Source organism: Saccopteryx bilineata, chromosome 1 (assembly GCF_036850765.1).
Source record: "Saccopteryx bilineata isolate mSacBil1 chromosome 1, mSacBil1_pri_phased_curated, whole genome shotgun sequence".
NCBI lineage: Eukaryota > Metazoa > Chordata > Mammalia > Chiroptera > Emballonuridae > Saccopteryx > Saccopteryx bilineata.
Genome location: NC_089490.1, coordinates 85,650,410 through 85,761,166, shown reverse-complemented (window position 1 = coordinate 85,761,166; position 110,757 = coordinate 85,650,410). Strand labels below are relative to the sequence as shown.

The 110,757-nt window shown below is 46.1% G+C and overlaps 1 protein-coding gene and 1 non-coding gene across 2 annotated transcripts; one reads left to right on the top strand and one right to left on the bottom strand.

Moving 5' to 3' along the window:
• Positions 1-17,231: 17,231 nt before the first annotated feature.
• On the bottom strand, positions 17,232-17,307 carry TRNAI-GAU (transfer RNA isoleucine (anticodon GAU)). The gene has a single exon. It is a non-coding gene; the product is annotated as a tRNA-Ile (tRNA).
• Positions 17,308-17,574: 267 nt separating this feature from the next.
• Positions 17,575-109,628, top strand: MEI1 (meiotic double-stranded break formation protein 1). The gene is made up of 31 exons (XM_066253074.1): positions 17,575-17,745; positions 22,435-22,558; positions 25,032-25,082; positions 28,481-28,554; positions 30,962-31,067; positions 31,904-32,107; positions 33,068-33,198; positions 36,125-36,239; positions 37,266-37,382; positions 39,925-40,024; positions 40,130-40,264; positions 42,298-42,412; positions 43,133-43,224; positions 43,966-44,107; positions 46,073-46,184; positions 52,474-52,534; positions 53,735-53,832; positions 58,954-59,122; positions 67,990-68,137; positions 71,634-71,909; positions 84,543-84,708; positions 86,389-86,493; positions 89,370-89,480; positions 89,791-89,951; positions 94,044-94,125; positions 94,310-94,485; positions 105,653-105,734; positions 106,578-106,684; positions 108,045-108,176; positions 108,608-108,720; positions 109,491-109,628. The coding sequence occupies exons 1-31, from the start codon at positions 17,575-17,577 to the stop codon at positions 109,534-109,536; spliced, it is 3,822 nt and encodes a 1,273-aa protein (XP_066109171.1). The 3' UTR covers positions 109,537-109,628.
• The last annotated feature ends 1,129 nt before the right edge of the window (positions 109,629-110,757 follow it).

The window sequence follows — 110,757 nt, the reverse complement described above, 5'->3', positions numbered from 1 at the left end:
AGCTAATACCATTCCCATTTTGCTTTTATTTCCATCAGAATACTTTTCTTTAACTAACATTATGTCATATACTTGGTTATTGTCTCTCCATGTCTAGGAGATAGCTCCCAACAGGGACTTTGTTTTGTTCATGCTGGTACCCCCACCACCTAGAATAGTGCCTGACCTGGAGTAAATGTTTTATATTTCTTGAATGAATACTGTTTGCCCTAAAAAAAAATGATTCCCTCTTTCCTGAGCCCCAGCATCCTCATCTGGATTATGAGGATTACAATTTTGATCTGTGAGGATTAGATGAGACATTGTGTACAAGAATTTTGCTTGTCTTTTCTCACCTATAGGTGCCACCACAGAAGTGGGCAGTACCCTTCCTGACACATGACATTTGTTTTGGGTTGACCTCTGAATTATTCTTCAGTCCTGGCAAGTTCAGGGGTCTGAATTCTCATGTTCAACAATGGGCACAAAAGCATAGATGGCAATACCAGAGGAATCTCCAGGAATCATGGGCCCAACACCTGCTCTCTCAGTGGCCACCTTGGGATATCCATACCCCTTCTGAGTCCACCACCTCCTTTTCAAGCACCTGTATGCTCCCTCAGGACAGTTCTTGGGATATGTGGCAGGTACCCTGGTGTCTCAATGATGAGCACACTCACCTGATTTGCAAGCCACTGCTACCTGATCTGGACATGTATCATCAAAGGCTGGAGCAACTGCTAGTTCACTCCCCGGAAGAGTTGGTACCATTGGAACCTGATGGCAGCATGAAGTCCCATCCCACTTGCATGACTTTAGCCACTGATCTCTCAAACCTCTCTTTATCTCAGAGGCCACAGTTGTGCTGCAGAGAATCCCTGCCTTTTCCTTCCACCCAGCAAGTGAGAAGACCCACCTGGAAGTCCTGGGACTGCCCAGAAGAGAACCGGGCATCAGGGAGGGAAAACCAGTCGCTAGGCAGAAAGGATGTTAGAGAGACCCAGGCTCCTGAGTGGGCAAACCAGAGAGAGAGCAATGGGGAGGCTTCTTGGGAGACTGAAGCATCTGGAAGGCAACTCTCAATAAACTTTGGGATGGAGGAGAATACAGAAACTAAGGTCCTAGAGGGGGAAAGCCAGATACTAGCAATAAATAAAACTGATGGAGAGATCCTGACACCAGGGTGGGAGAACCAGGACCTCATGGGAGTTGAGAATAGAGCCAAAATTCAACAACTAGGGAAGAGAAACCAGAGGGAGGCTAGAGGTGAGAATCCTCCTGAAATCCAGGCACATATGATAAAGAACCAGAAACATTTAAGATGTCAAATTGATGCAGAGACCCAAACACCAGAGTGGGGGAGCCAGGATAAGAGTAGACATGAGGATACCATAGAGACTCAGGTATTTGATATGAACAAGAAAGAGGCCAGGGGGGAGGATAAAGGAGAGACTCAGGCCCAAGTGGGGAAGCAGGGCCAGACTGGAAGTGAGAATGGTGAGGAATTCCAGGTGCTAGGGTGGGGAAAACAAGACCATATTAGAGGTGATATTGGTGCAGAAATTCAGGCAGAAGAGAGGAGAAACAAGGACCAGTTTGGAGGTGAGAATGTTGTACAAACCCAAATACCTGGGGCTGGGGAGAACCTGAGAGAAGTAAAACAAGAGGCTGGTGTAGAGATCCAGGCCCTGGGGTGGGGAAAACAGGGATGTGTTGAAAGTGAGAATGTTATACAGGTCCAGACACCAGGGTGGGGGAAGGAGGATCAGGTTAGAAGTGAGAAAGCTTGGTCAGAGATCCAGAAACAACTAGGATATGAATTTCAAGTGGAGTGGGGAAGCCAAAGCCTGAGAAGAGATAAGGATGCTGGGGAAACCCAGATTTCTAGAAGGAAGAACCTCAGGGAGATAAGAGAGGAGGATTGGGTAGTGATCCAGACACTATGGTGGGAAGATCAAAGACCATTGGCATGTGAAATTGACAGAGAATTTGATATATCATGTTGGGAGAATCAGGAGCAGATTGGAGGTGATCAGAGAGCAGAGAGTCAGGCACCAGAGAAGAGAGACCAGAGAAGAGACAGAGATGAGGGTGGTATCAATACCCTGGCACCTGAGGTAAAGAACCAGGGGCGATTAAGAGGTGAAACTCATGTAGACATCCATCCACCAGATAGTAGGAACCAGGAACAGTTTAGAGATGAGACTAGGAAAGATATTCAGGTACCAGAGATGGAAAACCTGAGAGGGGTTAAAGATGAAGATAGTAAAGAGATCCAGGTACTTGGAGAAGAAAACCAGATTCAGTTAAGCAATGAAATTAATGGAAAGACTCACATACCAAAGTGGAAGTATCAGGAACACATTAGAAGCAAGGATGATGCACGTACCCAGGTATCTGATACAGAAAATTGGGGAGAATTAACAAGTAAAATTGACGGAGAAACTCATTTAACAGAATGGAAGAAAGAGGAGCAGGCTAGAGGTGAGAAAGGCACAGAATTTCAAGCTCCAGAGAAAGGAAACCAGAGAGAAGTGGAAGGTGAGGATGATACAGAGACCTGGGCACCTGGGGGAAAAAAACAGAGTCAGTTGAAAGGTGATATTGATAGAAAGACCTATTTATTAGAGTGGAAGAACCAGGAGCAGTTGGGAGGTGAGAATGGAACAGAAATTCAGGCACTAGAGAAGAGAAATCACAGAGGAGCTGTAGGTGAGGGTGATGTGGAGACCTCAAGACCTGAGAGAGAGAACCTGGGAAAGTTAGATAGTGAAATCAGAGAGAGCCATTCATCAAGGAAGTGGAACTGGGAGCAAAATAGAGGACAGAATGATGCAGAAAATCTAATATTGGAGAAGAGAAACCAGATAGATGTTGCAAGTGAGGATGATAGAAAGATCCAGAGTTTTATGGGAGGGAACCAAAGACTGTTAAAAAGTAAAGTTTATGGAAATACCTGTTCATCAGAGTGCACGAACCAGGAGCAGATTGAAGGGAAAAATGGTACAGAAATTCAAATACAAAGGAATAGAAACCTGAGAGAGACCACAGGTGATGATGGTAGGGAGATCCAGGCTCCCAGAGGAAATTACCAAGAACAGTTAAGAATTCAAATTGATGGTGAGATCCAGATAGGAGGGCAAGAGAACCAGAAAAAGGTTCTGGAGATGGAGGGAGATGAGGATGCTGCAGAAATCTGGGATGGAGGGAGCCAGAGAAAGTGCAGAGCTGGGGATGCTGGAGGAGCTGGAATCCCAAGGGGAGGAATCAAGGACCAGGTCAGAGAAAGGGATGCTGTTAAAGGTACTCTCCAAGTTGATCGTTCTAGGGGCGAGGGGCCCCCAGCCCTCACTGGCTCTGGATGTGGGGCCATGGAACAGGAACAGGCCTCTGCTGCCTGTCCTGAGATGAAGCCTCTCTCCCAGCAGGGTGAACTCCTCTTGCTCTCTAATAGGGAGAGAAAGCTTTTGGCCAGCCAAAACATAGCCCCTGCTAGGAAGCACAGAGTGGGGATCAGTCAAGCCTCCCCACAGGCCCCACATAAACCCCAGAGAAGCCAACAAAGAAACAAAAGAGTGAATCCAGGGAAGGTCTTCAGTCTGGATTGGCAGCTCCAGAAACCACTGTCTCTGGCTGCTTCCCTGAACCTGCCTTCTTTCTGTACCTCTGACTCATATGACCAAGCCTCTCAAGCTGCCACAACTCTGGTGGGTGTTCCTACTGTCCTCTCTGTCCTGCCCAAGTGGCCAGTCCTCAAGAAGAGCCAACAACTGCTCCTGGAGTCCCTCATGCGGCGGAAGATTGCACACCTGAAATGGGGCCTTCCCCAGAGAATCCTGGAGTCCCATTTGCTCTTTACCTTGTTAGATCTACAGCCACTGCCCTTTGATGGGGTGCTGCTCCCTGGATTATATGCAGCCAATGAGCTCCAACAGCAGCAGAAAAGGCTTTGTGAGACCCAGGGCTCTAGGCCAAGCCTTAAGTCTCCTAAGAAGTCCCAGAGGGTTCAACTCCTGGAAAGGAAAAACTCAAAACTTTCTACACAGGCCAGAGCTCTGGTGAAGTGTGGGCCACAAGGATCAGAGCCCATGGGCATTTCCTTCCATCCCCCAAAGCCTCAGAGAGTGAGGCCATCAGGGGGCCCCAGAGAAAGACAGGATGTCCAGGAAGAGGCTCCTCCTAGGGCCAAACTCCCTGCTCCTAGGAACCCCAGGCCTGAAGCAGAGTCTAGGAACTGGTGTGGCCAAGAAAGGGTCCGAGAGCTGTCCAGTGAGAACAGCAGGGAAAGGAAAATGGTCAGGCCAGGGATCTCCCATATGGAAGAAAGGGTTCCCAGCAAAGTGAGAACCTCATACTCCAGGGCAGGCCATGACCAATGGAAGAAGAAGAGCATATCCCAGGAGACCTCTAAGCCCCCTAGACTCAAATGTCAGCAGCCCACACACTGGAGAAGAGAAAGCCTAGAGCCTGTGAAGGGCAGAGGGGCTGAGCAGCAGTCTTCCTCCTGTTTCATAGACACTGCCAGCTTCAAAGGAAGTCTCCACTCTGCCACAGCGAGTCTGAGCATGACCCTTCTGAACAAGGTATCCTGGTCCCCAAACCTGGTCAAGTCCCAGCACTCAGCCTCCAACCTGAACCTGAGGGGTTCTGATCCTACCCTGCTTCTCAAAGTGGGTGACCCACATGTAAGGGAAGATAGCATCAAAGTCCACACTTCTTTGAAGAGGAACCTTCAGCCATCAAGTCACTGCTATGCTCGTGCCACTCTTTCCAAGATAGAAAGTCTCCAGGGTCAAGGGGAACTTGAAAACACAAATGGGGCCCCAAAGCATCCATCAGCCTTCAAAAAGTTTGGTTTTATGAAGCAATTGAGGTGTTTTCTGCTCCAGCATTGCTTTAGAAAATAGATTGCAGACCCAGAGTCCTCTGAACACATCAGAGAAGGCATGAGTGTGGTCTATTCACCTCCAAAACCTCTAATAAAATAGATTATTTGGAACCTGTGTGGTTTTGATTTCTTTGGCACATATTTTCTAAGTGCCCCCTTATGAGGTTTAGGACACTTTGTAAGTGGGGTAGATGTTGCGGACCTGGACCGTTAATGGCAAAAAGCCATTATAGATTTGAGGCTTAGCAAAACACTAAGTTCTCCCGCTCCATCTCCATATTTGGCTTTGATGCTGAGTATTTGCACCCACTCCACTTGCTTCCTTGGGTTGCTGGAAGCAATATACATGCCCTTCCTCTGTGTCTTTGTTTGTTTCAGATGTTTGTAAATTTCACTAATGTATCTTGTTTTTGCCTTGGGAGAGTTCCTGTCTTAGCCTTTGATATGCAACTTTGTATCAAGGTCCTTGATTTGCATATGGCTATATAATAAAGCAAACTGGGGCTATGAGGCACTCAGATACTGCCAGGCAGTTTGAAGAGTCCTCCCGGTCCCATCGTTTTTGTTTTGACAAAGTGTATTTCCTTAATTCCGTACCATTATTAGGAGCCGCGGAACAGGGACTTGAGTACGAGGAAACTAAAACTGAAGGAAGGTGATGGAACTCCCCAAAGTGAAGTGCACACAGTGAGTAAAGAAAGTTTTTGGGGAAAGTGTAGTTGGGAGTAAAAGAATATGGGACACCTGGCCGGTTGGCTCAGCGGTAGAGCGTCAGCCTGGTGCGCGGGGGACCCGGGTTCGATTCCCGGCCAGGGCACATAGGAAAAGTGCCCATTTGCTTCTCCACCCCCCCCCTTCCTCTCTGTCTCTCTCTTCCCCTCCCGCAGCCAAGGCTCCATTGGAGCAAAGATGGCCTGGGCGCTGGGGATGGCTCCTTGGCTGCTGCCCCAGGCGCTAGAGTGGCTCTGGTCGCGGCAGAGCGACCCCCGGAGGGGCAGAGCATCGCCCTCTGGTGGGCAGAGTGTCGCCCCTGGTGGGCGTGCCGGGTGGATCCCGGTTGGGCGCATGCGGGAGTCTGACTGTCTCTCCCCGTTTCCAGCTTCAGAAAAAAAAAACACAAACAAACAAACAAAAAAGAATATAGGACAGACAGAGTAAAAAATAAGGGACCTTTATGTAGAAATGTTTCCATATGAAGACAAATCATTGTCTGAAGAGTATCAGGGTAGGCTGTAAACAGAGGGATGTGAATATGAGGATAACTTGGAGTCTTAGGATCACAGTGGGGATAAAAAATCCGTGGCTATGGCTGCTTTAGCCACGGGGCCTCCGCTGCCCTCAGCTCCTTCCTACATTCAACCTTCTGCTCCTCTGTTCCCTTATTGGGCTGATTGAGGAATCTATAGCTCAAAATCTGGGAAATTCCCTCTCCAACAATCTATAGACCAGGCTCAAAATGTAGGGGAAACAATAGATGATGGCTTTACCATTTTCCTGTTGTAGAAAAACAGGATGATACAGGGAGACTAGTGAGAGAATATAAACCTGTACCTTTTAGAACTCTGAAAGAGCTTAAACTTGCTTGTGTTCAGTATGGGCCTACTGCCCCTTTTTCACTTGGTTTATTAGATACTATTAGGGCAAAGGCTCTTCCCCCAAATGACTGGAAGGTGATTGCTTGTGCTTGTCTCTCCGGGGGTGATTATTTGTTGTGGAGGTTGGACTTTCTTGAGTATGGATAGGAGACTCAGGAAAGTTACAGCTTTTCCTGTCGTGATCTGATTTTCTTTAATGTTTTAACTATGGTCTTCTGAACTATCATTTTGTTTCTTTCTTGTTCTTTGCCTGGAAATTGAAGCAGAGGACCTGTGTTGGATCTGACTATAGAAAATATCCCAGCAGCTGCCGAGAGCAAATTTTCTTGGGTAGATTTTGTTTAGTCACATCCTTCAGTCCCTGTGTCTGAAGATGCCCTGACTAATATTGGGCAGGCATCTTTCTAATCTGGATGTGCTCTGAAATCCTGGGTTTCTCTCTGGTTTGTCTAATTCTTGTTTCTGTTTAGTCTTTGTTTAATGTTGTCAAAATGTGTCTGTTTTTAAGGCCTGAATTAAGGTTTTTTTGCATGCAAAAATTGGAAATGCTGGCTCTAATATTTAGAAAAAATAAAATGTTTTTAGAACTTGTAAGGAGCGCTCATTTAAATTTAAATAGAATAGAATGTAGATCCTTAAGTCTTACTGATTTGGTTAGTGCATGTGAGGTGTGTTCAGAGTTAGGAGCCAAAAAGCAACTTAAGTATTAGGAAACTCCTGCAAATCTTTGTCATGCTCTTTTTACTTTAAATTTTTTGAATACTGATGTACAGGGTCATTCAGCAGCAGAGAGACTCTGGAACCCTGCAAGGAAAGCCTTCCCTGAAGTGCGATGGAGGGACCCACTCACAGGAATCTGGCAAGGGCCAGACCTGTTTTCTTATGGGGCTGAGGATATGTGTGTGTTTTTCCTAGGTCTGCTGAAGCTTCTCGGTGGATCCCTGAACAACTGGTGAGACACCATGATTCTAGATGAGAGACTCACTTCACAAGGGCAATTGTATGAGGCTTATTTTACTATGCTCTCTTCCCTTTCTCAATTATTATTATCTATTTTTTAATGTTTTAGATCATTTTATTTCTTTCCTGCTCCATTGCTTGAAAAGAGGGTGAAAGGGGGGCCTGATTTGGGTGTTGCTGAACAGAAATCTCATATGGTCATTTTGAGATTTTTTGAGAGAGATCTCTGTTTAGTATATATCCTTATTACGTTCCTATTAAGGAAGCCCTACTTAAGATCAAGCAGGCCATAGTTTAATCTCTAAAACCCCGGGTTTCACTCTTGATTTGTGTGATTGTATGTGAAGTCTTTGTTTATTGTCTAAGTGTCTTTGTTTATAAGGCCTGAATTAAGTCCTTACATGAAAAGTAATAATAATAATAATTTTGGAAATGCTGCTGGCTCTAGTATTGAAAACAAAATAAAAATAATTTCATTTCCCTACATAAATATAATTTTGTTTGGAATAAGTAAAGCGCGCTCATTTTGGATCCAAAAGACTTGCTGGTTTGGCCAGGCTGCTCCAGGCCGCAAGTGTGGAAGGCTTGGGGCAGCATAGATTTACATAGTAAAGGTGTAAAAATTTTTTTGCTGTAGGAGAATAATGAAGATCACACTGGGATTTTTCAGTTTTGATATGTACTCTAATTTAAAGTACCTGTTAATTAATATTAAGGGGGTGTTTTGATAAGTGTGTGAATGTTGCTTGAAGGTGCATTTACTCTATTTTTTTTTTTTTTTACAGGGACAGAGAGAGAGTCAGAGAGAGGGATAGATAGGGACAGACAGGGACGGAGAGAGATGAGAAGCATCAATCATTAGTTTTTTGTTGCAACACCCTAGTTGTTCATTGATTGCTCTCTCATACGTGCCTTGACCATGGGCCTTCAGCAGACCGAGCGACTCCTTGCTCGAGCCAGCGACCCTGGTCCAAGCTGGTGAGCTTTTTGCTCAAGCCAGATGAGCCCGCACTCAAGTTGGTTATCTCGGGGTCTCGAACCTGGGTCCTCTGCATTCCAGTCTGATGCTCCATCCATTATGCCACTGCCTGGTCAGGCCATTTACTCTATTTTTGTTAAAAGTTAACAAAGTCAAGAATTTCTTGCAATCTTTGAAGTCAAAGTATTGTAAAGTGTGCTTAACATTTGCTTGAAGATCAATTGTAAATAATATAAAAAGAAAGGGGGGGGGAGTCATGTCCTGGAGCTCCTGCAGGTCTACCCTATCATGCTTTTTACTTCAAACAGTTTCTTTTGAATGCTGATGTACAAGAGATGCCAAATTTTTTTGTCCCGCAAACTTCTACCCCTTTTTTATTTTTATTTGATTCCAGCTAATAACACTGTTTTGTCTTTTTCCAAATAGCTCCAGATATATAGACAGATAGGGACCCTCAAGCCCCTCAGCGAGATCTTCTGAGCATGCCTTTTAAGGTACCAAGAGGCAGAAAAAGCCCAAAGGAGATCAGGTAAAATACTAGCTCTTGGCATACGCCCTCAAAGGCTCCAAGGCTCCAACTGGAACTTCATCAGGGCCCTGCTACAATAGTGGAAAGGATGGTCATTTAAGCCAAAGTCTGCCAGGCTTACATGCTTTTGCTGTGAGGAAGAAGGGACACACTGGAAGGTAGGTTTCCCCCTCACTCCTCTAAGGGAGGGTTCAGTCTCTTCTAGCCCTGCTCCAGCCACCTGTGACCTAACTTTGCCCAGAATACTGGGATTTGCCACTGAAGGCTAAAAGGTGCCAGGGCCGTTGGCCCCATCTACGACACTGTGGATGAGCCTAGGGTATTTTTTCCAAGTAGCAGGTAAACTGATCTCGTTTACCCAAGGGCCACTTAACTATGTCTTGCCTGAATATTCAGGTTTTTTTTATTCTTCCCTCGAAGATCTCTGTTGTGGGTATTGATAGTCCTGTTTTCTGCTGCTTTGTTTAATATATAGTCTTTCCTTTATTCCTCCTGCCTCAATGCCCCACTCATATTTTAGGCTAGGACCTACTCCTAATTCAGAGCTCCTTTTTTTTTGCCAACTTACAAATTTACCTCTGCCAACCAGCTTAGTGTATCTCAAGGTTCTCCTCACCACCCAATGGCTGTAACTCCAGTATAAGGCCCCCTGGGTTAATCTTTCTGGTTTAAAGAAAACAGAAGCTCCGTCTTCATGTGTGCTGCGGATGGCTTTTTCAGTCTACATGGGTCATTGCCAGCTGGGAGCAGCGGTCATTGGGACTTTGATGCTAGCTGCAGAGTGTGGAAGTGTGACAGCAATTCCAGTGCCATGTGGACTTTTCCTGGACTCCTGCTCCTGTGACAGTTTTTGATGGACTGAACTGGGGTTGGGTTGCATTTGCAGAGATTTGGAATGGTGTTGGTGCCAACTTGGACTTGGTGAACACGTTAAGGACATTACTCTTTTATAGATTCTTGTTGTATTAGCTTAAAGAGTTTGCTTAAAGGCTTTAATCACTGTGATGTATTAGTATACTTGTTTTTCGGTATCTGTTAGCATTGGCTATACTAATTTTGTGTTTGTTCTGTATTTTTTCCGTCTGCCTCCAAATTAGAATCTGGGAAACTAGGAAATTAGATAAGTGCAAATCTCAGCACACAAATTAAAAATAAAAAAGAAAAGGGGGATATGTTGTGGACCATTAATGGCAAAAAGCCATTATAGATTTGAGGCTTAGCAAAACACTAAGTTCTCCCCCCTCCATCTCCATATTTGGCTTTGATGCTGAGTATTTGCACCCACTCCACTTGCTTCCATGGGTTGCTGGAAGCAATATACATGCCCTTCCTCTGAGTCTTTGTTTGTTTCAGATGTTTGTAAATTTCACTAATGTATCCTGTTTTTGCCTTGGGAGAGTTCCTGTCTTAGCCTTTGATGTGCAACTTTGTATCAAGGTCCTTGATTTGCATATGGCTATATAATAAAGCAAACTGGGGCTATGAGGCACTCAGATACTGCCAGGCAGTTTGAAGAGTCCTCCCGGTCCCATCGTTTTTGTTTTGACAAAGTGTATTTCCTTAATTCCGCACCGTTATTAGGAGCCGCGCTGGTCTGCGGCAGGTAGAAGCCACTTTTACTCTATGATCTTAAAGGTTTGGGGAATGTGGGCCAGCCCAGTATCAACAGTTCTGCTTCCCAGCTCCTCACAGAAGGATGTATTGAGGCTCGATAATGGTTCTGTCCTGCCCTATTTCAAGCTAATTATGATTGAGATCAAATGCTCAAGCAGCTTCAGCTGCTTGTGGGGAGGGTTAGTGCTCTGCACTAGAAACTATTATTCACATCTTTTTGGTCACAAGGAAGGGAGTTGATTATTGGGCATCTTCCCTGATAGAATTCTGATGCCTATGAGCAGACCTCATAGAAAAAACATCACCACCTTTCCAATTCTCAAGCACTGCCAGCCATAATTACTTGTTGTTTTGCCTGGCTCACCTGCAGGACATCCTGGGGCTAATTATTTGTTGTTTTTTTTTATTTTTATTTTTTATTTATTCATTTTTATTACAGAGAGAGGGGGGAGAGAGAGAGAGGGAGAGATAGAGAGAGAACAGGGGGAGGAGCAGGAAGCATCAACTCCCATATGTGCCTTGACCAGGCAAGTCCAGGGTTTTGAACCGGTGACCTCAGCATTCCAGGTCGACGCTTTATCCACTGCACCACCACAGGTCAGGCTAATTATTTGTTTTAATTAATTATTTATTTATTTAGTGAGAGAGACAGGAAAGGAGAGAGATGAGAAGCATCAACTCATAGTTGTGACACTTTAGTTCAGGGGTTGGGAACCTATGGCTCACGAGCCAGATGTGGCTCTTTTGATGGTTGCATCTGGCTCGCAGACAAATATTTAAAAAAAAAAAATTCAGCCTGACCAGGTGGTGGCGCAGTGGATAGAGCGTCAGACTGGGATGCGGAAAGACCCAGGTTCGAGACCCCCGAGGTCGCCAGCTTAAGCACAGGCTCATCTGGTTTGAGCAAAGCTCACCAGCTTGAACCCAAGGTCGCTGGCTCCAGCAAGGGGTTACTTGGTCTGCTGAAGGCCCACGGTCAAGGCACATATGAGAAAGCAGTCAATGAACAACTAAGGTGTTCCAATGAGAAACTGATGATTGATGCTTCCCACCTCTCTTCGTTCCTGCCTGTCTATCCCTCTCTCTGACTCTCTCTCTGTCTCTGTAAAAAAAAAAAAAAAAAAAAAAAAATTCATTTTCTACTGCTCAAGTTCATGGTTGCGGGTGGCTGGAGCCAATCACAGCTGTCCTCTGGGACAACACCAAATTTTTATTGGATAATGCATAACGTACATGGGTCATTGTGAGGTCAGGAAGTAAACTTCCCTCCTTTTAATCAAGTAGTCAGCTAGCTAATTTGCAGAAACCCTTTTGACAAAGAAGATGGTTAAAAGAAAAAAAGATGAGGAATATATTACTTTTCAGCAGGAATGGACAGAGGAATTCGCCTTTGTGGAGAGAGCAGGTTCTGCAGTGTGTCAAATATGCAATGATAAAATTGCATCGATGAAATGGTCAAATATAAAGCGGCACTTCGACACACGCCATACTACATTTGCATTGAAATATCCAGTGGGGGACAGCAGGAAGAAAGCATGTCAAGAGCTACTGTGCAGAGTGAAAGCTAGTCAGCAGCAACTCCGTGTTTGGACCCAACAAGGTGACTGGAATTCAGCTAGCTTTGCTGGTGCTTTAGCAATTGTGAGAAATGGAAAGCCATTCACAGATGGGGAGTATGCCAAAACATTCATGCTTGATGTTGCCAAAGAACGTTTTGACAACTTTTTGGGTAAAGACAAGATAATCAAACGAATAAAAGACATGCCTCTGCTGGCAGGAACTGTTCACGATCATACCATCATGATGGCAAATCAAATCGAGGCAACACAAGTGAAGGACATAAATGCAGCACCATTTTTTTCTCTCGCTTTGGATGAGTCAACAGACGTAAGCCATTTATCCCAGTTCAGCGTGATTGCAAGGTATGCTGTCAGTGATACTTGAGGAAAGTCTTGCTGTTTTGCCTATGAAAGAGAGACAACAAGAGGGGAGGATTTATTCAAGTCTTTCACTGAGTTTGCTAAAGAAAAAAATCTACCAACGGATAAATATTTCGGTGTGTACTGATGGTGCTCTGTGCATGGTGGGGAAAAACAGAGGATTCGTAGTGCTTCTTCATGAACATGAAAAGAGACCCATCCTAAGTTTTCACTGCATCCTACATTGGGAGGCACTTTGTGCTTAGATGTGTGGTGAGCAGCTTGATGAGGAGATGTCACTGGTCATTTGGGTGGTCAACTTTATTGTTGCTGAGCTTTAAATGATCGCCAGTTTAAAACAGTGCTGGATGAAGTTGGGACTAATTATCCTGGTCTGCTTCTGCACATCAATGTGCGTTAGTTGTCAAGAGGGAAGGTGCTCAGCTGTTTCACGGCTTGTCTAAGCTAAACCCAGACTTTTCTTGAAATGAAAAACATCGAGCGGCCTGACCTGTGGTGGTGCAGTGGATAAAGCGTTGACCTGGAAATGCTGAGGTCGCCGGTTTGAAACCCTGGGCTTGCCTGGTCAAGGCACATATGGGAGTTGATGCTTCCAGCTCCTCCCCTCTGTCTTTCTCTCTCTTTGTCTCTCTATCTCCCTCTATCTCTCCTCTCTAAAATGAATAAATAAAAAATAAAAAAAAAAAAAAAAAAAAACATCGAGCATCCTGAGTTAGCTAACACTGAGTGCCTCCTGAAGTTCTACTATCTTGTGGACGTAGCTGAACATCTGAACCAGCTCAATGTGAAAATGCAAGGCATTGGAAATACAGTCTTATCCCTTCAACAAGCAGCATTTGCATTTGAAAACAAGCTGGAACTCTTCATCACTGACATTTAAACAGGTCGTTTACTACACTTTGAAAAACTGGGAGAGTTTAAAGATGCATGCACAGCAAGTGACCCTGCTCAACATCTTGATCTCCAGCAGCTAGTGGGCTTCACATCTAATCCCCTGCAGTCATTCAAAGCATGCTTTGGAGAATTTCATGAGCACACTCGTCTTTTTAAGTTCATCACCCATCCACACGAGTGTGCAGTGGACAGCGCTGATCTGAGTTATATCCCCGGTATCTCCGTCAGAGATTTTGAGCTATAAGCTGCTGACCTGCAGGCCTCAGACATGTGAGTGAATAAGTTCAAGTCATTGAATGAAGATTTGGAAAGACTTGCACAACAGCAAGCAGAGCTGGTGAGTAAACACAAGTGGGGAGAAATGAAAAAACTTCAACCCCCAGACCACCTGATTGTTAAAACTTGGAACAAGCTTCCCATCACATACCACACACTGCAGTGTGTGAGTATTGCTGTACTGACAATGTTTGGCTCTACGTATGCATGTGAGCAGTCTTTCTCACATCTAAAGAATGTTAAGACCAACCTACAATCAAGTTTAACGAATGAAAGTCTCAACATCTGCATGAAGCTTAACCTCACCACATATCAACCAGACCACAAAGCCATCAGCAAAACCATGCAGCACCAGAAGTCGTATTAATGGTAAGAAGTACTTTATTCATCATTGGTTAGCAGCAGCATAACAACGTTATTAAAAAGAATTCAGAGACTTATTGTACTTTAAAAGTGTTGGTCTTACATAAAATGCACACATTTACTTGTATTTAGTGTTAAACATATTGTATGGCTCTCATGGAATTACATTTTAAAACAGGGGTCCCCAAACTTTTTACACAGGGGGCCAGTTCACTGTCCCTCAGACTGTTGGAGGGCTGGACTATAAAAAAAAAACTATGAACAAATTCCGATGCACACAGCACATATCTTATTTTAAAGTAAAAAAAACAAAACGGCCTAGCATGCGGAGGACCCGGGTTCGATTCCTGACCAGGGCACACAGGAGAAGAGCCCATTTGCTTCTCCACCCCTCCGCCACGCCTTCCTCTCTGTCTCTCTCTTCCCCTCCCGCAGCCAAGGCTCCATTGGAGCAAAGATGGCCCGGGCGCTGGGGATGGCTCTGTGGCCTCTGCCTCAGGCGCTAGAGTGGCTCTGGTCGCAACATGGCGACGCCCAGGATGGGCAGAGCATCGCCCCTGGTGGGCAGAGCATCGCCCCTGGTGGGCGTGCCGGGTGGATCCCGGTCGGGCGCATGCAGGAGTCTGTCTGACTGTCTCTCCCTGTTTCCAGCTTCAGAAAAATGAAAACAACAACAACAAACCCCCCCCCCAAAAAAAACAACAAAACAAAACGGGAACAAATACAATATTTAAAATAAAGAACAAGTAAATTTAAATCAACAAACTGACCAATATTTCAATGGGAACTATGCTCCTCTCACTGACCACCAATGAAAGAGGTACCCTTCCAGAAGTGCGGCGGGGGCTGGATAAATGGCCTCAGGGGGCCGCATGTGGCCCGCGGGCCGTAGTTTGGGGACCCCTGTTTTAAAATATGTGGCGTTCATGGCTCTCTCAGCCAAAACAGTTCCTGACCCCTGCTTTAGTTATTCATTGATTGCTTTCTCATAAGTGCCTTGACAGGGGGGTTTCTGCCTAGCCAGTGACCCCTTGCTCAAGCCAGTGACCATGGACTCAAGTGAGAGGCCTTGGCCTTCAAGTCAGCAACAATGGGGTCATATCTATGATTCCATGCTCAAGCTGGTGACCCTGCACTCAAGCTGCTGGCCCACACTCAAGCTGGCAACCTTGGGGTTTTGAACCTGGGTCCTCGGTATCCCAGGCTGATGCTCTATCCACTGTGCCACCACTGGTCAGGCTCCTTTCTCCCTTCTTGTCTTCCCTTTCATTTAGCTTTCCAATTTTTTAATTCACTGTCAAACCCATACATGTTCATTTAGGAAATTCAGAAAAGGAAAAATAATCTCTAAGAGAGCAAGAGCAAAAGAGAAGCACCAACTTGTTTCACTTAGTTGTTCTATTTAGTTGTGCACTCATTGATTGCTTCTCTCCTATGTGCTCTGACTGGGAATGGAACTCATGACCCCGCACCCTGAGGATGCTCTATTCACTAGCCACCTGGCCAGGGCCTGTACACTTTACATTTTGATGGGAATTTTTCCATATTAATATCTATTTTTCTCAAACATTACTTTATAATACTCCACTGAATAGTAAACCATTGTTTCCCAAACTATCTTGCCATGGAAAGCATTTTTCCCTCTCAGTCACACTGCTTCCTGATGTAGAAAACACCTCTTGAAATTAACTTTCAACATTAACCAGTTGCTGGGCATTTTGATGCTAAATGAATCCTTGTATATTGACGGATTGTTATTGTTCATATATTTAACATAATCCATTTTTCTTCTTCATTGTTCCTTGTGAGCTCACCAAGTCTCAAGTGCTGTAAAGCCCTCTGTGAGAGGATGTTTTAAGAGGGACCTCTTAGCCTAACCAGGCGCTGGCGCAGTGGATAGAGCATCGAACTGGGAAGCAAGAGGACCCAGGCTCGAAACCCTGAGGTTGCCGGCTTGAGCGCAGTCTCATCTGGTTTGAGCAAGGCTTACCAGCTTGAGCCCAGGGTCGCTGGCTTGAGCAAGGGTCACTCTGTCTGTAGCCTCTCCGCTCCCAATCAGGGCACATATGAGAAAGCAATCAATGAGCAGCTAAGGTGCTGCAATGAAGAACTGATGCTTCTCATGTCTATCCCTTCCTGTCTGTCCCTCTCTGTCTCTGTCACACACAAAAAAAGAAGGAAGTCTTAGATTGTTTGAAAGGTGTCACATAAATTTAAAATAATACTAATAGCGTCCTTGAGATCATTAATGTAATTCTTTCTTATTTTTTTTATGTGTGCGGGGAAAGGGCTCCAGCAGAACGAGTGACCCCTTGCTTAAGCCAGCGACCTTGGGCTTCAAGTCAACTACCTTTGGGCTCAAGCCAGCGACCATGGGGGTCATGTCTATGATCCTTTGCTCTCAAGCTGGCGACCCTGCGCTCAAGCCGGATGAGCCTGTGCTCAAGCCCACGACCTCTGGGTTTCCAACCTGGGTCCCCCTCATGCTAGTCCAAAGCTCTATCCACTGTGCCACTGACTGGTCAGGCATGTAATTTGTGTGTGTGTGTGTGTGTGTGTGTGTGTGTGTGTGTGTGTGTATGTGTCAGAGACAGAGAGAGTCAGAAAGTGGAACAGATAGGGACAGACAGACAGGAAGGGAGAGAGATGAGAAACATCAATTCTTTGTTGCAGCACCTTAGTTATTCATTGATTGATTTCTCATATGTGCCTTGATGGGGGGAGGGCTACAGCAGACCAAGTGACCCCTTGCTTGAGCCAGTGACCTTGGGCTCAAGCTGGTGAGCCTTGGTCAAACCAGATGAGCCCGCGCGCTCAAGCTGGCAACCTCAGGGTCTCCAACCGGGTCCTCTGCATCCCAGTCCGATGCTCTATCCACTGCACCATGCCTGGTCAGGCCAGGCATGTAATTAAAAAAAATTTTTTTTCTTTTTCTTTTTCTTAAGTTGGAAGCGGGGAGGCAATCAGACAGACTCCCACATGCGCCCAACCGGGATCCACCCGGCATGCCCACCAGGAGGCGATGCTCTGCCCATTTGGGGTGTCGCTCTGCCACAATCAGAGCCATTCTAGCTCCTGAGGCAGAGGCCACAGAGCCATCCTCAGCGCCCGGGCAAACTTTGCTCCAATGGAGCCTCGCTGCGGGAGGGGAAGAGAGAGACAGAAAGGCAGGAGAGGGGGAGGGGTGGAGCAGCAGATGGGCGCCTCTCCTGTGTGCCCTGGCCGGGAATCGAACCTGGGACTCCTGCACATCAGGCTGACGCTCTACCACTGAGCCAACCGGCCAGGGCCCAGGCATGTAATTTTTTAACAGAAATGGACTGCTTCCTTTTTCAAGGCTAATGGCAGTTTCTTTACAAATGCTTTTCAACCTTTAATGTGATGAAGATGGCTGACTTAGGGAGCAAACAAACCCCTTTATGCTTAGATGGACATGCTCCAGTCCTTGCGCAGGCGCATTACACTCCCTTGCCACCCCCACTCCGGGCTCTTTTAAGTGCGCTTGCGCACAAGCTGCGCGGGAAAACGTGTATCCGCAGCAGCATTAGAGTGCAGAGATGGCAGCGAGGCAGGTTGTGGCAGGGCCTTCCGGGCCCGGGAGGGATGAAGAGGCGGCATTGACCTTCGAGAGGGCGCATTACCGGCATGATACGCGCTGGCTGCTGCCCGTGCCCTCACGCCTCTGCCTGGCCTGCGTGCTGGAGCTGCTGCCGGAGCCAGGAGTGTCGGTGAGAACTGGGAACGTAGCATTTCCTCACCAAATAGGGCCGCTCCTCGCCAGACCAACTCCCTTGAACCGGATGCACCTGCCTGGTTAAATCAATCCACTAAACAGGGCTGCCCCCTTTTTTCCTGCATTACCTTAGCCCCAGTCTACCCCTCAGGCCACACTTTCCAAAGTAGGCCCTGTCCCAGTCTCGGTGCCTCAAGTAGGCCTGAGTCTTTTCACAGTCAACCTGGGACCCTTAGGAAACCAGCAAAACTCCCCTGCACACCGTCCTGCCTTCCCTTCCCCTCTTCTCCCTAGCTGGCCTGCGGTATGCTAACCCTCTCTCCATTTCGGCCGTATTCAGCCTTAGCTCAGGCTCCCTCTGTTTTCGTCGCCCATTTTGCTCACCCTGTGGGCAAGGCACACGTGCTGGGGCTCCTCATTTCCTATAGATTTCTGGAGAGGGCTGCCTGGGGCTCTAAGATGGCAGAAACGATGGGTGAAGGTTACAGCCAGGGAGAAGCGTTGTGAAGGGGGAGACTTATAATAGGCTGAGCTGGCTGAAACATGGCTGCCTGTTCCGTACTTATCCATCGAGGCACCCAAGATGAGTTTGGGGAATCACTTTTCTCTCACATTCATGGGGGATCGGGGAAGGCAGGGAATTAATACCTGGTGTGAGGGGATGGGCTAGATCAGTGTTACTCAAAATTTTGATATCAGCATGCCTTTACACTTTTAAGTGTTGAAGACTCCTAAGAGCCTTTGTTTATGTGGGGTATATCCACTGATAGTTACTCTATTAGAAATCAAGCCTGGCCAGGTGGTGGCATAGTGGATAGAATGGTGACCTCGTATGCTGAGGACCCAGGTTTAAAACCTCGAGATCAAGGCCCTGGCCGGTTGGCTCAGCGGTAGAGCGTCGGCCTAGCGAGCGGAGGACCCGGGTTCGATTCCCGGCCAGGGCACACAGGAGAAGCGCCCATTTGCTTCTCCACCCCTCCGCCGCGCTTTCCTCTCTGTCTCTCTCTTCCCCTCCCGCAGCCAAGGCTCCATTGGAGCAAACATGGCCCGGGCGCTGGGGATGGCTCTGTGGCCTCTGCCTCAGGCGCTAGAGTGGCTCTGGTCGCAACATGGCGACGCCCAGGATGGGCAGATTATCGCCCCCTGGTGGGCAGAGCGTCGCCCCTGGTGGGCGTGCCGGGTGGATCCCGGTCGGGCGCATGCGGGAGTCTGTCTGACTGTCTCTCCCCATTTCCAGCTTCAGAAAAAAAACAAAACAAAACAAAACAAAACAAAAAAAAACCTCGAGATCACTGGCTTGGGCTCAGGCTCAGGCTCAGGCTCATCTAGCTTGAGTGTGGGATTGATGGCTTGAGCATAAGATCATAGTCATGACCCTATGGTTGCTTGCTGGCTTGAGTTTAAGGTTGCTAGCTTGGCCCTGGCCGGTTGGCTCAGTGGTAGAGCATTGGCCTGGCATGCAAGAGTCCCTCCTGGGTTCAGTTCCCGGCCAGGGCACACAGGAGAAGCACCCATCTGCTTCTCCACCCGTCCCCCTCTCCTTCCTCTCTGTCTCTTTCTTCCCCTCCCGCAGCCAAGGCTCCATTGGAGCAAAGTTTGCCCAGGCGCTGGGGATGGTTCTGTGGCCTCTGCCTCAGGCGCTAGAGTGGCTCTGGTCGCAACAGAGCGACGCCCGGATGGGCAGAGCATTCAGCCCCTGGTGGGCATGCCAGGTGGATCCCGGTTGGGCGCATGCGGGAATTTGTCTGATTGCCTCCCGTTTCTGGCTCCGGGAAAAAAAAAAAAAAAAAAAGGTTGCTAGCTTGAGCCCAAGGTTGCTGGTTTGAGCAAGGGGGTCACTGGCTGGGCTGAACCTCCCCCCCATATGAGAAAGCAATCAATGAAAAACTAAAGTGCCACAACTATGAGTTGATGCTTCTCATCTCTCCCCCTTCCTATCTGTATGTGTCTTCCTATCTCACTTAAAAAAAAAAAAAAGAAAACATCCTGACCAGGCGGTGGCACAGTGGATAGAGCGTAGGAATGGGATGCAGAGGACCCAGGTTCGAGACCTTGAGGTCGCCAGCTTGAGCAGGGCTCATCTGATTTGAGCAAAGCTCACCAGCCTGGACGCAAGGTCACTGGCTTGAGCGCTGGCTGGAGCAAGGGGTTACTCAGTCTGCTGAAGGCCCGCGGTCAAGGCACATATGAGAAAGCAATCAATAAACAATAAGGGGTCACAATGAAAAAATGATGATTGCTGCTTCTCATCTCTCTCCATTCCTGTCTGTCTGTCCCTGTCTATCCCTCTCTCTGACAAAAAAAAAAAAAAAAAAAGAATTTCCTAATTTTTATTTTGGCAAAAATACATAACCTAAAATTTATTATGTTAAGTGTACAGTTCATAAGTTATTTAAAAAGTAAAAATAACTATTTTCCAAAAGATAGAGGACTGGCTTTACATTTGCAAGTCTTTTTAATGTCTGGCTTAAATAGGAGGCAGCTGGATTTTCATATATGCATTTACTCTATTATAACATGTCTTGTACTATTTTAAAAGTCTTACTGTACACTTGTGAGAGAATAAGTGCTCTCACAGAGGGCAAATATCCACTTAGTATTATGTGAAAATAATTTTAAATTTATTTATTTATTTATTAATTATTAGAGAGGAGAAACAGAGAGGGAGAGAGAGGAGAGAGAGACAGAGAGAGAGAAGGGGGTAGGAGCTGGAAGCATCAACTCCCATATGTGCCTTGACCAGGCAAGCCCAGGGTTTTGAACTGGCGATCTCAGCATTTCCAGGTAGACGCTTTATCCACTGCGCCACCACAGGCGCTTTATCCACTGCACCAGGTTAGGCGTGAAAATAATTTTGATCTTGGGATCCCTGTAAGATTTTTTGGGCTCTCAGGGTCCCCAGACTACACTGAGAACTGCTGAGCTAGCCAGTGACATCTGAGAGATATCAATGAGGCCAGAAGTTCTTATGCTGCCATTCTTGGACAGTGAGTCAGAGAGACAGCGATGAATAAAGACAGTGAGGTAAGGGAGAAAATAAGAGAACATATTACTGGGAATTAAAAAGATGGACACAGCTGGTCAGGTGCTGTATAGGATAAGGAGGGAAATTAGGAAAGGTTTTTAGAGGAAGAAGCATTTGAATTAAGCTTGAGAAAATGGGTAAGATTTGGATCAGGGAGATGGGGGATCTTATCCTAGGAGGTAGGTATTAACAAGGATGAGTTTAGGGAAATAAGAGTGTTTAAAGGGAAGTTGAGATTGAACAACCAGGTTAAGATCAGTTTGTTGAAGAGTTTGAATCCAAGTTAAGGTACTTGGACTTAATCAGATTGTTAGATGAAGGAGAGTCACTGACATTTTTTTTGAGTGACTCATTTAGATCCCCAGCTTAATGTACAGTATTATGTAGGAGGAATTGGTGAAGGAAAACAGGAGGTTTCCAATACCACAGGTTAGAGGCACTAAGAGATGCAACTTCACCTTTAATTCAACACATTTTTCTTAGTTTCACTGCTCACCAACTAAAAGGCTGATGTAGTCAATTGTACCCATGTTCCTGTTCTGTCCTCTGTGGCTCCCCCCCTTCTTTTTTAAGAGAGACAGGGAGACAACGACAGGAACACTGAGCTGCTTTTGTATGTGCTCTGATTGGAGAATTGAACCAGCAACCTCTGCACCCAGGGATGACGCTCCAACCGACCAACCTATCCAGCCAGGGTTGACACCCCCTTTTGTGACCCAGCTTTTGCTACTATCTTGAGCATTTTGCATAGCCACTACCCAGTTCCCTGTACAGGGAGGCCAATTGTGAAGATTTATGTCTATCTACCTCTGTAAGGTTAATGAAGGGTTTCCCTGTATTACTCTGCTGGGCTGCTGAAAAAAGAGTTCTGAGTGTTTTCTTTTTTAAATTATTTTTCTCCTCACTTTTATTTTTATTTTTTTTACAGAGACAGAGAGAGGGATTGATAGAGACAGACAGACAGGAACAGAGAGAGATGAGAAGCATCCATCATTAGTTTTTCGTTGCAACACCTTAGTTGTTATTGCTTTCTCATATGTGCCTTGACCGCGGGCCTTTGGCAGATTGAGTAACCCCTTGCTCGAGCCAGTGACCTTGGGTCCAAGCTGGTGAGCTTTGCTCAAACCAGATGAGCCCGCACTCAAGCTGGCAAGCTTGCGGTCTTGAACCTGGGTCCTCTGCATCCCAGTCTGACGCTCTATCCACTGCGCCACCACCTGGTCAGGCAAGAGTTCTGAGTTTTGACAAGATCTGTTTGAAGTCTTAGATTTGAGTTGTTGGGGATAGTCTCTGAGCCTAAGTTTTTTTATGTCCAAATGGCTATAATGATACCTGTTTCTGCTTACTTCACTAACTTGGTAGGCTTAAATAAGCAAGTAGACAAAAGAGTGATTTGTGAATAGTAAAGTGCTGTGTAAATCAGGGTATTAGAAACCTTAGCTCATATACATTCCTCTGTATGAACACACGGATTTCTGAGTGTAAATGATGCTCTTTCCATACTCCTTTCAGGGAATGTGATCTTAACATATCTATCACTCCAGTATCATAATTATATTTGTATATGTAGTTATGTATAGCATATATAATTACAATTGTTTGGGTTCAGAATGGCTGAGACTTGGTTGCTATTGAATATTTTTCTTCATATACCTCAAGTTGGTGCGCAAGAAGCATGTGCTGTCCTGCTTCCGAGATGTCCTTGTGAGGCACGCCTCCCTGGTCGTGCAGTTGGTTGCTCAGGATCAGAGAGTCTGTATGCACTTCATAAGCACGCTTTTTGGTGAGATTTAAAGGGAAACTTGCATGAATTTTGCATGTATTGCATGATATATCTGTTTTGGGGGTCTTGGAGAAATGTTCTTGGAAAGATAATTTAGACTTTTTGTGAAATAACATTTTAACTTATTAGCAACTTTTTTGTCATAATCATGAAGAAATGGTCAACTTTCTAAAATGCATAATACATTGTATGGTGATTAGATCTAAGAGGTTAATAAACAGATAAAGATGAGTATGGGACATGTGTTATCTTTCAGAGTCTAATCTTGTATGGTTTTTGAATAGGATCAGAAGGTTCAGACTGGAGTCTGATGACCTGGCTATGACCCTGGTTGAGTTATTTCCCCTTTCTTGTTCCTTAGTTTCTTCATGCGTAAAATGAGATGTATTAAGATGTCCCTTCTTTTCTTTTTGTTCAAGTTTTATTTTCTTTTATTTTTTTACAGAGACAGAGAGAGAGTTAGAGAGAGGAATAGACAGGGACAGACAGACAGGAACGGAGAGATGAGAAGCATCAATCATTTAGTTTTTTGTTGTGCATTGCAACACCTTAGTTGTTCATTGATTGCCCTCTCATATGTGCCTTGATTGTGGGCCTTCAGCAGACTGAGTAACCCCTTGCTCGAGCTGGCGACCTTGGGGTCTCGAACCCGGGTCCTCCGCGTCCCAGTCCGACGCTTCATCCACTGCGCCACCGCCTGGTCAGGCAAGGTGTCCCTTCTTTTAATACAGTTACAGCTAGTGCTCAACTTATGACCACGATTGGTTCCAACAGACCAGTCGTAACACGATTTGGTTGTAAGTTGAGTAGGCTATATGTACAGTACTGTGAAATGATGTTATAAAAATCTTTTTTTTTTTTTTTCATTTTTCTGAAGCTGGAAACGGGGAGAGACAGTCAGACAGACTCCAGCATGCACCCGACCGGGATCCACCCAGCACGCCCACCAGGGGGCGATGCTCTGCCCATCCTGGGCGTCGCCATATTGCGACCAGAGCCACTCTAGCGCCTGAGGCAGAGGCCACAGAGCCATCCCCAGCGCCCGGGCCATCTCTGCTCCAATGGAGCCCTGGCTGCGGGAGGGGAAGAGAAAGACAGAGAGGAAAGCGCGGCGGAGGGGTGGAGAAGCAGATGGGCGCCTCTCCTGTGTGCCCTGGCCGGGAATCGAACCCGGGTCCTCCGCACGCTAGGCCGACGCTCTACCGCTGAGCCAACCGGCCAGGGCGATGTTATAAAAATCTTTAAGTCGGCTCTGGCTGGTTGGCTCAGCGGTAGAGCGTCAGCCTGGCGTGCAGGGGTCCCGGGTTCGATTTCTGGCCAGGGCACACAGGAGAAGCGCCCTTCTGCTTCTCCACTCCCCTCCTCTCCTTCCTCTCTGTCTCTCTCTTCCCCTCCCGCAGCTGAGGCTCCATTGGAGCAAAGATGGCCCGGGCGCTGGGGATGGCTCTGTGGCCTCTGCCTCAGGCGCTAGAATGGCTCTGGATGCAACAGAGCGATGCCCCAGAGGGTCAGAGCATCGCCCCCTGGTGGGCATGCTGGGTGGATCCCGGTCGGGTGCATGCGGGAGTCTGTCTGACTGCCTCCCCATTTCCAGCTTCGGAAAAATGAAAAAAAATAAAAAAATCTTTAAGTCATATTTTATCATAATTTTCTTTCATTATTGTTATATATCATAATTTTCTTTGTTCTTTTTATGCCATTTGTATCATTTCTACACCATTTTGTTTCTTATTTTTACATTTGTCAAGTTTAAGTAAAACACTGCATTACCAGTACAACTAGTTTAATATTTGCAAAGATAATTTCCTCTTGGTAGACATCTTGGGAGGGGTTTGATGAAAAATATCCAAGACACAAAACACAAATTGCTGTACCAAGTCTGGGATAACAGTTGAAATGGTGCACGCGGAGATGGTAGTGCTGCCAGAAGCTGGTCCGCACTGTCGTAAGCCCAGCTGGGCAACGCTTGCGCTGCCAGACGCGGAGCAGCCGTGCTAGCTATTGTGGTCGTAAAGTCGAATGGTTGTAAGTTGCAAAGGTCGTAAGTCGATCAGTATTTGTATAATGTTTTTTGCAATGAGCCCTTTTAGGGAGGAGAGGAGCTAACTGATGTTGAGTACTTTTATTTGCTAGAGGCTTTTCATGCTTTTAATTGCCAAGACAGTACTTCAAGGGAGAGAGGATATTTCCTAAGGTTCAGAGAGGTCATAGCTAACAAATGGCAGAACTGGAATTTTACCCCAGGTCTGTTATAGACTCCAGAGCACACAGTTTTTATGCTATGCCACACTGACTGTTTACTGTTTTAATTCTTTTAAAAAGCCAGAATGAGTTATTGAAAGTCTAGGTATTGAAAATTGAGGGTAGCTGGGACATTGCTTAAGACTGCTATTAGTCTTAGACTTCACAGTGTGCCTTTGTGAGTTTCTTTTAACTATTAACTATCCCCCCTTTTACCTCCCTCTGCTCCAAGGACTGTTACGCAATATGGAAGATGGGAGTATAGCAGACGTCTGTATTGAAGGTAAGGTGAAACTGTGTGTACCTGGTATTTGAAGCTGGGCATAATTATTCACCTGAATTGCAGCTCTGGTTATTTGAAACCTTGATTAATATTTTCATTGTAGGTACAGGTAAAGAAAGCTCAGTTAGTTGTCAATTATTAATTCTGCATTTCTTTTTTGAGCACCTACTCTGCCAAGTACTGTATCAGACCTAGGGACATACAGATGGATAAGACATGGTCCAACCTGACCAGGCGGTGGTGCAGTGGATAGAGCATCGGACTGGGATGTGGAGGACCCAGGTTTGAGACCCTGAGGTCACCAGCTTGAGCATGGGCTCATCTGGTTTGAGCAAGGCTTACCAGCTTGAGCCCAAGGTCGCTGGCTCGAGCAATGGGTCACTCGGTTTGCTGTAGCTCCCTGGTCAAGGCACATATGAGAAATCAATCAATGAACAACTAAGGAACTGCAACAAAGAATTGATGTGTCTCATCTCACTCCCTTCCTGTCTGTCTGTCCTTCTCTCTACTCTCCCTGTTTCTGCCACAAAAACAAAACAAAACAAAACAAAAAAACAAACAAACAAACATGGTCCTGGCCTCTCAGAGTTTATAGTCTGGAGGAGAGATTGACTGTTACTGTTACAGAGATGTACAAAACTACAAAACTGTTTTTATTACATTCACATAAGTTGGTTGGAAGTATCTGCATATAGGTGATGGTTATCTGTGGAAGTGCATGGGTTTACCTATAAAAGGCTCAAGAAGAAGGAAAAGAGCATTGGGATGGGAGGATTCTTGCAGAAAGAGCAAGAACTGTATCAATTAGGGTCTAGTCATGAAACAAACCACACAAGTTATTTGAACAGAAAAAAAACTTTAAAGAATTATTAACTAGGTAACTGAAAACAAAAAAGGAACACCAAGTTTTCACAAAGGTAGCAGTTTCATGAAACAGCTCCTACTCCTAGGGCTGGGGAAATGAAGGGAGAGGTTGGAATTATTAAAACTACAGGTTTGGTGTAAGGACCCAATGTATGAAACTTAGACCTCTGAGGAAAGGATGCTGCGTGGCTGCTGCTGGATCCATGACCATCCAGCCACGCAGTTAGCAGTTGTAACTACTAGCAGCTGTAACATCATAAGTTAACATGATCTGTATGTACTTCTGACCATCTCTCTAAAGGATGTGGGCAAACAGAATACTTGAAGTTCTCACCACTGATGGGGAAGGGAGATTTTACCATTTTTTTCAAGGCCACTGTTGAGTGGGGCTATAGTCCTAATGCCATTTACTTCTGGTTGGTGCCAGCATTGCTTGCAGAACCCTCATCTGACCCTAAGAACTTCACTAGGTGGAGACTGCAAAACTAGAGGGAGAATATAGACTTGCTCCTTCCTACTGTTTCCTGTTTGCTCCTTGCTTTCTTCCTGTTTCTGTGTTGTCTTAGAATGTTTCTTTACCCTGGTAATGGCAGAGCCTTCCCACAGCAGCAGCTGAATTTCATTTCATTTGCAGGTTTTTCCACACTTACAGAACCAGCCTCTTCTCTAGCCCTCCCCAAACACCAGCAGAAGCATCAGAAATGATTATATGGAATGGTGGGTTTGGGGTTGAGAGATAATATTGTTGTCAATTATTGGCAAAGGAACTCACTCATAATTCTGTTTTCTAGTATATAAAGGAGCAAATTTGAAGAAGGAAAAAAAGTGGAGATAATAGAAAATAGTAGTTTTCAATCTTGGCTTCACAGTAGACCTACCTGGGGAACTTTAAAACTATCCAGATGCTTAGTTTCTTTTCTTTTTAAAAATTTTTATTTATCGATTTTAGAGAGGGAAAGGGGCCCTGGCCGGTTGGCTCAGTGGTAGAACGTCGGCCTGGCGTGCAGGAGTCCTGGGTTCAATTCCTGGCCAGGGCACATAGGAGAAGCACCCATCTGCTTCTCTACCCCTCCCCTTCTCCTTCCTCTCTGTCTCTCTCTTCCCCTCCCGCAGCCAAGGCTCCATTGGAACAAAGGTGGCCCAGGTGCTGGGGACGGCTCTATGGCCTCTGCCTCAGGTGCTAGACTGGCTCTGGTGGCAACAGAGCGACGCCCCGGATGGGCAGAGCATCGCCCCCTGGTGGGCGTGCTGGGTGGATCCCGGTTGGACGCATGTGGGAGTCTGTCTGACTGCCTCCCCGTTTCCAACTTCAGAAAAATACAAAAAAAAAAAGAGAGAGAGGGAAAGGGGGAGGGAGAGAGAGAAACATCAGTTTGTTGTTCCACTTATTTATGCATTCCTTGGTTAATTCTTGTATGTGTCCTGACCAGGGATTGAACCCATAACCTTGGTGTGTCAGGTGACACTAACCAACTGAGCTACCTGGCAACGGCTCTAGCTACTTAGTTTTTTCTCTAGAGATCCTGATTTAAATTGGTCTTGGGTATCAGTAAATTTATTATTATTATTATTATTTTTTGTATTTTTCTGAAGCTGGAAATGGGGAGAGACAGACTCCCGCATGCGCCCGACTGGGATCCACCCGGCACGCCCACAAGGGGGCGATGCTCTGCCCCTCCGGGGTGTCGCTTCTGTTGCGACCAGAGCCACTCTAGCGCCTGGGGCAGAGGCCAAGGAGCCATCCCCAGCGCCCGGGCCATCTTTGCTCCAATGGAGCCTTGGCTGCGGGAGGGGAAGAGAGAGACAGAGAGGAAGGGGGGGGGGTGGAGAAGCAAATGGGCGCTTCTCCTGTGTGCCCTGGCCGGGAATCGAACCCGGGTCCCCCGCACACCAGGCCGACGCTCTACTGCTGAGCCAACCGGCCAGGGCTGGGTATCAGTAAATTTTTTAAAGCTTCCTAGGTGTTTCTAATGTGCAAATTAGTTGTGAATTACTGATGTAAAACAATGAAGAAGCCTGACCAGGCGGTGGCTCAGTGGATAGAGCGTCAGACTGGAATGCAGAAGACCCAGGTTTGAGACCCCGAGGTCGCCAGCTTGAGCGTGGGCTCATCTGGTTTGAGCAAAAATTCACCAGCTTGGCCCCAAGATCACTGACTCAAGCAAGGGGTTACTCGTTCTGCTGAAGGCCTATGGTCAAGGCACATATGAGAAAGCAATCAATGAACAACTAAGGTGTCACAATGTGCAACGAAAAACTAATGATTGATGCTTCTCATTTCTCCGTTCCTGTCTGTCTGTCCCTGTCTATCCCTCTCTCTGACTCTCTCTCTGTCTCTGTAAAGAAATAAAATAAAATAAATAAAAATAATTAAAAAAAATGAAGAAGCTAGAAATTCTTTGGTTTGGATATGCACACATGGTTTAATGGGGGAGACAGAAAAGACTAATACCAATTAGCACTTTGAGTAGAAGGGCTATAAAAGGTGATCTCTGGGTTGTCTTCTGATTAGTAATGCTGTTGTGTCTACTCAGTCCTTATCCAGCTCACAACTCAGCTGAAATCAGAGCAGACCATTCAATGCCTGCTGGATGAGTGCCACAAAGAGGTCAGTAAATAGTTGTGAGTCTTGAGTACCCCTTTGTATCCTCAGATATCAGAGCTGGGCTAGACCTTTTTTGGATAGATGGGGAGATTAAAATTCAGAGAGGAAAAGAGTCTCTGAGTCAGTGACTGAGGTCACTGAGTCAGTGGCAGAGCCAGAGCTAGGGCCTGGGTCTTCTGATTCTGCTCTAGTACTTTTTGAAGCTTTCTACCTTCCCCTTTAAATCTCCCAAATGCTACCACCATGTGTTGAAGTCCCATCTTTCCGGCATAATCATCCCATGGCCATTCTCTCTGTCCTTCTAAATACAATACAGATTTTCTAGAGGAATTTATCAAGGAAGTATATTCACCATGTCTCGGCTTAGTATTTTTTTTTTTTTGTATTTTTCTGAAGTTGGAAACGGGGAGGCAGTCAGACAGACTCCCTCATGTGCCTGACCGGGATCCACCCAGCACACCCACCAGGGGTGATGCTCTGCCCATCTGGGGCATCGCTCTGTTGCAACCAGAGCCATTCTAGCGCCTGAGGCAAAGGCCACAGAGCCATCCTCAGCGCCCAGGCCAACTTTGCTCCAATGGAGCCTTGGCTGTGGGAGGGGAAGAGAGAGACAGAGAGGAAGGAGAGGGGGAGGGGTGGAGAAGCAGATGGGTGCTTCTCCTGTGTGCCCTGACCCCAAATCGAACCCGGGACTCCTGCATGCCAGGCCGACGCTCTGCCACTGAGCCAACTGGCCAGGGCTCAGCTTAGTATTTTTATTTGGTAAGAATTGCATACAGCAGGGGTCAGGAACCTATGGCTCGTGAGCCAGATGTGGCTTTTTTGATGGCTGCACCTGGCTCGCAGACAAATCTTTAATAAAAAATATAATGTTAAAAATATAAAACATTCTCATGTATTACAATCGATTCATTTCCTACCACTCATGTTCATGGTTGCGGTGGCTGGAGCCAATCACAGTTGTCCTCTGGGACAACACTAGATTTTTATTGGATAATGCAAAACATACGTGGGTCGTTATATGGCTCTCACGGAATTACATTTTAAAATATGTGGTGTTCATAGCTCTCTCAGCCAAAAAGGTTCCCGACTCCTGGTATACAATATTATCTACTGAAGGTATTTGATTTTATCAGCATCTATAGTAAGCACTGAGTGGGTATATTTAACCTGCTTTCCCCATTATAGACAAAGATATCAATTAAACAAGCAGCTTTTACATTGTTTAAGATTTTGGAATTATCAGAATTAATTAATTAATTAATTTATTTATTTATTTTTCTGAAGCTGGAAACGGGGAGAGACAGTCAGACAGACTCCCGCATGCGCCCGACCGGGATCCACCCGGCACGCCCACCAGGGGGCGATGCTCTGCCCACCAGGGGGCAATACTCTGCCCCTCCGGGGCGTCACTCTGCTGCGACCAGAGCCACTCTAGCGCCTGGGGCAGAGGCCAAGGAGCCATACCCAGCGCCCGGGCCATCTTTGCTCCAATGGAGCCTTGGCTGCGGGAGGGGAAGAGAGAGACAGAGAGGAAGGAGGGGGTGGGAGGTGGAGAAGCAAATGGGTGCTTCTCCTGTGTGCCCTGGCCGGGAATCGAACCCAGGTCCCCCCGCACGCCAGGCCGACGCTCTACCGCTGAGCCAGCCGGCCAGGGCCAGAATCATTTTTTATTTATTGCAAAGGAAGACTAATGTTAATCTTAACACCATCAAGAGCAATGTTTAATTATAAATTATATTAAATTATATCATAATTACTCTGCATGTGATTAATATATCAACTTGGGTTTATAATTATATATATCAAAATTTATTATGATGATGCCACTTAACACTGTGAGCACCTTCTATATGCTAAGCACTGTTTTAAGTGCTTTACATACACAATCTCATTCAGTTCTCCCAACAGTCCTCTGAAGTTGGTACTATTATCATTTCCTACAAGTGGAGTTAAGTGTCTTACTTAAGGTGGCACAGTCAATAGAAAAAGTGAAATATATAATATTGACTCTCCCTGTGAAATACCAAGCATATAGAGTGTTCCATGATCATAGCTATAGTAATATTTATACTACTACTTCTTTTTTTGGCATTGAGCCCGAATTCTTCTTTATGATGTTGCCAACTTTAATTTCCCAGTTTCTAGCCCTATAGAAGATATAATATGCTGATTTTTAAATCAGTTTAGGTACTGAGGTTTCTGAGAGGATTCAGAAAGGACTCAGTCCCTTTCCCCTGGAGCTTCCCAGTCCAATAGGTGAGATGGACACTTAGTTAAAGAGGCTGATTACTGATCATGGTGAGAGACATGCACATACGGACTTTGGTGTGAATAGGGCAAGATAAATTTTGGTGAGAGAGTTGTTCTAACCCTCATTTATAGAGTGGAGTATGTTCGCTTTCCGTAGCTCTGTAATATGCCAACCATGCGAGACAGCCTGGCCACCCTCACCCTTCTCGGCAAATTGGTGGATGCCATCCCTGTTCTGGCAGACAAGCTTGTAATGGAGCACGGTGAGTGACCTCTGAGGAAGAGCTGCCACTCCTTTTCACTTTCTTTGATCGCATTTTCATCTGGGTGGTCCATTCACTGTATACATTCATCATTTTCCTTCTCTAGGCTGTGGTTTCCCGATCTGCAAAATGTGCTGTATGTTGATCAATTTGAAAAATGCTTCTTGACTTGGTTTTGGGCTATTTCTCTGGTCTTGGGATATTTTTTTACAGAGACAGAGAGAGAGTCAGAGAGAGGGATAGATAGGGACAGACAGGAACGGAGAGAGATGAGAAGCATCAATTATCAGTTTTTTGTTGTGACACCTTAGTTGTTCATTGATTGCTTTCTCATATGTGCCTTGACCGTGGGCCTTCAGCAGACTGAGTAACCCCTTGCTCAAGCCAGCGACCTTGGGTCCAGGCTGGTGAGCTTTGCTCCAACCAGATGAGCCCTGCTCAAGCTGGCGACCTCGGGGTCTCGAACCTGGGTCCTCCGCATCCCAGTTCGACACGCTATCCACTGCGCCACCGCCAGGCTAGTCACTACTTTTTAAAACAAATTAAGTACCTAGTATGAATCTTTCTTTTGGGTGGAATGAGGAATTAATTCTGAAATATAGATGCATTCTTTTCTATCAGGAAAATGCAAATAAATATCTCACAGAAGATTTACCTAAGGGTAAATTGCTTACCTTCTCTAAACCTTAGTTTTCCCATTTCAGTAAGTGTAAAAATAATTTATTATGGAGAATTATTGGGGATTACCATTACTACCATTGAGGGCAATATGTGTAGTTTCATATGCCAGTTGACATTGTGCTTTTCCCCTGGCCCCTTGGTTATTTTCTGGACAGGTGACCTGATGGAACATCTGTTGAGAGGTTTAGTATACCCCAATGAGGGGGTGCAAGCTTCTGTTTGTTACCTGTATGGAAAGCTGTTCTCCTCACCAGTGGCAGCTGAGATGCTTTCAGGCCATTTTCGGGAGAAGCTGTGCCCTCTCTTCCTTTCCACGCTGGATGTTGCCCAGACAAAGGAGCTACAGATAAACTGCTTGGGTAAAACGAGAGACTGCAGAGAAAGTTTGAGGTTTTGTTTGAGGACTTGAGAAATTGGCTCCCTAGTGGCTGCTTTGCAAAGCCATGGGTTTGAGAGATAAGATGCACAGCTGTGAAAGATGCTTAGGGTTGGTGTGGCATCTTAAGAATGTTGCTCTTGGAAGGAGAATAGGAAAAAAGTGGGACAGCAGTTTTTTTCTGCCTCCAATCTTTTACTACCTATCCTGGTGCATCCTGGTCTTATACTTGTTCCCAAGTTAATCTTCACACAATACAGTTTATATCCTGTTGTTTTCCTATTTGGAAAATTATCTATGGTTCCCTTTAGCCTCCAGGATGATGTCCAGGCTTTTTTTTTTTTTTTTTTGCCTGTTATTTGAGGCTCTTTAGAGCAGGAGCTATAGGGAAAAGCGTAGTCTGTGGGTAACAACAATTTCTTCCCACATTTTGGGCCAAGAACTCTGTTATGAACAGTCTAGCCATATGGTGACCATTCACCCTGGGCCAAGCTCTGTGCTGGGCTCTGGCATCATAAAAATTATCAAATCTAGGTTCTATTCTGAGGGAGCTCATAGTCCAGATGTGGACAATTAGAGTCCAGTGTGGTAAGTGCTGTTATGGAGGTTGCACAGAAAAGTGTGTGATTCTATTTAAAATAGCACTATAATTCTTATATATAGAAGACCCTAAAACTGTACCCCAAAACTGTTAAACTAATAAATGAGTTCAGTAAAGTTGCAGGATACAAAATCAGTTGTGTTTCCATACATTAACAACAAACTATCTGAAAAAGAAATTAAGAAAACAATCCTATTTACAGTAGTACTAAAAATAATAAAATACTTAGGAATATCTTCAGAAACATAAAGAAGTCCCTAGGGAATATCTGAGGAGCTACTTTAGGTGTACTCTGGAGCCTGTGCTCTTCTTGCCTGACTTCCTAACCCCTTTGTTTTCTAGGTTTGCTGAGGCAGCTGCTGAAGTATGATCTCTTTGTGTCCGTGATCATGAACAACTCAGCACTGGTGGAAAGTCCTAACAGTGTTGAGGGGCCACCAGGAGAGACCTCACTGCCTTTGGTGCTCAAAAAGGTCTTTGTCTTGTTATTCCCTTCAATAACAAGGGAACTCAGATGCCTCCTAGGTCTTGTCCTCATCTACCATTCCTTCTGTCTAGAATTTACAAAGTGTTTTCTTACTAGCCAAATAACATGCTGTTAGAAGACACAGAGTGTGTTTTTCTTTTTCAATTGTGCATCCTTGTATTGCATCTTCCCCCTTCACATCTGGGCTGCATGGGAATGAAGAACACCTGCCACAACTGAAACAAAGCTACCTCAGTTATTTTAGGGACAAAACTCAAGCTTCTCTGTATGGTACCTAGAATCCTCTTCCTCTGGACCCTGTTTATCCCTTTAGCTGTACTTATCTGTTTCTTCTACTCTACAACCCGGTGCTCCAGCCACATGCAGCTTCTCCCTGGTCCTGCATATGCTAAGACATCCTGTCTAGCTAGCTGTGCAGATGCTCTTCCCTTTTGCCTCTAAAGCCTTTCCCCTTTCTTTGTTGATTTTTTAAAATTTATTTTTTTATTTAGTGAAAGGAGGGAAGGCAGAGACAGACTCCGGCATGCACCCCGAAAGGGATCCACCTGGCAAGCCCAGTAGGGGGTTATGCTCTGTTGCAACCAGAGCCATTTTTTAGTGCCTGAGATGTAGACCATGGAGCCATCCTCAGCTCCCAGGGCCAACTCACTCTTATTGAGCCATGGCTGCAGGAGGGGGGTAGAAGAGAGAGTGAGAGAGAGAGAAGCGAGAGGAGGAGGGGTGAAGAAGCAGATGGGTGCCTCTCCTGTGTGCCCTGACTGGGAATCAAACCCGGGACCTTCCACATGCTGGGCCGATGATCTACCACTGAACCAACTGGCCAGGGCCATCATGATATATAAATAAATGAATTTCTTGCCCATTCACCATCTAATGGGTAAAGCAGATAGTAGACAAATAAATGAACAAGCAAAGTAATTGTAGATTGTGGTGAGTGCTATAAAGGAAATAAAGAGAGGTGAGATAGTAGCAGAGGATCCCATCTACAGGTTGGGTGGTCAGGCAGGGCCTCAGAAGGGTTGACATTTGAGCTGGCTCTTGAAGAATTAAAGTAAGCCAGTGATCAAGTATACCTGCCCTGGCAGGATAGCTTGATTGGTTAGAGCATTGGCCTGAAGCACAGAAGTATACCTTCATGAAGCTGAAAATAAATAAAGCTATGGATATGAAGAGTGGGAAGAAAAGCATTTTAGGTAGAGGTAAAAAACAGAAAGAGAAATGCTTGATGTGTTCCAGAAATGGAGGGCCAGTGGGATGGGATGGATGGGAGGTGAAGTGAGGTGGCCCAAGCTGAGGCTAACGATCAAGCAGGGAAAGTCATGCAAGTTCTGATAGGTCATGATAAATAACTACGACTTTTTTAAAGATAGATTTTTATAATTAATTTTGTTTATGATGGAAATACAGGGTTGGAGTATTTCTTAATATGTCTTATAAGGAATATACAATTTAAACCAAAAATCACTGATTTGCTTAATGGTTAAATACCATTTTTGTAAGACACATTCCCCCCCTCCCCCCACATTTTAACATCTTTGAAGTAAGGAGATATTTTATCATCAATGGTGTGCCATAGTTTAATTATAGCTCTTTTTCTTAGTAGTACCAAAATGGCGCTGGGCAGCCAGGTGCATGCTTGCCCTCAGAGCAGGGCAGTTGATTGTGGATTGCATTCCTGTTTGGGAGGGCTATTGCTATGCTAATGTTGGAGGAGAAGTTTTTGGTGCCAAAGAAGTTTTAAAAGGAGAAAGAAAGGAAGGAAGGAAGCCATTTTTTGCAGAGTGAGGATGGAGGAGAGAAGCCAAGATGGCAGGGTGTTGAAGGAGAAGCCAGTTAGAGCAGAGAGAAGGGAGAAGGTGTGCAGATAGGAAACCAGAGGTGACTAAGACTGGGGGGGCCTTTGATTCTAGGAAAATCCGGAGAAGATTCTTCTGGTTGTGGAACTGGAGAATGTATCAGGGTTTTCAAGCCATGTATGCTTGCTTGTTGGCCAGTACGAGAGTATAATAAAGGAATGGCCTACCAGTTTTTGGCTCCACTGTTTCTTTACCGTTTGCCCAAATTCAATGAGAACCTGCAAGTGAATGGCCATGATGGCGGTGGACCTTGGCCTTACAGTCCAGCATAAATTATATTGTTTGTACAAATCGTTTCGTCCCAGTGAGCCACCTTTACCAGTTCTTAGAATGATGGGAACCCTCCTGAAATCCAACTTCCCAAACCCAGTCAGTGGTTACCCTTGCAGGCAGGCCTTTGCAAGAGTAGCAATCTTGCCTGACCAGGTGGTGGCGCAGTGGATAGAGCGTCGGACTGGGATGCGGAAGGACCCAGGTTCGAGACCCCAAGGTCGCCAGCCACTATGTTAACTCTTTTTTTTTCTTTTTTATTGAATTTATTGGGGTGACATTGGTTAATAAGATTATATAGGTTTTAGGCATACAATTCTATAATACATCATCTGTATGTTGTATTATGTGTTCATCACCCCAAGTCAAGTCTCCTTCCATCACCATTTATCCTCCTTATACCCTCTTCTACCTGTCCCCATCCTAGACATTCTGTAAAGTGAAGCTCATGTTAGAAGTTTCCCTTGTTATGTCCCAGGCTTGTTGCAAACATCAAAACCAAATGAGGGTTGTAAAAATACTTTTGTCAATGAAGGCCTGAGCCCTTATTGGTGATAGTTTTAGTGTTCTTTGCCATTGTGTTCTTTTGTTCTATTTCTCACCTGCTGCTGTTCATAGAAATTCCTTTCCATAATCCATAACTGTCCTGAGAACCAACCTCATGTTTAGTAACTGGTAGTGCAGGAGGGATTCCGAGACTAGGCTTCTGCCCTGAGGCAGAGTGGCAGGTTTCCTTGGTCCTGTCAGTGGTGCAACTGTGGCACTTTTTGCTTCCTGTTTCTCCAGCTCCTCCTCTCCAGAGATGAGATTCTTCAGGTGGCTAGTGCCCACTGTATAACCGCGGTGCTGGTCCACTCCCCAGCGAAGCATGCCCCCGCCTTCATTCATGCTGACATCCCAGGTAGGGGCCCCTTCTGACCTCCTCTAAGGACCTTAGAGTTCTGACTGGAGACCCTTGAATCACAGCAGTAGCAGAAGTGCTGCTGGGGTTTCGTAATAATGCATACTGGAAGAATGGATTGGTGGCAACTTCAGTTTTACACGACAAACTCTAGGAAGTAGGTCTCATAATGTCTGAATTAATTTCTTGCTACAGATTTCTTTTATGACCTTGAGCATTTTATTACTGACCTTTGTTATTTGTTTGACCATCTAAGAATAAACACCTAGTGTGGGGTGGTGGAAAGACCCATGGACTTGAGAGGCAGAGAAAATTAATGTTTCTCAACGGCTTGTTATGAGCCAGGAAATATTCCCTAAAGTGCCTTGTAAAGGTTGCCACAGTTAGGTCCTCATCTTTCCTATTTTATGGATAAGGACACTGAGGATCAGAGAAGGGAATAACTGCTTTAACTCGACAAGGTTAGTCATTGGCAGAGAAGGGATGTAAAATCAAGCCTCTTTGGTCTTAAAAACTCTTTTCTTTCGCCTGACCTGTGGAGGCGCAGTGGATAAAGCATCGACCTGGAAATGCTGAGGTCGCTGGTTCGAAACCCTGGGCTTGCCTGGTCAAGGCACATATGGGAGTTGATGCTTCCTGCTCCTCCCCCCTTTCCTCTCTCTCCCCCCTCCTTTCTAAAATGAATAATAAAAAACAAACAAACAAAAAAAACCCTCTTTTCTCTGCATCATGCTGTTTGGCCAGCCTGAGAATTAGGGCATCTGAGTTCTAGTTCCACCTCTACCACTAATAATACCTCTCTCTTGGGTCTCAGTTTTTTCATCTACTAAAAAGATGAGGTTAGACCATAACCCCAAGGGCATTTTCAGGTTTATCTGTGAATTAATGATTATGTCTCATTAATAATGAGAGGGTGTGTGAACAGATGAAATAATAGGACCTGAATAAATCCAAGGCCCTAGTGTTAGTTACGGGATCATGATTACTAGCTGTCATTCATCGTTTTCTTTCACTCTCCTCGGCCAGAGTTCCTCTTTGAGCATCTCTCCTCCTCCAGTGAAGTGCTTACCTGGTCCTGCTACAACTGCTTGATACTTCTGGCGGAGGAGTCACTCTTCTTTTCTAAGTGCCACACTGTGTACGGTTGGTAGTGGGATGACACTGCACTCTGGGTTGGATGGACAGCACTTTGAAGCACAGCAGCGATGAGGGGCTAACCTGCATCTTGAAGAGGCATGCTGGTTCTGATCATTTCCATCAGCCCAAACTCATTACCAGATCCATATGCAAGCAGTAATATTCAAACAGTTCTGCTCTTCACTGATCAGCAGAAGTATATGTTTAGCAAGAGAAGGGCACTTCTGTTAGCCACTAAATGAATTACTGTTGCACCTTAAGAAAACTTGTTGCCCTGGCCGGTTGGCTCAGCGGTAGAGCGTCGGCCTAGCGTGCGGAGGACCCGGGTTCGATTCCCGGCCAGGGCACACAGGAGAAGCGCCCATTTGCTTCTCCACCCCTCCGCCGCGCCTTCCTCTCTGTCTCTCTCTTCCCCTCCCGCAGCCAAGGCTCCATTGGAGCAAAGATGGCCCGGGCGCTGGGGATGGCTCTGTGGCCTCTGCCTCAGGCGCTAGAGTGGCTCTGGTCGCAACATGGCGACGCCCAGGATGGGCAGAGCATCACCCCCTGGTGGGCAGAGCGTCGCCCCATGGTGGGCGTGCCGGGTGGATCCCGGTCGGGCGCATGCGGGAGTCTGTCTGACTGTCTCTCCCTGTTTCCAGCTTCAGAAAAATGAAAAAAAAATAAAATAAAAAAAATAATAAAAAAAAAAATAAAGAAAACTTGTTTGTTTTTGTTTTGTGAGTGGCAGGGAGAGAGAGACAAACATCAAGCTGCTCCTATACATGCCCTGACTGGGGAATTGAACTGACAACCTCTGTTCTATGCTCCAGGACAGCATTCCAGCCAATTGAACTATTCAGCCAGGGCTCAATTTTTATTGATTTTTAGAGAGACAGAGATAGGGGAGGGGGAAGGGAAGCATTCATTTGTTGTTCTACTCAGTCATGCATCCATTGGTTGCTTCCCGTGTGTGCCCTGACCTGTGATTGAACCTGCAACCTTGTTTCAGGACAACGCTCTTAACCTATTGAGCTAACTGGCCAGGGCCAAGAACAACTTTAATCAACCTTGGATTCAGTCCTTTCCTGTGCTCCAGATATCTGTCCTAGTTATTAAGTTGCTTGTTTGTTTTTTAAGTGAGAGAGAGAGGTAGAGAGAGAGAAGGAGGAGCGAGGGAGGAAGGGAGAGAGGAAGGAGAGAAACAGGAAGGGAAAGAGATGAGACGCATCAACTGGTAGTTGTGTCACTTTCGTTCATTAATTGCTTCTCATATGTGCCTTGATGGGGGTGGGGGGCGGGCTCATGCCAAGCCAGTGACCTTGGGCTCAAGCTAGTGACCTTGGGCTCCAGCCAGAGACCATGGATTAGGTCTATGATCCCATGCTCATATGGGCTATCCCACGTTCAATCCAGTGACTCCTCGCTCAAGCTGGTGAGCCTATGCTCCAGCTGATGAGATGAGCTCCAGCACTTAAGCCAGTGACCTTGGAGTTTCAAACCCAGGATCTCAGCATCCCAGGTCGATGCTCTCTCCACTGCGCCACCACCAGTCAGGCTGTTTCTTGAAACTGTCCCTTTTCTTCTTTCCTGGTGAATGCAGGAAGCACTTGTCTGGGACCTTTCATATCACATAATGGATTTTTAGACTGGGCACATTCAGTCTTTTTTTTTTTTTTCTGTGTTCCTATTCTTTGTCAGGAACTGGGCTGGGACCTGGTCCTGGTCCTCTAGAAAGGGAGAGAAATATAAACAAGCTGAATAGCTGATTAGGGCTCTGCTAATTTGTAGGAAAGTACAAGAGGTGTGGGAGCTCAGGAAGGCCCACAGCTCTGCCTGAGTGGATCAGGGAAGGCTTCCTGGAGGAGTGAAGGTCCAATGTGATGCTTTGAGGAGGAATAGGAATGTTTAGTGGAGAAGGCACAACTCAGTCAGTAGGTATTCACTAAATATTTTGAGTACCAGGGCCTGTGCCTTGGCTTGTGCTGGGTTTTGGGAAGACAGAGATAAATCCATAAAGGGCCTGCCCTCAAGATCTCAGTCTTTTTTTTTTTTTGTATTTTTCTGAAGTTGGAAACGGGGAGGCAGTCAGACTCCCGCATGTGCCCGACCGGGATCCACCCGGCATGCCCACCAGGGGGCGATGCTCTGCCCATCTGGGGCATTGCTCTGTTGCAACCAGAGCCATTCTAACGCCTGAGGCAGAGGCCATGGAGCCATCCTCAGCGCCCGGGCCAACTTTGCTTCAATGGAGCCTTGGTTGCGGGAGAAGAAGAGAGAGACAGAGAGGAAGGAGAGGGGTGTGGAGAAGCAGATGGGCGCTTCTCCTGTGTGCCCTGGCCGGGAATCGAACCAGGGACTCCTGCACTCCAGGCTGATGCTCTACCACTGAGCCAACCGGCCAGGGCCAAGATCTCAGTCTTGTTCTATCAGTTCAACCTTGTCAGAACCCCTCCATGAGGGACTGCTAGCAAATATGTGCTGTGCAGAGCCTCTCTTGTCTCCTGGGCAGGCAGTGAAGGAACTGCCAAGCACTGATCCCTGCTTCTGCCATGTTATTTTGAGGTAGGGATCGAGTCGGTGGTGAGGAGCCTGCAGGGAAGCCTGAGGATGAACAACACAGAGCTACATAAACAGGGCATGCTGCTCTTTGCTGAGATCCTGATGCGGTGAGCAAAGCGGTGGCTCGTCAGGCCCAAATGAAGAAAGAAAGTGAAGTATTCCTGATGGGTCAGTGATAGTTCACTCACTGCTCCTCATTTACTATTTCTCAGGCAGCCAGAGGAGATCAAACTGTTCACAAGCTCAGCCATGTGCAGAGATGCTGGCCGTGCCCTCCAAGAGGCAGTGAGCAGCCCTGTGCTGGAGGTGGCCACTGAGGCAGTGAAAGCTGCTTCTGCCTTTCTGAGGTGAGCGACGCAGGCAGGGTGAACTTTCCACCTGTGTGTGTACCCAAGGGCCAGGCCAAAGCTAGGGCACGTTCCAGGGGCTACTTGTCAGGGAAAGTGTCTTGAATTTTTTTTCTTTCTGGGACTTTATTATTCTCTCTTTTTGAAACTGCCATTCGGATGTTGGACATCCTGAATTGGTCATCTAATTCTCTTTGTTTTATGACAGTTTTTCATCTTTTTGTCATTATGCACTAGTTTCTAGGACATTTTCTTTTCTTTCAGCCTTTCATTGTTTTATTTCTGCTTTCATATTTTTAAAATTTTCTTAATTTTTATTCATATACTGCATGCTACATACTGCACTGCATAGCTTTCTAGCAGGGGCAGATGAGTGTCATTGTGTTGTTTTCCATCAATCAGGAAAATGTTCCCTTACCTAATGTTCTCCAAACCCTTTGAACATAGTAACAACTCCAGAGACCTGCCACTCTCCATCAAAGGCCACTTCCTGTTGGCAACATTTCGTCAGACATCACAGAATTCTCAGCTGCAGCAGTTCCCAGTAGCTAGTGGTGTCATAGACAGTGAGTTCTCCCGGCTTACTTGCCAACTGTCCAGAAAGAAAAATTTTACTCTACCTTTCAAGGTTTTTCTGGCTGGTCTAATCAAATTGGCATGAGACAGATTAGCAGGAGAAAAACAAAGTTTAGTAATGTGCACACCTCCTATATACATGGGAGAGATCCAGGAAAACTGACTCACTCCTTTGCTTTCATTTGAAAGAGTTCTTTCCAGTTCTTTGCATGTTTTAAATAGCATTTTTATTCTGTATTTATTTCATGGATGTAATTTTTTTTTTTTTTTTTTTTTTGTATTTCTCTGAAGCCGGAAACGGGGAGAGACAGTCAGACAGACTCCCGCATGCGCCCGACTGGGATCCACCCGGCACGCCCACTAGGGGGCGACGCTCTGCCCACCAGGGGGCGCTGCTCTGTCCCTCCGGGGCGTCGCTCTGTCGCGACCAGAGCCACTCTAGCGCCTGGGGCAGAGGCCAAGGAGCCATCCCCAGTGCCCAGGCCATCTTTGCTCCAATGGAGCCTCGCTGCGGGAGGGGAAGAGAGAGACAGAGAGAAGGGAGAGGGGGAGGGGCGGAGAAGCAGATGGGCGCTTCTCCTGTGTTCCCTGGCCGGGAATCGGAACCCAGGACTTCTGCACGCCAGGCCGACGCTCTGCCACTGAGCCAACCGGCCAGGGCTCATGGATGTAATTTTTTAAAATCTCAATCTTTTGGCCCTGGCCGGTTGGCTCAGCGGTAGAGCGTCGGCCTGGCGTACGGGGGACCCGGGTTCGATTCCCGGCCAGGGCACATAGGAGAAGCGCCCATTTGCTTCTCCACCCCCCTCTCCTTCCTCTCTGTCTCTCTCTTCCCCTCCTGCAGCCAAGGCTCCATTGGAGCAAAGATGGCCCGGGCGCTGGGGATGGCTCCTTTGCCTCTGCCCCAGGCGCTAGAGTGGCTCTGGTCGCGGCAGAGCGACGCCCCGCCCCGGCGCTAGAGTGGCTCTGGTCGCGGCAGAGCGACGCCCCGGAGGGGCAGAGCGTCGCCCCTGGTGGGCGTGCCGGGTGGATCCCGGTCGGGTGCATGCGGGAGTCTGTCTGACTGTCTCTCCCCGTTTCCAGCTTCAGGGAAAAAAAAAAAGAAAAAAAAAAAATCTCAATTTTTGTTTTAGTCTAGACTTTCCCCTTACTTCCTTTGTACTAATTGTTCCTTCTGGTGAAAGTGCTTGGCATACCTTACCTAATTTAATCTTAGAATAATTCTATGAGGAGAGTACTACTAACTCATTTAATAAATGAGGAAACTGAAGGTTACAGAGGATGAGGAATGTGAAGAAAGTCATGCAGCTAGATAAGTATTGGAGCAAGGATTTTTATTAGAGCAGATCCTAACCTATGTTCTCATTGACCACAATGCCTCCCATTGCCCAAGAACCTGAGTATATCTTTGAGTCCTTTACCACATCCTAAGCCTGCCTTTGTCTCTCTGGATGCAGGAAGGACCATCAGAGCGCTCTACCTGTGCAGTACAAGGAACTGCGGTCCTTGATTGAAGCAATGCTGAACCGATGTGCTGATTTCTCCCAAACCCCAATGAGCAGGAGGCCCCTGGTCAGTGTATTGCAGTCTGGAGATCATGCTGTAATGTGTTGTTAGAAGATAATTACCTTTGTATGCCACTTTATAGCTTTTTCTCATGCCCATATACCAACAATGAGATGTCATTTTCCCCCCCAACTACAGGGCTGTGAGGTTTAATAATTGCTATTTTTTTAATTAAAATTTATTTATTTATTTATTTATTTATTATTTTTTTACAGAGACAGAGAGTCAGAGAGAGGGATAGATAGGGACAGACAGACAGGAACGAAGAGAGATGAGAAGCATCAATCATCAGTTATTCGTTTTGACACCTTAGTTGTTTATTGATTGCTTTCTCATATGTGCCTTGACCACGGGTCTTCAGCAGACCGAGTAACCCCTTGCTCAAGCCAGCGACCTTGGGTCCAAGCTGGCGAGCTTTTTGCTCAAGCCAGATGAGCCCACGCTCAAACTGGCAACCTCGGGGTCTCGAATCTGGGTCCTCCACATCCCAGTCGGACGCTCTATCCACTGCGCCACCGCCTGGTCAAGCCCCCTCCTACCATTTTTTAAATGAACTGTCATATGTCTCAATTTACAAGGGTATAACCAAGATCCCTGGAAAGTGTTAGGCATATGGGAATGCCAGACTCCAGTGTGAGCGGAAGAGGACTGTAGTTCTCCATGCACAGACTGGGACACAAAGTAGGTACTTGATCAATAGGTTCCCCTCTCTCCTTCTCACCTCAGGGCCATGCCTCCAGTAGAGATTTGGAGAAGGCCATTTTTCGAAGGGGGAAGTTTCTCCTGAACACTCTGGAGGGATTTAGAAATGCCTGCAGGTGAGGAGCCCTCTGTCCTCTGAAATAGCAGTATAGAGGGCGGGCTTGGAAAGGAATCAGACAGAAGAAGATGTTCTAGAAGCAACGCTTGATTTCTGTTGCTTTGCTGCATGGTGACAGGACTTTGTGATGGGGGATGGGGATATGTGTGGGTGTGGAGGGGGTATGTGGAAGAGGTTGGAGGACAGGTAGCTAGAGTGGGAGTTTTCTAGAGATTTCCTTGTGGTGAAGTTTCTGTACTGTGTAATAAGGCAATGACTCATTCAACTTTGTTCCTCTTACCAAATAACCTACCTAGCCCTACAGGTGTTCACTAAATGCTTGTTGAATTAATTTCACATAAGTGGGAGAAGTAGCCAAGGACCAGGCCCTCCCTCATAGAGGCCTCTTGAATTTTCTCCAGATCTGCTGATAGGGATACTTTCCCAGGATCATGAGCTCAGACATTCCTCTAGGACAGTGGTCAGCACACTCAGTAGTCAACATAGCCAAATATCAACAGTACAATGATTGAAATTTCTTTTGAGAGCCAAAGTTTTTAAACTTAAACTATATAGGTAAGTGCATTCCTTATCAAGGTAGCACCCGCACGTGGTATTTTGTGGAAGAGCCACACTTAAGGGGCCAAAGAGCCACAGGTGGCTCACGAGCCGCAGTTTGCCAACCAGGGCTCTAGGAGGATGCTTCTAACCTATATGCCCCATAGGTACTAGTAGTTATATTCATGCATTGATTTCTCAGGTTGGCTGTGGAATTCCAGAGTGAGCCTTCAGCCCAGGAGAATCCATTCACAGCTCCCAGTGCCGAGAAGGAAGACACCTTGGAAGCTTTCTCAGAATTTCTTCTCAGTGCCTGTGACTCCCTTTGTATCCCTATGGTGATGGTGGGTTCCCCTGAGCCATGGACAGAATGAAGCTTAGGGAAGAGAAGAATGTGAGAATGAGCCAGGCCTAGAGATGCAGGCAGTGACTACTCAACTGGACCTTCTGAGGTTCTCAGCAGGGTTATTCTTGCAGACACTTTTACTTTGGTTTTAAAAACAAAGTGTAAAGTTTCATTGTAACACTAATAGATGCCTCTTGAGAAAAAGTAGAAAGCAATAATAATAAATAAGTAGGTAATATTTATGAAGTGATAAATACCTTATATTCATTACCTAATTTGATCATCCCAATGATTCTGTGAAGTGGGTGCTATAATTTCCCCCAATTTAAAGATGATATTGTCACATTCTTATGGTTATAGAGCAAGAGCATGACACTAGTAAAATTTGAATCCAGGTATCCTTCTGCATAGTAAAGAGCAGTGGTGAGTGTCTGTGATCCAGACTAAGAAGCACGTATATATGTTCTGTAAAATGAGAGTTGGCCACTCTGAAGAGAGACCTGCTCTGGAGGAGCTTCATTCTGAGCTGAACTGAGGTGGAGATGATAGGAAGATCTGGGTCCAGAGCTGTTGATTTCCCAGCTGACACTGGGTGAGTCTTGTACTGTTTGAGGTTTGGACATTCTGTGAGTCTTTGAAAAGTCCCTGTCAGGATGGCCCCCTGGGAATAGTAGGTGGTAGCAGGGAGGCATCCTCTGGTTCTGACAGGAGAGAACCACTTTTCCTTGAAGAGGCCCATGAACCAGTTTCCTAGGGTCTTCAGGCCTGTAACCATCAGGAGCCATGGGTTGCAGCCCTGACTGGCACACACAGACAGTAACACTTGGGCAATTCATGTTAATGTCCCCATCTGCTCTGCTTTCCTGCTAGATTAATAAAGTGTTAGAGCTAGATCTAGAACTAGATCATAGAATTGTTATTCTTGCTTTCTACTTTTCTTTAGGTATTTCTTAATTTTTTCAAATTTGGTTTAAAAATCAAAGGAAAAGTATCTTCAAAAACCATGTCTCTGGCCCTGGCCGGTTGGCTCAGCGGTAGAGCATCGGCCTAGCGTGCGGAGGACCCGGGTTCGATTCCCGGCCAGGGCACACAGGAGAAGCGCCCATTTGCTTCTCCACCCCTCCGCCGCGCTTTCCTCTCTGTCTCTCTCTTCCCCTCCCGCAGCCGAGGCTCCATTGGAGCAAAGATGGCCCGGGCGCTGGGGATGGCTCTGTGGCCTCTGCCTCAGGCACTAGAGTGGCTCTGGTCGCAACATGGCGACGCCCAGGATGGGCAGAGCATCGCCCCTGGTGGGCGTGCCGGGTGGATCCCGGTCGGGCGCATGCGGGAGTCTGTCTGACTGTCTCTCCCTGTTTCCAGCTTCAGAAAAATGAAAAAACAAACAAACAAACAAAAACCATGTCTCTGAGGTACCAGATCTTAATAGGTAGGGAACTGAGACACTGAGAAGAGGGTAGAATGACCCAAGGGCACATAGTGACCTTGTACAGAGCTTGAATTAGAACTCAAGTTTCTCTACTTTTTTATTCAGAGCTCTTGTCTACTACATCAGCCTGTCTCGTGACTCTATTCAAAGATCGCATGAAAATTAAATGTGAAGGCAGTTTGTAAACTGTATTATTAGTAACTATATTATTAGCTCTAGTAATAGAAACATGAGTGACAGTCTACATTATTGTTTAGAAAGTACTTCTCACACATTAGATCTCATTTGTTTATGAGAAGTAGGACTTGATGTTCCTCCTATTTTACTCTTTTTGATACAGAGGCCCAGGGAGGTTAAGTATCTTACACACTTTATTAAGTGATGGATCATAAACCTTGGATATAGGTTTTTGACTACGGGTTTTCTTAAATGAATAGATTTAATCTACTATCTTAGATTTGATGCCAGTTTTGCTAATGGTTTTTCTTCAGAGGCTCAGTCCTGAGGGGACTGTGTTCTCCCTCCGTTTCTTTGCAGAGATACTTGGAGCAGACCGCTCACCCAGCCTTGATGGAAGTTTTCCTCTCAATTCTACATAGCCTCTTTGTCATTGTTCCCCACATGAAGGAGAAGTTCTCCAAGAAGCTTGGTAGGCATCAAGCAAGTGTGGAATTTGGGAGGGAGGCAGGCACCTTAGGCAGCTGTCAGATACTCAGAGCATACCTGTTTATGAGAAATTTGCATATTTGTTCAGAATTAAAATCCACCCTGCCCTGTGTTGAGTGGTAGGGAATATCATCAAGAAAACTACATCCTCAAAAGCAGTTCTCAAAAAAATTTTTAAAAAGTTTTAATGTTTCTTTTATTGATTTTAGAGAGAGAGGATGGGAGAGAGAGAGACAGGAACATCAATCTGTTCATGTATGTGCCCTGACTAGGGATCAAACTGGCAACCTCTATACTTTGGTACGATGCTCTAACCAACTGAGCTATCCTACCAGGGCCAGTTCTCAAATTTATTGATACTTTTCTGAGAGTGTCAAGGAGATTTTAGTTCAAAGCCCACAATACACCTTTTTCCATATTATTGTCATACTCCATATTCTGTCAGACCTCACAAAATGTTTAGCATTTCTTACGCCTGAGCACTGAATGCCAGAAGTACCCCCAGTTATTGGGACAACTGAAAAACATCCCCACGTACCTTTATTTTTAAAGGTTTTATTTACTGATTTTAGAGGGAGGCGTGAAAGAGAGAGAGAGAGGTGGGGGAAAGAACGGGAAGCATCAGCTCATAGTTGCTTCTCGCATGTGCCTTGACTGGGCAAGCCCAGGGTTTCGAACCAGTGACTTCAGCATTCCGGGTTGATGCTTTATCCACTGCGCCTCCACAGGTCAGGCCCCACATACTTTTAGATGCCTTCTAGGACAGGGCTAGCACTGTGTGAAAGCTTCTATTTAACTATACACTGAAGTGCCTTCCTAAAATTATACCCAAGTGGCTCTTCAATCCTTTAGCTTTCCCCAGGCCTTCCTGCATCTGTTTATTTAGTCTTTTTTTTCCTCTACAGTGTAAACCTTTCTTTTCTACTTCTCCAGTGTTTACCCTATAAATTCCTAAATCTGTAGAATAAGCCCAGAAATCAGATGCAGAGTCTCCTTTATGTTCCTTAAAAAGTGGTAGTGATGGTGAGAATGGGCAGTGGGAATAGCCAAGAACAAAGGGGAGAAGAAAAGTGGAAATAATTAATAACTAATAATAACTAATATTTATTAAACTCTTTTGTTTTTCTTGTGGGAGAGACAGAGAAAGTCAGAGAGAGGGACAGATAGGGACAGACAGACAGGAAGGGAGAGAGATGAGAAACATCAATTCTTTGTTGCGTTTCCTTAGTTGTTCATTGATTGAATTCTCATATGTGCCTTGATGGGGGGGGGGGCTACAACAGACTGAGTGACCGCTTGCTCGAGCCAGTGACCTTGGGCTCAAGCTGGTGAGCTTTGCTCAAACCCGATGAGCCCGTGCTCAAGCTGGCGACCTCGGGGTCTCGAACCTGAGTCCTTTGCATCCCAGTCGGACGCTCTATCTACTGCTCCACTGCCTGGTCACGCCATTTTTTTTTTTTTTTTTTTTTTTCTGAAGCTGGAAACAGGGAGAGACAGTCAGACAGACTCCCGCTTGTGCCCGACCGGGATCCACCCGGCACGCCCACCAGGGGCAACGCTCTGCCCACCAGGGGGCGATGCTCTGCCCATCCTGGGCGTCGCCATGTTGCGACCAGAGCCACTCTAGCGCCTGAGGCAGAGGCCACAGAGCCATCCCCAGCGCCCGGGGCCATCTTTGCTCCAATGGAGCCTTGGCTGCGGGAGGGGAAGAGAGAGACAGAGAGGAAAGCGCGGCGGAGGGGTGGAGAAGCAAATGGGCGCTTCTCCTGTGTGCCCTGGCCGGGAATCGAACCCGGGTCCTCCGCATGCTAGACCGACGCTCTGCCGCTGAGCCAACCGGCCAGGGCTGGTCACGCCATTTATTAAACTCTTACAATGTGCAAGGTGCTATTTTAAGTGCTTTACATGTATTAATTCATTTAGTTTTCAGAGAAAGCCTAGGAATTATATACTGTGATTATTCTCATTCTACTGATGAGAGCACTGAAACTTGCCCGAGGTTAGAGTAGAAGTGGTATGCCCAGGAGGCAAACTCAGAATATGACTGTAGAGCCTGTTTTTAAAATCTCTGCTATGCTTGCATTTTATTATTATTATTTAATGTCTTCTTTTATTTCTGTTACATAGACATAGTGTATAGTGGAAAGTCTACAATGGAGAGGTAGCCAGGGCTCAGTCATTCAGGGCCTTGTTGGCCATGTGAGAAATTTGGACTAGGAGCTTTGAGTCTTAAAGAAAGGGAGGGACATACGCAGATTTCTGCTTTATAAGGATCCTTCTTGGAGCAGTGTGGACCATGAATTAAAGGGAGGCAAGATGGGGCAAGTAGTTCAGCCTCTTGCCTTAACTCAGGTTGGTGATAGATTCTAAAGAAGTATTGGGACATTGAACAATCCCCAAGGGTTAGGGAACAGTTTAGGGTAATGCCTTGACTTGATGGGTGGTGGTTTATTTATTGAAAAGGGCTCACTGGAAGAAATCTGATTTGGGAAGGGAGTAGAGGATATTATCACTTTGGGTCAAGGTGAATGTGAGATGCCTGTGAGATATCCCAGTAGAAATGTTAGATCTGTAATGGACTATGTGTCTGAGGTCAGGGGAGAGATCTAGTCTTCAGATATAATTATAAAAGTCCTGAGCATCCAGCCTTTTATTTAGTCAACAAATTTTTGTTGGGCACCTACTACATAAAAGGTACTGTCCTCTGGCCAAGGGTGTAGCAGTGAACAATACAGACTTCTGTCCTTGAGAGGCCCCCTCTCTAGTGGGGAACAGGTGAGATTCCTCAAGGGTGAGTCTGTAAAAAGATGATCAGAGCCCTGGCAGTTTGGCTCAGTGGTAGAGCGTCGGCCTGGCGTGCAGAAGTCCCAGGTTTGACTCCCGGCCAGGGCACACAGGAGAGGCGCCCATCTGCTTCTCCACCCCTCCCCTCTCCTTCCTCTCTGTCTCTCTCTTCCCCTCCCACAGCGAGGCTCCATTGGAGCAAGGATGGCCCGGGCCCTGGGGATGGCTCCTTGGCCTCTGCCCCAGGCGCTAGAGTGGCTCTGGTCGCAACAGAGCGACACCCTGGAGGGGCAGAGCATCGCCCCCTGGTGGGCGTGCCGGGTGGATCCCGGTTGGACGCATGCGGGAGTCTGTCTGACTGTCTCTCCTTGTTTCCAGCTTCGGAAAAATACAAAAAAAACAAAAAAACCAAACAAACAAAAAAAGATGATCAGAGGGACCAAGACAAAATCAAGAGCAACATTTAATGGTTAGGAGAAGGAGGTGACTCTACAGGACGCTCACTAGTAAGGAACTATTGGAGAGCTAGGGAGGAAAAGAGGAGAGTATGACATTAGGGAAGCCAAGTGAAGAAGAGAGTTTTATAAATTAGGGAGTATCAGAAATCAAGTAAGATGAGGACTGAAAAATATCCACTGACTCGGCGTCATGGAAGCTCTTAGTGACTTTGGCTGAGCAGCTAGGATGGAAGCCACGCTATTTATAGTGAGTCGAAGTGTGAGTGTGAGGAGAGGCAGTAGAGAGACATGATGGACAACTCTTTTGGTAAGTGTGATTTGAGAGGGAGGTGACAAATGGGGGTATAATTGAAGAGGGACATGGAGTTAAGAAAGGCTAATTTGCCTCCTAAGACTGGAAACACATATTCTGATTAGCAGAATAGGAGTTACTAATTCTACTAGTTAGCAGAATTAGAGTGATTATTGGGTAATCAGCAGAGCAAGGAGAGGGGCAGGATCCAGAGCTGGGAGATGAGGGCATGCTTTCTGAAGTTGTCTGTAAAATGGATTTGGGATTTTGAGGGAATTTCTTTTCTTTTTCTTTGGGAACCCACACAAGTTTATTATAATTCTGGAGGTCAGAAGTCCAAAAATCGGCCATAGGGGGCTAAAATCCAGATGTGGGCAGGGCTGGTTCCTTCTGGAGGCTCTAGGGGAGAATCCGTTCCCTTACCTTTTCCACCTTCTAGAGGCCATTGCATTCCTTGGCTTATGGGTTTTTGTTTTTGTTTTTTTTTACAGAGAGAGTGACTCTGAGAGAGGGATAGACAGACAGGAACGAAGAGAGATGAGAAGCATCAATCATTAGTTTTTCGTTGCACATTGAGACACCTTAGTTGTTCATTGATTGCTTTCTCATATGTGCCTTGACCGAGGGCCTTCAGCAGACCAAGTAACCCCTTGCTAGAGCCAGCGACCTTGGGTTCAAGCTGGTGGGCTTTTGCTCAAACCAGATGAGCCTGAGCTCAAGCTGGCAACCTCGGGGTCTCGAACCTGGGTCCTCTGCATCCCAGTCCAACGCTCTATCCACTGTGCCACCACCTGGTCAGGCTTGGCTTATGGTTTTGCAGTGATCTAACTTCTGGTTCCATTGTCACATCTCATTCTTCCCAAGGGAGTTTCTGATTGATGGTCTGGATCATCCTGGGGAGGTCCCTTGTCCCAGTTTGGAAGGATCTTTGTTCTTTCCAGGAAAAGAACAGAGCACAGGAAACCCTTAGGAAGCTATTCCATGTAGAAAGTATGAGTGGGAGCTTCTAGGAAAGGGTGGGAGCCTTTGTGGCAGAGGGAAAAAGCAGGACCTTTGTTGTTAATGGTTGTGGGTTGGGATTCTTACTTTCTCCCTTGTCTATTGATATTGAGCAAATCAATTTTCTTATCTCCAGTGTTCTCAGTTAGAACATGTGATAATGATGAGAATTACCGTAATTCCCCATGTATAAGACACATTTTTTCCGAAAAATTTTGGGTCAAAAACTGGGTGCATCTTATGCAGTGGTTGTAGCTTTTTTTTACTTGCAGTTCCCACTTTTACATGCTTGTTTTTACACTTATTGTTGAAGACAGTGATTCATCATCAGACACAGATGAGGACAGGCTAATGGATTGGAATTTTGACAGTGATGAGCAGTTGTATGAATTTTATGATGAATAAAACTTGAGTTCAATAACTTTATGTAATACTTTTTTTTTTCTCAAATTTCGGGCCCCAAAATTAAGGTGCATCTTATACATGTGATCATTTTATACATGGGGAAATACGGTGAGATAACATATGCAGATTTTCTGAATGGCTGTATCCCTTAGTCAGTGTGACAGCTGACACAAACTTCTTTCCTTCTTTTTATCCACTCGTCCTGCCTGCCATACTTTAAGAGCCAGGAGGATCCAGTCTTGGTATATTAGATAGGTTCAGCTTCAGATGCGTACCTCTGGGTAGCAGTGGTGGAGAGCAAGGAATGGAGAGAAAGGCTGTGTATGGGGAGATCTATGTAGCATGAAGCCAGATAAAATAGGATCAGGGGGCCCTGGCCAGTTGGCTCAGTGGTAGATCATCGGCCTGGCGTGCAGGAGTCCCGGGTTTGATTCCCGGCCAGGGCACACAGGAGAAGTGCCCATCTGCTTCTCCACCCCTCCCCCTCTCCTTCCTCTCTGTCTTTCTCTTCCCCTCCTGCAGCTGAGGCTCCATTGGAGCAAAGATGGCCCGAGCGCTGAGGATGGCTCTGTGGCCTCTGCCTCAGGCGCTAGAATGGCTCTGGATGCAACAGAGCGACGCCCCAGAGGGGTGCAGCGTTGCCCCTGGTGGGCATACCGGGTGGATCCCTGTCGGGCGCATGCGGGAGTCTGTCTGACTGCCTCCCCGTTTCCAGCTTCAGAAAAAATGGAAAAAATAAAAAATAAAATAAAAAACATTGTTAAAAAAAACCCAAAAACAAAAAAAGGATCAGGGGCCTAACCTGAAGGAGAGAAGAAGAAAGCAGGCACTGCCAGCCAAGAGTTGACCAAAAACCTGGCCTAGGGGGTGGAGAAACTCTGGGTCACTGAGAGACTGAGCCAGGAGGAGCCCTTCCAGCAGGCAAGCTGGATGTCCCCTCCCAGGGGGAGTTATGGGTTAAACTGTTGTCCCAGAAAGTTGCTGAGAAATCAGGGATTATTGGTAAATTCTTACTATATGCCTTAGCCCCAGGACAGATTACTGTATCCCCAGCACTGGAGTTGTTGCACTGGGAGCTCTTGATGTTCTCCTTGTTTAGAATTCTGCTTTTATCTCAGTTTCACAACAACCTGTGAGATACAGATATTGAAACAGATTCTCGGAGAAGTTAAAAAAGTGCTCCAGAGTCACAGTACTAGGTAGTGATGGAGCAAAATTTGAACCCTGGTCTGTGTGACTTCAGAAATAGTTCTTTTCAGTACCACCCAGACTTGGGAATCTCTGAAATGCTTTTGGTTTAAACTGCTCTCTGCTTTCCTCCTACTTTTCCCAAGCTGCCTCATCCTTCATACGACTGACTATGGAACTGAAGGCCAGGTTCTGCAGTGGCCTAAGGTATGTATGGTACCAGGCAAAAGTTAATGGCCAAGGAGCCAGTGTCCTTGACTGGACAAGTAGAAATTTCTGACTGATATGGTTTAGCCATGGGGGCTGTGGGGGGATTAACACAATGTCAGAATTACTCAGCAAATGGTGATATGAGCTGGACTTGCTTCTTTAGTTTTTATTTAATCTGGTTCTGGTAAGGCTTTCCTTCCATGTGATAATTGGATGGGCACCTATCACATCAAAACTGGGGGTGTTCTAGAGATCATTTGTGTAAACCCTCATTTTACAAATGGGGAAACCAGCCTGACCTGTGGTGGCGCAGTGGATAAAGCGTCGACCTGGAAATGCTGAGGTCGCCGGTTCAAAACCATGGGCTTGCCCGGTCAAGGCACATATGGGAGTTGATGCTTCCAGCTCCTCCCCCCTTCTCTCTCTCTGTCTCTCTCTCTCCTCTCTCTTTCTCTCTCTCTGTCTCTCCTCTCTAAAAATGAATAAATAAAAACAAAAACAAAAACAAAACAAATGGGGAAACCAAGGCCTCTGAGAGTAAGAGATATAGTGTCCAAGCAATTCTAGAAAAGACTCTTATTCAAAGTAGAGAAGTTGTCACCTTGTTAGGTGTCTAGAGCAGCCTTCTTTATCTTCCTGTTTATGATTTGCCACCTGTCTCTGCATTTACTTGGCAGGTTCCATTTGTTACTGCCTACATTCCACAAGGTGACCACAGTGCAATATCTAGCTCTCCTTCATATCTCTGAATAGGACACCCAGTATTCAGGAGAAAATATGGGTCCCATCTGGATTCCAAGTCACAATTTTTGGATGTTCGTACTTCTCCTTGAGTACCGATCTTGGGTTCAACAGCTTCTCTTCTAGTACTTCCTAGCCCTTTCCTGACCCAGGGGCACTTTTTTTTTGTTTGTATGCTTTGTGAAATTGGAACTTTGTAGCTTTCCTTGATTTATTATTTTAGCAAATTTTTAGTCAAAACCTGTATGGGCCAAATGCCCAAGTTACAGCTCTGGGCAGCAGGTTTCATGTTTACTTTCCACAGCTACCTCTGGACCTCCTCTACCAGGGCTGTAGTTAGAATTTCACTGGGCTCCAGCCAAGGCATCGGTGCCCCAGCACATGGTAGGGATAATGCTGTCCCAGCCAAAGTAGCAATGTTGTCTTTCTTGTTCTCTCTTCCTTTCTTCCTCTAAGTCACTCAGCCCTAAACCAGGTTTGTTCCAGTTTCCTCTACTACTTGTGCATCAACCTCTTCTCAGCTCTAGAGAAGACAGAACCACCTTCCCGAGAAGGTAAGATGCTGCTCTTTGACTACTCCTGAGGTCTGTGGTGGTCTTTTAGAGTCGGGATGCCTTATTGTTTTGCTGGGTAGTGAGTGAGTCAGTTCAATAAGAACATCCCTTTGCTTGAAGCTGCCCAGAGGAGGCATGGAATCATGGGATGATGGAACCATCAGCTAGTTTCTAGGGACATGAGATAATAGAATCAGAAAATGATGGAATCCAAGGCCCCTGTACCCTTAGACTCTAAGGGTCGAGAAGGACCCTAAAGCTCAGCAAGTCCAATTCCTCCCTTGACCATCTGCTCTGCCACATCCCTCACACCAGACCTCTTGCTCTCTGCTTGTTACCATCAAAGACCTCTACACAAAATATACTGTTCATAAAAAGTAGGGAATATTTCAAAATGAATATGAAGCTATAAAATATCCCCTAATTTTTGTGAGGAGTGTATCTTAAACAGCCTGTTTTGTTTCTTCCTTCCTTAATTGAAGAAATATTTCTTGAGCATCTACTGTGTGTCAAACTATTCCAGGCTCTGATGATAGAGCTAGGGATACAAAGCCCTGTTCTCATGGAACGGGAGCAGCAGACAATAAACACATAGATACAGTGTCAGGGATAGATAGGTGCTATAAAAAATAAAACTGGGCAAAGGGAAAGAGGGTGATGGAGGAAGGAGGGACATGTTAGATAGAGTGGTCAGAGAAGACCCCCATGAGGAGGTGACATGTTAGCAGAGGTCTGAGTGAGGTAAAGGAAGCCCATGCAGAATACAGGGCTGACAGCTGAAAGTTTTTCCTTTAGCTGAATATTCTGTGAGCTGCTGTATGCCAGGGGATGCCTAGAGGCTGCTGTGGATATAGTATGTTCTTTGCCCTAAGGAGTTCCTCTATCTTAGACCTCTCTTGGTACAACATAAAACAATTTAACCATTATTTTGTTCGTTCAACAAATATTATATCTTTTGGGGGGTAAGACTTGGTGTTGCCTCTTTTTACATTTATGAAGACTCTCATCTTCTTCACTTCCCAAACTTCTCTTTCTCTTTCTCTCTCTCTTTTTAATGTTTAGTTTATTGATTTGAGAGAGAGAGGAAGAGAGACAGGAACATCGATCTGTTCCTCTATGTGCCCTGACTGGGGATCAAACTTGTAACCTCTTTACTTCAAGTCAGTGCTACTGAGCTATCCAGTCAGGGCCTCTTTTTCTCTTCTCTGACACTGCGCTGAGAGAGACAGAAGCCCAGGTGCACATTTTCATTCTTTCCAGCATGGCTTGGCTCCTAGTTCTCAGTATATTGCTGCTCCTTGCTGGGTGCCCATACAGCTCTCTGCCCATTCAGGTGTGGTCTGGCTTGTAGAAAGAATAGCACGGTGAATTCTGCCATGCTGGCAGCCTAAGACCATGTTGGAGCCACATCAGAACAGCATTTTGTGCTCACCTGTGCCAGCCTTACTGCTGCTGGAAACTCCCACTTTTGTCAGATTGAGAAGCTCTTCATTTTGCTCCCTTGACCCTGAGATGCTGTCAAATCTCAGAGCACCGGAAGAGCAGCAGACCTTATTACAGGCAGACTGCTTTAAAATATCAGAAGAGAGAACAGGTGGATGTGTAAGGCTCAAGGGTATTAATTTTATTAACCTCATAATTCTCATAGTGTGCTTTGGTGAAAAAAGCCCTAAACTAAGAATTAGGAACCCTGAACCTGGCTTTTTCTAACACATTGCTGTGGAATGTCTCCATTTTCATCCTCTACTTGACCCTGGGCCTATTGTACTTGCAGGATGGACCTTTTAGTTTGACCTCCAACTTGGTCCTGCTTTTAGTCTTTCATCCTCCAACCATTCTCTACCCATGCTGGAAGGATCTTTCTGAAAACCAGATCTTAACATCTTAACTCCCCTGGCCTTCAACCTAGGTCTGTGTGCACTGTCAGACAGGATGGAGTTTTCTCTGGTCTGTGGTAAAATGTAGGAAATTAGAGTATGTAGTAAATTTTTCATAATGTTGACTTTATTCAGATTTTAAGCTCTGAGGTCCTTTTCATTCATATTCCTTTGGTGTTTTTTTTTTTTTTTTTGTATTTTTCTGAAGCCGGAAACGGGGAGAGAAAGTCAGACAGACTCCCGCATGCGCCCGACCGGGATCCACCCGGCACGCCCACCAGGGGGCGACGCTCTGCCCACCAGGGGGCGATGCTCTACCCCTCCGGGGTGTCGCTCTGTCGCAACCAGAGCCACTCTAGCGCCTGGGGCAGAGGCCGAGGAGCCATCCCCAGCGCCCGGGCCATCTTTGTTCCAGTGGAGCCTTGGCTGCGGGAGGGGAAGAGAGAGACAGAGAGGAAGGAGAGGGGGAGGGGTGGATAAGCAGATGGGCGCTTCTCCTGTGTGCCCTGGCTGGGAATCAAACCCGGGACTTCTGCACACCAGGCCGACGCTCTACCACTGAGCCAACCGGCCAGGGCCCATACTCCTTTGGTATTAAAATACCCTTTTTTGCCCTGGCCGGTTGGCTCAGCGGTAGAGCGTAGGCCTGGTAGAGTGCAGGAGTCCCGGGTTTGATTCCTGGCCAGGGACACAGGAGAAGCACCCATCTGCTTCTCCACCTCTCCCCCTCTCCTTCCTCTCTGTCTCTCTCTTCCCCTCCTGCAACTGAGGCTCCATTGGAGCAAGGATGGCCTGCGCACTGAGGATGGCTCTGTGGCCTCTGCCTCTGGCGCTAGAGTGGCTCTGGATGCAAGAGAGTGACGCCTCAGAGGGGCAGAGCATCGCCCCCTGGTGGGCATGCTGGGTGGATCCCGGTCGGGCGCATGCGGGAGTCTGTCTGACTGCCTCCCCGTTTCCAGCTTAGGAAAAATGAAAAAAAACCCAAAAAAATCCTTTTTTGCCTACCAAACAGTGGCGCAGTGGATAGAGTGTTGGATTGAGATGCAGAAGACCCACGTTCGAAACTCCAAGGTCATCGGCTTGAGCACGGTCTCACCAGCTTGAGTGTGGGGTTGCTAGCTTGAGCGTGGGATCATAGACATGACCCCATGGTCGATGGCTTGAGCCTAAAGGTCCAAAGGTCGCTGGCTTGAGCCCAAGGTTGCTGGCTTGAGCAAGGGGTCACTCGCTCTGCTGTACCCCTCAACCTCCCCACCCTGTCAAGGAACATATGAGAAAGCAATCAATTAACACATAAGGTGCCACAAGGAAGAACTGATGCTTCTCATCTCTCTCCTTTCCTGTCTGTCTGTCCCTATCTGTCCCTCTCTCTCTCTGTCTCTGTCACATATACACACAAAATACCCTTTTTTAATGAAGCTGAGGTTTCATAAGAAATCTAGGAATCTGCTTTTAGAGTAAAATCCAAATTCTTTACTCTGCAATCAAAGCTCTTCACAGTCTAACTACAGATTTCCTTACATAGTTCCACAACTCCTGGCACTCCACATCTGTTCATTGATGGTGCAGTCACACTGGGCTCCTTGCCGCCCCATAGATATGACATGTCTTCTTATGCCTCTGGGCCTCCGAACACCTTGCTTTCTTTCCCTAGGTCAGGGGTCCCCAAACTACGGCCCGCGGGCCACATGCGGCCCCCTGAGGCCGTTTATCCAGCCCCCACCACACTTCCGGAAGGGGCACCTCTTTCATTGGTGGTCAGTGAGAGGAGCATAGTTCCCATTGAAATACTGGTCAGTTTGTTGATTTAAATTTACTTGTTCTTTATTTTAAATATTGTATTTGTTCCCGTTTTGTTTTTTTACTTTAAAATATGTGCATTGTCCATAGGGATTTGTTCATAGTTTTTTTATAGTCCGGCCCTCCAGTGGTCTGAGGGACAGTGAACTGGCCCCCTGTGTATAAAGTTTGGGGACCCCTGCCCTAGGTTCTCTTCCCTTCCTTGTCTGCCTGTTTCTGCTCATCCTCCACAGTTCTTTGAGTTTGCTTTCCTGACTCCAGGAGGCTTGAGGCACTCCCTCTTCCACTTGAACATGGCACTAGTCACATGTCCTGCAGTTATTTATCTCTTATTTTTGTCATAGAGACAGAGAGAGAGAGAGAGAGGGACAGATAGACAGGAGAGAGATGAGAGGCATCAGTTCTTCATTGTGGCTCCTTAATTGTTCATTGATTACTTTCTCATATGTCCTTTGACGGGGGGCAAAGGGGGGCGGCTACAGCAGAGCAAGTGACCCCTTGCTCAATCCTGGGCTTCAAGCCAGCAACATTTGGGCTCAAGCCAGTGACCCATGGGGTCATGTCTTTGATCCCATGCTCAAGCCAGCAACCCTGCGCTCAATCTGGTGAGCCCGCGTTCAAACCAGATGAGCCCATGCTCACTTGAGGTTTTGAACCTGGGTCCTCTGTATCCCAGTCCAACACTTTATCTACTATGCCACCGCCTGGTCAGGCTGTTTATCTCTTTATCTTATTTCTCCCTGGAGGTGAGGCCTGTGTCTCACAGCCTGGCCCAGAGTAGCCACTCAGTGAACATTTGTTGAATGAATGAACAAATGTATCCATGTCACCTTTAGTCTGTCCTAGTTGGCTGAAAGCTGCATAAAGGAAGATGGGATTCTGATTTTCTTTTATCTTGCATGTACCCTTGCTGCCTTATGCACTACTTTTTTTTTTCTTTCCATTTTTCTGAAGCTGGAAACAGGGAGAGACAGTCAGACAGACTCCCGCATGCGCCTGACCGGGATCCACCCGGCACGCCCACCAGGGGCGACGCTCTGCCCACCAGGGGGCGATGCTCTGCCCATCCTGGGCGTCGCCATGTTGCGACCCTCCTGGGTGTCGCCATGTTGCGACCAGAGCCACTCTAGCGCCTGGGGCAGAGGCCACAGAGCCATCCCCAGCGCCCGGGCCATCTTTGCTCCAATGGAGCCTTGGCTGCGGGAGGGGAAGAGAGAGACAGAGAGGAAGGCGCGGCGGAGGGGTGGAGAAGCAAATGGGCGCTTCTCCTATGTGCCCTGGCCGGGAATCGAACCCGGGTCCTCCACACGCTAGGCCGACGCTCTACCGCTGAGCCAACCGGCCAGGGCCTATGCACTACTTTTTATGCAGTAGATACCCATGTGCTCGTTACCTGCTCTCCTATGTTCTCTGCGTGGCTTTCTCCTGCTTATTTCCTCCCCAGAGCTCTCGGCAGTGTCTGAGGTCCTGCAGCATGGGCTGCCCCAGCTTAGCAGCAGGAACCCTGAAAGTCTTGCCCTCCTGTCCGACTGCCAGTATGTGGAGGGAGCTGCTCGCCAGAGGCAGTACTGCATCCTGCTCCTCTTCTACCTGGCCTACATCCACGAGGACAGGTCAGTACTCAGAGCTGGTGGCTGGTGAGTTCTGGGTCCCATGTCTGCAGCCCAATTAAATTTAATAAATATTTACAGAGGAATCTTCTCCAAGCCTGGTGCTGGGCACTGAGGATACAGAGATAGCGAGGAATGGGTTGTATTACTGAGGGGTTAATATCTTGGTGGAGGAAGGTTAAGATAGATGGATAGTCACAGTGCTGAAAGAGAGACCTAGAATGCTAATGAGAATTTCTTGTAATCCTTGAGGGTGTTTGTGTACAGCAAAAATTTTCAGTGATTTACTTTGGTTTTAAGAATTACCATACAATTTATTAAAATTTCAAAATCAAAGGACTATTCTTCCTTAAGCTTTTAAAAAATTATTTATTGAGGTAAAATTCACATAACATAAAATTAACTGTTTTGCCTGACCAGGCGGTGGCACAGTGGATAGAGCATTGGACTGGGATGCAGAGGACCCAGGTTCGAAACCCCGAGGTCGCCAGCTTAAGTGTGGGCTCATCTGGTTTGAACAAAAAAAGAAAAAAGCCCAGCAACTTGAACCCAAGGTTGCTGGCTCCAGCAAGGGGTTACTTGGTCTGCTGAAGGCCCGCAGTCAAGGCACATATGAGAAAGCAATCAATGAACAACTAAGGTGTCGCAATGCGCAACAAAAAACTAATGATTCATGCTTCTTATCTCTCTTCGTTCCTGTCTGTCTGTCCCTGTCTATCCCTCTCTCTCTCTGAAAAAAAAAAAATTAACTGTTTTAAAGTCAACAATTTAGTGGCGTTTAATAAATTCACCTTGTTGTACAATCACCACCTCTATCAAGGTCCTAAACATTTCCTTCACTTCAAAGTAAAACTTAGTACCCATTAAGCAGACAATTCCCATTCATTCTTCTGCTCATCTCCTGGCAACCAACAGTCTACATTCTGTCTCTATGATAGATTTTTCTATTCTGAACATTTCTTATAGATGGAATCATATAATATGTGACGTTTTGTGCCTAGCTTTTTTATTTAGCATAATTGTTGTGAAATTTATGTAGTAACATAATATTTGTAGAATGTATCATTACTTCATTCATTTTTACAGCTGAATAATGTACCATTGTATATATGTAAGTTGTTTACTCATTCATGTAATGATGGGCATTCGGGCTGCTGTGAAGAGTTATGCTGTGAAGATGATTGTATACTATATTTGTTTTCCAATCCTTTACTGTATATATCAGGTATAGAATTGAGGAGTCACAGCCTGACCAGGCGGTGGCGCAGTGGATAGAGCGTCGGACTGGGATGCAGAGGACCCAGGTTTGAGACCCCGAGGTCACCAGCTTGAGCGCGGGCTCATCTGGTTTGAGCAAAAGCTCACCAGCTTGGACCCAAGGTCGCTGGCTCGAGCAAAGGGTTACTCGGTCTGCTGAAGGCCCACGGTCAAGGCACATATGAGAAAGCAATCAATGAACAACTAAGGTGTCGCAATGCGCAACGAAAAACTAATGATTGATGCTTCTTATCTCTCCGTTCCTGTCTGTCTGTCTCTGTCTATCCCTCTCTCTGACTCTCTGTCTCTGTAAAAAAAAAAAAAATCAATACACTAAACATTAAAAAAAATTTTTTTAAAGAATTGAGGAGTCACATGCTAACACTATGTTTAACTTTTTTTTTTTTTTTTTTGTATTTTTCTGAAGTTGGAAACGCGGAGGCAGTCAGACAGACTCCCGCATGCACCCGACTGGGATCCACCCGGCACACCCACCAGGGGGCGATGCTCTGCCCATCTGAGGTGTCGCTCTGTTGCAACCAGAGCCACTCTAGCACCTGAGGCAGAGGCCACAGAGCCATCCTCAGCGCCCAGGCCAACTTTGCTCCAGTGGAGCCTTGACTGTGGGAGGGGAAGAGAGAGACAGAGAGGAAGGAGAGGGGGAGGGGTGGATAAGCAGATGGGCGCTTCTCCTGTGTGCCCTGGCCGGGAATCAAACCCGGGACTCCTGCACGTCAGGCCGACGCTCTACCACTGAGCCAACTGGCCAGGGCTATGTTTAACTTTTTGAGGAATTTCCAAACTTTTTTCATAGGGTTGCAGCATTTTACAATTCCACCATCAATATTCGAGTGTTCTAGTTTCTCCATATCCTTGCCAACACTTGTTATTTTATATCTTTTCTTTTTTATTTATTGATTTTAGAGAGAGGAGAGATAGAAAGGGGGTTGGGGAGCAGGAAGCATAAACTCGTTGCTTCTCTTATATGTCTTGACCAGGCAAGCCTGGGGCCTCCAACTGGTGACCTCAGCATTCCAGGTCTACATTCCATCCATTGTGCCACCACAGATCAGGATTTTTTTATTTTTTATTTTTTTTACAGAGACAGAGAGTGAGTCAGAGAGAGGGATAGACAGGGACAGACAGACAGGAACGGAGAGAGATGAGAAGCATCAATCATTAGTTTTTCATTGTGCGTTGCAACACCTTAGTTGTTCATTGATTGCTTTCTCATATGTGCCTTGACTGTGGGCCTTCAGCAGACCAAGTAACCCCTTGCTGGAGCCAGCGACCTTGGGTTCAAGCTGGTGGGCTTTTGCTCAAACCAGATGAGCCCATGCTCAAGCTGGTGACCTCGGGGTCTCGAACCTTGGTCCTCTGCATCCCAGTCCGACGCTCTATCCACTGCGCTACCGTCTGGTCAGGCCAGGATATCTTTTTTTATTATAGCAATCCTAGTGGGTGTAAAGTGGTTTTTGCATTGTTTTGATTTGCATTTTCCCAACACCTAATAATGTTGATCATCTTTTCATGTGCTTATTGACTGTTGTTTATCTTCTTGGAGAAATTCAGATCTTTTGCCCATTTTTTAAATTCAGTTGTCTTTTATTGTTGAGTTGTAAGAGTTTTTTTTATATGTTCTATATACAAGTTGTTATCAGAGGTGTGATTTGCAGATTTTTTCCTCCCATTTTGTTAGATGTCTTTTTACTTTACTGATGGTATTCTTTGCAACACAAATTTTTATTTTTTTGTATTTGTCCGAAGTTAGAAGCAGGGAGGCAGACAGACTCCTGCGTGTACCGACCGGGATCCATCCAGCATGCCCGCCAGGGGGCGATGCTCTGCACATCTGGGGTGTTGCTTCGTTGTGGCTGGAGCCATTCTAGCCTGAGGTGGAGGCCATGGAGCCGTCCTCAGCGCCAGGGCCAACATTTGCTCCAGTGTAGCCTTGGCTGCGGGAGGGGAAGAGTGAGAGAGAGAGAGAGGAAGGAGAGGGGGAAGGGTGGAGAAGCAGATAGGCGCTTCTCCTGTGTGCCCTGACCGGGAATCGAACCCAGGACTTCCACATGCCAGGCTGATGCTCTACTGTTGAGCCAACTGGCCAGGGCCAAAACACAACAATTTTTTGTTTTGATGATATTAAATTTTAATTTTGATTAAATTTGTCTATTCTTTTGTTACTTGTGTTTTTGGTGTTGATTCTGAGAAACCATTTTCTAACCCAATGTCATGAAAATGTAGTCCTATATATTTTTCTACAGTTCTATTCTTTTATAATTTTAGCTCTTACAAATAGGTTTATCATCCTGTGAGGCAGGAGTTCAACTTAGTTTTTTGCATATGTATGATCAGGTGTTTCAGAACCACTTGTTAAAAAGACTATTTTTTTCCCCATTGAATTGTTTTGATGGGCTCTGACAGGTTGGCTCAGTGGTAGAGCGTCGGCCTGGCGTGCAGGAGTCCTGGGTTCGATTCCTGACCAGGGCACACAGGAGAAGCACCCATCTGCTTCTCCACCCCTCCCCCTCTCCTTCCTCTCTGTCTCTCTCTTCCCCTCCCGCAGTCAAGGCTCCATTGGAGCAAAGTTGGCCCGGGCACTGAGGATGGCTCTATGGCCTCTGCCTCAGGCGCTAGAATGGCTCTGGTTGCAACAGAGCAACGCCCCAGATGGGCAGAGCATCGCCCCCTGGTGGGTGTGCCGGGTGGATCCCAGTCGAGCACATGCGGGAGTCTGACTGCCTCCCCCGTTTCCAACTTCAGAAAAATACAAAAAAGAATTGTTTTGACACCCTCATTGAAAAATCACTTGAGCCCTGGCTGGGTTGCTCAGTAGATAAAAGTGTCATCTCAGCACACCAATATCATGGGTTCAATCCTTGGTCAGGGCATGTATGGGAAGCAATCAGTGGGTATACAACTAAAGGGAACAACCAAGTGGGACGAGTTGATGCTTCTCTCTCTAAATCTCTCCCTCTCTTCTCACCTCATCTCTTTCTTTCTTTCTTTCAAATCAATGGAAAAATTTAAAAAAAATTACTTTACCCAAATGATTTTTTTTTTTTTTACAGAGCCAGAGATAGAGTCAGAAAGAGGGACTGATAAGGACAGACAAACAGGAAGGGAGAGAAATGAGAAGCATCAATTTTTCGTTACATCACCTTAGTTGTTCATTGATTGCCATCTCGTATGTGCCTTGACCGGGGGGCTACAGCAGACCGAGTAACCCCTTACTCAAGCCAGCAACCTTGGGTCCAAGCTGGTGAGCTTTGCTCAAATCAGATGAGCCCGCGCTCAAGCTGGTGACCTTGGGGTCTTGAGCCTAGGCCTTCTGCATCCCAGTCCTATCCTTTATCCACTGTGCTACCGCCTGGTCAAGCCCAAATAATTCTTTAAAGCATTCTTTTTTTTTTATTTTACAATATATATTTTTTTATTTTACAATATTTTAAAAAGTATTTTAAGGATTTTATTTATTGATTTGAGAGCACGTGCATGCACGCGAGAGAGACGGAGAGAGAGAAGGGGCGGCAGGGAGTATCAACTCTGAGTAGTTGCTTCTTTTTTTTTAATTTTTTTTTTTTTTCTGAAGCTGGAAACCGGGAGAGACAGTCAGACAGACTCCCGCACGCACCCGACCGGGATCCACCCGGCACACCCACCAGGGGGCGACGCTCTGCCTACTAGGGGGCAATGCTCTGCCCCTCCGGGGCATCACTCTGTTGTGACCAGAGCCATCTCCAGCGCCCGGGCCATCTTTGCTCCAATGGAGCCTCGGCTGTGGGAAGGGAAGAGAGAGACAGAGAGGAAGGAGAGGGGGAGGGGTGGAGAGGCAGATGGGTGCTTCTCCTGTGTGCCCTGGCCGGGAATCGAACCAGGGACTTCTGCACTCCAGGCTGACGCTCTACCACCGAGCCAACCGGCCAGGGCCAGTAGTTGCTTCTTATATGTGCCTTGACCAGGCAAGCCCAGTGTTTTGAACAGGAGACCTCAGCATTGCAGGTTGATGCTTTATCCACTGTGCCACCATAGGTCAGGTATAAAAGATTTTTTTCTTATTTTTTAAAATCATGTGTATTGTAAAACTTTAAGTAAAATGATTGGGTTTAAAATTGAAATACTGGCCTGACCAGGCGGTGGCACAGTGGATAGATCATCGGACTGCGATGTGGAAGACCCAGGTTTGAGACCCTGAGGTCTCCAGCTTGAGCACGGGCTCATCTGGTTTGAGCAAAGCTCACCAGCTTGGACCCAAGGTCGCTGGCTCAAACAAGGGGTTACTCAGTTTGCTGAAGGCCCACGGTCAAGGCACATATGAGAAAGCAATCAATGAACAACTAAGGTGTCACAACAAAAAACTAATGATTGATGCTTCTCATCTCTCTCCGTTCCTGTCTGTCTGTCCCTGTCTATCCCTCTCTCTGACTCTCTCTCTGTCTCTCTAAAAAAAAAAAAATATATATATATATATATATACACACACACACACACACACACACACACATGCACACACACATGTATATATATATGTATAAACCATGATTAAAAAAAAAATTGAAATACTAGCCCTGACTGGCTGGCTCAGTGGTAGAGCATTGGCCCAGCGTGTGGCAGTCCCAGTTCAATTCCTGTCCAGGGCACACAGAAGAAGCGTCCATCTGCTTCTCCACCCTTCTCCCTCTCCTTTTCTCTCTATCTTCTCTTCTCTTCCCGCATCCATGGCTCCATTGGAGCAAAATTGACCTGGCTCTGAGGATGGCTCGATGGCCTCTGCCTCAGGTGCTAGAATGGCTCTGGTTACAATGGAGCAACACCCCAGATGGGCAGAGCATTGCCCCCTGGTGGGCATGCCAGGTGGATCTCAGTTGGGCGTATGTGGGAGTCTGTCTCTGCCTCCCCGCTTTTCACTTCAGAAAAATACAAAAAAGAAAGTTTAAAATACTTCTACATACACCTGCTAGAGGCAACTACTGTTAGAAACTTTCCATGAACTAGTCTGTGCATTAATAAACACATAAATAACATGTATGCTCTTTTTTTTATTTTAATGAGGAGGGGAGGCAGAGACAGACTCCCGCATGTGCCTCAACTGGTATCACCTGGCAAGCCCACAAGGGAGCAGTGCTTTGCCCATCTGGGATGTTGCTCCATTGCAACTGAAGCCATTTTTTAGTACCTGAGGCGGAGGCCATGGAGCCATCCTCAGCATCCAGGGCCAACTCACTAATCGAGCCATGGCTGTGGGAGGAGAGGGGAAGAGATAGAGACAAGGACAGAGAGAGAAGCAAGAGCGGGAGGGGTGGAGAAGCAGATGAGCATCTCTCTGTGTGCCCTGACTAGGAATCAAACCTGGGACTTCTGTACACCGGGCTGACACTCTACCACTAGGCAAACTAGCCAGGGCCACATATATGCTCTTTTTTTAAAAAAATACAAGGTGGCATGACATAGTGGCGCAGTGGATAAAGTGTCGACCTGGAACCCTGGGGTTGCTAGCTCAAGGTCCTGGGCTTGCCTGGTCAAGGCTCATACAGGAAGCAACTACTATGAGTTGATGCTTCCTGCTTCTCCCTCCTCTTCCTCTCTCTCTCTCTAAAAATCAATAAATAGCCTGATCAGACAGTGACGCAGTAGATAGAGCATTGGATTAGGATGCGGAAGACCCAGGTTCGAGACCCCCAAGGTCACCAGCTTGAGCTCGGGCTCATCTGGTTTGAGCAAAGCTCACCAGCTTGAGCCCAAGGTCACTGGCTCGAGCAAGGGGTTACTCGGTCTGCTGAAGGCCCGTGGTCAAGGCACATATGAGAAAGCAATTAATGAACAACTAAGGTGTTGCAACACGCAAGGAAAAACTAATGATTGATGCTTCTCATCTCTCCGTACCTGTCTGTCTGTCTGTCCCTGTCTATCCCTCTCTCTGTCACTGTAAAAAAAAATAAATACAAATTTAAAAATAAATAAATAAATAAATCGCAGGGTGGGCATCCCTGGCTGGATAGCTTGGTTGTTATAGCATTGTTCTAATATGCCAAGGTGGCAGTAGAAGAGGGAATGTTCAAACTGGCAAGCTTGGGATCATGTGGACAATCCCCCACTTAAGCCAGTGACCCCATCTGACAAGCCCACGCTCAGAGCCAACAACCTCGGGGCTTTGAACAGGCAACCTCAAAGTTCTGGGCTGATGCTTTATCTACTGTGCCACAACTGGTTAGGCATATTACCAATTAAAAAGAAATTTGTTTTTGTTTTTGGGCACTTAATCTGATAGGTGAGACAGGCTCATGGTAAAAAATTTAAGATCTAGCCTGACCAGGCAGTTGCACAGTGGATAGTGTTGGCTAGGGATGCTGAGGACCCAGGTTCGAAATCCGAGGTAGCTGGCTTGATCGCAGGATCAACTGGCTTGAGTGCGGGCTCACCAGCTTGAGCGTGGGGTTGCTGGCTTAAGCATGGGATCATAGACATGATCCCGTGGTCTCTGGCTTGAGCCGAAAGGTTGCTGGCTTTAGCAAGGAGTCACCGGCTCTGCTATAGCTCCCCAGTCAAGGCACATATGAGAAAGCAATCAATGAACAGCTAGGTGCTACAACGAAGAATTTATGCGTCTCATCTCTCTCCCTTTCTGTTTGTCTCACACACACACAAAAAAAATTTAAGATATAAAAAAAATGTAGTAAAAAGTTAGTTTCCTTCTTACCCCCATCTCCCTTGCATATGCAAGCATAGAAATCTCCCGACCCCAGACATTAGCTGATTGAACATACATGTTTAATGATAAATACAAGAAGAGAGGGGTGTTTTGACCTGTGATGGTGCAGTGTCAACCTGGAATGCTGAGGTTGCCAGTTCGAAACCCTGGCTTGCTTGCCTGGTCAAGGCACATAGGAGAAGCAACTACTATGAGTTGATGCTTCCCGTTTCTCCCTGCCCTCCCTTCCTGTTTCCTTTCTCTAAAAATCAATAAATAAAATATTTTAAAAAAAGAGAGAGAGAGGAGTGCACTGGCTGCCAGAGCAGGGCCTCCTGAACCCCAGAAGTAGTATTTAACAATGCTGGTCCAGCTAACTGATGATACACTTCAAGGTGTGAATGAGGAGTCTCTGATCCCTAACAGAGCCTTGCACAAAGCATAAAACCATGTGTTGTACAGCCTGCCTAGACGGTGGCACATTGGATAGAGCATCAGACTGTGCACAGGACCCAGGTTCGAAGCCCCGAGGTCGTCAGCTTGAGCATGGGCTCGCTGGCTTGAGCCCTAGGTTGCTGGCTTGAGCAAGGGGTCACTGGCTCTACTGTAGCCCCCTGGTCAAGGCACATATGAGAAAGCAATCAATGAATAACTAAGGTGCCGCAGTGCAGAATTTATGCTTTTCATCTCTCTCCTTCCTGTCTTTCTGTCCCTATCTGTTCCTCTGTCTCTCTCGCTAAAAACCCAGAAAACAAAAAAAACATCTGTTGTAGATGTGATAATGTTTTGTTAGTGTATATGACACACTGTGCAAGGTGTCTTTAGGGTGTGTACATGCTATAGCAGAATGACACTGGCTAAGGGATGATGTGGCAAGGCAGGAGAGCTATCTTTGCCTTTCTCACTCACTCTCTTTGGTGGACAGGTTTGTCTCAGAGGCCGACTTATTTGTGGCTGTGCGAAGCTTCCTCCTTTCTCTGCAGGACCAGGGTGAGCGCCCTCCCCTTGTGGTCTTCAGAGCATCCATCTATCTGCTTGCAACCTGCCAGGACAAAGAGGATGCACTAGATGAGGTATGGGCTGAAATGCCTGGGACTCTTCTTTCTCCTGCATCTGTGTGTACATTACAATTCCTTGGGAGACCATGGTGTTATATGTATGGAGAAAGGGCTCTGGGCAGGGGGAGAAGGAGAGAGAGAGTTGGGGGTTGGGAGGTATAGAGGGTAGCATACTGATACATGTGCGATTTAGCTAATTCTCTTAACAATCCTGGAATTCAGAGATTATTATTTCCTTTTTCACAAGCAAGAAAATCAAGACTTGGGTTAAAGTTATTTTCTCTAGGCTACACAGTTAATCGATGGGGAAGCCAGGATTCCAACTCAGACTTGAGCAACTCCCAAGACTCTTTTTTTTTTTTTTTTTTTTTTTTTGGTGGCAGATACAGAGAGAGTCAGAGAGAGGGACAGACAGATAGGAAGGGAGAGAGATGAGAAACATCAATTCTTCGTTGTGGCTCCTTAGTTGTTCATTGATTAATTTCTCATATGTGCCTTGACCGGGGGGCTACAGCAGACCGAGTGACCCCTTGCTCGAGCCAGCAACCTTGGGCTCAAGCTGGTGAGCCTTGCTCAAACCAGATGAGCCTGCGCTCAGGCTGGCAACCTCGGGGTCTCGAACCTGGGTCCTCCACATCCTAGTCCATCGCTCTATCCACTGCACCCCCGCCTGGTCAGGCCCCAAGGCTCTTTTTTTTTCTAAAGATTTTGTTTATTCATTTTAGAGAGGGGAGAGAAAGAGAGAGAGAGAGAGAGAGAGAGAGAGAGAGAGAGAGAGAGAGAAGGTGGGGGGAGGAGCAGGAAGCATCAACTCCCATATGTACCTTGACCAAGCAAGCCTGGGGTTTTGAACTGGTGACCTCAGCATTCCAGGTTGATGCTTTATCCACTGCACCACCACAGGTCAGGCCTAAGACTCTTTTCTTAGTGCCAACTTTGGTGTGTGCAGAAAGAGAGAAGTGTGAAATATTTCCTTCTGGTAACAGTTTATCAAACAAACTAGGTTGGTGGGACCCAAATCATTGTAAATCAGGCTGATCTCAAATCACTTTTTATACTAGTTGTGTCTAGACAAGTTTTTTCTCTCCAGCTTCTTTATAAATACTCTTGGGGATCAAGGCTTATGTCTGATTCATCACTGAATCTCTCCCCTTTTTCACTGAAGATTGCTTCTATGCCTTAGATGTAGACCCTTCAACCTCAACCCAAGGATACTCTTTCTTCACTGACTATTAATTTTGCCTCTTTTGGTTATTGTTGGGGCAAATGTGATAAAAGCAAACCTGAAGGTATAGTGAAAGTGCAATGGGTTTTCAAGTAAGACAAGTATAGGTGGCCCTGGCCAGTGGCTCAGTGGATAGAGCGTTGTGACCCAGTATATGGACCTCCTGGATTCGATTCCCTGTCAGGGCACCCAGGAGAAGTGACCATGTGCTTCTCTTCCCCTTCTTTCTCTGTACTCTTCCCTCTTCCACTTCCACAGACAGTGGCTCAAATGCTTTGAGTGTGGCCCCAGGCTCTGAGGATAGCTTGGTTGGTCTGAGCACGACAGCCTCAGGCACTAAGAATAGCTCAGTACTTGAGCGTTAGCCCCATATGGGGTTACCAGGTGCATCCCGGTTGGGGCGCATGTGGGAGTCTGTCTCACTATCTCCCCTCCTCTCACTAAAATAAATAAATAAATAAATAAATAAATAAAAAGATGGACATAGGTATACAATGTCCCATTGTTTCTCTTTTTATCATATTAGTAGCTATTGGTGATCAATGCCTTGATTCATGAATTCATTAGGGATTGTAAAATAATATCCTAATTCTGTTATTCTCTTTGTTTATTACAGGAATACTTGTATAAAAATAAACTTTTTTTAAGCAAAAGAGACAAAGAGAGGGACAGACAGACAGGAGAGAGATAAGCATCAATTCTTTGTTGCCACACCTTAGTTGTTAATTGATTACTTTCTCATATGTGCTTTGACCTGGGGGCTCCAGCCAAGCCAGTGACTTTGGGCTACAAACCAACAACCCTGTGCTCAAGCTGGTGAGCCCACACTCAAGCCGGATGAGCCCATGAGCTGGGTGGGCCCATGCTCAAGCTGGATGAGCCCATGCTCAAGCTGATGACCTCAGGATTTTGAACCTGGGTTTTCTGTGTCCTAGGCTGACACTATCCACTTCGCCACCACTTGGTCAGGCAAAAGGTAACTTTCAATATTAACTACTTGATTACTGTGAATGGTAGATTATATAGGAAGAAGACGTTAAATGCTTGATTCTTTTTCTTTTTTTTTTTTTTTGTCTTTTTTTGTTTGTTTGTTTTTTCTTTTCTTTCTAGTTGATTCTTTTTCTTTAATTACCAGTTTTGCCTGGCCCAGGTAACTCAGAGCATCATCCTGATGCACCAAGGTTGCAGGTATGATCCCTGGTCACAGCATATGCAAGAATCAACCAGTAAATGCATAAATAAATGAACAACAAATTGATGTTTGTTTCCCTCTCTCATCTGCTCTCTCTAGAATCAACAAAAAGACTTCTTTTTAATTACCAGTTTTTTAAAAAAATGAACTGGTTGCCTAGCATTCTTCAAAGGTAACAAAGGAAGTTTTTTTAGTGCTGTTATGAACTCAGGGATTTAAAAATATTTGATGTGTTTTTTGCCTGATGTGGCAGTGGTGCAGTGGATTGAGTGCTGGCCTGGGATGCTGAGAAACCAGATTCAAAACCTTGATGTCACTGGTTTGAGCGTTGGGTCGCCAGCTTGAGCCTGGGATCATAGACATGACCCCATGGTCACTGGCTTGAGCCCGAAGGTCACTGGCTTGAGCAAGGGGTCACTGTAACAATTTCACCCCCCCCATCAAGGCACATATGGAAAAGCAATCAGTGAATAACTAAGGTGCCGCAACAAGTTGTTGCTTCTCATCTTTCTTCCTTCTTTGTCTCACTTTCTCTCTCTCTCTTTCTCTCTCGCTAAAAAAAAAAAAAAATTGATGTGTTTCAATTCACAGTAGTTATACTTTTAAGGCTCAAATTGTTCTCTCTTTGGCCAGTGGGAGCCTATTTATAGTAATTCCTAAGTTCTTTTGATACAATCCTATTGATCTTTAAAAGAATTTGAGCTTTCTAGTATGATGAGACACTCCTGAGTGTATGTGAGGACCCTCACTGGTTGTGTTTCCCCAGAGAGGAAAACTCTTGTGTTTTTTGTGCTATTTAGTAGTATCTCTGCTCTCTCCCACTAGATGTCAGTAGCATTCCCCAGGTCAAGACCATCAAAAATGTCTAAATATTTCTCAATGTCCCTGGGTAGCAAAATTATCCCCAGTTGAGAAATGGGGTAAGCACAGTAGAGTTGTCTTCTCTAAAGAGGGCACTGGGATGAGCCAGTGAAGATATTCTAGAGTACTGAGATGCTAGTACATTTTTCCCAGTCATGTCTTGGCTATGTTTATTAGGTTCTCTTGGGTCTTCTGCAAAGTATATTTTAGCCCCTTTCTTTCCTTGCCTCCAGGCTGTGGTCAGTGCCATCAGCAAATTTTTAGAGGACATCCCAGACCTGTGCCTCATCTACACTCACCACTCCCTCCTACTCAGGTTCTTCCTGTTGTATCCAGAGCTGATGAGTAGGTTTGGACATCGTGTCTTGGAACTTTGGTTCTCCTGGGAAAACAGCAGCTATGAAGAACTGGATGATGTCCCCTCTGCTGGACAGCCTGCTCTTCCTGCCAGCTTAGCAGCTCTGTTCCACATACTCAGAAGCAGCCCCAGCATCCTGCTTATTTTGCTAGTAGGTAACCACTTGTTCCTTTCTGTGTTCAGAGATGGTGGTCCCTCTTTCTCTGGGAGCTGTTTTACTGAGGTCAGGAGGCACTAGCAACAACTTCTGCCCACCTCTGGACTTAATATTGTTTCCATGTGGGTAGGAAGTCTTTTTGGCTGGCAGATGCCTGGTTTCTGTAAATCTGTACCCTGTCCTAAGTCTGTTGAAAGTCTACTCACTGAGAGAGATGTGCCCTGTGCTCCCCAGGAGATATAACTATGAAATACTGGTCTCAGTCACCACTTCCTTTCACTCCCCTGTCTTTTCTAAAGCAGATTCTGCTAAAAAGGGTTTAATATCAAAGGAGACCCCTGGGATATGTAGATGGAGATATCTGATTGCAGAGGGGCTGTGCCTCTTTTCTGCCATGACTAATGTAATGATACATGTGTAACACACTCCTTGGGAAGACCTAGAATGGTCAGAGACCCCAATGCTTTTTTATGAAGTAAGATATCCCTATACTTCCTAACAGGAATATTAGATAAGTAGGCCTGTTGTCTGCAGTTTCTAACACAGTGACTTTAACTCTGCCTTTTTTTCTTTCATTCGAGAGAGCACATTGAAAACAAATGAATGAAAGTGATATTATAGAGATAATTATTGTAATTTACATATTTAAAAATTCTTTGTACAGTTGAAACTTTGTATTTAGTGACCAATTACTAGTGGCAGGTCCTAAACTGATTGCAGCACGCCAGCATAGAAGACACTTGGTTTAGAACCACTACCTTCAATGCTAGTTCATCTGCTTGGCCCCTCCTTAGTCCAGGAAGAATGACCCAGTCCATCAGAGACAACGGGATTCCTTTGATGTTCTTATCATCAACAAATATGATTCCCTGAGTTTATTAAGAGTGATTTGGTAGAAATTGCACTCGCACGTTATATATCTCACATCGTTAGGTATCTGTATCTGGCCACATTTACACATGCACACACTCCCCATTCAGACTTAAGTCCTCATCTCCCATCCCTGAGATCTGTCATCTTGTGAAGTCACACATGTGTTGGCTTGATAGGGACCACATTTATGCTATGACTTTTTTAGAGGAAGAAAAAAGTAGAAGAATTAATGGGTTAAAAAGAAAGTATTAATGCATAGGGGATGAAGGCAAGAAGACACCAGGGGGAGTAGCAATGAACAAGGATTTTCCTTGTCAGAAGAAGTGTTTCTCACACATAGTAGTTATTTTATTTGCTGACCCATTGAATTAGGGATCTAGACAGATCCAAATCTCTAAAATAAAGGCAGGGGGAGAATTCAGATCCTCTGAGAGACATACTAATGATGGCATCTTATTATTTTTTTCTTTTTAAAAGGATGAAGAAATAGATTGAGAGAGATTTGTCCTAGATCGTAAGAGTTGAGATTAAAATTCAGATTTTTACTCTGTCTAATGTTCTTTTCAGTACACTGAGCAAATTCTCATGTTTCAACTAATGGGAGAGCTATTTGAGCACTGGGGATTCTTCACCTAAGAATAAAAGGCTAAAGTGAAAGGCAACAAAAATTTATTGACATCCAATTAGGAAGCACTGTTTCAGGCACAAACCCAAATAGTGTTCCAATTAGGAGGTGAAGGCAAAGAGTATTTATGAGAAAGGGAAGGGGAACAATTACTTGAATGGAAGGAAGGGCTTTTTATGGGTATTAATAAGAAAGGAATTTCAATAGGTGCAGCTAAGCTAATATAGGTGATACTAATTCTAAAGATTGCCTTTAATTTTCTGTCCTAGTTGCAAGGTCTGCTTTCCTGTTGTCTTTGCAAACTTATTTGGAATACACTGCTGCTTTAGGCTCAGTCCAAAGGTTATTTTGCCCTGTTTTTACATTCCAGAGGTTTGAGGAATAAGATGTACAAGGCAGTTCCTCTGGGATGACAGCTCCCATTCCATTTTAAGTGGCTCCTACAGTCTGGTAAGGGAATCAGACACAACATACCACAAACAACTATACTAACAGTGTGGCAATAAAGGTCAGGCAGAGTGGTTGCGTGGCAGGGAGGGCAGAAAGGTGTCATATATGCTTATCTTCAAAGGATCTGCCAAGTGAACGGGTTGCCAGGCCAGTATAGTAGCATGAAAGTGCTTATTTTAATTCAGGGCAGTGAGTTGTTCAGTGAGTCCTTAAGCTTCTAGGAATTTTGCAGGAGCTGAGGTTGGAGAAAAATGCAAGAGCAGGTTTTAGAGGCCTCGTGAATTCAGTCACTCACTTTTGCATTTATCATGTATGATAAATGTGTTTGGCACTAGACATTGGGGATATAAAGATAACTCAGTTATGGTTGGTCAGTCCTTGACCTTGAGTAAATCACAGATGGTTGTTTCATCCCTGCCACCTTGTAGAGACTTATAAAAAGCATCAATGAAGGGAGAGAATGCTGAGGCTAGAAAAAAATTTGTGACATCAGACTGTGAGAGGGGTGGAGGATCTAAGCCCTTCTAGGCTCACTCCTGAATTTCTTCCACCTGGACCCAGACTCTCACTGGTCCCTGACCATCCAACCCTTTCCACTCCCATATCTTTTCCTTTATAGCCAAACTCCTAGAAGTAGTTTTCTGCCCTCAGAATCATCTCTTACTTGTTTCTCAGCAGGATCAGCAATGATGTCCTTGTAGCTAATTACAGTGGACTTTTTGGTTTTCATTTGACATGACCTATTAGTATCTGATGGTTGTCCACTTCCTTTTTATTGTTATACTCTTGGTTTCAGTAATTCCAATTCTCTTAAATTTTTCTCCTATCTCTCTTGATGTTTCTTGCTAGTCTCTTTTATAGTTTTCTCTCTGGCTAGCACTTGAAAGTTGATGTTCCTCAGGGTTTTGTTCTGGGCTCTCTTTTCACTCAGTGCATTCTTGCTGGGTTGTCTGATTTATTCCCACAGCTTCGGTTGCTTCCTGTCCTATACTGATGACTCATTTCTCTGCCTATCCTTACCATCTCCTGAGTTCCAGACCCAGCTAACCATCTATTTAATATTTCTGTTTATTTTTTTAAATTTTTTTATTATTTTTTTTATTTTTCTGAAGCTGGAAACGGGGAGAGATAGTCAGACAGACTCCCGCATGCGCCCGACCGGGATCCACCCGGCACACCCACCAGGGGCGACACTCTGCCCACCAAGGGGCGATGCTCTGCCCCTCCGGGGCGTTGCTTTGCCGCGACCAGAGCCATTCTAGCGTCTGGGGCAGAGGCCAAGGAGCCATCCCCAGCGCCCGGGCCATCTTTGCTCCAATGGAGCCTTGACTGCGGGAGGGGAAGAGAGAGACAGAAAGGAAGGAGGGGGTGGGGGGTGGAGAAGCAAATGGGCGCTTCTCCTATGTGCCCTGGCCGGGAATCGAACCCGGGTCCCCCGCACGCCAGGCCGACGCTCTACCGCTGAGCCAACCGGCCAGGGCAATATTTCTGTTTAAAATGGAGTTTATTGGCCCTGGCCGGTTGGCTCAGTGGTAGAGCATTGGCCTGGCGTGCAGGAGTCCCGGGTTCGATTCCCAGCCAGGCACACAGGAGAAGCGCCCATCTGCTTCTCCACCCCTCCCCCTCTCCTTCCTCTCTGTCTCTCTCTTCCCCTCCTGCAGCCAAGGCTCCATTGGAGCAAAGTTGGCCCGGGCACTGAGGATGGCTCCATGGCCTCTTTCTCAGGTGCTAGAATGGCCCCTGGTTGCAACAGAGCAACGCCCCAGATGGGCAGAGCATCGCCCCCTGGTGGGCATGCCGGGTGGATCTTGGTCTGGCGCATGTGGGAGTCTGTCTGACTGCCTCCCTGTTTCCAACTTCAGAAAATACAAAAAACAACAACAACACATAAAATGGAGTTTATTATTTTTCTCTCATAAGTTCTCTTTCTCAGTCTGGATCTGCCTGGGGTGGAGGCCTCTCCTTAACAGAAGGCTATCCTAGATCGGTAGTTTCAGAGGACATAAAAACTGAAAAGAAATAAGCCAGAGAGAAAATGAATCTCAGGAGACCAAATTCTATTTATTTTTAAAATTTTATTATGAAAAATAACACAAGTCTAGAAAAATCACATCAAGCATGTACAACAGCTTGGTTATTACATGGGAATACTCCAGTAATTGCATGTGTTTCAGGCGACAGAACTGGCAGCCACTCCAGAAGCCCACCACATGCCCCCTCAGTGATGACCTATGTCTGCCTCACCATCCCAGAAAAGAACACTTTTATAGTATTTTCCTTACAGTTGAAAAGTGTTTTGTTAGTTATGTGTCTGTCCCTAACACTATTGTATAGTCTTTCTTTTTATTGTGGATATATATAATTATAATGATTTTTTTTTATTGACAGAGACAGAGAGAGAAAGACAGAGAGAGGAACAGATAGGGATAGACAGACAGGAAGGGAGAGAGATGAGAAGCATCAACTCATAGTGCAATACCTTAGTTGTTCATTGATTGCTTTCTCATATGTGCCTTGACCAGGGGGCTCCAGCCGAGCCAGTGACCCCTTGCTCAAGCCAGCGACCTTGGGCTCAAGCCAGTGACCATGAGGTTATGTCTATGATTCCATGCTCAAGCCAACGACCTTGCACTCAAGCTGGTGACCTCACTGTTTCGAGCCTGAGTCCTCTGTGTCCCAGGTCAAAGCTCAATCCACTGCACCACCGCCTGGTCAGGCTTGTGGGTATAATCCATAGACCTCTCCCTCCAATTCTTTTTTATTTTTTTGTTCCTCTTGCCATTTATTTGACCAAGCAACCAGATGATTGTTCTGTCAAATTTTCCAGGCAGGATTTGCTGTTGCATCTGTGGGGGTCATTGTCAGGAGACCAAGTTCTGAGAGAGTCCCTGTCCCAGGCAAGCTGGAGGAGGTACTCCAGCCTTTGTTGTGGTGACCTACTTCTTGTCTTTAAATGTGTACCATCCTCATCACCCCTTCTTCATGGAGAAGGACAGGGTAGAGAGGAGCCTTAAGCTTTGTCAGGTAGAACTCAACAGGAAGGAGCTGCACTCAGGGCTGGATGCTGCATAGAGGTCCAGGAGCTTTAGTAACAGGAGGATAAATGAAAGAATAGATAGTAATACTCTTCATATGCTGTACACAGTGGGCTCTCATTCTCTGATCCTTGACTAACTGAACCACAGAAAATGTTAATCTCAGAGAAGCTTACTGAATTACCCAATGTAATATAGCTAATAAGGGTCATAACCATGATTGGAGGCTAAAGTTAATGAATTTTGGCCTGGCCAGGCGGTGCAGTGGATTGAGCATCGGACTGGATGCAGAGGACCCAGGTTTGAAACCCCAGCTTGAGTGCAGGCATATTTGGTTTGAGCAAGGCTCACCAGCTTAAGCCCAGAGTCACTGGCTCAAGCAAGGGGTCACTTGGTTTGCTGTAGCCCCCATGTCAAGGCACATAAGAGAAAGCAATCAATGAGAAACTAAGGAGACTAAGGAGCCGCAACGAAAAGTTGATGCCTGTCATCTCTCTCCCTTCCTGTCTGTCTGTCCCTATCTGTCCCTTTCTCTGTCTTAAAAAAAAAAAAAAGAATTGTGTATTAAATCAGATCCTAGAAACATCAGTTGTTAAACAAAACAGTGAGGAACAACTTTGTTGTCTGTTCATATATATAATTGCTACCATTTCTGCCCAGCTTCTAGCCACAGGAGGAGAAAAGAGTCTAAAAATATGTGTTAGTACCAATTTCTGTATTTGATATGGGCAATTAACAACTGAAAACAAAGCTGTTAATTGCCAGTCTTATCAGTGGGTGGTCTTCATGTAAGTTGTTTCGATGTGAAAAAACAGTGATGTCTCAGAAGCTGTTTGTTTCCTGCTTGGCCACATCACCATGGTTGGTCCAGTCCCAGAGAGTTCAGGGCACCGTCGGGCAGGAGAGATTACAGAGTGGGCTGTATCCTGCCCAGTGACTATCTTCCTATTGACCCATGTGGTAAGGTGCACACTTTCCCCTGGCATTCACCAGGGCCACCAAAAACTAAGTACCCCCCTTTCTTTTGGGCCTTTAAAGTATACTAACTCAGGTTTCTCAGGGACCATCTCTGGCAATCAGGTAGCCACTGGTTGTTGAAGGAACAGGACCTAGAAACTGGGTTGGCCTGGGGCCCTGTGACCTTGGGCAAATCACCCCCTCTCTGGGATTCAGCACATACTCTGTAAACTAAAAAGGTTGATGGAAATGAGCTGAGATTCCCTCTAGCCCTCTCATTCTGTGATCATCTCCTTCCAGAGATGTTTTCACAGTCTTTCGAGGTTACAAAGATGAAACTGATCTCATCCCTGCCCTTTATTAACCCATAGTTACAACGCCACTGCTTTCTTGATAGGCAGACTACTTAGTTTGCCCAGTTTCCTCATTTGAAAAATTGCGGCAACACCTACCTGAAAGATTATTATGAAGACAGACAAACATACAGCTACTGTTTAAACACAACATAGTACCTGACATTATTAGGCCCTAATTGAATGGTTGCTATTGATATATGTAAAGCCAGTAGCCACGGCCACCATCACAGCCACCTGGCCCATGCAGGTTCACATTGAATTCGGACAGACAATAATGAAACAATGAAGCCAAGAACTGGTGGGCCATTACCTTTAATTCTAGCTTGCACCCAGTGGGCAAGAAATATACACAGTGGGAAAATACTTCCCTTTCCATTCAGGGCTCTCAAAGCCACTGACTTATCCAAGTTTCCTAGAATCAAAGATTTCTAACTCATCAGCCTTATTCACCTCTGTTTCCCATTTCCTTCTCTCTGCTCTCCCTGCACAAACTGGCTTCTCCTTCAGCATTCCGCCATTTCTCCTCTCCTCCATGTGGCCTTTCTCTGCTCTCCTTTAGCATGGGCTCCTCTGTCCCATTTTATAGTATAGAAATCAAAACTTTTAATCCAATATACAAACAAGGAAGTCTCTGATACAAAGTTACTTATCTGAGGCATAATGGGATTCCTCATGAGAATGTACCACCCCAGGGTGGGGAAGGCTTAGTCTTAAAACTAAGCCTGCCTGACCAGGCGGTGGCGCAGTGGATAGAGCGTCCGACTGAGATGTGGCAGACTCAGGTTCGAGACCCCAAGGTCGCCAGCTTGAGTGCGGGCTCATCTGGCTTGAGCAAAAAAGCTCACGAGCTTGGACCCAAAGTCTCTGGCTAGAGCAAAGGGTTACTCCTTCTGCTGAAGGCCCGCGGTTAAGGCACATATGAGAAAGTAATCAATGAACAACTAAGGTGTCGCAACAAAAAACTGATGATTGATGCTTCTCATCTCTCTCCGTTCCTGTCTGTCTGTCCCTATCTACCCCTCTCTCTGACTCTGTCTGTAAAAACAAAAAACAAAAAAAACACTAAGCCTTAGGCTATAACGACCCTGCCTGCTTACAGCCTGTCCCCCACACCCAATGCAAACTATAAGCAAGCAAACATATACATCATATTTGCAAACTTATTTGACCCACATCATATGTAAAGCCAGAAGACACGGCCAGGGCCACTATCACAGCAGCCCAGTCCAGGCAGGTTCGCATTGGATTCGGACAGTTGGCAAAGAAACAGCGGAGCCAAAAACTGGTGGGCCATAGTCTTTAATTCTAGCTTGCACCCGGCGGGCAAGTAAAAATACACACTGGGCTCCAAAACCCAGTCACATTCAGTGCTTACAAAGCCACTGACTTATCCGAGTTTCCTAGAATCAAAGGTTTCTAGCTCACCAGACTTATTCACCTCTGTTCCCCATCTCCTTCCTTATCCCAAATACAAACTCTACACAAACTGGCATCTCACTCAGCACTCCACCATCTTGGCTGCTTCTCCTGGCCTCCTCCACATGGCCTTTCTCTGCTCTCCTCTGCTCTCTTTTCTAATGATAATCTCAGGAACCAAGAGAGCAAACTCTTGTTCCGTCCCCATTTTATAGTCTAGAAATCCAAACCCCTAATCCAATATACAAAACAGGGAAGTCTCTAATACAGTCACTTCTCCAAGGCATGATTGGATTGTACCACCCCACATCAAAATGGGTGGGAGAGGCTTAATCCCAAAACCAAGCCCCAGGCTACAATGATCCTGCCTGCCCCCAACACACATTAATATCACCTGGGCGACGGCATCTTTTTTTTTTTTTTTTTTTTCATTTTTCTGAAGCTGGAAACAGGGAGAGACAGTCAGACAGACTCCCGCATGCGCCCAACCGGGATCCACCCGGCACGCCCACCAGGGGCGACGCTCTGCCCACCAGGGGGCGATGCTCTGCCCATCCTGGGCGTCACCATGTTGCAACCAGAGCCACTCTAGCGCCTGAGGCAGAGGCCACAGAGCCATCCCCAGTGCCCGGGCCATCTTTGCTCCAATGGAGCCTTGGCTGCGGGAGGGGAAGAGAGAGACAGAGAGGAAGGCGCGGCGGAGGGGTGGAGAAGCAAATGGGCGCTTCTCCTGTGTGCCCTGGCCGGGAATCGAACCCGGGTCCTCCGTACGCTAGGCTGATGCTCTAACGACGGCATCTTTAACAAAGTGAGCATATGTAAAGCCAGAAGCCACGGCCAGGGCCACTATCAAAGCAGCCTTCTGGCCTATGCAGGTTTGCATTGGATTCGGACAGTCGGTAAAGAAACAAAGGAACCAAAAACTGGTGGGCCATAGTCTTTAATCCTAGCTTGCACCTGGTGGGCAAGTAAAAAATACACACTGGGCTCCAAAACCCAATCACATTCAGTGCTCACAAAGCCACTGACTTATCCGAGTTTCCTAGAATCAAAGGTTTCTAGCTCACCAGCCTTATTCTCCTCAGTTCCCCATTTCCTTCCTTATCCCAGATACAAACTCTGTACAAACTGGCATCTCACTCAGCACTCCACCATCTTGGCTGCTTCTCCTGGCCTCCTCCACGTGGCCTTTCTCTGCTCTCCTCTGCTCTCTCTTCTAATGATAATCTCAGGAACCAAGAGCCCAAGCTCCCGTTCTACTCCTATTTTATAGTGTAGATTCAAAACCCTTAATCCAATATACAAAATAGGGAAGTCTCTAATACAAAGTCACTTTCTGAGGCATGATTGGATTGTACCGCCCCACATCAAAAAGGGTGGGAAAGGCTTAATCCCAAAACCAAGCCCCAGGCTACAAGGATTCTCAACACACATTAATATCACCTGGGCGACGGCTTCCATCTTTAACAAAGTGAGCATAATACATTTTATCTGCCCAACAGCATAATACATTTTATCCGTCCAACATCATAGTTTTTTCTCTGGCAGTTGTGGAGGTTAGTGAAGAGCCAAGGCCAGATATCCCTGTGCCATCCAGTGATCAGCATATCTGGAGTTATCTGGTCAGGTGTCCTGTAACCATGTCTCTCTATGTGTCAGGAGCTATCCTCCCTGGAAGGGGTGTCTACGTATGACTTTGGATTCATAGCACCCAGCCCTAACTGGCTCAGCACATTAGCCTGTTCAAACGAATTGGCTTGTTTGAGCTAGTAGGTGCCAGGAGTTCTATTGGTGGGATAGCCTCTGTTGAAGCTTCTGACTGGCTTTGCCTTTAATGTATGCTCATTAAAATAACTGTGAAAACAAATAAAATGCAATGTCCTTTCCCATCTTTTGAACCCAAGGCCTTGACAGCTTGAAGCAGAAATAGCCAGATGCCAAGGCAGAGAAAGAGCCTGACCTAGTCCTCATTTCTCTCTCTCCCAAATCTGTCCTAACCCATCATGTGGCATCTCCATTTCCCTCTCCTCTTTTCTTTTAAAGCACACTCAGGTCTGCTGTCCTGAAATAATCTTTTCTTGACCTTAGTACTTCATTTGCATGAAAGAAGCTTCCTGGAGTGTAGAAAGAGCTTTGGGTTTGGAGTTAGTAGACCTGCATTCAAATCCTATCTGTGCCACATACTGGTTTATGTGACCTTTGGCACATTACTGTCCACATAAGAAACATCCAGACCTATAGAGAATTTTTATGAGTTTATTTGAGCCAAATTGATGATAATTGCTGGGAAGCAAACTCTCAATGGATTGAGAAAGTGCTCCAGAGAATGGCTGTCTTGCAGTTTATTTTATACATTAGAATGAAGAAGTAGGCATAAGGAAGGTTACATGAAGTCCATTGGTGGTAGACTAATGGATTAAAGGGGGTAGGAGAAAACAAATGCGAAAGGGGAGGGCGAGAATCTCTGGGATTGGATAAAAAGTAAAACAAAGAGAGACATACTTTTACATTAATGGGTATGGATTATAGTACATAGAGATATGTATGCCCTGAGGGGCCTGGAAAAGGAGATTACTCTGACATATCAAAGATTTGCTGTTTTAGCTTTAAAAAGACAATAGCCTGACCAGGCCGTGGTGCAGTGGATAGAGCGTTGGACTGGGATGTGGAAGGACCCAGGTTCGAGACCCCAAGGTCGACAGCTTGAGTGCAGGGCTCATTTGGCTTGAGCAAAAGCTCACCAGCTTGGACCCAAGGTCGCTGGCTCAAGCAAGAGGTTACTCGGTCTACTGTAGCCCCATGGTCAAGGCACATATGAGAAAGCAATCAATGAACAACTAAGAAGTCACAACGCGCAACAAAAAACTAATGATTGATGCTTCTCATCTCTCCGTTCCTGTCTGTCTGTCTCTGTCTATCCCTCTCTCTGACTCTCTGTCCCTGTAAAAAAAAAAAAAGACAATAAAGAGGCTTATTTCTAAGGTAAAGCTTGAAAGCTACAGGCCTATGATGTAACCATGACTCTTATGAGTTAGGAATTTTTATGTTCGAACCATCCCGTGTGTTTACTTTTGATTTCTCAGTTGATTGGACCTGCCATGCTGGCCTTCCTTGAGCTTGTCAGGTTTAATATGTGGCTCCTTTTTTATCCACATCATGTAATTTTTTTCTCTTTTAATTTAGAAAGAGAGAAAGGAAGGGAGAGAGATGAGAAGCATCAACTTGTAGTTGCATCACTTTAGTTGTTCATTGATTACTTCCCATATATCCCTTGACAGGGCAGGGATAGAGTGGGGGCGGGGAGGCTCAGTTGAACCAGTGACCTCTTGCTTAAGCCAATGACCTTTGGGCTCAAGCCAGCAACCATGGATCGTGTCTATGATTCCATATTCAAACTGGCGAGCCTGTGCTCAAGCCAGATGAGCCCTTGCTCAAGCCAGTGACCTCAGGGTTTTGAACTGGGGACCTCAGCATCCTAGGTTGATGCTATATCCACTGCACTACCATTGGTTAGGCCACATCATGTAATCTCTTTAAGCCTCTATTTCCTCTTGCTTAGAATGGACCTATAGAATGTCAGAATGGGCCCTGGCCAGACAGCTTGGTTGGTGAGAGCAGTAGTCTGCAAACTCATTAGTCAACAGAGCCAAATATCAACAGTACAACGATTGAAATTTCTTTTGAGAACCAAAATTTTTAAAAATTTATTTATTTACTTACTTTTTTTTTTTTTTTTTTTTTTTGTGGCAGAGACAGAGGGAGTCAGAGGGAGGGACAGATAAGGACAAACAGACAGGAAGGGAGAGAGATGAGAAGCATCAATTCTTTGTTGCGGTTCCTTAGTTGTTCATTGATTGATTTCTCATATGTGCCTTGACTGGGGGGGCTACAGCAGACCAAGTGACCCCTTGCTCGAGCCAGCGTCCTTGGGCTCAAGCAGATGAGCCTTGCTCAAACCCAATGAGCTCGCGTTCAAGCTGGCGACCTCGGAGTCTCGAACCTGGGTCCTCTGCATCCCAGTCCGACGCTCTATCTACTGCGCCACCGCCTGGTCAGGCGAGAGCCAAATTTTTTAAACTTAAACTATATAGGTAGGTCATTCCTTATTGAGGTAGAGCTTGCACATGGTATTTTGTGGTAGAGCCACATTCAATGGGCCAAAGAGCTGCATGTGGCTCGCGAGCCGCAGTTTGCCAACCAGGGGGTTAGAGCATTATTCTGAAGCACAGAGGTTGCCAGTTTAATTCCCTAGTCGATGTTCCTTTCTTCCTCCCTCTCTTTTTCTTTTTCTCCCTCTCTTCTTCTCTCACTAAAATCATTAAATAAAAATTAAAAAAAGAATGTCAGGCCCTGGCCGGTTGGCTCAGCGGTAGAGCGTCGGTCTGGCGTGCGGGGGACCCAGGTTCGATTCCCGGCCAGGGCACATAGGAGAAGCGCCCATCTGCTTCTCCACCCCCATCCCCTCCTTCCTCTCTGTCTCTCTCTTCCCCTCCCGCAGCCAAGGCTCCATTGGAGCAAAGATGGCCCGAGCGCTGGGGATGGCTCCTTGGCCTCTGCCCCAGGCGCTAGAGTGGCTCTGGTGGCGGCAGAGCAACGCCCCGGAGGGGCAGAGCATCGCCCCCTGGTGGGCAGAGCATCGCCCCTGGTGGGCGTGCCGGGTGAATCCCTGTCGGGCGCATGCGGGAGTCTGTCTGACTGTCTCTCCCCGTTTCCAGCTTCAGAAAATTCCAAAAAAAAAAAAAAAGAAAAAAAAAAAAGAATGTCATGATGGTACATAATAGGTGCTGAGTAAGTTCTTTCCCCAGGTTCTGTGGTACCATCATCCTGGGCCCTTCCCCAGCCCCTGTCTTCTCTACTATCTATGTGTCTCCAACCATGATACCCTTTGAGTTCTGGCTTTCTTCTCTCCTGCTAGGATCTCATCTATTCTAGCCCAGTGGACATAGCCCGCAAGGTACTGATTGTCCTGAAGACCTTTTTGAGGAGGAATGAGGATGTCCAAGTGGGTGGTCTCATCAGAGGTCACTTTCTGCTGATTCTACAGCAACTGCTGGTGGAACATGGGGCCTCCCCATCAGAAGGTCAGTCTGCTACTGCTGAAGGCACTTTTTTTTTTTTTTTGGCAGAGATAGAGTCAGAGAGAGGGACAGATAGGGACAGACATGCAGGAAGGAAGGGAGAAAGATGAGAAACATCAGTTCTTTGTTGCGACTCCTTAGTTGTTCATTGATTGATTTCTCATATGTGCCTTGACCATGGGGCTACAGCAGACCGAGTGACCCCTTGCTCGAGCCAGCGACCTTGGGCTCAAGCTGGTAAACCTTGCTCAACCAGATGTGCCTGCGCTCAAGCTGGCAACCTCGGGGTCTTGAACCTGGGTCCTCTGCATCCCAGTCCAACACTCTATCCATTGCGCCACCACCTGGTCAGGCTGCTGAGGGCACATTTTGACCTGAAGTTCAGTAAGATGTGGGTATCTCTGCCTTGATGAGGTCTGCTCCAGGAGAGAGAATCAACGTTTCTCTGCAAAAGATAAGTCAGCCCAGTGTGGTTTCAAGCTAAACTTTACCTCCTTCCTCTCATTGGAGAGTAGATGCTCAATGTGTGTATGGTGTGTGTTTTTTATGTTTACTGACTGTGTTTTTAGCATGGGTGGGTGTGTTTGACGTATATGTACATGTCCCCACCCTGCACAGCATGTGCACAGAGCTGTTTGTCACAAGAATGGCAGCCCCCAGTTGGGAAGAAGAAAGCAGGAAATGTGGGGGAGGCCAGGGAGACAGCAGCAGCCAGCAGGAGCCTGGGAAGGGGTGGATATGTGATATATTGGAAGCTCCCTGTGAGATCCAAAAGGATAGTTTCCAAATCTGGAATGGGACTCCCTGCAGTCAAGGAAGCTTGATATTTGGTATAGTTTGAAGACATTGAAAAGGTTGGTATTGGTTTGTCTTTCTATTTTTAGAAAGCTGAATTTTTAAATTAAATTTCCAAACAATTTAGTGCTTGGAAATGAGAGGAGAACTGTAACTTGGTCCAGTCCTGACTGGCAGCATGGGTTCATAAATAGATTTAAGGGTGTCTGCAGGAGCTGAGTTCTTCCTTTGCAAGGAAGGATAAGCCACATCTAACTGACAATAGTGTTTAAGAAGCCATGAGCCTGACCTGTGGTAGCGCAGTGGATAAAGCATCGACCTGGAAATGCTGAGGTCGCCGGTTCGAAACCCTGGGCTTGCCTGGTCAAGGCACATATGGGAGTTGATGCTTCCAGCTCCTCCCCCCCCTTCTCTCTCTCTGTCTCTCCCTCTCCTCTCTAAAAAAATGAATAAATAAATAAATAAATAAATAGATTTAAAAAAAAAAAAAAAAAAAAAGAAGCCATGAGATTTTGTGGAAACACATAGTAGAAATACTTTGGACTTTGAATTCAGATTTGGGTTCAAGTTCAGACCCTGCCACTTATTAGCTGTGGGGCCTTGAAGAAGTCATTCAGCCTCTCTAGACCTCAGTTTTCATTCCGGCATAATAAGAATAACAAATTCAAGTTTTACATGGTTTTAAGGGGATTAAGTGAAATATTGAATTCCTGGCACACAACCCAGAGTTGGCATACAGTCTGTCAGTTGCCCTTATGCCCAGTGAAGAAGGAAGAAGGCAGGAAGTAGGTGTACATCCCAACAAACCATTACAGCCAATGGGTGTCTGTCTGATCTTGAGGTGGTCTGAGTGTGAGGCCCCTGACCAGCCCTTTTTGTTCCTCACAGCCTCCAGGAACCTGCCATTGCTTCTGAGCCTCCTCTCTCTAGTGCAGCTAAGGAACGAGTCAAAACAAGAACTGGACAGCATGGCCATGAAGCTTCTTCACCAAGGTGCCAGCTGCTTGGGACAGTGCTTCAGGGCCTGGGGATGGGGATGTTGGGGATGCTCCTTTCTTCTGTCCTTTTATCCCTTTGGAAGACACTAAAGATGCTAGTGAATCTGGGCTTTTTTTTTTTTTTTTGGAATGATTGGAGAGAGAGAGAGACAGAAAGGGAGAGAGTAAGGGAGGAGAGAGATAAGCATCAATTCGTAGTTGTGTCACTTTAGTTGTTCATTGATTGCTTCTCATATGTGCCTTGACAGGGAGGTTCTAGTGAAGCCAACAACCCCTTGATCAAGCCAATCACCTTTGGGCTCAAGCTAGCAACCCCATGTTTAACCTGGCATTTCTGAGCTCAAAGCTGGCAACCTCAGCGTCCCAGGTCAACACTGTATCAACTGTGCCACCACCAGTCAGGCTCCTGTGGGCTTCTCGCTACAGGGCCTTTCAGATCTTTCTTAGCTTGTTCTCTAGAATTGTTTCAGAGACATTCTCCAAAATAGATGTATATATAAAATTATGTGATAAGCACAAGCACTGGAGTTGGAAGGCTTGGGTTTGTTCTCAGCTTAATCACTAGCTATATAACCTTGGAAAATCACCTACTCTCTGTGAGCCTTAGGTTTCTCATAGATAAAATAATAGCGCTATCTGACTTAAGGTTGAGATAGCAGATACTATTCATGTAGATCCATTTTTTCTGGCACAAGCTCAGTTCTTCGCCGCACCCCACAGCTGACTCAAGATCTGATGATCCAGTTCACTACTCTTTTTTACCCTGATCTTTCATTGCTCATTAATGCAGTTGCCATTTCATAGGCAGTGCCCTCAGGAATATTTGTTGAGGAAAGTTTGAAATTAATAGGGACAATGGTGTGTCTTCAGTACCTTTGGACTATCAGGTCCTCTGGCCACAAGTGAGGATGATTCATTCCCTGCCTGTAGCTCAGACCTCCTCATGAGATGATCAGTGTCAGGCTTATAAAGGGACCTCCAGGTCCAGCTTGGTGCTGGTCATTGTTGGCCTGCCTGTTTGTGTCAAATGGTCTCTGGCAGGGAGGAATAATGGGCTGAAACATATACGTTAAATGTAATATATGTATATATTTACATATAACCCCTAGTACTGAGTACTTTTATTTAAGAATTTTGGTGGTAGAGGACTATAGTTAGGGGTGAAGGTATGTTTTTTTCGGGGGGAGAAGAACCTGATTGTCTGGTTGGACACAAGCCAATTAGAAGTCACGTGTGATGTGGTTGACCAAAAAGTGAATGGAAACTTAGGTAGGTTTTATATTGGGGTCATGGGGCAAGGGAGCAAGGTGGCAATTTCTAGTAGGAAAGAGATATGTTCTATAGAAGTCTACTTTACAGTGTAGTCACTGCTTTGAGGGCTGGGGGAGCACCGAGAGGCATCCCATCTTGCCTGAAGAGGTTAAGGAAGACTTCATGGGGGAGGTGAACTTTGAGCAGAATTTTTTTTTTAACTTTTTTTTTTTTTTTACAGAGACAGAGAGTCAGACAGGGACAGACAGAAATGGAGAGATGAGAAGCATCAATCATCAGTTTTTCGTTGCGACACCTTAGTTGTTCATTGATTGCTTTATCATATGTGCCTTGACTGCGGGCTTTCACCAGACCGAGTAATCCCTTGCTCGAGCCAGCGACCTTGGGTCCAAGCTGGTGAGCTTTTGCTCAAACCAGATGAGCCCGCGCTCAAGCTGGTGACCTCGGGGTCTCAAACCTGGGTCCTTGGCATCCCAGTTCGACGCTCTATCCACTGCGCCACTGCCTGGTCAGGCTGAGCAGAATCTTGATTGCTGAATAGGAATTAAGGAGTTTGCCAGATGGGGATGATGTGAGAGAGAATATGGCAAGTTCAGGGAACTGAATGTGGGTGGCCATAGAGCTCTTTTGGGAAGGTAGTTAGTGCCCTATTGCTGGGAAAATCCGGATGCTGGATCTTCTTCCTGTTAAGGGTAGCAGGTTGGCCTTGATGACCTCGGCCTGGAGTCTGTGCTGGCATGAGCACTGCTATAGGATGCCTTTTGACCATCTAATGTGTGCAGGCTGCTGTAGTGTGCAGCTATGGGCTGCTTGCCAGATGTTTGTTCAGATAGAGGTGTGAAGATGCCTTTAGGTTTGTCACTGTGTTTCTTTCCTTTTTAAAAAATTTTTATTGGCCTGACCAGGCGGTGGCGCAGTGGATAGAGCGTCGGACTGGGATGCAGAGGACCCAGGTTCGAGACCCCGAGGTCACCAGCTTGAGTGCGGACTCATCTGGTTTGAGGAAAAGGCCCCCAGCTTGAACCCAAGGTCGTTGGCTCCAGCAAGGAGTTACTCGGTCTGCTGAAGGCCCGTGGTCAAGGCACATATGAGAAAGCAATCAATGAACAACTAAAGTGTTGCAACGCGCAATGAAAAACTAATGATTGATGCTTCTCATCTCTCTCCGTTCCTGTCTGTCTATCCCTGTCTATCCCTCTCTCTGACTCACTCTCTGTCTCTGTAAAAAATAAATAAATAAAAAATTAAAAAAATGTTTAAAAAAATTTTTTTATTGATTGATTTTAGAGAGAGAGAGAGAGAAAGAAACATGGATTTGTTGTTCCATTTATTTATGCATTCATTGGTCGATTCTTATATGTGCCCTGACTGGGAATCAACTTTGACACAGCAAAACAATGCTCTAACCAACTGAACTACCCAGTCAGGGCCCACTGTGTTTCTTTTCATTGGCTGTAATACTGGGGACACTTAGTTTGTGCTTGGTCCCCCAAACTGAAATCTGAAATTAGTCAGTTGAGGGCCATTATCTGTGAGAAGTGTGAGTGATGGTGTGCATTAGAGCCACAGTGGGTGCCCAGGGACTCTTGTCTTTCGCAGTGAGCAAGCTATGTGGGAAATGCAGCCCCAGTGACATGGACATCTTGCAGCCCTCCTTCAACTTCCTGTACTGGAGCCTTCATCAGACCACACTGGGCAGTCAGAAAAGAGGTGCTGGGGCCTAGGCTGTAAGAGTAAAGAGAAGGGGTACTGGGCAGTGTGTATGGCCTTTGCTACCCTCAGTTTTTCCACCTTAAAAAAATAAGGGGAGATGTGCCTGGACCAGATGGATGGTCCTTTCTGGTGCTGATAATCTGTGGTTCTGGGATGAAGCTGGTACCCTTAGAACTTCAAGCTGATCCTTAGGTTCATTCACTGTGTGTGTGAAGTTCCCATTGGGTGCTAACTAACTACCATGTTGGTGCTGAGCTGGGGCTCCTCTATGACTCATGTGGCCCCTGCCCTGTTGGACCCTCTACAGCTGCTGCAGTGCTCCTGAGCAGCACAACCCTGATTGAGCTTCTAGAGAAGATGCTGGCACTCACTTGGGCCGAGGAGGGCTCTCCCAGGACCACACTACTCTGCTCTGCCTGGCTGCTCACTGCTTCCTTCTCTGCCCAGCAGCACAATGGCAGTCTCCAGGTTAGTCTCTCAACCCTGGGCTTTGGGGTAGAGGGTGGCATAAAGATCCTGAGTTCTGATCCCAGCTCTGTGCCTCATTAGCTGTGGAACTTGGTAAGATATTTAACTGAGTAACCTTGGCAAGGTATTTAACTTTTTGAGCTTCAGTTTTCCTGCCTACAAAATGAGGGTAAAAACATCCAGAGTTGTTGTCAGGTTGGTTTATACAGTATTGATCCACTTAGCACACATGGAATCACCTACACGCCAGGCTGTATTCTGGAGGCAGAGGAATAACAAATGAATAAAGCATGCACTCCACACTTGGGAAACTTATATTTGTAGGTAATGATAGTGGGGAAAGGCATTCCAGGTAAAGAGAAAAATATGAGCAAAAGCATGAAGCTGCACAAATTTAGGACATGGTGTACATATTTGGAGAGTGGTGAGGTACTCTGTGAATGTAGGGAGTTAGAATATAGGGAGTAGACTGACAGACTGGAGGCTTCTTCCTGACAGTGGACTGACAGGAAGAAGCCTTCCTGTGACCTTGACGTCCTGGGTGGCAAGTTGTGAGGTGCCACGCATGTGTAAGCTGTCATTGTTGTTCGAGAAGGTGATGCTGGAACTGAGGGAGCAATGGACATATCCACAAAGCTGCTTCTTTCCTCTCAGCACCTCTCCCTGTAGGACTTGTCACTACAGTGCCTTACATGAGCTCCTTGGTGGGCTGCTTTACATTTAGATGTCTTCTTCTCCCTAAGGTTGGCTGGTTGGCTGCTCCTTGTACAGAAACCATCTCCTAGTCTTCGAGGTATTCTCATTTGTGTAGAAGTGAAATCACAGCAAGCTGTGGCAGATCTATGCTACAGCAGATCTGCAGGCTGGAAGAAAACTTTCCTGCTTTTCTGTGTGAAGCTGTTGGACCCACCCACATCCCTGTACACATTGCCTGCGCCATGTCCTTGGCTCTGCCCTGGCCCTCAACTCACACCTAGCTAGTTACCTAGCTGCCTTCACTCTGAGTCCTTCCCACTGCCCTAGAGCTTAGACCTGATTGTTTATCCTTATCATTAATGTGACCTCTTCATAATCTCCTGGCCCCCAGCTTCTCCCCTCCTCAACATCTGTCTCTGCAGTCACAGTCTGTCCACACTTCCCCTCTGCCTACACTCCTTTGGATTTTTGTTCTGCCCATGGCTGTAGAGACCCTTCTTACCTAGCCCTTCTGCAGCCTTACTGTCTGCCATTCTACCTTGTACCATGTCTTCTGACCAGGTGTTTTCAATTCTCCCAGACACCTGTGCTCTTTCACATTTTTGTGTGTTTGTTTGTTTTTGACTGATTGCTTTTTACTAGCCTTTATTTTTAGGACAATTTTAGATTTATAGAAAAATTGAGCAGACAGCACAGAGTTCTTGTATAACCCTCACACACTTTCTACTATTAACATCTTACATTAGTACAGCATCCTCATACCTTTATACAACTTGGTTTTTTGGCCTACCTGCTGATTTCACCGGCCAACAAGACTTTTTTTTTCCCAACAAGACTTTTTGAGGAAACTCTTTGTGCCAGAGTGGGATAGACTCAAGCTGAGGAAAAGTACACTGCTCTCAAAAATAAGGGGATGGCCCTGGCTGGTTGGTTCAGTGGTAGAGCGTCAGCCTGGCATGCAGGAGTTCCAGGTTCGATTCCCAGCCAGGGCACACAGGAGAAGCGCCCAACTCTTCTCCACCCCTCCCCCTCTCCTTCCTCTCTGTCTCTCTCTTCCCCTCCTGCAGCCGAGGCTCCATTGGAGCAAAGTTTGCCCGGGTGCTGGGGATGGCTCTGTGGCCTCTGCCTCAGGCGCTAGAATGGCTCTGGTTGCAACAGAGTGACACCCCAGATGGGCAGAGCATTGACCCCTGGTGGGCATGCCGGTGGATCCCAGTCGGACGCATGCGGGAGTCTTTCTGACTGCCTCCCCGTTTCCAACTTCAGAAAAATACAAAAAAACAAAAATAAAAACAAAAATAAGGGGATATTTCAAAATGAATATAAAGCAATAAAAAAAGCATTTGATTTTTTTTATTAAACAAGAACATCAGAAAAGCAAATGAAAAGTCAAAGTTGTTCAATTATGCAAATGAATGCAAACTCAATTATTGTGATTGAGTAACAAATGACATATTGGTGGGGGTGAATAGAAGCATGTCAAACTGGATGAGAGTGCCACACATTGATTGTTCAGTAGGGTGTATGGTCACCCAAGACTGCCAAAACACACTGACAGCGTTGGGGCATGGACAGAATCAGATTGTCCAGCAGTTCTTGTGGGATCCTCTGCCACTTTGCTCCAGGGCAACTTCCAGCTCAAGAAGTGTTGTGGGAGGCATTGGACGGTTTGCCATCCAGTGACATCTTCCCAGTGCAACCCAAGCATGTTCAATGGGATTCAGGTCTGGAGAATGTGAAGGCCTGTCCATGTGTTCAATTCCTGCCTCCTGTTGTTGAGATGCGCACGGTGGGGCCTTGCATTATTGTCCATGTAAAGAAAGTTGTTTCCAACTGCTCCAGCATAGGATACCATTATAAAGTGCAGGACCTCATCTTGATATCTGACAGCAGTCAGCGATCTGTTTCTGATAATGTGGAGGTCGGTACGACAACCAATGCTGATGCCAGCCCACACCATGATTCTACCGCCACCAAAGGAGTCCCTTTCTCCCATGAAATGTGGATTCTTCTGTGTTCCTCATTCATGCCAGGTCAGGACACGATGATTGTCAGGCTGCAGACTGAACCGTGACTCATCTGAGAGGAGGACAGTTGACCACTCATCACAGGTCCAATGACGATGCTCATCAGCCCACCTTTTACGGGTTCTGTGGTGTTCAGCAGATAACGGAATGCATAATATTGGTCACTGGGCATGCATTCCAGCACGATGGAGCTGATTTCATATGGTCTGGATGCATATCTGTTGTCTAATGGCAGCAAGAAACTGTCCCCGCAACTCTGTTGCATTGTTGTGCCTGTTCCTTCTTGCCAATAAGGTCAAGGAGCAGTAATCTCTTGCTGTTGTGGCAGATAGGCAACCCTGGCCTCATTTTCTTCGTACTGTGCCAGTCTCTTGAAAGCAATTCCACAGTCTGCTCATCACGCTTTGAGATGTTCCAAGTGCTGTTGCCACTGTCCTCTGTGTTTGACCAGCTTCAAGACCTATGGCTCTCCAGACTTTGCATTCAGGCAAATTGTATTGCAGGGGCATTGCATGAGCTGGGAAATTGCAGGGTGTGCACTTTCAAGATCAGGGAAGGTGCAGATCCAGTACTTTCAGCCTTTTGTATAGTGCATTTTCACCAATTAAATAAGTTAGTTTTGTATCTCATTTGCATAATCAAACAACTTTGCCTTATACTTTGCTTTTCTGATGTTCTGTTGAATAAAAAAATTCAAATGCTTCTTTTTTTATCACTTCATATTCACTTTGAAATATCCCCTAATTTTTGTTAGCAGTGTAGTTCCTGCCTCCAGGCTTGTGTTTTGAATTAGGCATGCAGAACAGACGCACAGCTTTGAACCTGCTGCCCCTATTCACCTCTCAGTTTGTTCATCGCTTTGATGTTAAAGAGCACATTCACCAGTGCTGCTCCTTAGCTGTTCTTCATGATAGCTTTGGAGGGAGTGAAAGCAGGTGGCATTGTCCCCATTTTATAGATGAAGGAAGTAAGACAGGTAAGTTAAGTGCAGTGGCTTGCCCATGGCCGCACAGCTGGCCAGTGACCAAGCCAGGATTTTGATTCCAGGCTTTCTGACTCCAGATATAAATTAGTTAGATGCTGGACTTAGGCATAGACTGAACCACAAATGAGGCCAGGGCAGGTTTCCTTGTAGAGGAGGTCCTTAAGGATGGAGGGGATTTGGGAGAAGCAGGGTTCTCCAGTTAAGGGTTTGATTTCCTTCTTGTCCTAAATCCAGGACTGGTAAGGCTCACAAGACTGTGTGGCCTCTTCTGTCCTTCTGGATGCAGCTGGTATGTGTGGATGGGCAGAATAGATATTGGAGTAGGTTATTTTTTGCCCAGGCTCCCAGAATATGGGTCTATTCCTCCACTCCCTGTTCTGCCAGGTTCACCAGACACTGTCCGTGGAACTGGACCAGGTATTGAAGGCTCTCAGCTTTCCAAAGAAAAAGCCTATGCTGCTCTCAGGTATGGGCTCAGAGGCCTCTAACTGTAAAAGGAAAGCTTTTCCCCTGGATTCTGTGATGGACACCCCTCCCAGACCAGCCTTTGTTCACCTCATTATTATCTCCATTGTTTTCCCCTTCTGACAGAGCAGGGTGGAGGTGGGGAAGAAGGCAGGAACTGGGTGTAAGGCATTTTTTGCTTTCAGCTGCTATCTTATGCTTCCTGCGGACAGCCCTGCAACAAAGCTTTTCCTCTGTCCTGGTGACTCTGATGCCCTCAGGGGCCCAGCCACCGTCAGCCCATCAGGACACTGTCCTGGCTCCACTAGGAACATCACAAGTGCTGTCCCTGGTCATTGCACTGCAGAACCTCTTGGTACAGGTAAGGTCCTTGCTGAGTGGGTCCCTGGTAGTGGAGCCAATTTCTTCGAAGAAAAGAGCATGAATGGGTGGCTGCCTCTCCAGGCCTACAGGGTGGATTGATTAGAACTTCTTGTTTTTTTAACAAAATAATGAATATTTTCCTATTGGTCTTCACATAATCTGTGATTTGATTTTTTAAAGATTTGATTTTTTTATTGATTTTACAGAGTAGGGGAGAGAGAATTATCGACTCATAGTAGCTTCACTTTAGTTGTTCATTGCTTGCTTGTTGCTTGTCATATGTGCCTTGACCAGGCAAGCCCAGGGTTTCAAACTGGCAACCTCAGTGTACCAGGTTGATGCTCTGTCCACTACACCACAGGCCAGGCTGGATTGATTAGAACTTTTAAGGTTACAGTGACAGAAATGAAACTCAGATGGCTCATAACAGAAGTCCAGGGGTCAGCACTAGCTTCAGGCATAGTTGGATCCCAGAGGCTCAGACAGTATCATCAGAACTGTCTCCATCTCTTGGCTTTATTGCCATGGGATGGAAGGATGACCAACAGTGCTCCTAACTTATATCCTTCCAGCAGAAACAAGGTTTCTCTCTTTCCCGGTAGTTCCCAGAATTGAGTCTCAGCCTGGCTTGGATAATGTGCCAATCGCCATGGCTGGGGTATGGGATACTCTGATATCCTGGCTTGGGTCATTGCCTTCTCTTTGGGGCTTATGGTCAGCTCTCCATAACTCATGTAGACTGAACATGAGAGAGAAATGGTATGCATAAGAAAACTATTGCCAAAAGAAGGAAGAATGGCACCTGGGAAAGCAAAAATAGTAGATTTCCACTCAAGAGGGGTTTGTGGTTTATAGCTTAGAGGATTCTTTAAGATCATTGTTTATCGAGCCGTCACATACTGTGAAGGATTGTGAGGGCATGGAGATAAGTCAGGAGTTAACAGTTGGAGGGAGGATGGTACCTTGTAGGCAGGTGTTGATAACGCTGGGCTAAAGTGCTGCACTTTGGGAGCACAGGATGTAACTAACAGACTGGTGTATGGTGAGTGTAGGGCTGACTATTAGAGAAAGCTTCCTGGGGGAGTTGCTTGAACTGGACTGGAAAAACCAAGTGACTTGTCCTAGGTCCCCAATGGCAGGGGACATCAGAGATAGGATTGCTCTGGAGAGCAGCATCATTTTAGTCTCTGATATGGATTTATTCCCTGTCTCTGTGGCCTATTCCCTACCCTTGATTCTTCTCTTTCAAGGAGTTTATTGTCTATTATTTTTAAATATGAGATGATCACTGTAAGGTGACCAAGGCCCCAGGCATTTATGCTGTTTTAGTTAGACTTGGACTCTCTTTTCCTGCTCTTTGGTGCTTGCCCATGATAGTCACTGACCCACATGGTCTGATCTGATGGCAAGGTACTTATGGGGTAAGAAGAGAGATGTGGAGGCAGCCAGCAAATGAATGAGAATAGTTGCAGAGACTTCCTGGGGGAGAGAAGGGGACCTTGATTAGAGTAGTTTCCACTTGGTGGAACAGATAACGACTGTACATGTATGATATATGGCTGTTGATTGTGGGAGATTATGTTTAACGATTGCTCCTCAGTGGGCCAGTGCACAGGTTGGGGAAAGATGGGAAATATAAGGAGATAGAGGATGCTCCAAGAATGGGCCTTATGCTGGCTCTGTGGTTATGAGTCTTATCTTGTCAGCACATCATCACATTGTTGTACAAACACCACCACCATCTATCCCCAGAACTTTGTAGGTACACTGGCCAGAGTCACACAGATCTGCATCATAGCCCTTGACTGGCCTCTATCTCTGAAGGAGTTTAGTAAGTCACTTCCTCTCATTGATCCTCATTTTCGCTATCTGCAAAATAAAAGTCAGCACTAAGCAATTTGGGCCTATGAGAACAGTCTTTGTTCCCCAAAGAATGGAGCATAGTGCAGAGAAATTTTGGTTGAACTGAGCATGGAGACAGTGTCCGTGGTTTCCATGGTGGGTCACATGGTGAGGGGAAGAGGACAGGTCCATGGCAGAGGAAGGGTCCAAAGAAGGGCTTGGTCACCGGTGTAATTTGGGTAGCATGAGAGTAAGAAGGAGCCAGGGGTAGACTTTCCTTCTGTTTAGTTTTAAAAGGACCACAGGAGGTTGGTAAACACACAATGCAGTGTAAAGATGATGTGTTGTAGCCTAACTGGTGGTGGCACAGTGGGTAGACTGTCGACCTGGGACACTGAGGTGCTAGGTTTGAAACCCCAAGGTCTCTGGCTTGAGCGCTGGATTGCCAATTTGAGTGCAGGGTCACTGGCTTGAGCATAGGACCATAGACATGGTACCGTGGTCACTGTCTTGAGCCCAAAGGTCACTGGCTCGAGCCCAAGGTCACTGGTTCAGCTTGAGTCCACTGGGCAAGGCACATATGAAAAGCAATCAGTGAACAACTAAAGTGATGCAACTACGAGTTGATGCCTCTCATCTCTTTCACGCATGTGCACATTTAAAAAAAAAAAGATGAGGCCCTGGCTGGTTGGCTCAGTGGTAGAGCATTGGCCTGGCGTGCCGAAGTCCCAGGTTCGATTCCCGGCCAGGGCACACAGGAGAAGCGCCCATCTGCTTCTCCACCCCTCCCCCTCTCCTTCCTCTCTGTCTCTCTCTTCCCCTCCTGCAGCCAAGGCTCCATTGGAGCAAAAGATGGCCCGGGCGCTGGGGACGGCTCCATGGCCTCTGCCCCAGGCGCTAGAGTGGCTCTGGTCACAACAGAGCGATGCCCCGGATGGGCAGAGCATCGCCCCCTGGTGGACATGCCAGGTGGATCCCGGTCAGGCGCATGTGGGAGTCTGTCTGACTGTCTCTCCCCGTTTCCAGCTTCAGAAAAATACAAAAAAAAAAAAAAAAAAAGATGATGTGTTGTAGAACTGCATCTGTATGTAACCTGTATAATTTTTTTAACCATGTCATCTCAATAAGTTCAATTTAAAAAGGGGAATCAGCCTGACCTGTGGTGGCACAGTGGATAAAGCGTCGACCTGGAAATGCTGAGGTCACCGGTTCGAAACCCTGGGCTTGCCTGGTCAAGGCACATATGGGAGTTGATGCTTCCAGATCCTCCCCCCTTCTCTCTCTCTGTCTCTCCTCTCTCTCTCTCTCTCTCTCTCCCCCTCTCATCTCTAAAATGAATAAATAAAAAATTCAAAAAAAATTTAAAAAAGGGGAATCAGATAGAAAAAAGAAAAAAAAAGAAAAAAAATAAATAAAAAAGGGGAGTCACAGGACTGTAAATCTCTGAGTGCCTTCCAGAGCTGAGAGAAAGTAGGATTTTGGGGTGTTTTTTTTTTGGAGATAGAGACCTGGCCAGGAAGAAAGGAAGAGTCCCTTTCTGATAGCCTGAACTGTCTAATGGTAGAATGGGAGGAATGGAGAGGAGTGTCCTGTAACTGGGTTTCTGGCTTACGAGCAAAAACTAGGTGTCCCCAACAAATACTCCTGCTAGAGTGTGAGAAGGGCATTGGCTTAAATGACCCTTAAGGTTTCTTGCAACGGGGATTTGAAAGAGAAGGGATTGCTCATGAAACAGAGACCCAGGAGTATGCTGTGGAAGGACAGACTCAATCACTGCAGAGGAAACTGGAAGAAGAATTAAAAATAGAAATGTCAGGCCCTGGCCGGTTGGCTCAGCGGTAGAGCGTCGGCCTAGCGTGCGGAGGACCCGGGTTCGATTCCCGACCAGGGCACATAGGAGAAGCGCCCATTTGCTTCTCCACCCCTCCGCTGCGCCTTCCTCTCTGTCTCTCTCTTCCCCTCCCGCAGCCAAGGCTCCATTGGAGCAAAAGATGGCCCGGGCGCTGGGGATGGCTCTGTGGCCTCTGCCCCAGGCGCTAGAGTGGCTCTGGTTGCAATATGGCGACACCCAGGAGGGTCGCAACATGGCGACGCCCAGGATGGGCAGAGCATCGCCCCCTGGTGGGCAGAGCGTCGCCCCCTGGTGGGCGTGCCAGGTGGATCCCGGTTGGGCGCATGCGGGAGTCTGTCTGACTGTCTCTCCCTGTTTCCAGCTTCAGAAAAATGAAAAAAAAAAAAAAAGTAATGTCAGCAAACAGAGTTAGCATTTTTCAGTTTCCTAAGTCCTCTCTATGTATGACCTCATGGTTCTCACATAAGTCAACCCTATGAGATAGAGAACTATAATCAGAGAGGTCAGGTGACTACCACAGGGTCACAGAGCTTGTAAGGTGACCTGGGATTAGAAGTAAAGGATTTGCTAGAAAGAGGTGGAGGAAGAGCAGAGCCAATAAAGTTCTCAAGAGGTTCATCTCTTGGGCAGAGCTGGGAAGTGGTCCATTTTGTTAGGGGCATAGGCATCCCTGGGGATGTAATGAAAAGTACTCTGCTGACTAGAACTCCAGGAGTTGTATGTCGTTAGGAGGAAATGCTGGACAAACTATTAGGGGCAGAAGGTGAGACCTCTGATTGGGATTGGAGGGTTATTGAAGAGTGCTTCAGTCCCATATTTCACCACCTCCCAATTTGAAATTATTTGGGTGGTAGACACAGAAATCAGACAAAGATCAAAACTTACATTTTATTGCCTGACTAGGCAGTGGCGCAGTAGATAAAGCGTCGGACTGGGATGCGGAAGTCCCAGGTTCGAGACCCCGAGGTCGCCAGCTTGAGTGCAGGCTCATCTGGTTTGAGTAAAGCTCACCAGCTTGGACCTAAGGTCGCTGGCTGGAGCAAGGGGTTACTCAGTCTGCTGTAGCCCCACGGTCAAGGCACATATGAGAAAACAATCAATGAACAACTAAGGTGTTGCAACAAAAAACTAATGATTGATGCTTTTCGTCTCTCTCTGTTCCTGTTTGTCTGTTTCTATCTATCCCTCTCTCTGTCTCTGTAAAACAACAACAACAACAAAAACTTCCATTTTATTGATAAAACCAAAGGGAGAAAATGGCTATTATATATGGGCAGAGTGGCTTTCCAACAACCTCACCCCAGAATTAAATATACTTACCCAGTTACAGGTAGAGCTGGACAACCCCAGGACTCCTTCCCCCACCTCCTGATGAGTCTATCTACTCTTTGGCCAAGAGTAGACCAAACCTTCCCTCTGTAGACAATGGGTTCAAGTTAGCATCTGCTGTAGAGACTGAGCAGAGAGTATTTCTCCTCAAAGAATAATCAGTTGGTTTAGTCATTCCTCTTTCTATGGGGAGGAGTTGGACACAGGCAGAGGTGGGTGTTACTATGGGAGAGGAAATGTGGGGATGCTCTGAAGTGATAGGTGCTTTGTATCTCTGGAGGAGGGTTGTGATTACAGGGTTATGGACTGGCTGAGTGGAATGTGCTGAGTGAGGGGTGATAAGTGATTCCAAAGACTGCATCCTCCACCCACTGCCTCCAGTGCTCAGACACTTCTCTGTGTATGCATTAAACAGGTGTTGACAAGTATCAGGTTTAAGGGGTACAGTGCCTTAGCCTGCTCAGAGCTGCCACATGTCTTCAATCTGGCCCTGCACCTGGCGGTTCAGAATGAGCCTCTCTGGACTGGTTGGTTTTGCTTTCTATAAATTTCTAACCAGGGTCTGATGGTCTTAGTGTTCTTTCAGGCTTACTTGTCTGATTCTGTTGCAGCTGCTACATCCTTGGCAAGTGTTGGGGTAGGGAAAGGGTGGACCTGAGACAGATATCCTTTGTGTTCAGACTTGGCTTTCTGATTAAGGTGAGAGTGGAATATATGATCAGATAGGAAATTAAGGAGGTAATTAGTTTTATAAGACTTGAGGCTTTCACAGCAGTCAGACAAGAAGAAATAAAAGGCATCCAAATTGGAAAAGAAGAAGTAAAACTATCATTATTCGCTGATGATATGATACTGTATCTAGAAAACCCTAAAGTCGCAGTCAAAAAACTGCTGGACCTGGCCCTGGCCGGTTGGTTCAGCGGTGGAGCGTCGGCCTGGCGTGCGGAGGACCCGGGTTCGATTCCTGGCCAGGGCACATGGGAGAAGCGCCCATTTGCTTCTCCACCCCTCCGCTGCGCCTTCCTCTCTGTCTCTCTCTTCCCCTCCCGCAGCCAAGGCTCCATTGGAGCAAAGATGGCCCAGGCGCTGGGGATGGCTCTGTGGCCTCTGCCCCAGGCACTACAGTGGCTCTGGTCGCAACATGGCGACACCCAGGAGGGTCGCAACATGGCGACGCCCAGGATGGGCAGAGCATCGCCCCCTGGTGGGCAGAGCGTCGCCCCCTGGTGGGAGTGCCCGGTGGATCCCGGTCGGGCGCATGCGGGAGTCTGTCTGACTGTCTCTCCCTGTTTCCAGCTTCAGAAAAATGCAAAAAAAAACAAAAACAAAAACAAAAAACTGCTGGACCTGATAAATGAATTTAGCAAGGTGGCAGGATATAAAATTAATACTCAGAAATCAGAGGCATTTTATACACCAACAATGATCTGTCTGAAAGAGAAATTAAGAAAACAATCCCCTTCACTATTGCAACAACAACAAAAATACCTAGGAGTAAATTTAACCAAGGAGGTTAAAGACTTGTACTCAGAAAATTATAAAACATTGATAAAAGAAATCAAGGAAGATACAAACAAGTGGAAGCATATACCATGTTCATGTCTAGGAAGAATAAACATCATTAAAATGTCCATATTACCCAAAGCAATTTATAAATTCAAGGCAATTCCTATTAAAATACCAAGGACATACTTCAAAGATATAGAACAAATTCCAAAAATTCATATGGAACCAGAAAAGAACACAAATAGCCTCAACAATCTTGAAAAAGAAGAATAAAGTAGGTAGTATCACACTTCCAGACATCAAGTTATACTACAAGGCCATTGTACTCAAAACAGCTTGGTACTGGCATAAGAACAGGCATATAGATCAATGGAACAGAACAGAGAACCCAGAAATAAACCCACACCTTTATGAACAACTGATGTTTGACAAGGGTGGTAATAGCATACAGTGGAATAAAGGCAGTCTCTTTAACAAATGGTGTTGGGAAAATTGGTCAGCTACCTGAAAAAAAAATGAAACTAGACCACCAACTTACACCATTCACAAAAATAAACTCAAAATGGATAAAAGACTTAAGTCTTTTTTTTATGTAAGTCATGAAACCATAAGCATCCTAGAGGAAAAGACTTGAGGCTTTGAGTGCAAGGATCATTTCTACAGGAGCAGATATTGATGTCAGATTAAGGATCTAGGAGAGTAGAAGGTGGGAAGGACTGGGAGATAATCTTGACTGAGTGCCTACTCTGTGCAAACACTCAACCTATTATTTATTCATCACAACTCTGTAAGGTATCAATTATCATTTCAGTTTTAGAGACAAGGAAACAGTCCTAGAGAGACTAAGTAAGTTGCCTAACTAAGGTCACACACTTTTAGGTCAGGATTCAAACCTTAGTCTTTGGGCTATAAGACCCATATTCTTTCAGTGTCCCAATAAGTGTGTCTTGTGAACAGGAGCCATTGTTACCTAAGTGGTAGTCTCTGGTTTTCCAAATGCCCAGTGGCCACAGCTGCTCATCCACCATCCAGGGAGCCCTTGCTGACTATTTGGGGTGATAGGACACATAGTCAAAGTGACACTATGGCCACAGTTCCTCACCAGGTGGCAAATTGAAGCATGCAGGCCCATGGCTGTGTGGTCTCGTATACCTGTCAAGAGGCTGAAAGTGCCCACTGGTTAAGAGTTCATTTACAAAATTTTATTGCCGGAGCAGTAGATAAAGTGTCAACCTGGAATGCTGAGGTTACAGGTTTGAAACCCCAGGCTTGCCTGGTCAAGGCACATATGGGAGTCGATGCTTTCTGCTCCTCCCTCCTTCAATCTCTCTCTCTTTCTCTATCTCTTGCTCTCCTCTCTCTTTAAAAATAAATAAATAAATGATTAAAAAATGAAAATTTTATTTATTGATCTTTTAGAGACAGGAGAGAGAAAGAAAGATGAGGAGGGGGGAGGAAAAGGGAGGAGTGGGGAGCATCAACTTGTTGTTTTTCACATATGCCTTGACTGGGTCTTGAACTAGCGAAATAGTTCATCAGCAGTTGTCCTTGTCCCTAAGACAGCAGTCTTTATAGTGGAAACAACCATAAGTAAATATTTGCTGTCTGTGTATAGATTAAAGGAGGAATATGGCAAATGCTGAAAAGCCATGATAATGGCATATAATTCTAGTCTTTGAGCTGATTTTAAGTTGACTTTTTCAGTATAAAGTTGTCCATTGTGTATACCCATTTCTCATCTAACCTTCTCAGCAACCTAAGTAGGTAATCTTTTTTTCCTACTCAGCAAAGTTATGTAAATTTGGCCAGGATGATACAGATGGTAAGTGACTAAACAAGCATTCAAATCTGAGTCTGCTCTTTACCCTTAACCATCAGGCTGCTATATCTTCCAGAGAATAGCATAAGGAGAGCAGAATTTTTTTTTGTTTTTATATTTTAAAAAATATGTTTTAATGAGATATAACTTACATGCTATAAAATTCACTGATTTTTTTTTTTGTGTGTGTGTGTGTGTATTTTTCTGAAGCTGGAAACGGGGAAAGACAGTCAGACAGACTCCCGCATGCGCCCGATCGGGATCCACCCGGCACGCCCACCAGGGGCGATGCTCTGCCCACCAGGGGGCGATGCTCTCACTGATTTTTAAGTGTAGAATTAGTTGAGTTCTAATTCTCATGCTATGGATCATTTCCATCACCCCAAAATGTTTTCTTTTGTCCCTTTGAAGTCAGTCACCTCTCAAGTGACCCTCAGCAAACACCATTTTGCTTTCTGTCACTATAGTTTTACTATTTCTAGAATTTCATATAAATAAAATCATCAATATGTGGTCTTGTGTGTCTTAGCTTCTTTCACTTAGGTTAATACCTTTAAGATTCATTCATATTGTTGTGTGTATCATTACTTCATTTCTTTTTTTTTAATATATTTTTAGATTTTATTTATTCATTTTAGAGAAAGGAGAGAAAGAGACCAGGGAGGGGGCAGGAAGCATCAACTCCCATATGTGCCTTTACCAGGCAAGCCCAAGATTTTGAATCAGCAACCTCAGTGTTCCAGGTAGACGCTTTTATCCACTGTGCCACCACAGGTCAGTCACTTCATTTCTTTTTATTGGTGAGTAGCAGTCCATTATATGGCCATTTCACAATTTGTTTATCCATTGACCTATTGTCAGGTATTTGGGACTTCCAGATTTTTGGCTGTTACGAATTAAATTGCTCTTAATACTGAAGTACAAGTCTTAGTGTAGATGTATGTTTTTATTTCTCTTGGGTAAAAACTTAGGAGTAGTATTTCTGGGTCAAATAATGTATCAGTTTTCTATTGCTATGTAACAAGTCATCACAAACTTGATGGCTCAACACAACACCCATTTACTATTTCACAGTTCTTTGTCTGGGAGGGCTCAAGCAGTCTCTTCGTTCAGGGTCTCTCAAGGCAGAAAGCAAGGTGTTGGGTAGGCTGGGTGCTTACCAGGGTATCTGGGAAATAACCCACCTCTTCCTCAGGGGCCTCTTGCAGCTCTTTAAGGTTCCCACATTCTTTCTCACATGGCCCCTCTTCTTCAAGCCAGCAACGTATGTTGAGTCCTCTTCACATTTCTAGTTTCTCTGGTTCTTCTGCCACCAGCTAGAAAAAACTCTGCTTTTAAAGGGATGGTGTGGAAAAAGAAAAAGAAAAGAAAAAAAAGGAAAGAAAATAAGAGAAAGAAGAAAGAAAAAAAATAAGAAATAATAATAAAGGGTTGGTGTAAATTTATTGGGCTAAACTAAACAATCTCCCTTTTGCCATATAATGTAACATAATCACAGGAGTAACATCTGGCAGCAAAGGTCATGGGGCCCCATATGCTAAATGTATGTTTAACTTTATAAGAAACCACCAAATTATTTCCCAAAGTAGCTGCACCATTTTACCTCCCCAACAGCAGTATATGAGACTGTCAGTTGCTCAGTATTCTGGCCAACATTTGGTGTTGTCATTCTTTTTAATTTTAGCTATTGGTGAGTGTGTAGTGGTGGTATCTCCTGGTGGTTTTAATTTGCATTTCCCTAATGACTATAATAATGAGATCTTTTCACATGCTTACTAGAGCGTAAAATTTTGTTTGATGAAAGGTACAGCTACTTATAAAAAATGGTTGAAACCCACTGGCTTAGATAAACTATGAATCTCTTAGTAGGGCTCACGGTCCATCTCCTTTTCTGAAACAAAATAATCTCTCAGCCCTGGTCAGTTGGCTCAGTGGATAGAGTGTCAGCCTGGTGTGCAGACGTCCCAGGTTTGGTCCCCGGTCAGGACACACATGAGAAGTGATCATTTGCTTCTCTTCTCCTCCTTATCCCCCTTCTCTCCCTCTTCCTATCTCACAGCCAGTAGCTTGATAGGTTTGAGCGTCAGCCCAGGTGCTGAGGATAGCTGGGTTGATTTGAGCATTGGCCCCAGACCGGGGTTGCTGGTTGATGCCAGTTGGGGCACTTGCAGGAGTTTGACTCTTGATCTCTCACTTAAAAAATAAAGTTTCGGCCCTAGCCGGTTGGCTCAGTGGTGGAGCGTTGGCCTGGCGTGCGGAAGTCCCGGGTTTGATTCCTGGCCAGGGCACACAGGAGAAGTGCCCATTTGCTTCTCCACCCCTCCCCCTCTCCTTCCTCTCTCTCTCTTCCCCTCCCGCAGCGAGGCCCCATTGGAGCAAAGATGGCCGGGCGCTGGGGATGGCTCCTTGGCCTCTGCCCCAGGCGCTGGAGTGGCTCTGGTCGCAAAAAGAGCGATGCCCCGGAGGGGCAGAGCATCGCCCCCTGGTGGGCGTGCTGGGTGGATCAAGGTAGGGCGCATGCGGAAGTCTGTCTGACTGTCTCTCCCCGTTTCCAGCTTCAGAAAAATACAAAAAAAAAAAAAAGAAAAAAAATAATAAAATAAAGTCTCTCAAATGTAGAATGTAAGTAAATCATCAGTATGAGCACTGTGTTCTGTGTGTAGGTGAAAGATGAAACAAATTAACATTTCTTTATTACCTACAGGGCTATAATCCCAAATCTGAAGTTATGAAATACAAAATTATTTTGAAAACCAAAAATTTTTTTTGGTTGGCACCAAAACCCCTTGAACATCTGTGTTTTTTGTTTTATTGCAGAAGGACCCTCTATTGTCCTATGCCTGTGTTGGCTGCCTGGAGGCCTTGCTTAACTACCTGCATTCCCGGAGTCCAGACATGGGTAGAAACATTCCCCATTCTCTGATATTCCTATGAGGGAGATGGGAGGGGGCCCTGCCACCTTCTGCCCCAGACTGCCATCCTCTGTTTTGCAAATCACACTCATTTTTTTTAATTCTCTTTTTTTAAAGTTATTTATTGATTTTAAATGAGAGGGAAGGAGAGAGACACAGAAACATCCATCTATTCCTTTATATGCCCTGACTGGGGTCAAACCCGCAGCCTTTACGTATTGGGATGATACTCTTAACCAACTGAGCTATCCAGCCAGGATAATTAATTACTTTAACAACACTGCACGGACAAATGTTATGCCCAGTATACACATGAGGACACTGAGATTCAGAAAGGTCAAGCAACTTACTCAATCACAGTCACAAAGCTTATGTGGCAGAGCTCCTCCTGTTGCCTGCCTCCCACAATAATGGGCTATATCAGTGTTTTTCAAACGCTAGTCCATGGACCAGTGCCAGCCTGCGAAACAGTTAGCCAGCCTGCGAAAGAGTTAACCACTCTGATATTGTATGAAGATTATAGACCCAGTGATTATAGACTATAATCTTCATACAACATCAGGGTGGTTAACTCATTCTTCCACAGACCAGAATGAAATTTCTTGTGGACTTGCAGATGAAAAATAATGGGATTTTTGGTCTCCCTGAGCCAGTCAGCATAGGTGGGTAGAAGCCCAGGGAAGAAAGAAATTTCCTGAGGTCAGCTTATCCAATGCCCTGCATCTAGCTGAGGAGCCCTTTTTGAGTCAATAGGAGAAAGTCCTCCTTAGTAATGGTCCAAGGCCTTTGGAAAAGCAGCACTAACTCAAGGTGACTGGTGTTTCCCATAGCACTACATGTGGCCTCCCAGCCCTGGAATCGGTTTTTGCTGTTTACCCTCCTGGATGCTGGAGAAAATTCCTTTCTCAGACCTGAAATCTTGAGGCTCATGACTCTGGTAAGTAAGTGCATAAAGGATGGTCTGTGGTCATGAGCCTGGTGGTCCTGAGGAGGCCAGGGGCACTTTATTTTTTAAAGGTTTTATTTACTGATTTTAGAGAGAGGAGAGAGAAAGGGAAAGGTGGGCAGAGCAGGAAGTACCAACTCATAGTAGTTGCTCCTTGTTTGTGCCTTGACCGGCCAGCCTGGGGTTGCAAACTGGTGACCGCAGTATTCCAGGTTGACACTCTATCCTCTGTGCAGGGACACCTTATTTTAGGTAACCCTAATCCTAGAGGGGGCTAGGCAGGTCTTTGCCCTACAAGAGGCCTGCTAAGAGAATTGCTCTCAATGCCCACATTCCCTTACCCCAGAAGAGTTGGGCATTCTTTCTCATTCACTCATAAATCACTGACCAGACCCTGCCTGCCACATGCCAGGTCCCATACTAGGTACGAAAGGTACCAATGAGCCAAATGCTCTGCCTTTAAGGATCTCTCAGTCTAAAGAAGGAGAAAAACAAGGAAACTATAGTTAAAGTATGATGTTATTAGTGGTAGGGTAGAAGCTATGCTAAGAGCCTGGTACCCAGTGAGTGCCCATTGAATAAACAACAAAGCAGTGAGCCCGTGAATGATAGTGAAATGGATCTGTGAATAAATCAGTGCTGGGTGTAGGAAGTGAATAAGTAATTCTGAGGAAGAGAGAAAGTTCTCTACCAGAGCTGAGAGGGAGTGGTGAGTAAGAATATAGTCAGCACTCAGTGTATGTCTTTAATACAATGAAAGAACTTTTTTTTAGAGGGTGTGGGGGGGTGGGGGAGACAAAGGGGAGAGGAGCAGGAAGCATCAACTCATAGTAATTGCTTCTTCTTTGTGCCTTGACCTGGGCAAGTGCGAAGTTTCAAACTGGCAGCCTCAGCTTTCCAGGTCTACATTCTGTCCACTGCGCCACTACAGGATAGGCAAAAGAACATTCATTAGTGGAAATAACATTTTAGCTGAGGCTTGAAGGATTAATAGGCAAAGTGGAGGAAATGTAATCCAGGTAGTGAAGTGAGAGAAGCAGAATATGAGCACATGGTGCTGTGTTTGGGTAACCACACGTAGTCCACTTTGGCCACAAGTGTGAAGTGCAGGGCCAATGGGTTGGGGCGGTAGTACAAGAGGGTATTCAGCAGATCCACCTCTCTGAGAGTCTCACAGTCTACCTTAATTTATCCCACTTGCCCATGACACAACCCCAGTCCTACTCACGAAATCTGAGTCCCTTGAATGTAGGGCTACAGATTTGTGCCCTGAGCACAGCAGGGATACAGGAAATGTCTGTGATTGAAGATGCTGAATCACTGCGTGTTTGGGGCCTCTCTCCCTGGCCAGTTTGTGCGGTTCCAGAGCAGCAGCGTACTCTCTCATGAAGAGGTGGGTCTTGTTCTGCAAGGTGCAGCTTTGGCTGACCTCTCTACCCTCTCGAACACCACACTCCAGGCTCTGCATGGTTTCTTTCTGCAGGTAGGTAGGTAGGCAGGTAGGTAGGTAGGTATGTACCTTTTGCAGGTAACTCTTTCATGTTACCTTGACCCTTTCCAGCTGGTTCCTCAGCCAGCGAATGGCCTACTCTGGGAAAGAGAGGGCGGATTTGTCCTTGTAACATGTAAGGAGCACCAGTGAGTGCTAGCTGGTTGCCTCAGCTGTACCCAGAAAATACTAGCCAAGCCACCCATCCTCAGGGCCGGAAGGGCAGAGAAAGGCTCTGTGTTCTATGTGTTCATACATGTAGCCCCTGTGAGGCTAGATCTTCCATACCATTGTCTATGTGGATGGTGGGAGTTCTGGCCACAGCAGCCAATGGGGAGTCAGGAGTTCAGAGGGTAGAAGGTAGAGAGGGTCTGTGTGGAGTAGGCTCTGAGAAGGCCTCTCTTCCCTACCTTTTTCTTCCTCAGGTCCAGAACGTGGGCCTCCTGGCTGATCATAACATGGCCCAAACCCTGCAGGCCTTCTTGGAAGGCCTTTCCTCCAGAGCCTCCTCAACTGAGCCACCCCTGCAGGACATGCTGTATCCATTCTTGCATCTGGGAGCTTTGGCCTGGGCAAGGTCACCCAGGCTATGGGGTGGTATGGCATCATACTTTAGGAGAGAGTGCACTGTCTACAGCCCTGTCCTCAAGCAGGGGTCGGTGAGAATAATTAATAGTGATAGCAATGGCAGTGACTTGTCTCATTACCAAGGGTCAGTCACATTATATAAACTATCTCACAGCAGCTAGGAGTGTTAATGTAGCTGTAACTTAAGACCAGAGAGGTTAAATGACATGCCTAGGATCACACAGTGGTAGCATCAGGATTTGATCCTAGATTTGCCTGTTTCCAAAGCTATATCACCAAACTCAGGAAAGAGCTAGTCCTTCCCTAGGATCTTTGGAGAAAGTTGCCCAAACCAGTTGACATAGGTGCTTCCCTCAGCCTAACATGGGGGATGCTGGGTGATTGGTATGTCCAAGAAAGCCTGGGGTTGTGGGCAGAGCCCTCTGGGGGGCTGTTGTGGTACTCCAGAGATACTTTGGTTGGGAGGTGTGCATATGTATATGGGGGGTGCTTCCTCCCCATCCCTCCTGGCTGCTTGGCTCTACTCTTCCCTTTTTTCATGGACTAATTCCTTGTTATAGCAACTACATAGCCCAGGTGTTCAGGTTCTCATTTTAGAATCCAGCCCACTATTCTTTGGAGCACCCCTGAGTGTTTTCACCCTGTAGGGACTCTGGAAGTGTGTTTCTCCCATGGTTGGCCCTACCTCTCTATTGTTCTCCTCTCATGGTCTGCTGCCAGCTGCCTGGGAGGGGTGGCTGTATCCCTGTCCCACATCAGAGACTGACCCTCCACAACTGAAGGCCCAGAAATGGAGAGAACTGAGACCTGGAGAAGAGAGTCAGGGTGCAATGGTTTGGGGAAGTGGATGATGATGGCACTCGTCTGGAACCATTTATGCCATTGTTAAAATTGAATCAGGAAATAAAATTATACATTCACATGCCTGGGTAAACGCTCTAAAAACATTTTATTCTCAACTCACCTTGGCCCTTTCCAGCTGGTTCCTCAGCCAGTGGATGGCCTACTCTGGGAAAGAGGGGGCGGTATTTGTCCTTGTAACATGTAAGGAGCACCAGTGAGTGTTAGCTGGTTGCCTTAGTTGTACCCAGAAAATACTAGCCAAACCACCCATCCTCAGGGCTGGAAGGGCAGAGAAAGGCTATGTGTTCCATGCTGCTGTTATCCAAGTGCTCTGAGAGGCTTTTTACTTGCTTCCTCACCTCCCATGAAGGTGGAGAGAGGCAAGGAAGCTGAGCAGGTCAAATCCTTCTCAGCCTTCCTAGCTGTGCAGGACTGCCCCGACACAGCTCTTTTGGCTAAAGTAGGCACTCTGTGTTCCTTCTTTAAAGGCGCTCCTCTTGCTTCTGTCTGTATGCCTACATGTGCAGTTCTTTTAATGTCTGTGCTTCACAACTGCCGCTCCTGTTCCGAGCTCAGTCCACGGGGTCTCTAGCCCCTTTCTCACCTGCTGCTGCCTATGCTGGTGCCTGGAACTGGCTAGCCCACTGTGTAAACAAATGTTTTTAAAGTTTGCTTGCTTGTATTGGGGCAGTGCCTTCTGTGTATAGTCTGTGGAAGGCTGCCTGTGTTTGCCCTTAGGGCGGCAGATTGCAGATTGCCTTCCTGCTTGGGAGGGGTGATTGTTTGCTAGAGAAGGAATTATTTCCCCCAGCCTGTTTTGCTGAGTCAAGGAAGAGTGAGTGGAGTGCTGAGGTTGCTGGGGGCCTGTTTTGTGTTGAGTCCGGAGAGAAAAAGGGAACTGGTTGTTGGAGATGGAATTAAACAAGACTCGTGGAGACAAAATACCTCAGCAAGGCAGCTTTAATAACTTATGCAGAAGAGCATGCTGCTGCTATTGAAAGCCAGGCAGCCAGCCAGCCAGCAAGCGCGCAGGCAGAAGGCAAATCCCGTTTTTATTCCTAACGCAGGCCCTAGGATGCTGTCTTGTTCCATTGGCTGGAGTGCTGACCGTACAATCTTATTTTTTCTCGATTGGCTAAATGGC

Excerpts from the sequence above, each read along its gene's own strand:
- MEI1 (XM_066253074.1), top strand. The coding sequence starts at position 17,575 with ATGGCAGCGAGGCAGGTTGTGGCAGGGCCTTCCGGGCCCGGGAGGGAT. Across the intron at positions 53,833-58,953 it reads AGAACCACCTTCCCGAGAAG|AGCTCTCGGCAGTGTCTGAG; the intron begins GTAAGATGCTGC and ends TTTCCTCCCCAG. Across the intron at positions 108,177-108,607 it reads TGCATGGTTTCTTTCTGCAG|GTCCAGAACGTGGGCCTCCT; the intron begins GTAGGTAGGTAG and ends TTTCTTCCTCAG.